The 144179-nt window shown below is 40.9% G+C and overlaps 1 protein-coding gene and 1 long non-coding RNA gene across 2 annotated transcripts in view; both read left to right on the top strand.

Annotated features, from left to right (window-relative positions):
* The first annotated feature begins 36423 nt into the window (after positions 1 to 36423).
* Positions 36424 to 96386, top strand: LOC118489166. Its single transcript, XR_004886592.1, has 3 exons — positions 36424 to 36562; positions 37575 to 37663; positions 96310 to 96386. It is a non-coding gene; the product is annotated as an uncharacterized LOC118489166 (long non-coding RNA).
* A 45745-nt stretch (positions 96387 to 142131) lies between these two features.
* Positions 142132 to 144179, top strand: part of LOC110924669 (PKS-NRPS hybrid synthetase CHGG_01239-like) — a 4543-nt gene continuing 2495 nt past the window's right edge. Inside the window, exons 1-2 of the mRNA XM_022165679.2 lie at positions 142132 to 142679; positions 143783 to 144179. The exon at positions 143783 to 144179 is cut by the window's right edge and continues 660 nt beyond it. Coding sequence (XP_022021371.2) covers positions 143789 to 144179 — 391 coding nt within the window. The 5' untranslated portion in view covers positions 142132 to 142679; positions 143783 to 143788. The remainder of the gene's footprint in view (positions 142680 to 143782) is intronic.

Here is a 144179-nt window from a genome sequence, read left to right as displayed (position 1 = left end):
AAGGGCTTTATTCGTCCAAGCTCATCGCCTTGGGGAGCTCCAGTACTTTTCGTGAAAAAGAAAGATGGCACTTTCAGGATGTGCATCGACTACCGTGAACTGAACAAGGTAACGGTGAAGAACCGTTACCCTCTTCCGCGTATAGACGACTTATTCGACCAGTTGCAGGGGTCGAGTTACTACTCCAAGATAGACTTGAGGTCAGGGTATCATCAGCTGAGAGTCCGAGATGAGGACGTCTCCAAAACCGCATTCAGAACTCGCTACGGTCACTATGAGTTTCTTGTTATGCCATTCGGGTTAACGAACGCGCCCGCCGTATTTATGGATTTGATGAACAGGGTGTGCAAGCCGTATCTAGACAAGTTCGTTATTGTCTTCATTGACGACATTCTGATTTACTCCAGGAGTCAGGAGGAACACGAGCAGCATTTACGTCTTATCTTGGAACTTCTTCGAAAGGAACAGCTGTATGCCAAGTTTTCAAAATGCGACTTCTGGCTTCGTGAAGTCCACTTCTTAGGCCATGTAGTGAACAGGGATGGGATTCATGTCGATCCATCCAAGATAGATTCGATAAGGAACTGGCCTGCACCGCGTACACCAACGGAAATACGCCAATTCTTGGGTTTGGCGGGATATTACAGACGGTTCATCAAGGATTTCTCAAAGATTGCTCAGCCGCTTACACTACTGACACAGAAGGGCGTCACCTACCGTTGGGGAGGTCCCCAGGAAACCGCTTTTCAGTACCTAAAGGATAGGCTTTGCAGCGCACCTATTCTCTCATTGCCAGAGGGCACGGACGACTTTGTGGCTTATCGTGACGCGTCGATACAGGGTCTTGGGTGTGTATTGATGCAACGGGATAAGGTTATTGCTTACGCCTCTCGTCAACTCAAGGTTCATGAACGAAACTACACGACGCACGATTTAGAGCTGGGAGCTGTTGTTTTTGCACTTAAGATATGGCGACACTACCTGTACGGTACCAAGTGCACAATTTACACCGATCACAGGAGTCTCGAGCATATTCTTAAGCAGAAGGATTTGAACATGCGTCAACGACGATGGGTCGAGTTACTCAACGATTATGAATGCGCCATCAAGTACCATCCAGGAAAAGCCAATGTTGTGGCTGACGCTCTCAGTCGAAAGGACACTCTACCTCGACGCGTACGAGCCTTGCAGCTCACTATTCAGTCCAGTCTTCCTGCACAAATACGAACTGCTCAAGTAGAAGCATTGAAACCCGAAAACGTCAAGGCTGAAGCCTTACGCGGCTCAAGGCAACGAATGGAACAAAAGGAAGACGGCGCCTACTATGTAACAGGGCGTATTTGGGTCCCACTTTATGGCGGTTTACGAGAGCTTGTGATGGATGAAGCACACAAGTCTCGCTACTCGGTACATCCAGGGTCGGATAAAATGTACCACGATCTCAAAGCAACATACTGGTGGCCTAGCATGAAAGCCCACATCGCTACTTACGTCGGCAAGTGTTTGACATGTGCAAAAGTCAAAGTGGAATATCAGAAACCAGCGGGCCTACTTCAGCAACCCAAGATACCGCAATGGAAATGGGAAGAAATTTCCATGGATTTTGTTACAGGCCTACCCAGATCCCAGCGTGGGAATGATACTATATGGGTGATCGTGGATCGACTCACCAAGTCTGCACACTTCCTGGCTATAAAGGAAACGGATAAGTTCTCCACTCTCGCAGACGTTTATCTTAAAGAAGTTGTTTCGAGGCACGGGGTGCCCACCTCCATCATTTCGGATCGGGATGCACGATTCACGTCAGAACTATGGCAAGCGATGCACAAATCTTTTGGCTCACGTTTAGACATGAGCACAGCATATCATCCTCAGACGGATGGGCAGTCTGAGCGAACGATCCAGACTCTCGAAGACATGCTTCGGGCATGCGTTATCGACTTCGGCAACAGCTGGGAAAAGCATCTCCCTTTGGTGGAGTTCTCATACAATAACAGTTATCACACCAGCATACAAGCCGCTCCATTCGAGGCATTGTACGGGCGTAAATGCCGGTCACCTCTCTGTTGGGTAGAGGTGGGGGATAGTCAGATCACGGGTCCAGAGATTGTACTGGACGCCACGGAAAAGATTGCGCAGATACGACAACGCATGGCGGCAGCACGCGACCGTCAGAAAGCCTACACGGATAAGCGTAGGAAGCCATTGGAATTTCAGGTCGGGGACCGGGTTTTACTTAAAGTCTCACCCTGGAAGGGTGTGGTACGTTTTGGCAAACGGGGCAAACTAAATCCGCGGTACGTCGGACCATTTGAAATCATTGAGAAAATAGGCAAAGTGGCCTACAAGCTAAACCTACCAGCTGAACTCGGTGCACTTCACAATGTATTTCACGTGTCGAATCTGAAGAAGTGCCTGTCAGATGAGACGCTCATAGTTCCTTTAAAGGAACTCACTATCGACGAGCGGTTGCAGTTCGTCGAGGAGCCAGTTGAAATCACGGACCGGGATGTTAAGGTCCTCAAAAACAAGAGAATCCCTCTTGTTTGAGTTCGTTGGAACTCCCGTCGTGGCCCAGAGTACACCTGAGAACGCGAAGACCAGATGACAGAAAAGTATCCCCAGTTATTCGAAACCAATGCAACCACTACTGAGGCTGAAGCTACTACTGCAGAATTTCGGGACGAAATTCCAGATCAACGGGGGGAGGATGTGACACCCTAGAAAAACCAGTAAACGAACGATACAACTTACCTAGCTTCCTCAGTGAGTGCGTACCAAATTTCGGGACGAAATTTCTTTTTAGTTGGGGATAATGTGACAACTCGTATTTCGAACCTACTTTGTGTAACGTATGTGAACGTGTTGTGATTATATGAGCTTTGATTTATTGAATGTTATTATGTGCATGTATGTACGTTATTGAATGTTTGTATTAAACGCACAACATGATCCGATCGCACAACACTACACCTGATCACACAAGCTCACTTGGGGCCGTATCCATTGTAATCGGACCATAAGGGCAGCCCATGTGTGGGTTCGGCCATCCTCCTCTTACACGCATACAAGCAATCCCCCTAAGAGTTTTGGTTCTCACTTGTTACAACAACACCAACACACACAAAACCCTAGCTCTCTCTCGTCTCTCCTTCGAAACCGACGGCACCAAGAGTACTCGTTTGGATCAATTCTTGTTCACCATCTTTCATATCGGATAGTATTTTGTTATTATTTCATTGTTAAATGATGATATGATCTCATGCTTAGACTATATCGATTAGGAATGTATATGTGATGATAAGCTAGAACCGATTTGATGATGCTTGTTAAATCATTGTTAATGTTCATAGAAATCGGATTGTTCATGTTGTATGAGAACCGAATGGATGCATGTAATCGGCTTGTATGTGTGTTTTGGAATATGCTCATGTTAATCGGATGTTATGCCATAGATTCGAGTATTAGTATTGATCGGCTTTGAGGGTGTTATGTTGTAAGGCTTAATCCGATTGAATGTTATGATGCTTGTTCATGTTATAATGTTTGTTCATGATTGAATCGGATTAGGGTTCTTATGAGTTAGTTTAAAAATTGCCTTGTTTGATCGATAATTTGGTTGGTTTAGAAACTGTTGGTGTGATTGATTATCACAAAATAAGGAAACCGTTAATTTGGGTCAAACGAATTGAATTGGGATTGGTAAATGATTGCATGAAATTAGGAAATTGTAACTGATCACACAAGTCCCTAGATCGTACAAGAGACTTCGGTCGCACAAGGATAAACGCACAAATTCAAGCGCACAAGGTGCCTCAGTCGCACAAGAACTAATGAACCGCACAAATTGTTATGTTGTGCTATTGGGCCGAACAGCCCAAATCACCTAGTCGCACAAACTGAGCAGATCGCACAAGTCTGCTCGGATCGCACAAATCACTTGTACGTTATTTTGTTTGGGCCAATATGTTTTGGATTGTTATGTTGGGCCGGGGGTACCATTTGGGCTGGGTTAGTCCGATCGTACAAGTTGTCCGAATCGCACAAGGCTTAGGCACTTTTGATTGGGCCGTGTTTATGCATAGATTGTTATTGGGCTTCTTGTTATTTTGGGCTGGATGTTCAGCTGAATCGCACCACATGATGTGGGTCGCACAAGGCTGTGCCGACCGCACAACGTGTTGGGCCTACTATCTTTTAGGCTTGGTTATCTAAATCGCTTAAGTATGAATATGATATGCTCTTGACTGTTACCGTACCAAACGTGTTGTCATGAACTATACGTGCTCGTGATTGGTTAGACCATGTGTAAACATACATGCATTACTTTAGTCAAAACCTGACTTGTATGGTAACCCTGTTAGGACGTGGTTGACCTCTCTTAGTTCAAGAACCTTTTTGTGTATCTGCCGAGCAAACCCAAGGTGAGTTCACACAGCCAAGGCATGGGATTCCCGGGTTGGGAATTGGGTTGGAATATTTGAAATGGATAATTAATCGTACTTACGCAATCGCTAGACTATAGACCATCGTCCTCAGGATAGTCAGGACACTTACGTAAAACCTACGTAACCTAGTATCTACCATTGTCTCCCGGGTCGGGAGGACACTTACGTAAAACCTACGTAAACTAATACCTACTACTGTCTTCCGGGTCGGAAGGACACTTACGTAAATCCTACGTAAACCCCACACGTACCACTGTCCTCGGGGAAGGGCACTCACGTAAATCCTACGTGACCTTGTACGTATTCCTGTTCTCGGATTAGGAAGAACACTTGGTTGCAAATAGTCTAGTAAGTACAAACATGGGAAGCCCCCATTAGTAAAGATAAACGTGGGAAACCCCCACTAGTAATACATATGACCATGGGAAACCCCCCACTATTAGTACATACTTACATGGGAAGCCCCCACTAAATGCATATATGAATTGTTAGTGAACTTTCTTTCTGTGAACTCGCTCAACTAGTTGTTGACTCTCTGCTGCATGCCTTGCAGGACCTTAGGTATTTATGGAGCTTGCACAAGGAGGAGCAGGTTGTTGTGGGCATGGATCATGAATGCTTAATTAAACACTTATGACATTTCATACATTATTATTTATGTTGGGTTTACTTACATGCTTCCGCTACTTAAACAAAGTTTGGTTTTGAACATCAATCATGTCGTGATGAATTACATATTCTACTTTTATTATTAAATGCTATGTTCGATATGATTGGTGGCTTGATCCTGGTCATGTCACGCTCCCAAGCGGTGATACTCCGCAGGTAGATTTTGGGGGTGTGACACCCAAAACATCTTGATGTTTAGTAATACCTTCAAGAATGCCTAATATGGATTATATGAGACTTCAATGCTATTAAATGATGAGATGCGCAAGTTTGCGCAATAGAGGGGCCTAAAGCATCAACTTTTGAATCTACGCCATTCAGTGACCATTTAAGCAAACAGGAGCATAGTAATATTTAAATATATGCTTGGGAATGATTATTATGGGCCATGGAAGGCTTAGATATCATTTAACGGCATTTCACACTACTTTGCGCAATTAAGGGACTAATTGCGTCAAACTGCAAAAGGAGGTCGAATCGTATGGTAACGGACCTTCCGGAATATGTCCATAAGTTAAACATACCCTATTTATCCTTTATATAGCTTAGATTTAGGCTTAGAGGTGTTTGGTGCGCAAAAATAAACTTTTATGTCATGCAGGGACTAAAAGTGTCAAAAAGTGCACAAGTTTGCACTTTTGCGCATATCTCGCATTCTGAATATCCCCGGACACCCAAAAATTTATGTAAGCACTAAAATATTTTATTTTAGTGCGTGGCATGATAAAATTCCACTCATCGCGTGATTTGGACCGTTTTTAGCGTCCGTCCGTGTTTCGTCGTAATTAGACGCACAACGTGACTGTACGGCCAAACGAACCAACATCCGACATGTTTTTGAACATGCTTCAACTCCCCTATGTTTAATCATCATAGTAGAGCCTTAAAATGAGGTTAACGGGCCTTAAACATGCCTAAAATGACCTTTTGTGCTCACAGGGCCCAATTTTGTCATTTCTGGAAAATTCTGTGCAGTCCTGGACTGCGAGGCGGGCTGCGTAAGGCTGCCTGTGTTTCTTACGCGGGCCGTGTGAGTCCCCCAGAGCTGCAAAACTGATTTTCCAGCTGTTACCAGCTGTTCCAGCTGTTTTAATCTCTTGCACATGGTTTTTCTTCAATCCTTGGGCACCCATAGTATTAGAAATCAGGGGGTAAGATGTGTACGGTCCAGATCAAGGCTCGGGTTATGAGAAACGATCCTAACGGTTCTTAACAACCTATAAATACCCCACTTGATTTTGGGTTTTATTCACACCTTGATCTTGAATTCTCTAAGTTGGGGACTTTGCTCCTCATACCTGAGAAATTAGGATCAACCCTCCATGCTTGGACCCTTTGTAAGTCCCCTTTCGTGCCTAGTTTAAATTTTTAGCGGTTATAGCCGAAAGGTCAAGCGTTTCGATAAACGCTTTGACTTTTAAACGGTTGAGCCATGGTTCGTGACGAACATCGCTACGTGATCGTAATTAGGTAGGTGTTTAACCCTCAAAAGGGCGCCTCCTAATTACCACGTTTACTTAGTTTAATTGTCGGGTCAAATGAAAGTCAAACGGGTTAGTTTTAAATAAAATGCATAACTATTAAATTAAAAGTCATAAAATCAGTTTTGCCACGTTAATAGCTTGGTAAATATTAGTTGAACATGTCTAAGCATGATTCAACCCGACAATTCTAAGTATAGGCTCGGTTCGGAACCCAAAGTCGCAAAAGTTGACTTTTGCTTTGACTTTCAGTTCTGACCCGATTTGGCTTAGTTTAGATATGCCTTAGGATTCCATTAGGACCATATTATAAGTTAGTATAACCCTCCAAGGTTATACAACTTGGTTCCATAGAAATCCTAGTTCAAGCATGTTTCCGTTAAATGCCTAAATGTTGACCGTTATGCCCTTTTGACCTGATGGAGTAACCTCCGTGGTCTGTACAAGTCTTTTTGTTTCACTAATTACTACTATTCCAGATACGTCATGGTACGAGATTATTTGGACTACAAAAGCAAACCAGATTATAGAGCAAGATCTGATAAGTGATAGTTAACAAATCGGGATTCATTTATCAACAATTTTTTTTATTCCGTTTGAATTCATTTCAATAAAATGATATTTTAAAAATGTGAGAGGATTGTGACACCTGTGTCACCACAAGCACCAAACAAATGCCAAGTCAATGAAATATTGTGTTTCATACTTGGGATTTGTATAAATATGTGTATCTTTTGCACATATCATTTCTCGTTCAATTCCGAGCTTTAAATCGCTTTCTGGAAAGTTATACGCGCACTGGTGCGTAAACGTAATCAGTTTAGCGCGACAAACACACCGGAATAGTGAAATAGGCTTAACATACCTTAAATGACCTTTACATAACTTAGAAATAAGTTTTGGAAGGTTTGGTATGGCGAAAACAAGTTTATTCGATCGCAGGGACTATTTGCGTCAAACTGCGAAACTATACCGATTCGTAAGGTAACGAATAGTTCGGAACTTGATCATAAGCTAAACATACCATATATAACCTAAACATAGCTTATAAATAAGCTTTGATAGGTTCGGTGTGCGAAAACATGCTTATATGATCTTACAGGGACTAAAAGTGTCAAAAACGGCATAAGTTTGCATTTTCGCTCATATCTTACGTTCTGGACACATCTGTACATCCAAAATTTTTGTACACACTAAAATATTTTTATTTTAGTGATCGGCATGCAAAAAAATTCCATTTGTCGCTTAATTTGGTTCGTTTTCGCATCCGTTTGAGTTCCGTCGTAATTAACCGAACAACACGATCGTACGACCAAACAAACCGACATCCGAGATGTTTTCGAGCATTTTTTTGAGTCCCCTATACTTTAACTTCATTTTAGAACCTTAAAATGAGGTTAACGGGGTTTAAACGCATCGAAAAAGGCTTTAAAAACGTGCAGGGACCATTTCTGCCAAACTTTGAAAGTTCAGCCTACACCGTCGCGTAGCGCGACGACCATAAGGCTTTATGGTCGCGCTACCCGACCATCACATCTGGGCAGAAACATTGTTTTCAGCATCAGTTTGATAATTCAGGGACCTTTCTTGCAATTCCTTTGTGTGGTGACCAAGTTAGCACCTCTCCAAGCAAAGTATAGCTGTCAATTACACTTGTATGGTTGTGATTCATTGCTTAATGGCTAAACAAACCACTTGTCATGATCTTGTTGATCACCAACAAGTATAAATAGGCCACTCCATTCACTTGTTCATTGCTCATTCCTTCTTTCTCTCCTTCACATCTGCTTTGGAGCTCTCCTAAGCTGAATTGGGACTTTGTCTTCTTGTTGAAAAGATAGCAAGGACCCTTAGTGAGCTTCTTTCATTCTTTTTATGGCTTTTTCCTTATGTAATGCAGAAAGTCAAACGTTTGGCCAACAGTTTGACTTTCGGTTTTGACCATCAATTGGTCAAGTCAAAGTTCAATTGAACTTTGAAACGTGATTGTAATCATGATAGTTATAATCCTTCGTGATTATAGCCGCTGATTACCACGTTAACTAGTTGTAGTTTCGAGTCAAAGTTTCGGTCAAAATGCGTTTTAGCACGCATTTTGCAACGGAACTACTTTAGGGTATCAAAACGCTTTGTTTTGATACCAAATCAGTAGGTTAGACATGTTTTGACATGTTTAACTCGACACTATTAGATTAGTGCTTGTTTAGGGTCGTAAGGTAAGCGGTCTAAACAACCGCTTAGCCTTTCGAACCCGACCCATTTGGTCGATCTTTAAGATCCGACCAAGCTTAGTTAGTGATCATAGTTGCATAGGGAATAACCACTGAGGTTATACCTTATGATCACATAGGATTGGTTAGTCGTATGCTAGTTAGCTTGTATGCCCATAGGAAATGACCAAAATGCCCTTTTGAAGCTAAAATCCATATTTTGATTATGTGAACATATTTTTGACATATAATCTGAATTAGTAACATGTTTAGGGATAATTGGGCATGTAAGACTTGACATAGCACATAGTTAACCATCCGAACATAAGTTTTACGCAAACGACGCATTATAGTGGCTTATACTACCATAATGGGTCGAAACGGGTCAAAAGCACTTAGGTAAACTTCCAAATCAGAATGTTAGGTCTATTAAATCATGCCATATGAGTTGCAATACTCATTTGATTTATAGAACTTCATTCTATCCTATCTTCCGATTTAGGATCCGATTGTTTAACATAGTGATCCATACTAGGAGCCACTTGATTCCTTGATTTCCCGAGCTTTGTTAGGACACTTAATCAAGGATACTTGCAATCTCAAGTGAGTACATAGTCCCCTCTTTTACTATTTTCAATTGTTTTGGGGTGAAACATATATGCCTATCTGTTATTTTCCTGATTTTAAACTATATGATTACACATGCTTAATACATATTCTTTTGACAAATTAAACAATTACCTATGGTTTAAACACTGATTTTCCAAAACTTAATAAACAAATTGTTGGATTGTACCGTTTTTATACATTCACCCAGCCGATTGGTAGTATTATATAGCGCTATAGGACTAGACACCCCATTCCTGTTGTATGGAATGTCAGAAACCAAATTTTAACCAAATAGAAATTGCCTTTGTGGTGTTTCTATAGTCTCCAAAGTGTAGTTTGATACACTAAGGCATGATTGAATACCAAATCACACTTTCTTTGTATATGTTGATATACTACAAAAGTACAGTTTGATGTGCTCTCAAATGTGATATACCAAAGTATATTTTGATATACTAAGTACAAAATCCAACATATGTTTTAACATACTACTTTGTTATTTTAAGCTAAAGTATATTTTGATATACTATCCAAAACATAGTTTGATATGCTACTGTTTACCAAAGTATAGTTTGAAATACTACCTACTTTGTTATTTCATAAACTAAAGTATAATTTGATATACTACCAAAGCATAACTGATATGCTATTTTTAAACCAAAGCATATTTGATATGCTATTTTCAAACCGAAGTATAATTTGATATACTACCAACACTTTTATCCTTAAACCAAAGTATATTTGAGATATACTACCAAAACTATTATTTTAATTACTAAAGTATATTTCGATATACTATTCATTTAACCATTTCAAAACTAAAGTATACTTTGTTATACTATTTATACAAGCTTTTCAAAACCAAAGTATATTTTTGTCTATACTATAAACTTTTTTTCCAAAACGACACGTTTTCAGAAACAAAACTTTTACATTAGATTCATGGCTATTTTGAAAACATAATACCTTTTCTCACATTATCCAAAGCCATGAATCTAATACACAAAATCTTATGTTACTCACAGGCATTTTTATGCTGACGTACCTATTTTCATATATGTTTCAGGTACTGCTATGTGATGATTGTTGATGCATGCTACACATAGGATGGACTCGTGCCTTAGTGACTATAAAACTGAGAAACAATTATTTATATTTATCTGAATTGTACAAAAACAATGAGTTCAATAATTCAATAAAACAAAACTATTTGATCCATGGTTGTGAAACAATGATTCTGTTACAACACTCCCCGACGTTTCCGCCACGATTTGTTGTTTTACGTGGTCGGGGTGTGACAGAAAAGTTGGTATCAGAACCAATGGTTATAGGGAATTAGGTTATTAATAATGCTTTGACCTAGACTATAACCTTCCTAGGACCCTAACACAAATTATCTTGTGTTTAGTCTTAAAACAATACACTTCACCTATCCTTAGGTGATTAACAAAAACAAAACACAATTCATTCTCTCGAGTCAAAATTTTTCAAAACATCACAAGAAGTCATCTATCCTTAGATGATTTGTTTTTAGGCTTTTAAGCCTTTGGTGTTTTCAAAATCTCGTCAAAGTTTGGGTCTAAATAATGTGAACACGTGCAAACTGGAAGGGTGAATGCCTGTACCCTGAGTTTTCTGTCTAAGGCTAGAGTGTTCGTACAAATCCGCAGTATCGGACCAGTCACTCTTACCTGGGAACTCTTGGGGTGAGTGTTCACTTATAGGTGAGCATGTCTTCAGTGATACATTATATTGACCTATTTACTTTGATTTGTCACAGTGTCATTTGTTTGTTTTAAGTAACGAACGAATGATCACAATCCTTATGCTCTGTCGATATTCTTAAACATCCAGTTTTGAATATCCAATGACATCTCACTTGTTTTTCCCTCATGTTTCTTTGCCCTTTTAGAATATGCCTCCTCGACGTGATCAAGCTCAGGATGCCGCCTTGGCAGCCTTAATCGCTCAGCAATTCGCTGCTGTCCTCCCGAACCTTATCACCCAGATAAATCAGGCAAACAATAACAATGTTCAGTGCACCTTTAAGACATTCAACTCAGCTAAGCCACTTACATTTACTGGGTCTGAAGGGGCCACGGGGCTCCTACAGTGGTTCGAGAGTCTCGAAAGCACGTTTCGTCATGTACAATGCCCAAACGAGCGAAAAGTTGAGTTTGCGTCGAGTGTATTCCAGAAAAGAGCACTCACACGGTGGAATGGCATAATGAGGGATCGAGGTGCCGATGTAGCAATGGCACAAACTTGGGAAGAGCTTCGGGCTCTAATGATGAAGGAATTTTGTCCTCGTCATGAGCTTAGGGCTTTGGAACGGGAATTTGATGATCTCAAACAAGACAGCGGTGAACATCGAGCCTACACTGATCGTTACGAGGAATTGAGTCTGTTATGTCCTACCATGGTTACGCCCTTGGATAAGGCGATTGAAAGATACATCGATGGTCTTCCTGACCCAGTTCAGGATATTGTTACTGGTAGCAACCCTACTACCGTCAGACAAGCCATTGAACTATCTGCCACCCTGACTGAATCTCAAATCAGGAAGGGTAAGCTTTTCCGAAAAGGCGATCCAAGACCATCTGACAAGACAGCACAAGATAAACCAAAGGATAAACAGACCGAGTCCTCTAAGAAGTCGAAGAAGCGTAAGGCTTCACAAAACTTCGCAGTAGTTGCTCAGAATGATCAGGTTGCACCAAATCAGCCAGCACAGCCTCGTGCTAGGAAGAACTATATTGGTACTGCACCCTTGTGCAACAAATGCAACCATCATCATGTGAATCAAACACCGTGTCTCAAGTGTACCCACTGTGGGCGATTGGGACATTTGGTCGAAACCTGCCGTCATGTTATCCAAAACCAAAATGCTGCAAATCCTGCTGTTGTTCGAGCACAGTTTCCACCTGGATCGTGCTATAACTGTGGTGATCTTACTCACTACCGTAACAATTGCCCAAGACTTGCTAATGCAAATCCAGCACGCGGACGAGTATTTAACATAAACGAGGCAAACGTGAACGACAATGCAGCAGTGAACAATTAGTCTTTTGTATTTCCTTTGTTTGTTATCTTTTGACATTTGAGACAATTCAGTTATTATAAATAAAATGGTTGTTCCAATTTTATTTCCAAAACTGATACGATTGTGTGTGTGTTGACATACCCCTACAATATCGACACCAAAGGACCATGTTCTTTTCAGAACAAACTTCTCGTGTGATTCCTTTATTCTATGATCATTGTGATCTCCCCAAAAATCCTAAGTACTAGTTTTTTTTTAAGAAACAAAGTACAGGTGCAATCCTTAATCAGATACTTGAAGTACCATTTCAAATCTTTGATTGATAAAGGTACTGTCGTAAGTCCTTAATTGGATTCTTTATATATCCTAATACAAATGTTATAACACGAAAGAAACAAATTACAAATCCTTATAAGATCTTCCTATCTTGATAGTTAGATTCTTGAGGATATTTTAAAGTACTAATTGAAGTCCGTGATTGGATTTCTAGTGTACTTCAAATTCACAAACGAGCTAATAATTAAATTAACGAATACACAATTTGGTGATTTTGTGTTTATGTGTAACTCCAAAGCTCGTTATCTAAGTCCTGGTGGAATCTTCCGTATTTTCATGTGTTAGATTCTCATAAGGATACTCAAAGTACTGTCTTAAATCCTTAAGGGGCTTCTATGCAAATAGTAAGAACCTTGGATTCCAAAGTGCTGATTCAAAACGATTATTTGGTTCCGAGTTATAAAGACCCCTTAAGTGGTCTATTTAAAGAGATCATACAACGGTCTAGTTAAGGAAGATCATGTGTTGATCTGGTTAAAAGGATCGTTCATTGATCTAGTTAAAAAGATCCTTTGGTGGTCTAGTCAAGTCATTTCATGGTTATTCGGTTGATTTTACCCTACACATTATGAGATGAACTGTGCGGACTGTGCAAGGAATTATGTAATTATGGATGCATACGTAATTATGGAATTCAGTGCACAGAAACCACAACAAGTTTTGTCATGTGTTAAGACCTATAGTGATAAGAATAACGAGACGGGAACAATGTAAAAAGGGCATGGTGGATACGCCGCTGGTACTTCCTATATATAAGTGTTCCTTGTTACATTGCGAAAGTAGCGTTATTTAAATTACTAGAAGTCCTGGATGTGACAACTCGAACTTTAGACTAGTTTTGTGTAACGCTATGTACGTATGTGAACTAAATTATATGGTTGGATTTAATAAATGTTTGTTATTTTGTGTGAGCTTTGTGAATCATGTGTTGGGTTATATGTATGTATGTATTTAACGATCGAACCGTACAAGCTCACATCATTCACACAAGGCCATTGGGCCATATCATTTGATTGGGCTCAAGGACGGCCCAAGGTAGAACCGGCCCCTCTCTTAACCGTGAAAACACTTAGGGGACTTGGCCCTTCTCTCATCTTGTTACAACACATTATCACACACAACCCTAGTTGCTATCTCTCTCTCTCTCGGCTGCTTAGAACCCGACGACACAAGGCACAAGAGGATCATCGCCTCTCTCTTGATTTACAACCGGTTAGTGTATGTTGCTTGTTTACTAATTGATTGTATGTGATATGCACTCATATGATGTTACATGATGGTTGTTGATCGATCTAGGCTAGTCTTTATATGTGAATATACCTCATGATCTTAACACAAAAATCGGAAGTAAGGGTATAGGGTAATCGGTTGTGATGAGGTGATGTATAAAACGGATTCATGCTAATAGTTCTGTTAATCGTTTGATGTTTAATGGTGTTTTGATATCGGTCATATGTGTATGCTCATGTAATCGGATTGGTTGATGTTCTAGGCCATATGTTCATATAAATTGTTAGAGATTGTTCATACGATTGTTAGGGTTCATGAGGATTCTTGATAGATTATCTTGATTGATCGATATTATGCTAAGTGATGTACTGAGATTGTGTTAATTGATAATGGTGTGTTTGGAAACTAATTAATGTGTAACCGAACAAGCATATAATTCGGGTAACTTAAACTGATCGCACATCATGGGCTGACCGCACAAGACTTCTTGATTGTACAAGAAGTCAGCTCGCACAAGGAAGCCCCTCTCGCACAAGCCCAAACTGCCTGGTCGCACAAGTTGTTTGATTGTGGGCCGGGCAGCCCAGTCCACTTAGACGCACAACTGGATCCGGGCCGCACAAGTCATTGTGTGGGCCGATCACACTAATGGACCGCACAATTTCACTAGGTGTTATTTTTGGGCCGTTTATGTAACGGATCGCACATGTTCACTCGCACAACCCAGCCCGGTCGTACAAGCAATATAGTCGCACAAAACATCCAGTCGCACAACCTGAATCGGACCGCACAAGTCCACTACGTACCATATGTTTGGGCTGCTTATGCTAGCTGAATCACACAACACAATGGGCCGTTTATAGTTGGGCCTAGGCCAATCGCACAAGACATTGCATGTTGATTAATTGGGCCGAAACCTTCATGTCTAAATTGTTATCTTTGGGCCGTTTACTGAATGGGTTTATTGTTTGGGCCGGGTAATGTTTGGGAAACATATAATGAATCGCACAAGTGTATGCTCTTGATTGTTTACGTGCATACGTGCTTGCTTTGATTGTTTACGTGCACTACTTGAACACCAAACCTGACTTGTATTACAACCATGCTAGGACGTGATTGACAAATTACTAGCTTATCTATACTCTTTGTGTATCTGCCGAGCAAACCAAGGTGAGTTCACACAGCCAAGGCATGGGATTCCCGGGTTGGGAATTGGGTTGGATATGATGAATGTGGAATGATTACTCGTACTTACGCATATACCAGACTATAGACCATCGTCCTCAGGTTAGTCAGGACACGTTACGTAAAGCCTACGTAACCCAGTATATTTGCCATATGTCTCCCGGGTCGGGACGGACACGTTACGTAAAGCCTACGTAACCCAATACCATTCACTGGCTTCCAGGTCGGAAGGCCACGCTGCGTAAAGCCTACGTAGCCCCCACGCGTACCACTGTCCTCGGGGAAGGGCACGTCACGTAAAGCCTACGTGACCCTGTACGTTTTCCTGTTCTCAGTAAAGAAGAACACATGGTCGGAAGTTAGTCTAGTAAGTACCGTTAATGAGAAGCCCTCATTAGCCAGGATAAACATGGGAAGCCCCCACTAGTTATACTTATGCACTACGTTATGAACTTACTTTCTGTGAACTCGCTCAACTAGTTTGTTGATTATTTGCTGCATGCCTTGCAGGACCTTAGGTATACTTGGAGCTTGCACCAGAGGAGAAGCGGGTCGTTGTGGACAAGAACTCGTGAATGCTTATTAAACACTTTTACATTCACACATTGATACTTATGCTTTGGGTTTTACATTTAATGCTTCCGCTACTTAAACAGTGTTTGGTTTTGAACACCAATTATGTCTTTGATTATTATTATATGCTATGTTTGATATAATTGGTGGCTTGATCCTGGTCAGTCACGCCTCCAAGCGGTGGTACTCCGCGTGTGGGATTTTGGGGGTGTGACAGATTGGTATCAGAGCCATTGGTTATAGAGAACTTGGTTTTAATATGGGAAAACGTTTTTATTAAAACCGGACTATAACCAGAACAGTGCTCTCAACGATCCACAACGACGCTTCGCTCCACGTGCAAGACTCGACATCCTAGGTAATAAGGTTATGTTTATTGCCTGTTTGCTAGAATTGCTTAGAACTTTGCTCGCATTACGCTTAGATACACATGCTTTGATTACATGAGAACACCTACATGCCTATACTTTTCTGTCATCGCCCTATTCGCGAACCATTCTTACCTATGCTACTTGTTACAATGAAGATCATGTCTGGAAGAATCAACATGACACAAGCCCAGCTAGAGGCCCTCGTTCAAGCCCAAGTCACAGCGGCACTTGCGGCTGCTCAAGCAGGTAGGATAACCTGTAGTCATAACTTACGCTAGGATCTTTAGATCCTACACTCCTAAACTAGCTTTTGTATTTAAACTTTGCCCTACTCGTACACAATAGGTCAACACGCGCAGCAGCCTGTCTGCACATTTAAGAATTTCATGGACTGTCGTCCAAACACCTTCAGCGGCACGGAAGGAGCAGTGGGACTACTCCACTGGTTCGAGAAGCTAGAATCAGTCTTTGAAATGTGCGAGTGCCCTGAAGCTCGCAAGGTCAAGTTTGCCACCGGCACTTTGGAAGGGATAGCACTGACTTGGTGGAATGCCCAAGTTCAGATCTTAGGGTTGGCAGCTGCTAACGCCACCCCATGGAATGATTTCAAGGAACTCATCAAGCGTGAGTATTGCACGCGGGAAGATATTCACAAGCTGGAAGACGAGCTGTATAACCTGAAAATGGTTGGATCGGAAATCGAGGCGTATACTAAACGGTCTAATGAGCTGGCCGTTCTGTGTCCTACTATGGTGGACCCTCCATACAAGCGCATTGAGTTGTATCTCAAGGGATTGGCGCCAGAAATTCAGAGCCACGTGACGTCGGCTAACCTCGAAAACATCCAGGAAATTCAGCGTCTCGCTCACCGTATCACCGATCAGGCAGTGGAACAGAATAGACTGCCCAAGCGTGTTAATGCTACTGCTAATGTCACCACCTCAGTTACTCCTGCTACATCTGGTGACAGTAAAAGAAAATGGGATGGGGATTCCAGCAAAGGTTCAGCATCTGTTCAGCCACAAGCTCAGCAGCAGAAGATCGATCACTATCAGAGTCCCAGTCAGCAATCCTCTAGTGGTCACAGACAGAGGAGATATCAGGGTAGTCAACCCAGGTGCCACAACTGCAACAGGCATCACCACGGCCCATGTAACAAGGGTCGTTGCCAAAGGTGTCTAAAGATGGGTCATGAGGCCAAAGACTGTAGGAGCCCACGGCCTGCGAATCAGAATCAGCAGCCTCAGCAACCAGCTCCACAGAACCAGAATCAGCAGCAGCAGCCACAGCGTGGAAACCGGGGATGTTTCCAGTGTGGGGCTGAAGGTCACTTCAAACGCGATTGCCCTCAGTTGAACCAGAATCGCAACAACAATAACAACCAGGGCAACGGCAACAATAACGGCGGGAACAATAACAACAACGGCAATGAAGCTCGTGGTCGTGCTTTTGTGCTAGGTCGAGGCGACGCAGTGAACGATCCCAACGTTGTTATGGGTAAGTTTGTGACACCCCGTTGAAACACGCTAGCTTGGCAGTGGCTGCTTCAACTTTCGGGACGAAAGTTCTTAAAACTTGGGGATAATGTGACACTCGAGGTTTTTCCATACGAACACCTTGTAATATTTTGTGTATATAAATATTATTAAATGAAAACGTGACCTTTGTGCATGATATGTGATGTATGTATGTATTATATATATATATATGAGAGCCGAAACCACGACCCGAGACCATGACTCGCAACCGGGCGGTTGCGAGTGGGCCACTCGGTCTCGAGTGGGCCGTTGAGCCGAAACCGGTTTGGGCCGAAACCCCCAAGCCCAACCCGAAACCCCCTTAGTCTTGTTGACACTTGGTATATAATCCCCCACTTTCCCCATTTCCCTTCATTTGTTACACCAACACTTCTACTCTTTGCTCTCAACAAGAAACCCCAAACATCATCCCAACCTCCTCCAACTTTCGGTTCAAGCAAGGACCTCGGACAAGGACTCGGTCAAGCTCGGATCGCTCGGACACTTCATCTTCTCTCATTCTCTTCTCTTTGTTTTCGGCTCCTCCTTTTCATAACCGGTTAGTGTTATCTTTTCGGTACAAGATTTAGACATGTTGTATGAACTAGAAGATGCTTGGTTAGTAGTTTATGCATGATTATTAGGTTGTTTGGTGAAGTTTGTGAATATGTGTTAACATGACTAAAATGACTTGATATTGGTAGTTACAAGTGTTCATAGCCAACTACACTATGCTTTAAAGTTTCTTGCAAAAATGATGTTGATAAACATAAGATTTCGGCTATATATTGTATGTTCTTTGTTCTTGCCATGATAATCTTGTCATAAAAATGTGATTTTTGGTTCATAAAAGGGTATGATTTGTTATGATGAAAACCCTAGAAAAATATGAATATAGGATGAACTTGTTGAATATGGTTTGAAGGTTTTAAAAATGGCAAAGTTTGATCTATCTTTACTAGCATTCAGAATAGGCAAAGTGTTAGTGAAATACTATTGGTTGTTTCCTAAAATGGGCCTGAATTCTTGGTACTATTTGGACTGTCATACCTGCATCATCACGTGTACATGAAAGTGACAAATTACGACTCGCAACGACGGCATTACGACTCGAAACCACACGGTTGCGACTCGCAACCAAAGCATGACAAGTCGAAACCTCGAGATTGCGACTCGAGACCACGCCGTTGCGACTCGCAACCAAAACGTGATGACTCGAGACCACGGTTGCGACTCGCAACCATATCGTGACAAGCCGCAACCACCTGGTTGCGACTCGAGACCAGCTGGTTGCGACTGGGCTGTCCACTTTGGTTATTGGGCCATTATGTGTTGGGCTATCTGTTGACTGGGTTATGTGTTACTGTTGACTGCTTAATTGTTTAGGCCGGCCCAATAACCCCATGACTGTTTACCTGTATGTATGTTACGTGCCAGTATGTGTTTTACGTGATTACTTGTACACCGAACCTGACCTATACCGGTAACCATGTTAGGACGTGGTGACCAACGTGATTGACAAGTAACCTAAACCTACCGAGCAACCCAAGGTGAGTTCACAACTTAAAAGCATGCGTCCCGGTGGTTTGGGACACGAGACTAACAACCCTATCCCCTGGTAAAAGGGGATACCATTTACATACCTTCCCTAGTCATTGGGAACAAAACTTACTTTTCCTTCCCGGGTATTGGGAAACCTTTTGGTTAATTACTGTTTATACGGATTGCAACTAACGGCACTAAACGAAACTCTATCACTCAAGTCCCTACTACAAATACCGATTAGTCGCCGGGTTAGGCGAGCGGGTTATTAGTTGATAGCGCTATTTAGGTGTTTACCAGCCTCACACCGTGCCCTGGTTTGGGACGGGCGTGAACTAATGAACTCAGAAATCCGTCAATGATGATAGAACATTGACATCGGGGCATCCTGCGGATACGCAACGGTTACCTAGTGTTCGGTATTGGAAAAACAGTTTAGTCGCTAACTTTTGGGGTAGCTCCCCAGGGCATGTATAAACGGATAAATTAACCGGTGAAACAAAGTTTTTGGTAATTAAAACTGGACAACTAGTGAACTCACTCAGCATTATTGTTGACCCCCTTACTGCATGCTTTGCAGGTAACCAGTGACGAAGGAGCTTGCAGCTTGGGAACGTGTAGTGTCTGTTTACCCTTGTGTTGGGTGTTACCTTATTTTGAAACATGAACTTTGTTTTAAACTACCTTACTTATGCTTCCGCTACTTATTACTGTTTTGAACTTAAAACTTTAAACTCTGAACTTAATATTTGCTAAGCTTATGAATAGTAAGTATTACTTTTGTTCTCAACTTAAGTATTCGGTATAATTGGTGGCTGGATCCTGGTCAGTCACGCCCCCGAAGCGGGTGTTATCCGCAGGTGGATTTTGGGGGTGTGACAAAGTTTCTCCTCGACAATATTTACGTTACTGTTTTGTTTGATTCGGGTGCGGATACAAGCTATATGTCTGTGAAAATGTGTCAACTGCTAAAACGTGCACCAACACTTTTACCCACCAAACACGTAGTAGAGTTAGCAAACGGTAAAAGTTTAGAAGCCACGCACGTAGTTCAGGGTTGTAATCTTATCTTAGCTGGTCAAGCCTTCTCTATTGATCTCATTCCCATAGTTTTGGGTAGCTTCGACGTCGTGATTGGGATGGATTGGTTATCTCAACACCAGGCAGAAATTTTATGCAGCGAAAAGGTTATTCGCATTCCTCGTTTGGGTCAGGAACCTCTAGAAGTTCAGGGCGACAGGAGTGGTGCAGTGGTTGGCATCATCTCTTTCTTGAAGGCTCAGAAGTGCTTACGTAAAGGTCACACAGCCATTTTGGCTCTTGTTTCAGATGCATCAGCAAAGGAAAAGAAATTGGAGGATATTCCAATTGTACGTGATTACCCTCAGGTGTTTCCTGAAGACTTACCTGGCTTACCGCCTCATCGTCAGGTCGAATTTCAGATCGAACTCGCTCCAGGAGCAGCACCCATAGCTCGCGCACCATATCGTCTAGCTCCATCAGAATTGGAGGAACTGTCTAAGCAACTGCAGGAACTCTTGGAAAAGGGTTTCATACGACCAAGCTCTTCGCCTTGGGGAGCTCCAGTTCTCTTCGTGAAAAAGAAAGACGGTACGTTCAGGATGTGCATTGACTACCGTGAACTCAACAAGGTGACGGTGAAGAACCGTTATCCTCTCCCGCGCATCGACGACTTATTCGACCAGTTGCAAGGGTCGTGTTACTATTCGAAGATAGATTTGAGGTCGGGGTACCATCAGCTGAGAGTCCGGGATGAGGACGTCTCCAAGACAGCCTTCAGAACTCGTTATGGTCATTACGAGTTTCTCGTCATGCCATTTGGGTTAACGAACGCGCCTGCAGTATTTATGGATCTGATGAACAGGGTGTGCAAACCCTATCTCGACAAGTTCGTCATTGTTTTCATCGACGACATTCTGATCTACTCCAAGAGTCAGGAGGAACACGAGCAGCATCTTCGTCTCATTTTGGAACTCCTTCGGAAGGAGCAGTTGTACGCCAAGCTTTCTAAATGCGACTTCTGGCTTCGTGAAGTCCACTTCTTAGGCCACGTAGTGAACAAGGATGGGATCCATGTCGATCCATCCAAGGTAGATTCGATCAGAAACTGGCCTGCACCGCGTACGCCGACAGAAATACGCCAATTCTTGGGTCTGGCAGGTTATTACAGACGGTTTATTAAGGATTTCTCGAAGATTGCGCAGCCACTCACACTACTGACACAGAAGGGTGTCACCTACCGTTGGGGCAACACGCAGGAAACTGCTTTTCAGTATCTAAAGGATAGGCTTTGCAGTGCACCTATTCTCTCATTGCCAGAGGGCACAGATGACTTCGTGGTATATTGTGACGCATCCATACAGGGTCTGGGATGCGTATTGATGCAGCGGGATAAAGTGATTGCCTACGCCTCTCGTCAGCTAAAGGTTCATGAACGGAACTACACGACGCACGATTTAGAGCTGGGAGCTGTGGTTTTCGCGCTTAAGATATGGCGACACTACCTGTACGGTACCAGGTGCACGATTTACACCGATCACAGGAGTCTCGAGCATATCCTTAAGCAGAAGGATTTGAATATGCGTCAACGACGATGGGTCGAGTTACTTAACGACTACGAATGTGCTATTAAGTATCATCCAGGCAAAGCCAATGTTGTGGCTGATGCCCTCAGTCGGAAAGACACTCTACCAAAGCGCGTGCGAGCGCTACAGCTTACGATTCAGTCTAGCCTTCCTGCACAGATACGAAGTGCTCAGGTAGAAGCACTGAAGCCCGAAAATGTCAAGACTGAAGCCTTACGCGGCTCACGACAGCAGATGGAACAGAAGGCAGACGGCGCCTACTATGTAACGGGCCGGATTTGGGTCCCACTCTACGGCGGTTTACGCGAACTTGTGATGGATGAAGCTCACAAGTCTCGCTATTCGGTACATCCAGGCTCGGATAAAATGTACCACGACATCAGCACTACTTATTGGTGGCCTAGCATGAAGGCCCACATCGCTACGTACGTTGGAAAATGTTTGACCTGTGCGAGAGTCAAGGTTGAATATCAGAAACCAGCTGGCCTACTTCAGCAGCCTAAGATACCTCAATGGAAATGGGAAGAAATTTCCATGGATTTTGTTACAGGCCTACCTAGATCCCAACGTGGGAATGATACCATATGGGTGATCGTGGATCGACTCACCAAGTCTGCACACTTTCTACCTATAAAGGAAACGGATAAGTTCTCCACTCTCGCAGACGTCTATCTTAAAGAAGTTGTTTCGAGGCACGGGGTGCCCACATCTATCATTTCGGATCGCGACGCACGATTCACGTCAGAGCTTTGGCAAGCGATGCACAAATCTTTCGGCTCACGCTTAGACATGAGCACAGCATATCATCCTCAGACGGATGGGCAGTCTGAGCGAACGATTCAAACTCTCGAAGACATGCTTCGGGCATGCGTTATCGATTTCGGCAACGGCTGGGAAAAGCACCTTCCTTTGGTGGAGTTTTCTTACAATAATAGTTATCACACCAGCATTCAAGCCGCTCCATTCGAGGCATTGTACGGGCGTAAATGCCGGTCACCTCTCTGTTGGGCAGAGGTAGGGGATAGTCAGATCACGGGTCCAGAGATTGTAGTGGACGCCACAGAAAAGATTGCACAGATACGACAACGCATGGCGGCAGCACGCGACCGCCAGAAAGCCTACGCGGACAAGCGTAGAAAGCCATTGGAATTCGAGGTCGGGGACCGGGTTTTATTGAAAGTCTCACCCTGGAAGGGTGTGGTTCGTTTTGGCAAACGGGGTAAACTGAATCCGCGATACGTCGGACCATTCGAAATTATAGAAAAGGTTGGCAAGGTAGCCTACAAGTTGAACCTACCAGCTGAACTCGGGGCAGTTCACAATGTCTTTCACGTATCGAACCTAAAGAAGTGCCTATCGGATGAAAACCTCATCATTCCTTTTAAGGAACTCACTATCGACGAGCGGTTGCAGTTCGTCGAGGAACCAGTAGAAATCACGGACCGGGATGTGAAGGTCCTCAAACACAAGAGAATCCCTCTTGTCCGAGTTCGTTGGAACTCCAAACGTGGCCCAGAGTACACCTGGGAGCGCGAAGACAGGATGACAGAAAAGTACCCCCATTTATTCGGGAACCAGGCAACCACTACTGAGGCTGAAGCTACTACTTCGGAATTTCGGGACGAAATTCCAGATCAACGGGGGGAGGATGTGACACCCCAGGAAAACCAGTGAACAGTACAGTTTACCTAGCTTCCTCAGTGAGTGCATACCAAATTTCGGGACGAAATTTCCAATTAGTTGGGGATAATGTGACAACTCGAACTTTAGACTAGTTTTGTGTAACGCTATGTACGTATGTGAACTAAATTATATGGTTGGATTTAATAAATGTTTGTTATTTTGTGTGAGCTTTGTGAATCATGTGTTGGGTTATATGTATGTATGTATTTAACGATCGAACCGTACAAGCTCACATCATTCACACAAGGCCATTGGGCCATATCATTTGATTGGGCTCAAGGACGGCCCAAGGTAGAACCGGCCCCTCTCTTAACCGTGAAAACACTTAGGGGACTTGGCCCTTCTCTCATCTTGTTACAACACATTATCACACACAACCCTAGTTGCTATCTCTCTCTCTCTCGGCTGCTTAGAACCCGACGACACAAGGCACAAGAGGATCATCGCCTCTCTCTTGATTTACAACCGGTTAGTGTATGTTGCTTGTTTACTAATTGATTGTATGTGATATGCACTCATATGATGTTACATGATGGTTGTTGATCGATCTAGGCTAGTCTTTATATGTGAATATACCTCATGATCTTAACACAAAAATCGGAAGTAAGGGTATAGGGTAATCGGTTGTGATGAGGTGATGTATAAAACGGATTCATGCTAATAGTTCTGTTAATCGTTTGATGTTTAATGGTGTTTTGATATCGGTCATATGTGTATGCTCATGTAATCGGATTGGTTGATGTTCTAGGCCATATGTTCATATAAATTGTTAGAGATTGTTCATACGATTGTTAGGGTTCATGAGGATTCTTGATAGATTATCTTGATTGATCGATATTATGCTAAGTGATGTACTGAGATTGTGTTAATTGATAATGGTGTGTTTGGAAACTAATTAATGTGTAACCGAACAAGCATATAATTCGGGTAACTTAAACTGATCGCACATCATGGGCTGACCGCACAAGACTTCTTGATTGTACAAGAAGTCAGCTCGCACAAGGAAGCCCCTCTCGCACAAGCCCAAACTGCCTGGTCGCACAAGTTGTTTGATTGTGGGCCGGGCAGCCCAGTCCACTTAGACGCACAACTGGATCCGGGCCGCACAAGTCATTGTGTGGGCCGATCACACTAATGGACCGCACAATTTCACTAGGTGTTATTTTTGGGCCGTTTATGTAACGGATCGCACATGTTCACTCGCACAACCCAGCCCGGTCGTACAAGCAATATAGTCGCACAAAACATCCAGTCGCACAACCTGAATCGGACCGCACAAGTCCACTACGTACCATATGTTTGGGCTGCTTATGCTAGCTGAATCACACAACACAATGGGCCGTTTATAGTTGGGCCTAGGCCAATCGCACAAGACATTGCATGTTGATTAATTGGGCCGAAACCTTCATGTCTAAATTGTTATCTTTGGGCCGTTTACTGAATGGGTTTATTGTTTGGGCCGGGTAATGTTTGGGAAACATATAATGAATCGCACAAGTGTATGCTCTTGATTGTTTACGTGCATACGTGCTTGCTTTGATTGTTTACGTGCACTACTTGAACACCAAACCTGACTTGTATTACAACCATGCTAGGACGTGATTGACAAATTACTAGCTTATCTATACTCTTTGTGTATCTGCCGAGCAAACCAAGGTGAGTTCACACAGCCAAGGCATGGGATTCCCGGGTTGGGAATTGGGTTGGATATGATGAATGTGGAATGATTACTCGTACTTACGCATATACCAGACTATAGACCATCGTCCTCAGGTTAGTCAGGACACGTTACGTAAAGCCTACGTAACCCAGTATATTTGCCATATGTCTCCCGGGTCGGGACGGACACGTTACGTAAAGCCTACGTAACCCAATACCATTCACTGGCTTCCAGGTCGGAAGGCCACGCTGCGTAAAGCCTACGTAGCCCCCACGCGTACCACTGTCCTCGGGGAAGGGCACGTCACGTAAAGCCTACGTGACCCTGTACGTTTTCCTGTTCTCAGTAAAGAAGAACACATGGTCGGAAGTTAGTCTAGTAAGTACCGTTAATGAGAAGCCCTCATTAGCCAGGATAAACATGGGAAGCCCCCACTAGTTATACTTATGCACTACGTTATGAACTTACTTTCTGTGAACTCGCTCAACTAGTTTGTTGATTATTTGCTGCATGCCTTGCAGGACCTTAGGTATACTTGGAGCTTGCACCAGAGGAGAAGCGGGTCGTTGTGGACAAGAACTCGTGAATGCTTATTAAACACTTTTACATTCACACATTGATACTTATGCTTTGGGTTTTACATTTAATGCTTCCGCTACTTAAACAGTGTTTGGTTTTGAACACCAATTATGTCTTTGATTATTATTATATGCTATGTTTGATATAATTGGTGGCTTGATCCTGGTCAGTCACGCCTCCAAGCGGTGGTACTCCGCGTGTGGGATTTTGGGGGTGTGACACTGGACCTTGACCAATGTCATTCTATTTTGGAATCTCCGACTCTGATTGCGAGCACACACAAGTTTCCTATAATAGTCTTCATAGGAAACATCCTCCTATCCGTCGTTCGAAACCCCATGTTTTTGTTACTGCAACATTCTGGCAGTTAACAGATTCGCTAAGAATCCAAACGTGACCCAGAGTTCTACTTGGGAAACGAAGGATTCATTTGAAAGCGAAACGATCATAGTTGTCTTCACAAGTTTCCTCTAGAATTAAATTTCGGGACGAAATTTCATAAAGTAGGGGAGACTGTGACACCTGTGTCACCACAAGCACCAAAAAAAATGCCAAGTCAATGAAATATTGTGTTTCATACTTGGGATTTGTATAAATATGTGTATCTTTTGCACATATCATTTCTCGTTCAATTCCGAGCTTTAAATCGCTTTCTGGAAAGTTATACGCGCACTGGTGCGTAAACGTAATCAGTTTAGCGTGACAAACACACCGGAATAGTGAAATAGGCTTAACATACCTTAAATGACCTTTACATAACTTAGAAATACGTTTTGGAAGGTTTGGTATGGCGAAAACAAGTTTATTCGATCGCAGGGACTATTTGCGTCAAACTGCGAAACTATACCGATTCGTAAGGTAACGAATAGTCCGGAACTTGATCATAAGCTAAACATACCATATATAACCTAAACATAGCTTATAAATAAGCTTTGATAGGTTCGGTGTGCGAAAACATGCTTATATGATCTTACAGGGACTAAAAGTGTCAAAAATGGCATAAGTTTGCATTTTCGCTCATATCTTACGTTCTGGACACATCTGGACATCCAAAATTTTTGTACACACTAAAATATTTTTATTTTAGTGATCGGCATGCAAAAAAATTCCATTCGTCGCTTAATATGGTTCGTTTTCGCATCCGTTTGAGTTCCGTCATAATTAACCGAACAACGTGATCGTACGACCAAACGAACCGACATCCGAGATGTTTTCGAGCATTTTTTTGAGTCCCCTATACTTTAACTTCATTTTAGAACCTTAAAATGAGGTTAACGGGGTTTAAACGCATCGAAAAAGGCTTTAAAAACGTGCAGGGACCATTTCTGCCAAACTTTGAAAGTTCAGCCTACACCGTCGCGTAGCGCGACGACCATAAGGCTTTATGGTCGCGCTACGCGACCATCACATCTGGGAAGAAACATTGTTTTCAGCATCAGTTTGATAATTCAGGGACCTTTCTTGCAATTCCTTTGTGTGGTGACCAAGTTAGCACCTCTCTAAGCAAAGTATAGCTGTCAATTACACTTGTATGGTTGTGATTCATTGCTTAATGGCTAAACAAACCACTTGTCATGATCTTGTTGATCACCAACAAGTATAAATAGGCCACTCCATTCACTTGTTCATTGCTCATTCCTTCTTTCTCTCCTTCACATCTGCTTTGGAGCTCTCCTAAGCTGAATTGGGACTTTGTCTTCTTGTTGAAAAGATAGCAAGGACCCTTAGTGAGCTTCTTTCATTCTTTTTATGGCTTTTTCCTTATGTAATGCAGAAAGTCAAACGTTTGGCCAACAGTTTGACTTTCGGTTTTGACCATCAATTGGTCAAGTCAAAGTTCAATTGAACTTTGAAACGTGATTGTAATCACGATAGTTATAATCCTTCGTGATAATAGCCGCCGATTACCACGTTAACTAGTTGTAGTGTCGAGTCAAAGTTTCGGTCAAAATGCGTTTTAGCACGCATTTTGCAACGGAACTACTTTAGGGTATCAAAACGCTTTGTTTTGATACCAAATCAGTAGGTTAGACATGTTTTGACATGTTTAACTCGACACTATTAGATTAGTGCTTGTTTAGGGTCGTAAGGTAAGCGGTCTAAACAACCGCTTAGCCTTTCGAACCCGACCCATTTGGTCGATCTTTAAGATCCGACCAAGCTTAGTTAGTGATCATAGTTGCATAGGGAATAACCACTGAGGTTATACCTTATGATCACATAGGATTGGTTAGTCGTATGCTAGTTAGCTTGTATGCCCATAGGAAATGACCAAAATGCCCTTTTGAAGCTAAAATCCATATTTTGATTATGTGAACATATTTTTGACATACAATCTGAATTAGTAACATGTTTAGGGATAATTGGGCATGTAAGACTTGACATAGCACATAGATAACCATCCGAACATAAGTTTTACGCAAACGACGCATTATAGTGGCTTATACTACCATAATGGGTCGAAACGGGTCAAAAGCACTTAGGTAAACTTCCAAATCAGAATGATAGGTCTATTAAATCATGCCATATGAGTTGCAATACTCATTTGATTTATAGAACTTCATTCTATCCTATCTTCCGATTTAGGATCCGATTGTTTAACATAGTGATCCATACTAGGTGCCACTTGATTCCTTGATTTCCCGAGCTTTGTTAGGACACTTAATCAAGGATACTTGCAATCTCAAGTGAGTACATAGTCCCCTCTTTTACTGTTTTCAATTGTTTTGGGGTGAAACATATATGCCTATCTGTTATTTTCCTGATTTTAAACTATATGATTACACATGCTTAATACATATTCTTTTGACAAATTAAACAATTACCTATGGTTTAAACACTGATTTTCCAAAACTTAATAAACAAATTGTTGGATTGTACCATTTTTATACATTCACCCAGCCGATTGGTAGTATGATATAGCGCTATAGGACTAGACACCCCATTCCTGTTGTATGGAATGTCAGAAACCAAATTTTAACCAAATAGAAATTGCCTTTGTGGTGTTTCTATAGTCTCCAAAGTGTAGTTTGATACACTAAGGCATGATTGAATACCAAATCACACTTTCTTTGTATATGTTGATATACTACAAAAGTATAGTTTGATGTGCTCTCAAATGTGATATACCAAAGTATATTTTGATATACTAAGTACAAAATCCAACATATGTTTTAACATACTACTTTGTTAATTTAAACTAAAGTATATTTTGATATACTATCCAAAGCATAGTTTGATATGCTACTGTTTACCAAAGTATAGTTTGATATACTACCTACTTTGTTATTTCATAAACTAAAGTATAATTTGATATACTACCAAAGCATAACTGATATGCTATGTTTAAACCAAAGCATATTTGATATGCTATTTTCAAACCGAAGTATAATTTGATATACTACCAACACTTTTATCCTTAAACCAAAGTATATTTGAGATATACTACCAAAACTATTATTTTAATTACTAAAGTATATTTCGATATACTATCCATTTAACCATTTCAAAACTAAAGTATACTTTGTTATACTATTTATACAAGCTTTTCAAAACCAAAGTATATTTTTGTCTATACTATAAACTTTTTTTCCAAAACGACACGTTTTCAGAAACAAAACTTTTACATTAGATTCATGGCTATTTTGAAAACATAAAACCTTTTCTCACATTATCCAAAGCCATGAATCTAATACACAAAATCTTATGTTACTCACAGGCATTTTTATGCTGACGTACCTATTTTCATATATGTTTCAGGTACTGCTATGTGATGATTGTTGATGCATGCTACACATAGGATGGACTCGTGCCTTAGGACTATAAAACTGAGAAACAATTATTTATATTTATCTGAATTGTACAAAAACAATGAGTTCAATAATTCAATAAAACAAAACTATTTGATCCATGGTTATGAAACAATGATTCTGTTACAACACTCCCCGACGTTTCCGCCACGATTTGTTGTTTTACGTGGTCGGGGTGTGACAAGGATACTGAATTATAAACTTGTCCCTAAAATTTGACATCAGTTTGAGGTCTAGATTAAGAGTTATGCTCAATAGCGTAATTAGAAAGCCTTTTATTAATTAAACAGCGTAATTAGCGTATATCCTATCTAAAACCAATTTTTAATACCAAACTTTTTACCTACTGATATGAAATAATATTTTGAGATTTTTAAAGATTTTTGTTTATTTTTAGGCTGAGCATAACATAGGGTTGTAGGCTTGTTTCGGTAATTGCCGGTTTTGCCCTTTTGGGCCATAAAATGGGTTTTACAAATCATTTTGACCCCGAACCTTTTTCTACGATATGATATGATAAATAAAATATTTTGAGCCTTCTGGAATAATAAAAATATCAGCTTTCTATACAAAACCCGGAAATGGCTCCAAATCGCCTTTTCAAGCGTTTTAACGCATAGTATGTATCAAAACTATTTTAAACATATAAGGGTTAATGCCTACTGATATATTTAGTGAATTTTTATATTTTAACAGTAAGGAAAAGTTTTAAACTCAGGTTTTCAGTTTTGACCTTTTAAGCCTATGTGAAATTACCAAAATGCCCCTGCGGTGCATCGTATGGTTAAAATTAATAAATTTCACATATATATGATACCCTACTGTTATAACTTATTAAATTAAGTATATTTACTGATTAAATCAGACCTGTAACTCTGGATGATATTTAATCTCTTTTATAACCTCTATAATGACCAAAATACCCCTTTGTAACGCCCCAAAACTCGGGTCCAAATATTTTATTTGGACATTTAATTAGGATGGAATAAGTAAATAGAATTTATTGACTAAGTGGGATATTTGACTAATAACCAAGTTATTTAACTTGGTTAGGTAAAGTTTGCTATTAAATAAGAGTGGAAAACAATGGGGGTCAAATAAATAAGAAAAGAACATGAGGGGCTAAATGTGGGCAATAGGGATGAAGTTTTATAAGAATGTGGGGGTGGGAAAAATACCAGACATTTAGTCTGTGTGCACCCATCGCCATTTTGAGAGAGGAAGGAGGAGAGTTCTCCAACTTCTTGATGAAGCTCCAATTGAAGAGGAATTCTAGCCCAAATCTTATGCATGGATGCCAATTCATCACCATCTAGTTACAATAATCACCATGTAAGTGATAGTTTTCAACTTAGAGAAGTTGTTAGTCATGGGTTAATATTGAATTGTTGAAATTGTGAGAAATTGAGTATGAATAAGTGATAGTATCATGAAATAGGACCTATTCATGGCTAATTTACATCAATTTGATGATTTGAGGTGAAATCCACCATTGTGAATGAAAGTGCCAAGATGGGTATTATACCCATGTCTAATCCTTGTTTAATTTACTTGTTCCTAGCTTGAAATAGGTTGTGTGATGTTAGTCTAGGGCTAATTGTATGAATGGGATGTGATATTGAGCACTCTCTTAGTGATTGGAACTTGAAAGGAGATGACTATGCTTAAACTAGTTGTAAACTATGCTTAGTAAGTTGTATGCACACCAAGTGTTTGATAAAATGCCTAACTAGTGATAATAGATGATATGGTGTCCTTGAAATTGTGAATTACTAGTATAATGAGTTGGTTGTGTTAGTTGCTAGTAAATATGAAAAATGAAGGTGTCTCGAATGAATTTCATGTTGCAAATATTATAGTTATGCAATTGGTGAAAGATGGCACCTTAGAAGTCCATGAACCTTGTTGTTGTAAATGATACATACTATGTGATCCATTGGTTTGGTAAACATGCAGGTAATGTGTTGTAAGGGATGGTATGTAGAATCTTAATTGAAAACATTGATGCTAGGTCCATGTTACAATGATTAGTCTAGATGTGGAAAGGTTTGGTGGTTTGACTTCTAAGAAACCCAACAAGTAGGAAGTAAACTTGCCTTGATATAAGTAATGCTATGGTTAAACTTATGACCCTAGAGTCTATGCAAAACTACGAATGTAATATGACTCTCATAGACATGTTGTGTGGTATGATGAATGTGTAATATGTTAGATGGATAAGGTCACAATGTGCGTGTTGACATTGAATGCTTGGAAGTTAATGTGACATGAAAGTCGATTGTGGACGTGATTAACTAGTATTAGATTGTGGGTTAACGTGTGTGTGTATGTAAATGATAATGAAGGATAGGTCCTCGGAAAGGCGGACTTGTACCTTCAGAACTAGCAAGACAAGGGAAGCAACATATCAAGTAAGAAGCATGAGGTTTATAAGGTAAGTGATCCCGCAATCACTTCGAATTTATTTACATGAAGATGTATATGTATTTGAATATTCGAAATCAAGTGAAACGTATAAATAAATAAGAATTGTCAAGGTAAGTCTTGTTGAAATGGTTGGCATGATGTTAAACCGGTGAAACTTCGTCATAGGGGCAAACGGGTCAAAACTTTGTAAATATATACAAAGCCGATAGCTTGTTTGTTTTGAATATTGTTAACACGGATGTTAAATTCAAGTCCAAATGATAGGGGACCAAACTACGATCACGTAGGAAGAAACGAGAGGTTAAACGGGTGAACGGTTTGAAAGTTACGGCCGTTTTCATAAAAAGGACAAAGTTGGAAAAGCTGCAGAGCAGCCAAATCGTAAGCTACAGTTCAGCCGTAAGCTACAGAACGTAGCTGCTGTTTGGATCAGAACAGCCAAATCGTAAGCTACTGTTCAGCCGTATGCTACAGAACGTAGCTGCTGTTTGGACCAGAACAACTGAATCGTAAGCTACGGCTGAGCCGTAGCTTACGGCGACAGTTTTGCAAAATGTTGATTGTTTTGTTATTTTTGACCTTCGGGCATAAATAGATACGTTATAAACTCCTCATAACTAATATTTTTGGGTAATAAATTCAAGTCTAAGCACCATATAATTAATATATGAGTATGATGATTGAATGCGAGTAGGTTAATCAAGAATTGTATACATATATATATGTATGTATGTAAGCAGGTATGTATAGACCTTATTATGTATGCATGTATGTATTCGGGTGTATGCATTTAGAAGTATTATTTATATATGTATGTATGTATGCATGTATGTATTCGGGTGTATGCATTTAGATGTATGAGTATAAATACATGAATGTATGTGCGTATGTATTAAATGGGATTGAATGTACACAGAGGAATAGGGCTTGTATATACGTATGCGTAGCTTTAATAAGTTTGAGGGTTAATGTTACTAACCATGTATTGTAAGAATGAAAGGAGACTGCAGGTACATTATTGTTGACTCACTAAAGATTCGATATCGAGATGGAATGCTGGAAATTTAGAAAGATAAGTGAATGGAATGTATATGGGAATGGAATGAGATGAGACCCTAAAATTATGACTCCAAGACACGTTTATACATATATATATAATGTGTACTAATGTGACGAATGTATGTGGTGCGTGCAGGTTGTATGAAATCATGGATCGTCATCATGAAGAACAAGCGATTGAAGATCGTGTTAGAGAGAAACGGATTGTACGGAATAGCTGGTCAAACAACTTTATATTTGTACATTATTTTTAATACATAAATGAAGGATCAATAATGTAATTCTTTTAAAGGAATTGTTTCTAAATGGCTTTCAAGTATGATAGGATATTAATCATGAAAGAAATTTTACGGTACGTTTTTCCGCTGCGTCCTTTCGGTTAAAACGTGTTTGGGTGTTACAAGTTGGTATCAGATCCTAGGTTTGAGCGAAATCAAGTACAACAAAGTAAGTACTTGAACTCAAACCCGTGTGCTCATGTGATTAGTGACCCGTACAATCCGAGACTCGATCAAGACCGAAAGGCATAATTTAATACAAGTAAGTATGTGTGATGTTACTGACAATGATGAATGATATAAAGTGAGTTTGCTGGACAACGAGGATGTTCCGCAGTCGCGGGCTAGCATAAGGTTAAAGCATGTGATAAGGCAGGCAAATGGACCCCAGGTAAAAATTAAAAAAAAAATTAAAATTCGTTGAATGCCAGTATTTAGTATACCTTTAAATAAGAGGGTGTAATCCTAGAAGGATGCAAATGAGTGTGGCACGAACTGAAGACAGGTTCCCTGGATATAAAGTGATGATTCTCACGAAGACGCGAGACTAGTATGTGGATTGCGCGCCTGGCCAGTGTGCAAGAAGCATAGGACGCTCGTGAGACCATGAGAATCATCACACATATATCGGGTCAAATTGGGATATAGGGGTCGTACGGGAATGGAAGGGGTCCAAGGATTCTTTAAGAATCGGATCAACTTAAGAAAGAAAGATGAGAATGAAAAGTTCAAACATGTAGTTCTACGTGAATGAAACCGAAGAAAGAATTGTGGAAACGCCACTCGAAACAGAATGTAGAATGTTGCGTTTAGACGCGACGCATAATATAGAATGTGGAATGTAGTGTTGAAACCCAACACTTGAAGTTTAATGTAGAAGGTTGTTACGAAACCTATCATATGAAAAGAGATGCAAAATGATGCGATGAAAGAATAAAATGTAGTGATGAAAATGTTTGAATCCGTGAAATGGATTCAAACATGAAAGGAATGAAAAGTAGAATGAAAATGTTTGAATCCGTGAAATGGATTAAAACATGAAAGGAATGAAAAGTAGAATGAAAATGTTTGAATCCGTGAAATGGGTTCAAATAGGAAAGTAATGAAAAGTAGAATGAAAATGTTTGAATCCGTGAAATGGGTTCAAACAGGAAAGTAATGAAAAGTAGAATGAAAAGTTTGAATCCATAAGTGAGTACGGGTCAAACAAGTAAGAATGAACGATAGGAAAATGTTTGAATTCGTAAGTAAGTACAGATCAAACAAGTAAATATCCTTTAAAGCGGATATTATCCAAATTATGTTTCAAATTTTGCATATATACTTATATGCAAATATGTTGTATGCAAGAATGGTTAAAAGGACAAATGAGTCATACAGGTCAAATGGTGAACGCCATTTGAACCCAGTAATTAATGTTTTGTTTGTCAAGTTTTATGCTTATAGGTAAGCGTAAGGTACGGACATGCATCGCCACAAATTGGAAAGAAATAACCATCGCAAGGTATTGATAGCGAGTCAATGGTTTTGACTCGTGCCAGGTATGTATAAAAGGTTATGCTTTCAATTGGAGCTTATGGCTCGACTAGAGAGAGATGTGTCAAAATTGGGTAACTAATAAACAGAGGTAAGAATGTATTTACTATTGGACTTTCGAAAAGTCAAACAAACGAAAATGATATACTAAGGAATGAACATGCATTGACCCATTACGAGCGGGCCAAACGAACAAATATTTTAAAGGAATTTGGAAGGGGGGCTAGTATGTAAACAAGATGACTTGATAAATGTCATGATTGATGGAATTGAATGAAAGGCGCTAATCTTTAATTTTATATGTGAGGATGGTAAAACTCTTGAGGTGACGAAACCAATAGAGTTAGTAAAAGGATGCTCGCGAGCCAGAATATGTCATAAAAATGAATGAAACCCATCCAGAGATGGCACAGACTTGTGACAAAGTGGACTGATCCGTTCTTGCGAGTCGTAATATTACGCCAAAGTAACAGGTTAGTGAATTGTTTAATACGTGAATGTAGATATAAAGCTATGGGTTGAGTAGGTAATTCCGTACGAACTAATGGTAGCACAATTGTGATATGGCAAAAAAAAAAATTTGACTTTTAGAGGTCAACTAAATATTAAATTCCAACCCAGACTTAATGTTGACGAGCAATGTGAATGTTAGTGTCTGGTAAGCAATCCGTGAAATGAGCTCACAAGCAAGTTAGAATTGTATGAATGAATGGCCCAGAATATAAGCTGAGGGTGTACTTAGTACATGTAACTATAACAAACGTAGAATGACTCTTAACACTTGAGTTAAGTATAAAAAAAATAATAATATGCGTGAAATAGTAGCTATGTTGTGGTTAGGGTGAGACTTTATAAGTCAACACAGGAAGGACATTGACTCAGACTTAAGTTATGGATAGGAACATAAAACTCTAGAACGGGATTTAGCGTCATGATTTATTATCTGGGGGGTTACCTTACAAGGGTATGCCTAGTGGTTACATGTAATGACAACAGAATGATGCTTAACCTTCTAGCAAGTGTGAATTATGAGAGTGAAATAATATCTACGTAGTAATGATCATAGCCCTAAATGAATGTTGGCAACATGCATGTGTACATGGTCTAAAATAAACATGTGTTAATGAGAGTAACTAGAAAGAATGCTAATGGTAGAAGACCAAAGCGAAGCCCTAAGGTATACACTCTATAAGTGTGTTCTTAATATGTAAATGAATGAATATATTGACCAAGAAGAAAAGGCAGTTATTTTTCTAAGATAATGAACAAGGTTTCGGGGACGAAACCTCTTTTAAGGGGGGTAGACTTGTAACGCCCCAAAACTCGGGTCCAAATACTTTATTTGGACATTTAATTAGGATGGAATAAGTAAATAGGATTTATTGACTAAGTGGGATATTTGACTAATAACCAAGTTATTTAACTTGGTTAGGTAAAGTTTGCTATTAAATAAGAGTGGAAAACAATGGGGGTCAAATAAATAAGAAAAGAACATGAGGGGCTAAATGTGGGCAATAGGGATGAAGTTTTATAAGAATGTGGGGGTGGGAAAAATACCAGACATTTAGTCTGTGTGCACCCATCGCCATTTTGAGAGAGGAAGGAGGCGAGTTCTCCAACTTCTTGATGAAGCTCCAATTGAAGAGGAATTCTAGCCCAAATCTCATGCATGGATGCCAATTCATCACCATCTAGTTACAATAATCACCATGTAAGTGATAGTTTCAACTTAGAGAAGTTGTTAGTCATGGGTAAATATTGAATTGTTGAAATTGTGAGAAATTGAGTATGAATAAGTGATAGTATCATGAAATAGGACCTATTCACGGCTAATTTACATCAATTTGATGATTTGAGGTGAAATCCACCATTGTGAATGAAAGTGCCAACATGGGTATTATACCCATGTCTAATCCTTGTTTAATTTACTTGTTCCTAGCTTGAAATAGGTTGTGTGATGTTAGTCTAGGGCTAATTGTATGAATGGGATGTGATATTGAGCACTCTCTTAGTGATTGGAACTTGAAAGGAGATGACTATGCTTAAACTAGTTGTAAACTATGCTTAGTAAGTTGTATGCACACCAAGTGTTTGATAAAATGCCTAACTAGTGATAATAGATGATATGGTGTCCTTGAAATTGTGAATTACTAGTATAATGAGTTGGTTGTGTTAGTTGCTAGTAAATATGAAAAATGAAGGTGTCTCGAATGAATTTCATGTTGCAAATATTATAGTTATGCAATTGGTGAAAGATGGCACCTTAGAAGTCCATGAACCTTGTTGTTGTAAATGATACATACTATGTGATCCATTGGTTTGGTAAACATGCAAGTAATGTGTTGTAAGGGATGGTATGTAGAATCTTAATTGAAAACATTGATGCTAGGTCCATGTTAAAATGATTAGTCTAGACGTGGAAAGGTTTGGTGGTTTGACTTCTAAGAAACCCAACAAGTAGGAAGTAAACTTGCCTTGATATAAGTAATGCTATGGTTAAACTTATGACCCTAGAGTCTATGCAAAACTACGAATGTAACATGACTCTCATAGACATGTTGTGTGGTATGATGAATGTGTAATATGTTAGATGGATAAGGTCACAATGTGCGTGTTGACATTGAATGCTTGGAAGTTAATGTGACATGAAAGTCGATTGTGGATGTGATTAACTAGTATTAGATTGTGGGTTAACGTGTGTGTGTATGTAAATGCTAATGAAGGATAGGTCATCGGAAAGGCGGACTTGTACCTTCAGAGCTAGCAAGACAAGGGAAGCAACATATCAAGTAAGAAGCATGAGGTTTATAAGGTAAGTGATCCCGTAATCACTTCGAATTTATTTACATGAAGATGTATATGTCTTTGAATATTCGAAATCAAGTGAAATGTATAAATAAATAAGAATTGTCAAGGTAAGTCTTGTTGAAATGGTTGGTGATGACGGGGGTAGCTCAAACCTTAATAAACCTGATTAGAAACACAATAGCTTAAAAGGTTGAAAGGTTAAAAGGTTCGGAAATAGTCCAACGGTCATGAACAGTAAAAAGACAAGTCAGAGCCTTGTCACATCACCCTCTGCGTGTCCAACACTCTCACAATCGTAAAAGAGAGTATGTGCACAGAGAACACGCTTTTACCCGCAGGTCTAAACCCTTCAACCCTCAAATGGGCAAGTCCCTCACTGTAGCCAAGGATCACTGGTCAAAGGCTTCCTCTTATAGAATATTCTTTCCCTATAAATTGTTGGTGCAGTCATCTGTCGTCTTCGTCTTAATATCGAGTCTCGGTCTCGTTGCGGATCTGGTCGGGCATGACATCACATGTGACATCATCTTGATGACATCACATGTGACATCATCACATGTCTATACATTTAAAGCTATAAACGACAAAAGATCAAAGGATTAAATATTGTGAAATTCAAGTGTTTGTTGTGATTGGACCAATTAATGGTCAAATGAGGCATCACCATTACAAGAACCAATGAAACATCACCAAATGAAGGTCCAATTATATGATGGGTCATGTGAAGACAAAAAGATGGAAGGTCACATGATGGATCGCTTATAAAGTCAAGAGTGATCGCTTTTATGGTCAAACATTACGGATCGCTTATATGGACAATATGTCAGATCGCTTTTATGAACATGTGTGGATCGCTTTTTTGTCTGTCACTATGAGCGGTTCCAAAGTAGTATATATAGGTGATAAGTTCATTTCATTTGTAACGACTTTCAGATCTGATACCGAGGTATTTCCCGAAGTATCATCTGATTTTTGAAACATGGAAGAGAAATTTTACAATGCTCTTGCTACCCCGGTTGATACAATTTCAGCTGCGTTATTGAAGAAATCATTTGATACGTTTGTGGCTTTTGAAGATGAAACAACAAAGCAGACAATTGATAGATATTGTCATTTGGTATTGGAAATGGGTAGATTGGACATTAAGAAAGAGGATGATGAGTGGATCGATAAGCTAGCTGAGGCTTTACCCCAACAGAAGTGGGGAACTTATCTGTTGATTGTAAAACACATGAGGAAGTCTCAAGTTATGAATCTGGCACAGTTTATTCAGAAAATTGAAGAGCATGAGTTGGATATCCAGAAAAAAGCAAAAGTTGAAGAAAGTTCAACAAAGGAAGCTGAAGGACAGAAAGCTGAAAAAGAATCTGATGAACCAGTGACTGAGAAAGAAGTTGAAAAACTAGTGGATGTCGAGAAACTTGTTGAAGTTGAAAAGACTGTCGAAGTCGAAAAGATAGTTGAAAAGGTGATTGAAATTACAAAGCCTTGTGAGAAGTGTTCAGAAGCTTGCAAAGTTTGTGAAGAAAAAGATAAAAAGATTGCTGAGTTGGAGAAAATGAAGGAAGATTTACTGTCAGATGTGAAGTACGTTAAAGAGTCATACGACGTATTGAACAGGACAGTTGACAGTTTGAAAAGAGCAAATGCAGAATTTGAAAAGGCAAATGACAAAATGAGTGCAACTTTGATGACAAAGCAAAGTGTTATTAATGATTATATCGAAGATTGTGCTAACTTGAAGAAGGAGTTGGAACTTGAGAAGATCGAGAGTGAAAGGATCAACCGATTACTTTTGAGTTATAGTACTTGTGATTATCTGATTGATCTTGTTTATCCTACTGTCGCAGGTCTTGAAGCTTTCAAGAAGAAAGAAAAAGAAGAGGATACTGGTAAGAAACCAAGGGTCAAGTATAACAGATGTCCGCCTCCTATCTTTGAGAGTTATTCCCCCAGGAAACCAAATGAGGAACAAGTAGACAAGGCTCTAAACATCAAATTAAAGTCTGAAATCACTGATGAATTACCAGACAATATTGATGTTACATTCACAGCGTCTGACACTGATCATGAGTCCGAGTTAGTTAAAAGAGTTGTCGATCAGGTGTTGGATATGGATAAAGAGTCAAAACCGGAGTCTAAGTCTGAAAGTTCGAGTTCGTCAGAAAAGAGTCTGAGTTCACCGGTTAACAGGGTTTACAATAAAGAATTCCTGTTATCAAAATCTAATTTGAATGACGAATCAATCAAAGTAGCATATACATTGAATGATTCAGACAAATTATATTCTGATGAGGAATTCCCAATAAGAAGTGTCAAAACTGAAATGATCAAACAGGTTTTCAAATTAACAGAAATTAATATTTCTGAAATAAAAGATTTAAATCTTGCTGAAAAACCTAAAAAATACACTTCAAGAGTTCAATAGAGATTGGACAAGAAAAAGGGTTACGATTATGGTTCAGGTTATGGAAAGAAATCAAACCATAGTGGTAATCTCAAAAAGAAAGGTCTTGGTTTCAATTTTTCAGAAAATCATAAAAATCAGAAAACTTATAAACCAAAAACAAAATTTATTTCAGGTGGAAGTTCAGAGGATGAGCAGAAGAAACCGTTTTGGAAGCAGTCGAATCAAGAGTTTCTTGCTGAAGTGAAGAAGAATGTGAGAAAATATGTTCAAAGAGTTGATAGAAGAACCTGTTTCAAATGCCAAGAAGTTGGGCACATAGCATGGAATTGCCCCAAGTCCAACTACCAAAAACAGGGAGTTTCTTCTAACTCTGTTTGGAGAAAGACTTGTGCTGATAAGAAAGAACAATCTGTAAACATGGTTAAGAAGTTTGAAAATTCTACTTCTGAGGAAGGAGAAAGTTCAAAAAGGTTTTACAAAAGAAGAGGTGATTTAAGTAAACAAAAATGGGTTGTTAAATCTGAGGGTAATTCTTGTCACACCCTGGCTTTGCGGAAGCGTGGTTAATTTGGTGTGACTTCTTAATACCATAGCTTAATCATAACAAGCTATATGAATTAAAAATATGCAAGATCATCCATTAAAAGTAAAATAGTAAAACATTGTCTTAACGGGTTAACACCCAACAACCATAACTTTGTCTAAACATTACAACCACAAACTTAACATAAACATGATTCAAGGACTGTGACTTGTCCAGGAAAGAGTCACAAGCCTCGAACCCGGGATGACCTCGGGCCTAATGCAGTGGAAAACAAGCCATACCGCGCCAGATCGTTAATTTCCTGAAATACATGTAAGTTGAAAAATCAACAATAATGTTGAGCGAGTTCATGCGAAAGTGAGTATATAAACCTTTATCTTTATCAAAAACCTGGTATGTAGCAAATAAGGAAAAAGAGATCACCAATGGTTTGCAAGGCCATTGATATGTGTGAAGTGCAAGTAGCGATGACTCAAACCTAGCGGATTTATGCGTCGGGCACTAAGTCACCCCGAGGTCCGTTATGTTGGACCTGGGGCTGGGCTCGCTACACCCAGATAGATCTACCGCTCCTGTCCCTCGGTCCTACTACGAGGATTAATGGCCTCAAGTTGTGCCTACCCACTCACATGATCTGAGTAACAAACGCTAACCATACCATGTATAAACATATTCATAATCATAGTAACATGTATTTCACCCCCGCAGTTTATAAAACTGAAAACAGTTAAGAGAAAAGGGGGACATGAACTCACAGTGAGTGCGTCACAATACCAAGTAATCCAATATCCAACTGCTGCGCAACGACCTACATGTGCTAATTCTATTAGACGGATGGCCGTGCTTTAGCTTTATAGTTTACATTTTCGGGAAACGGTTGGACAACCGTTTCGTGTATATACTTGGTAGTTAATCTCCTTCCCAAGGATTGGGGAATTAATACATGCGTGTTTATAATATTAAGTCTCACTTAATATATTTTATTTCTCGTTCCAAAATATATTTATTTTTCTCAAAAATAATATATTTTCTCTTTACATAAAACTTTCCAAAATAATACGTTGACAAGATACGCATTCGTGAATGTTTCCGTATAAAGCGTAAGTTACGTTTTGGCGATTTAGTGGTAACAGTAATTACCGTTGTAACTTATATGTTTGTCGTATAGGCGTTGGTATTATTTTGGGTTCGACAAAGTTTGTAAATATTATTTTTACTCTAAAAATAATATTTATATATTTTCACAAAATAATCATAAACAGTGTGGTGAAAAATATATCTATCTAATAAATATTTATCACGTTTATTTTTTTGTGAAAACCCCACCTCCGAATATTTGTAAATAAAGTCATGGCGAAATATATTTGAAAACATGTCAAAAGTAGTCTAACACTTGTAAATAATTCTAAGTGTTAGATTTTAGAAAATTTCGCCAGAGTTTCCCCTGTAACTGGAGGTGGCCACGCTTTTAAGCGTATCATTTTCTTTTACAAAATCATTTCAACACTTCTTTTAAATCAACCAATCAATTTCCAACACATTACACAAGTTTCAACAAATCAAACTTGTAGACTAGTATGTAAAATCACAATATTACATGAACTTGTAGTTTTTCTAAAACTATTGTGTAGATCTCGTTACATTTAGTGGATCTATGTATAAAATAGTTTAGTCTTGCAAAAACCCCGTTTTTGGAACAAATCACTCTTTACAACTTCCCGACAATTTTTATAAAAATTGTTATTTTGTCGGACCTTTCGTTTCACAAGTGTTCATACACTTGTAGTTTATAAAAAAAAATCACCTTTGTAAACATGTTATCCAACTTATATAAAACATGATTTTCTCGACACTTGGTTCTACGAATGTACCACTTGTACATACGTAGATCGGCTCGTTTTAAATATTATTTTACATGTCAAAACACTTTTACACAAGTTCATGTTTCCTGTGTGGTGGAGTTTCACCTTTTAACCCTTGTACAAAAGAAACAGGTGTATATCAAGATTCGGGATCTTAACAAAGTCGGGTTAAACGATGATAAGAGCCACCACAACGTAGATCGGGCCTCAACAATCAACATATTGAAATACTACAACTTTTACACGCGTTATATGCTTTTAACCAACGATATTCGAGTTTTTGTAGACTTTTTAGATTCAAAAGATGGGTTACCGACTTTTAACCGTTAAAAATCCTTTTAACCACTTTAGATACGATCAAGAACGAGTTTTAAATGTTATACCTCTAGCTCGGGGCTAGGGAAGATCTTTGGCGAAAACGGCGTGGATAAAAGCAAATGAACGTGGTCCTTTAGCTTCCGCTTGCTTCAAGCTTCCTCGTACGTGATCCCCGACACTTGTGTGCACTTGGAATGGCTAGATCAAAGACCGACAATGGATGGTTGGGTGTGGTGGTTCACGGCCGAGAGGAGGGAGGAGAGCAAGAGAGAGAGAGTGTTGGTGATGGTGTGGTGAACTTGTGTGTGTGTGTGTGTGCTTTTATAGAGAAAATCAAGACCATCGTCCAACGGTTTCCTATGCACCTCTAGATATCCACAATTAATAAATAAAATATTAAAAAGTGTACCCTTAGTTCCATTAGAATGGAACCGGCCCAGGGGGGGGGTATCCGGTTGGGTCTTGATCGTACAGTTAGAGTTTAGTTAAGTTAGGTCGGTTAACTTTAGGGATTAACCCCGTTAGTTGTTTAATGCGTTATAAAGCGGGTGTTAGGGTAATCAGGGACCCTAACTGGCTTAGAAAAGACTAAAAATATTTCTGGCAATATTTTTATGTTCCGGGTATAGTCCGGTTGTTCGGTTGGATAGTAATCCGGTAAAGTGCTTAAGTAATCCTTTAAGCGTTGTAAATAATATTTTTAGCGACACAATTTATTCTGCAAAGCGTCAGGAATATTTCCCCATGTTTTGGCACTTTATTAATTAGCTAGAAGCTAGTGTGTTGATAAAAATGCCGTGTTTTGTGCTTAAAGTATGTTTTAGGCACATCCAATCTCTATATCTTATTCCTAGAGACGCAATTATACAACCCTTGTATCTCTACACACATTATGGGTGTGGTAAAATATTTCTGGCTCATTCAGGCCTTTAGAGGCAGTGTTTGCCTGATGCTGGCTATATCAGCATGTTCAATAGGTTATCCGTTCAAGTGCTACTGTGCTTTTGTGCATCATGTTTGTCACTAGAGTTCAGTAAGTAAATAATGTAGTGACGGAAAAATCAAAGTATGATGCAGATATGTACAAGTATCAACAATCAAGTAGCAGTTTACCAGAAATCTCAGTTAAGCACAGTAATTAGGCAACAATTAATAGTTAATTAAGTCGTACGGATACCTGGTTTTGTGAGGGTTGTCACATTCTCCCCCCGTTAAATAAATTTCGTCCCGAAATTTCAAATTCTGCTTGTAGAAGCAGGGTTCTCAGGAAATAAGTGGGGGTATTTCTCTTTCATCCGGTCTTCACGCTCCCAGGTGAACTCAGGACCATGTCTAGCATTCCAGCGAACTTTGACGAGCTTGACACTGCTCCGGCGGGTCTTGTTAACTTTCCAATCTGTGACCTCGACAGGTTCTTCAACGAAGTGGAGCGTGTCATCTATATGAATTTCGTCGGTAGGAATGGCAACGTTAACTTGAGTTGGACTTCTCTTTAGATTGGATACATGAAATGTATCGTGAACATTATTCAGTTCGGCAGGTAGATCCAACTTGTATGCTACGGTCCCAATTCTTTCCAAAACCTTGAAAGGACCAATGTAGCGCGGATTCAACTTCCCACGTTGTCACACCCCCAAAATCCCACCTGCGGAGTACTACCGCTTGGAGGTGTGACTGACCAGGATCCAGCCACCAATCATACTGAACAAGCATATAAACAGTTATAAAAGTTAACCAATACGATTGGTGTTTAAAAACAGACAAGTTAAGTTGCAAGCGGAAGCATAAGTTTAAAGTTATAACATAAGTTCAAAAGTTTCAAGTTTAACGTAGCACGTAGCAATCCGCGTCCCACAACGACCCTCCTCCATGCAAGCTCCAGCTGAGTACCTATGGTCCTGCAAAGCATGTAGTAACGAGTCAACAACTAGTTGAGTGAGTTCACGGTTGGGTGTTCGTTTTAGTTGTTTCGAAAACAGTTTACTTTAACTGGCATCCTGCCGTGGGGGTTACCCCATAGTTTAAAAACGTGACATGTTCATTCCCAGTTACTCCGGCACTCCAGCCGTGGGGGCTACCCCATGTTTAGTTATCAGGCATTTCGGCCGTGGGGGCTACCCCATGCGTACACTAGACTCGTTACCATATCGACTGCTGACTGTAGTCATGTTTATGTGCCCTGAAAACATCAATGTCTATCATCATTGACGTGCCCCAGATCCATTAGTTCACGCCCGTCCTCTGCGGCACGGTGTGAGGCTTGTCAGACCTAAATAGCGCTATCTAACTAATGACCCGCTCGCCATTGGCCCGGCGATTAGTCGATACAAAAAGGAGGGACTTCGTGATAGAGTTTTAGTCTAGTACGTTTATCCGTCCATCCGGACGAGGAATCACATTCCTGAACCACTGACGTCCTACCCAAGGAGGACGAGGAATCCACGTTCCTTAACCCCGTTCCCAACCCAGGGAATCCCATGCTTTGTAAAGGGTGTGAACTCACCTTGGTTTGCTCGGCAGTAAATCACAGAAAATCAATCAAGTCGCAAGTAGTCAATAACGTCCTAACATGGATACCACTTATAATCAGATTCAAACCAAGCAGTGTACGAATGTTCAACACGTATGGCAAACACGTTTAACATACACAGTTCACAGTTACAATCAAATACAACCCAAAGTCCAAGTGTGAGGCCCAAACGGTTGGGCTCGTGATAACAGGCCCAAACAGCACGTCAACAGTAGCACAGAAGTTCATAAGTCCGGCCCACTAACTTAGGCCCAAAAGTGTGGTCTCGAGTCGCAACCGGACTCGCAAGCATGGTCTCGAGTCATGCTGTTTGTGCTGATCATAAATGGTTGCGAGTCGCAACCTGTGTCGCAACCGTGGTCTCGGTTTGACCTGCTATGGTTGCGAGTCGCAACCGCGTGGTCTCGAGTCATCACGCCGTGGTTGCGAGTCGCAACTGGGTGATTGCGAGTCGGTATGCTGTCATTTTCACGTTCAGTGTTGATGCAGATATGGTCAGCTTAATGGTACAATGTAATCAGGCCCAAATCAGGAAACAACCAATAGAATTTCACTAACAAGTTTTCCTAATCAGGCTATTAGTAAAAGTAGATCAAATTTACAAGGGTTTTCACATCTTCAACTATCATTCAAAGTGTTCTTCATATATTCAAACATGTATTCAACCAAAACTATGAACAACCATTAAACTCTTGAGCATAACACCACAAGCTTGTCTCTATACTAAGCCGATTTCATGATATATGTAAACCGATTTCATGAATCATCAAAATCTAGTAGTTTAATCAAGATATCATAACCCATCATGCCATGTATCCGATTTGTCACAATCATGCATATAGTTCAACACATAACAAAGAACATTCATGAGCCGATTTCTTTTCAAAACATCATGCATAACTCAACAACTAACATATTGTCATAATCATTAATTCAAGCACAAAACTCAACATGATTCACTAAGCATTTAACAATAATCATTAAGAACACTAACCGGTTAATGGGTTTCGAGGGTGTGTGTAAAGCTTCCAACCGGGTGTGTGTGTGAGCCGATCCAAGTCCAAATCCGAGAATGAGGAGTGTGTTTGTGTTCTAGAGTTTAAGTGGGAGAGAGAATAGGAGAGTGTGTGTTGTGATGTTTCAACAAATGGTAAAAATGACTAAGGGTGGTTTATATATACTAGTTCCAAGTGTTGCACCCTTAATGGGTTCGGTTAAGGGTTTACGGCCCAATGGCCCAACCGGCCACTAGGTTCTCGGCCCAAGGCCCATTCGGTCACTATTCACTCGAGATCTCATGGTCTCGAGTCGGGTTCTTTGTTCTCGGGTTGGGTTCTCGGCTTGCATATAACACATACATATACATACAATGCACACATAATAAAGCACATATCACATAAAGGTTCACGTTATCATTAAGTTTAGTCAGTCAACTAATCACATAACGTACAAGCAAGCTACATCAAGACACAACGAAAGGTTCTAGATTTCGAGTTGTCACATCATCCCCAAGTTGAAAGAAATTTCGTCCCGAAATTTGATGGCACTCACTGAGGAAGCTAGTCAAGTTGTAATGTTTTCCCGGTTATCCTGGGGTGTCACATCCACCCCCCGTTGATCTGGAATTTCGTCCCGAAATTCCGTAGCTTCAGCCTCAGTAGCGTTTGTACTGTTCTCAAACAGTTGGGGATACTTTTGTTTCATCCGATCTTCGCGCTCCCAGGTAAACTCTGGGCCGCGACGTGAGTTCCAACGAACTCGAACGAGAGGTATTCTAGTGCTCTTGAGGACCTTAACATCCCGGTCCGTGATTTCGACTGGTTCTTCGACGAATTTCAACTGTTCGTCGATCATGAGTTCCTTCAGAGGAACTACGTGCGTCTCATCTGACAGACACTTCTTCAGATTCGACACATGGAAAACGTTGTGAACTGCACCGAGTTCTGCTGGTAAGTTCAGTCTGTAGGCCACCTTGCCTATTTTCTCAAGGATTTCGAAAGGTCCAACGTATCGTGGGTTGAGTTTGCCTCGTTTACCAAAACGAACAACACCCTTCCAGGGTGAAACAATGAGTAATACCCGCTCCCCAACCTGGAGCTCAAGTGGTTTCCTGCCCTTATCGGCGTATGCCTTCTGACGGTCACGAGCGGCCGCCATGCGTTGTCGTATTTGAGCAATCCGCTCAGTAGTGTCTACCACATGTTCTAGACCAGTGATTTGACTATCCCCCACCTCTGCCCAACAGAGGGGTGACCGGCATTTACGTCCGTACAATGCCTCAAACGGAGCAGCTTTAATGCTGGTGTGGTAGCTGTTATTGTATGAAAATTCCACAAGTGGCAGATGCCTTTCCCAGCTGTTGCCAAAGTCGATTACACAAGCGCGAAGCATGTCTTCTAATGTTTGGATAGTGCGCTCGGACTGCCCGTCCGTCTGTGGGTGATACGCTGTGCTCATATCTAGACGTGAGCCAAAAGACTTGTGCATTGCCTGCCACAGTTACGAAGTAAAACGCGCATCCCGATCCGAGATGATAGAGGTGGGCACCCCGTGCCTCGAAACAACTTCCTTGAGGTATATCTCCGCCAGAGTGGAGAATTTATCTGTTTCTTTAATTGCCAAGAAGTGTGCGGACTTCGTGAGTCGATCCACGATCACCCAGATAGTATCATATCCGCGCTGTGATCTAGTTAGGCCAGTAACGAAATCCATGGAAATTTGCTCCCATTTCCATTGTGGTATCTCGGTTGCTGCAGAAGTCCTGAAGGCTTCTGGTATTCCGCCTTAACTTTGGCGCAAGTTAAACATTTGCTCACGTAAATAGCAACATCGCCTTTCATCCTAGGCCACCAGTAATAAGCTTTAAGATCCTGGTACATCTTATCCGCTCCAGGGTGGATAGAGTACCGCGACTTGTGAGCTTCATCAAAGATAACCTCTCTTAAACCACCAAACAGAGGAACCCAAATCCTTTTCCCAAAACACAATGTTCCTTCCCTGTTTGGCACCAACATCTTCTCCATCCCACGGAGATATTCTGCCTCAAGGTTTCCCTCCTTGAGAGCTTCCTTCTGTGCTGCACGAACGCGCGAGGAAAGGTCGGTTTGAATTATCATTTCCATAGCCCTAACCCTTATGGGCTTGATTCTCTCTTTACGACTTAGGGCATCAGCGACCACATTCGCCTTCCCTGGATGATTCTTGATCTCGCAGTCGTAATCGTTCAACAACTCGACCCATCGCCTTTGCCTCATATTCAACTCCTTCTGATTGAATATATGCTGGAGGCTCTTGTGATCTGTGAAGATTGTGCACTTTGTACCGTAAAGGTAGTGTCTCCAGATCTTTAAGGCAAAAACCACTGCGCCTAGCTCCAAATCATGAGTGGTATAGTTCTTTTCGTGCACCTTCAGTTGACGTGATGCGTAGGCGATAACCTTTTGACGTTGCATCAACACACAACCCAATCCTTGACGCGATGCATCACAGTATACCACGAAATCATCAGTACCTTCTTGTAGAGCTAAGATTGGCGCGTTGCAAAGCTTATCCTTCAATGTCTGAAACGCCTCATCCTGTTTGATTCCCCAATCAAACTTCTTATCTTTCTGCGTGAGGAGTGTCAACGGTTGAGCGATCTTTGAAAAGTTCTCGATGAACCTTCGATAATAGCCAGCCAAACCCAAGAATTGCCGAATCTCGGTTGGCGTCTTTGGCGTTTCCCAATCTTTGATCGCCTCGATTTTGGTTGGGTCCACATGAATTCCATTTCCATTCACCACGTGCCCAAGGAATTGCACCTCACGTAGCCAAAACTCACACTTAGAGAACTTGGCGTACAACTGTTCCTTCTTTAGCAGCTCCAGAATGGCTCTAAGATGTTGCTCGTGCTCGGCCTTTGTCTTTGAATAAATCAAAATATCATCAATGAATACGATCACGAACTTATCCAAGTACGGCTTACAAACTCGGTTCATCAAATCCATGAACACTGCAGGTGCGTTTGTCAAACCAAACGGCATCACGAGAAACTCGTAGTGTCCATATCGAGTTCTGAAGGCTGTCTTCGGGATACTCTCCTCCTGTATCCGTAGCTGATGGTATCCAGATCGAAGATCGATCTTTGAATAGAAGCTTGAACCTTGAAGCTGGTCGAACAGATCATCGATTCTTGGCAGGGGATACCTATTCTTGATTGTCAGCTTGTTCAACTCTCTGTAGTCAATGCACATACGGAAACTACCATCCTTCTTCTTCACAAACAAAACTGGAGCTCCCCAAGGCGAGAAGCTTGGTCGGATAAAACCCTTGTCTAACAACTCTTGAAGTTGTGTCGACAGTTCCTGCATCTCAGACGGAGCGAGTCTATAAGGTGCCTTAGCCACAGGCGCGGCGCCTGGAACTAAGTCGATGCGAAACTCCACTTGCCTTTGAGGTGGCAAGCCAGGCAAGTCTTCTGGAAAGACTTCTGGGTATTCCCTCACGACAGGGATGTCACACCCCCAAAATCCACCCGCGGAGTACCACCGCTTGGGAGCGTGACTGACCAGGATCAAGCCACCAATTATATCAAACATAGCATTTAATAGTAACCATAGACATAATTGATGTTCAAAACCAAGCATTGTATATGTAGCGGAAGCATTAAATGTAAAACCCAAAACGTAAGTATCAATGTGTGAATGTAAAAGTGTTTAATAAGCATTCACATGTTCTTGTCCACAACGACCCGCATCTCCTCTGGTGCAAGCTCCAAGTATACCTAAGGTCCTGCAAGGCATGCAGCAAATAATCAACAAACTAGTTGAGCGAGTTCACAGAAAGTAAGTTCATAACATAGTGCATAAGTATAGCTAATGGGGGCTTCCCATACTAGTGTGTACTAAAGGTGGGGGCTTCCCAAACCTTGTGTTCATAATACTGGTGGGGGCTTCCCATGTTTATCCTGGCTAATGAGGGCTTCTCATTAACGGTACTTACTAGACTAACTTCCGACCATGTGTTCTTCTTTACCGAGAACAGGAAAACGTACAGGGTCACGTAGGCTTTACGTGACGTGCCCTTCCCCGAGGACAGTGGTACGCGTGGGGGCTACGTAGGCTTTACGCAGCGTGGCCTTCCGACCTGGAAGCCAGTGGATGGTATTGGGTTACGTAGGCTTTACGTAACGTGTCCTCCCGACCCGGGAGACAAATGGCAAATACTGGGTTACGTAGGCTTTACGTAACGTGTCCTGACTAACCTGAGGACGATGGTCTATAGTCTAGAGAATGCGTAAGTACGAGTAACTCTTTTAACAATAACATTTCCAACCCAATTCCCAACCCGGGAATCCCATGCCTTGGCTGTGTGAACTCACCTTGGTTTGCTCGGCAGATACACAAATAAAAGACTCTTGAACTAAGGGTGGTCAACCACGTCCTAACAGGGTTACCACACAAGTCAGGTTCGTATAAAACACGTAGGTTACTAACACGTATTGATCATGGCAACGAACACGTATTCCAATAGCAGCCCAAAGCAAACAGTTAAACAAATAGCCAAGTGTCCGGCCCAATCAGTTGGGCCTGTACTAGCAAAAGTCCAATAGCAAACAGTCCACAAATCAAATCATTGGGCCCGTGACAGTGAAGGCCCAAACAGTGTGCGTGTAAATGGTGGTCTCGAGTCGCAACCGAGGATTACGAGTCATATCAGGAGATTACGAGTCGCAACAGTAGGTTGCGAGTCGCAATGGTTGGTCTCGGTTCATCATGGTCCGGTTACGAGTCGCAACGGGACTCGCAACCGTGGTCTCGGCTTGTGCTGTTGTGGTCTCGAGTCGAGACTGTGAGGTTTCAAGTCGCAATCTGAGTCGCAACCGTGTGTGTAACTGGTTTCCATAATTCCTGCATTGACTTATCCGTGGTTCTAGCAAACATCTAAGGCAGTTTCGAAATCAGATCAATCACAGAAATTTATCAACAGTTTCATATCAACAATAGATCATGTTCATAGCAATTTCATATTATTAAGAACAGTAACAATCTATTCAAACCATATGCAATCGGAATACCACACAAGCCTTATACCGAATCCTTAACTATCATGCATCCTAGCCGATTAACAACATATTCTCGGCAATTCAATCAGTAATCAGCCCATGAACATCATTAACTTATGAACCGTATCATCATACTAACATGCCACTTAAAACACATGTGCAAATAGGATCATCACAGCCGGTTACAAACATCAATACGGATCGAATAACAAATCACTCATGCAACCTATTACGTATGTAATCATGATCACCATTTACAGAAGTCGATTCACAAGAACACAATCAACATACACACAAACAATTTCAAACATGACAAGTACTAACCGAATTAGAGAAGAAAAGAGGGTGATCCGAATTGTGGAGGCTCTTGCCGTCGGTTCCAAGCAAACGAGAGGGAGATAGAGAGCAAGTAGGGTTGTGTGTGTTTGTGTTGCAAAACAATAAACAAAACCCTTAAACTCGGTTTTGTGTTGCGAGTGGGGGAGTGGGCCGAGCCCATCCGGTTATCTAATGGAGTCCGATTTCAAAGTGTGGCCCAAAGGGCTTGTGTGACCGGTTATAATGTGCAATCGGGTTTTAGTGTGTGGTTTGGGTTCGTGTACACACAACATACATACACACATAAGGCACATAACATCATAACATTCAATAGCATCAAGGTTTGTAAAATCATAACACGTTCACGTATGTTACACAGTGATAGGTCTAAAGTTCGAGTTGTCACATTATCCCCAACTAATTGGAAATTTCGTCCCGAAATTTGGTATGCACTCACTGAGGAAGCTAGGTAAACTGTATTGTTCACTGATTTTCCTGGGGTGTCACATCCTCCCCCCGTTGATCTGGAATTTCGTCCCGAAATTCCGAAGTAGTAGCTTCAGCCTCAGTAGTGGTAGCATTGGTTTCGAATAACTGGGGGTACTTTTCTGTCATCCTGTCTTCGCGTTCCCAGGTGTACTCTGGGCCACGTTTGGAGTTCCAACGAACTCGGACAAGAGGGATTCTCTTGTGTTTGAGGACCTTTACATCCCGGTCCGTGATTTCAACTGGTTCCTCGACGAACTGCAACCGCTCGTCGATAGTAAGTTCCTTGAAAGGAATGATGAGGTTTTCATCTGATAGGCACTTCTTTAAGTTCGATACATGAAAAACATTGTGAACTGCCCCGAGTTCAGCTGGTAAATTCAACTTGTAGGCTACCTTGCCAATCTTTTCTATAATTTCGAATGGTCCGACGTATCGCGGATTCAGTTTGCCCCGTTTGCCAAAACGAACCACACCCTTCCAGGGTGAAACTTTCAATAAAACCCGGTCCCCGACCTCAAATTCCAATGGCTTTCTACGCTTGTCCGCGTAGGCTTTCTGACGGTCGCGTGCTGCCGCCATGCGTTGTCGTATCTGTGCAATCTTTTCTGTGGCGTCCACTACAATCTCTGGACCCGTAATCTGACTATCCCCCACCTCTGCCCAGCAGAGGGGTGACCGGCATTTAAGCCCGTACAATGCCTCAAATGGAGCGGCTTGAATGCTGGTGTGATAACTATTATTGTAAGAAAACTCCACCAAAGGGAGGTGCTTTTCCCAGCCGTTGCCGAAATCGATAACGCATGCCCGAAGCATGTCTTCAAGTGTTTGAATCGTACGCTCAGACTGCCCATCCGTCTGAGGATGATATGCTGTGCTCATGTCTAACCGTGAGCCGAAAGATTTATGCATCGCTTGCCATAGCTCTGACGTGAATCGTGCATCGCGATCCGAAATGATAGATGTGGGCACCCCGTGCCTCGAGACAACTTCTTTGAGGTATATGTCTGCGAGAGTGGAGAACTTATCCGTTTCCTTTATAGGCAGGAAGTGTGCAGACTTAGTGAGTCGATCCACGATCACCCATATCGTATCGTTCCCACGCTGGGATCTAGGTAGGCCTGTAACGAAATCCATGGAAATTTCTTCCCATTTCCATTGAGGTATCTTAGGCTGCTGAAGTAGGCCAGCTGGTTTCTGATATTCAACCTTGACTCTCGCACAGGTCAAGCATTTTCCAACGTACGTAGCAATGTGGGCCTTCATACTAGGCCACCAATAAGTAGTGCTGATATCGTGGTACATTTTATCCGACCCTGGATGTACCGAATAGCGAGACTTGTGAGCTTCATTCATTACAAGTTCGCGTAAACCGCCATAGAGAGGGACCCAAATCCGGCCCGTTACATAGTAGGCGCCGTCTGCCTTCTGTTCCATCTGTTGTCGTGAGCCGCGTAAGGCTTCAGCCTTGACGTTTTCGGGCTTCAGTGCTTCTGTCTGAGCAGCTCGTATCTGAGCAGGAAGGCTAGACTGAATCGTAAGCTGTAGCGCTCGCACGCGCTTCGGTAAAGTGTCCTTTCGACTAAGGGAATCAGCCACAACATTGGCTTTGCCTGGATGATACTTGATAGCGCATTCGTAGTCGTTAAGTAACTCGACCCATCGTCGTTGACGCATATTCAAATCCTTTTGCTTAAGAATATGCTCGAGACTCCTGTGATCGGTGTAAATCGTGCACCTGGTACCGTACAGGTAGTGTCGCCATATCTTAAGCGCGAAAACAACAGCTCCCAGCTCTAAATCGTGCGTCGTGTAGTTCCGTTCATGAACCTTGAGTTGACGAGAGGCGTAAGCAATAACCTTGTCGCGCTGCATTAACACACATCCAAGTCCCCGAATGGATGCATCGCAATAAACCACGAAGTCATCTGTGCCCTCTGGCAATGAGAGGATAGGTGCACTGCAAAGTCTATCCTTTAGGTGCTGAAAAGCAGTCTCCTGGGGTTCTCCCCAGCGATAGGTAACACCCTTCTGTGTCAGTAGCGTAAGCGGCTGAGCAATCTTCGAAAAGTCTCTAATAAACCGTCTGTAATAACCTGCCAGACCCAAGAATTGGCGTATTTCTGTCGGTGTACGCGGTGCAGGCCAGTTTCTGATCGAATCTACCTTGGATGGATCGACATGGATCCCATCCCTGTTTACCACGTGGCCTAGAAAGTGGACTTCACGAAGCCAGAAGTCGCATTTAGAAAGCTTGGCGTACAACTGTTCCTTCCGAAGGAGTTCCAAAATAAGACGTAGATGCTGCTCGTGTTCCTCCTGACTCTTGGAGTAAATCAGAATGTCGTCGATGAATACTATGACAAACTTGTCAAGATAGGGTTTGCACACCCTGTTCATAAGATCCATAAATACGGCAGGCGCGTTCGTTAACCCGAACGGCATAACAAGAAACTCGTAGTGACCATAACGGGTTCTGAATGCAGTCTTGGAGACGTCCTCATCCCGGACTCTCAGCTGATGGTACCCCGACCTCAAATCTATCTTCGAATAGTAGCACGACCCTTGCAACTGGTCGAATAAGTCGTCGATGCGCGGAAGAGGATAACGATTCTTCACCGTTACCTTGTTGAGTTCACGGTAGTCGATACACATCCTGAACGTACTGTCTTTCTTTTTCACGAAAAGTACTGGAGCTCCCCAAGGCGAAGAGCTTGGACGAATAAAGCCCTTTTCCAAGAGCTCTTGTAGCTGCTTTGACAGTTCCTCGAATTCTGATGGAGCTAGACGATATGGTGCGCGAGCTATGGGTGCTGCTCCTGGAGCGAGCTCGATTTGAAATTCGACCTGACGATGAGGCGGTAAGCCAGGTAAGTCTTCAGGAAACACCTGAGGGTAATCACGTACAATTGGAATATCCTCCAAGGCGCCTTAGCCACAGGCGCGGCGCCTGGAACTAAGTCGATGCGAAACTCCACTTGCCTTTGAGGTGGCAAGCCAGGCAAGTCTTCTGGAAAGACTTCTGGGTATTCCCTCACGACAGGGATGTCACACCCCCGAAATCCACCCGCGGAGTACCACCGCTTGGGAGCGTGACTGACCAGGATCAAGCCACCAATTATATCAAACATAGCATTTAATAGTAACCATAGACATAATTGATGTTCAAAACCAAGCATTGTATATGTAGCGGAAGCATTAAATGTAAAACCCAAAACGTAAGTATCAATGTGTGAATGTAAAAGTGTTTAATAAGCATTCACATGTTCTTGTCCACAACGACCCGCATCTCCTCTGGTGCAAGCTCCAAGTATACCTAAGGTCCTGCAAGGCATGCAGCAAATAATCAACAAACTAGTTGAGCGAGTTCACAGAAAGTAAGTTCATAACATAGTGCATAAGTATAGCTAATGGGGGCTTCCCATACTAGTGTGTACTAAAGGTGGGGGCTTCCCAAACCTTGTGTTCATAATACTGGTGGGGGCTTCCCATGTTTATCCTGGCTAATGAGGGCTTCTCATTAACGGTACTTACTAGACTAACTTCCGACCATGTGTTCTTCTTTACCGAGAACAGGAAAACGTACAGGGTCACGTAGGCTTTACGTGACGTGCCCTTCCCCGAGGACAGTGGTACGCGTGGGGGCTACGTAGGCTTTACGCAGCGTGGCCTTCCGACCTGGAAGCCAGTGGATGGTATTGGGTTACGTAGGCTTTACGTAACGTGTCCTCCCGACCCGGGAGACAAATGGCAAATACTGGGTTACGTAGGCTTTACGTAACGTGTCCTGACTAACCTGAGGACGATGGTCTATAGTCTAGAGAATGCGTAAGTACGAGTAACTCTTTTAACAATAACATTTCCAACCCAATTCCCAACCCGGGAATCCCATGCCTTGGCTGTGTGAACTCACCTTGGTTTGCTCGGCAGATACACAAATAAAAGACTCTTGAACTAAGGGTGGTCAACCACGTCCTAACAGGGTTACCACACAAGTCAGGTTCGTATAAAACACGTAGGTTACTAACACGTATTGATCATGGCAACGAACACGTATTCCAATAGCAGCCCAAAGCAAACAGTTAAACAAATAGCCAAGTGTCCGGCCCAATCAGTTGGGCCTGTACTAGCAAAAGTCCAATAGCAAACAGTCCACAAATCAAATCATTGGGCCCGTGACAGTGAAGGCCCAAACAGTGTGCGTGTAAATGGTGGTCTCGAGTCGCAACCGAGGATTACGAGTCATATCAGGAGATTACGAGTCGCAACAGTAGGTTGCGAGTCGCAATGGTTGGTCTCGGTTCATCATGGTCCGGTTACGAGTCGCAACGGGACTCGCAACCGTGGTCTCGGCTTGTGCTGTTGTGGTCTCGAGTCGAGACTGTGAGGTTTCAAGTCGCAATCTGAGTCGCAACCGTGTGTGTAACTGGTTTCCATAATTCCTGCATTGACTTATCCGTGGTTCTAGCAAACATCTAAGGCAGTTTCGAAATCAGATCAATCACAGAAATTTATCAACAGTTTCATATCAACAATAGATCATGTTCATAGCAATTTCATATTATTAAGAACAGTAACAATCTATTCAAACCATATGCAATCGGAATACCACACAAGCCTTATACCGAATCCTTAACTATCATGCATCCTAGCCGATTAACAACATATTCTCGGCAATTCAATCAGTAATCAGCCCATGAACATCATTAACTTATGAACCGTATCATCATACTAACATGCCACTTAAAACACATGTGCAAATAGGATCATCACAGCCGGTTACAAACATCAATACGGATCGAATAACAAATCACTCATGCAACCTATTACGTATGTAATCATGATCACCATTTACAGAAGTCGATTCACAAGAACACAATCAACATACACACAAACAATTTCAAACATGACAAGTACTAACCGAATTAGAGAAGAAAAGAGGGTGATCCGAATTGTGGAGGCTCTTGCCGTCGGTTCCAAGCAAACGAGAGGGAGATAGAGAGCAAGTAGGGTTGTGTGTGTTTGTGTTGCAAAACAATAAACAAAACCCTTAAACTCGGTTTTGTGTTGCGAGTGGGGGAGTGGGCCGAGCCCATCCGGTTATCTAATGGAGTCCGATTTCAAAGTGTGGCCCAAAGGGCTTGTGTGACCGGTTATAATGTGCAATCGGGTTTTAGTGTGTGGTTTGGGTTCGTGTACACACAACATACATACACACATAAGGCACATAACATCATAACATTCAATAGCATCAAGGTTTGTAAAATCATAACACGTTCACGTATGTTACACAGTGATAGGTCTAAAGTTCGAGTTGTCACATTATCCCCAACTAATTGGAAATTTCGTCCCGAAATTTGGTATGCACTCACTGAGGAAGCTAGGTAAACTGTATTGTTCACTGATTTTCCTGGGGTGTCACATCCTCCCCCCGTTGATCTGGAATTTCGTCCCGAAATTCCGAAGTAGTAGCTTCAGCCTCAGTAGTGGTAGCATTGGTTTCGAATAACTGGGGGTACTTTTCTGTCATCCTGTCTTCGCGTTCCCAGGTGTACTCTGGGCCACGTTTGGAGTTCCAACGAACTCGGACAAGAGGGATTCTCTTGTGTTTGAGGACCTTTACATCCCGGTCCGTGATTTCAACTGGTTCCTCGACGAACTGCAACCGCTCGTCGATAGTAAGTTCCTTGAAAGGAATGATGAGGTTTTCATCTGATAGGCACTTCTTTAAGTTCGATACATGAAAAACATTGTGAACTGCCCCGAGTTCAGCTGGTAAATTCAACTTGTAGGCTACCTTGCCAATCTTTTCTATAATTTCGAATGGTCCGACGTATCGTGGATTCAGTTTGCCCCGTTTGCCAAAACGAACCACACCCTTCCAGGGTGAAACTTTCAATAAAACCCGGTCCCCGACCTCAAATTCCAATGGCTTTCTACGCTTGTCCGCGTAGGCTTTCTGACGGTCGCGTGCTGCCGCCATGCGTTGTCGTATCTGTGCAATCTTTTCTGTGGCGTCCACTACAATCTCTGGACCCGTAATCTGACTATCCCCCACCTCTGCCCAGCAGAGGGGTGACCGGCATTTACGCCCGTACAATGCCTCAAATGGAGCGGCTTGAATGCTGGTGTGATAACTATTATTGTAAGAAAACTCCACCAAAGGGAGGTGCTTTTCCCAGCCGTTGCCGAAATCGATAACGCATGCCCGAAGCATGTCTTCAAGTGTTTGAATCGTACGCTCAGACTGCCCATCCGTCTGAGGATGATATGCTGTGCTCATGTCTAACCGTGAGCCGAAAGATTTATGCATCGCTTGCCATAGCTCTGACGTGAATCGTGCATCGCGATCCGAAATGATAGATGTGGGCACCCCGTGCCTCGAGACAACTTCTTTGAGGTATATGTCTGCGAGAGTGGAGAACTTATCCGTTTCCTTTATAGGCAGGAAGTGTGCAGACTTAGTGAGTCGATCCACGATCACCCATATCGTATCGTTCCCACGCTGGGATCTAGGTAGGCCTGTAACGAAATCCATGGAAATTTCTTCCCATTTCCATTGAGGTATCTTAGGCTGCTGAAGTAGGCCAGCTGGTTTCTGATATTCAACCTTGACTCTCGCACAGGTCAAGCATTTTCCAACGTACGTAGCAATGTGGGCCTTCATACTAGGCCACCAATAAGTAGTGCTGATATCGTGGTACATTTTATCCGACCCTGGATGTACCGAATAGCGAGACTTGTGAGCTTCATTCATTACAAGTTCGCGTAAACCGCCATAGAGAGGGACCCAAATCCGGCCCGTTACATAGTAGGCGCCGTCTGCCTTCTGTTCCATCTGTTGTCGTGAGCCGCGTAAGGCTTCAGCCTTGACGTTTTCGGGCTTCAGTGCTTCTGTCTGAGCAGCTCGTATCTGAGCAGGAAGGCTAGACTGAATCGTAAGCTGTAGCGCTCGCACGCGCTTCGGTAAAGTGTCCTTTCGACTAAGGGAATCAGCCACAACATTGGCTTTGCCTGGATGATACTTGATAGCGCATTCGTAGTCGTTAAGTAACTCGACCCATCGTCGTTGACGCATATTCAAATCCTTTTGCTTAAGAATATGCTCGAGACTCCTGTGATCGGTGTAAATCGTGCACCTGGTACCGTACAGGTAGTGTCGCCATATCTTAAGCGCGAAAACAACAGCTCCCAGCTCTAAATCGTGCGTCGTGTAGTTCCGTTCATGAACCTTGAGTTGACGAGAGGCGTAAGCAATAACCTTGTCGCGCTGCATTAACACACATCCAAGTCCCCGAATGGATGCATCGCAATAAACCACGAAGTCATCTGTGCCCTCTGGCAATGAGAGGATAGGTGCACTGCAAAGTCTATCCTTTAGGTGCTGAAAAGCAGTCTCCTGGGGTTCTCCCCAGCGATAGGTAACACCCTTCTGTGTCAGTAGCGTAAGCGGCTGAGCAATCTTCGAAAAGTCTCTAATAAACCGTCTGTAATAACCTGCCAGACCCAAGAATTGGCGTATTTCTGTCGGTGTACGCGGTGCAGGCCAGTTTCTGATCGAATCTACCTTGGATGGATCGACATGGATCCCATCCCTGTTTACCACGTGGCCTAGAAAGTGGACTTCACGAAGCCAGAAGTCGCATTTAGAAAGCTTGGCGTACAACTGTTCCTTCCGAAGGAGTTCCAAAATAAGACGTAGATGCTGCTCGTGTTCCTCCTGACTCTTGGAGTAAATCAGAATGTCGTCGATGAATACTATGACAAACTTGTCAAGATAGGGTTTGCACACCCTGTTCATAAGATCCATAAATACGGCAGGCGCGTTCGTTAACCCGAACGGCATAACAAGAAACTCGTAGTGACCATAACGGGTTCTGAATGCAGTCTTGGAGACGTCCTCATCCCGGACTCTCAGCTGATGGTACCCCGACCTCAAATCTATCTTCGAATAGTAGCACGACCCTTGCAACTGGTCGAATAAGTCGTCGATGCGCGGAAGAGGATAACGATTCTTCACCGTTACCTTGTTGAGTTCACGGTAGTCGATACACATCCTGAACGTACTGTCTTTCTTTTTCACGAAAAGTACTGGAGCTCCCCAAGGCGAAGAGCTTGGACGAATAAAGCCCTTTTCCAAGAGCTCTTGTAGCTGCTTTGACAGTTCCTCGAATTCTGATGGAGCTAGACGATATGGTGCGCGAGCTATGGGTGCTGCTCCTGGAGCGAGCTCGATTTGAAATTCGACCTGACGATGAGGCGGTAAGCCAGGTAAGTCTTCAGGAAACACCTGAGGGTAATCACGTACAATTGGAATATCCTCCAATTTCTTTTCCTTTGCAGACGCATCTGAAACAAGAGCCAGAATGGCTGTGTGACCCTTACGTAAGCATTTCTGAGCCTTCAAGAAAGAGATGATGCCAACCACTGCACCACTCTTGTCGCCTTGAACTTCGAGAGGTTCTTGACCAGAACGTGGAATACGAATTATCTTCTCGCTGCATAAGATTTCTGCCTGGTGTTGGGATAACCAATCCATCCCAATCATGACGTCGAAGCTACCCAAAACTATGGGAATGAGGTCGATAGAGAAAGCTTGACCAGCTAAGATAAGATCACAACCCTGAACTACGTGCGTGGCTTCTAGACTTTTACCGTTAGCTAACTCTACTACATGTTTGGTGGGTAAAAGTGTTGGTGCACGTTTTAGCAGTTGACACATTTTCACAGACATATAGCTTGTATCCGCACCCGAATCAAACAAAACAGTAACATAAATATTGTCGAGGAGAAACTTACCCATAACAACGTTGGGATCGTTCACTGCGTCTCCTCTTCCCAAAACGAAAGCTCGACCTCTTGCCTCGTTGCCATTATTGTTGTTGTTCCCGCCGTTGTTGTTGCCGTTGCCCTGGTTGTTATTGTTGTTGTTGCGGTTCTGGTTCAACTGAGCGCAATCGCGTTTGAAGTGACCTTCAGCCCCACACTGGAAACATCCCCGGTTTCCACGATGTGGCTGCTGTTGCTGCTGTTGGTTCTGTGGAGCTGGTTGCTGAGGCTGCTGATTCTGATTTGCAGGCCGTGGACTCCTACAGTCTTTGGCCTCGTGACCCATCTTAAGACACCTTTGACAACGACCCTTGTTACATGGGCCGTGGTGATGCCTGTTGCAGTTGTGGCACCTAGGTTGACTACCCTGATATCTCCTCTGTCTGTGACTACCAGAGGATTGCTGACTAGGACTCTGGTAATGGTCAGTCTTCTGTTGCTGAGCTTGAGACTGAACGGATGCTGAGCCTCTGCTGGAATCTCCATCCCACTTTCTTTTACTGTCACCAGACGTAGCAGGAGTAACCGAGGTGGTGACGTTAGCAGTAGCATTAACACGCTTGGGCAGTTTATTCTGGTCCACTGCCTGATCGGTGATACGGTGAGCGAGGCGTTGGATTTCCTGGATGTTTTCGAGGTTAGCCGACGTCACGTGGCTCTGAATTTCTGGCACCAATCCCTTGAGATACAACTCAATGCGCTTGTAGGGAGGGTCCACCATAGTAGGACACAGAACGGCCAGCTCGTTCGACCGTTTAGTATACGCTTCGATTTCTGATCCAACCATTTTCAGGTTATACAGCTCGTCTTCCAGCTTGTGAATATCTTCACGCGTACAGTACTCATGCTTGATGAGTTCCTTGAAATCGTTCCATGGGGTGGCGTTAGCAGCTGCCAACCCTAAGATTTGAACTTGGGCGTTCCACCAAGTCAATGCTATTCCTTCCAAAGTACCGGTGGCAAACTTGACCTTGCGAGCCTCAGGGCACTCGCCCATTTCGAATACTGATTCTAGCTTTTCAAACCAGTGGAGGAGTCCCACTGCCCCCTATGTGCCGCTGAAAGAGTTTGGACGACAGTCCATGAAGTTCTTGAATGTGCAGACAGGCTGCTGCGCGTGTTGACCTGCTTGAGCTGCTGCAACTGCCGCAGCAACTTGGGCTTGAACGAGAGCCTCTAGCTGGGCTTGTGTCATGTTGATTCTTCCAGACATGATCTTCATTGTAACAAGTAGCATAGGTAAGAATAGTTCGCGAATAGGGCGATGACAGAAAAGTGTAAGCACGTAGGGTTTCTCAGGCTATGGTATCATGTGTATCTAAGCGTAATGCGAGCAAAGTTCTAAACAGTTCTAGCAAACAGGCAATAAACATAAACCTTATTACCTAGGATGTCGAGTCTTGCACGTGGAGCGAAGCGTCGTTGTGGATCGTTGAGAGCACTGTTCTGGTTATAGTCCGGTTTTAATAAAACGTTTCCCCATATTAAAACCAAGTTCTCTATAACCAATGGCTCTGATACCAATCTGTCACACCCCCAAAATCCACCCGCGGAGTACCACCGCTTGGGAGCGTGACTGACCAGGATCAAGCCACCAATTATATCAAACATAGCATTTAATAGTAACCATAGACATAATTGATGTTCAAAACCAAGCATTGTATATGTAGCGGAAGCATTAAATGTAAAACCCAAAACGTAAGTATCAATGTGTGAATGTAAAAGTGTTTAATAAGCATTCACATGTTCTTGTCCACAACGACCCGCATCTCCTCTGGTGCAAGCTCCAAGTATACCTAAGGTCCTGCAAGGCATGCAGCAAATAATCAACAAACTAGTTGAGCGAGTTCACAGAAAGTAAGTTCATAACATAGTGCATAAGTATAGCTAATGGGGGCTTCCCATACTAGTGTGTACTAAAGGTGGGGGCTTCCCAAACCTTGTGTTCATAATACTGGTGGGGGCTTCCCATGTTTATCCTGGCTAATGAGGGCTTCTCATTAACGGTACTTACTAGACTAACTTCCGACCATGTGTTCTTCTTTACCGAGAACAGGAAAACGTACAGGGTCACGTAGGCTTTACGTGACGTGCCCTTCCCCGAGGACAGTGGTACGCGTGGGGGCTACGTAGGCTTTACGCAGCGTGGCCTTCCGACCTGGAAGCCAGTGGATGGTATTGGGTTACGTAGGCTTTACGTAACGTGTCCTCCCGACCCGGGAGACAAATGGCAAATACTGGGTTACGTAGGCTTTACGTAACGTGTCCTGACTAACCTGAGGACGATGGTCTATAGTCTAGAGAATGCGTAAGTACGAGTAACTCTTTTAACAATAACATTTCCAACCCAATTCCCAACCCGGGAATCCCATGCCTTGGCTATGTGAACTCACCTTGGTTTGCTCGGCAGATACACAAATAAAAGACTCTTGAACTAAGGGTGGTCAACCACGTCCTAACAGGGTTACCACACAAGTCAGGTTCGTATAAAACACGTAGGTTACTAACACGTATTGATCATGGCAACGAACACGTATTCCAATAGCAGCCCAAAGCAAACAGTTAAACAAATAGCCAAGTGTCCGGCCCAATCAGTTGGGCCTGTACTAGCAAAAGTCCAATAGCAAACAGTCCACAAATCAAATCATTGGGCCCGTGACAGTGAAGGCCCAAACAGTGTGCGTGTAAATGGTGGTCTCGAGTCGCAACCGAGGATTACGAGTCATATCAGGAGATTACGAGTCGCAACAGTAGGTTGCGAGTCGCAATGGTTGGTCTCGGTTCATCATGGTCCGGTTACGAGTCGCAACGGGACTCGCAACCGTGGTCTCGGCTTGTGCTGTTGTGGTCTCGAGTCGAGACTGTGAGGTTTCAAGTCGCAATCTGAGTCGCAACCGTGTGTGTAACTGGTTTCCATAATTCCTGCATTGACTTATCCGTGGTTCTAGCAAACATCTAAGGCAGTTTCGAAATCAGATCAATCACAGAAATTTATCAACAGTTTCATATCAACAATAGATCATGTTCATAGCAATTTCATATTATTAAGAACAGTAACAATCTATTCAAACCACATGCAATCGGAATACCACACAAGCCTTATACCGAATCCTTAACTATCATGCATCCTAGCCGATTAACAACATATTCTCGGCAATTCAATCAGTAATCAGCCCATGAACATCATTAACTTATGAACCGTATCATCATACTAACATGCCACTTAAAACACATGTGCAAATAGGATCATCACAGCCGGTTACAAACATCAATACGGATCGAATAACAAATCACTCATGCAACCTATTACGTATGTAATCATGATCACCATTTACAGAAGTCGATTCACAAGAACACAATCAACATACACACAAACAATTTCAAACATGACAAGTACTAACCGAATTAGAGAAGAAAAGAGGGTGATCCGAATTGTGGAGGCTCTTGCCGTCGGTTCCAAGCAAACGAGAGGGAGATAGAGAGCAAGTAGGGTTGTGTGTGTTTGTGTTGCAAAACAATAAACAAAACCCTTAAACTCGGTTTTGTGTTGCGAGTGGGGGAGTGGGCCGAGCCCATCCGTTTATCTAATGGAGTCCGATTTCAAAGTGTGGCCCAAAGGGCTTGTGTGACCGGTTATAATGTGCAATCGGGTTTTAGTGTGTGGTTTGGGTTCGTGTACACACAACATACATACACACATAAGGCACATAACATCATAACATTCAATAGCATCAAGGTTTGTAAAATCATAACACGTTCACGTATGTTACACAGTGATAGGTCTAAAGTTCGAGTTGTCACAAGGGATGTCTTCGATCTTCGGCTCAGCAGCCTTCTTATCCACAATGTGTGCTAGAAAAGCAACACATCCTTTCCTCAAACACTTCCTTGCTTTCAGGCAGCTAATCATCCTTAACGGCGTCTCACGCTTCTCCCCATGAACAACAATGGTCTCACCATCATCGGTCGGGATACGAATAATCTTCTCGTGACAAACTATATCTGCCTTGTTACTTGATAACCAATCCATCCCTACTACCACGTCGAAGCTTCCCAACTGGACTGGTAGTAGATCGAGAGCAAACTCACGCTCTCCCAGCTCGATTACGCAACCTCGAATCACCTCGTTAGCTTCTACTAACTTCCCATTCGCTAATTCGATCGAGTATGGAATATCTAACTTACTAGCGGCTAAACCAAGCATGTTTCTAAATTCTAGCGATACAAAGCTATAATCGGCACCAGTATCAAACAAAACGGATGCATAGCGTTGGTTTACAGGGAACGTACCAGTGACAACGTTGGGATCCTGGCGCGCTTCCCTGGCTTCCATGTTAAACACTCTTCCGCGTGCCTGGTTTAATTCTGGGCAATTCCTCTTGTAATGCCCTTGATCTCCACAATTGAAACATCCGGGCCTCTGCCCGTTCCCACCATTGTTTCCAGCTTGATGGTTTCCCTGGTTCCGATTCATGGCGCCTGCTTGGTTAGCATTATTGGCACGGTTTCCATCACCTCCCAGGTTTCCTTGTGGGCGGTTCCCATTTCCACCACGGTTATTCCGATTCCCATTTCCTCCTTGGCCTCCCCGGCCAGCATTTGCCCAACAAAAATCTTTCGTGTGCCCAGTCTTCCCACAAGATTCACAAACTCTCAGGCTGCAACGACCAGAGTGATGTTTTTGGCATGAGTTGCACTTGGGGTGTGCACCCATGTATCCCTTCCCTTTCTTTCTACCACCAGTCGTATCTTGAGCTGGCGCATTCGATTCTCCTTTCTTAACCACCATCCCGGTGCTCTGCTTGAAACTCGAAAACTTTCGCTTATTACCACCAGATGACTCCACATGAGTCTCTTTCTTCTTGGGTTCAACCCCATCAAACTTGTTCAACCGAATCGCCTCTTCGGTGATGTCACACCCCGACCACGTAAAACAACAAAACGTGGCGGAAACGTCGGGGAGTGTTGTAACAGAATCATTGTTTCACAACCACGGAATAAATAATTTTTGTTTTATTGAATAAATGAATTCATTGTTTAAATACAATCAAATATCTACAACTATTATCTTTCGAGTTTTAAAGTCGCTAAGGCATGAGTCCATCCTATGTGTAGCATATATCATCAATCATCACAGAGCAGTACCTGAAACATGTGTAAAAATAGGTACGTCAGCATAAAAATGCCGGCGAGTACATAGGTTTTATTGATTTAGGATTCATGACTTATGAGTTTAAAGAAAAAGGTTTTAAGAAAAATAGTCATGATCCTTGAAAAAGGTTTTCTTTTATAAATCATTTATAAGAAATCAGATAATAATACATAGGAAATTAAATTAGTAGGTAGAATAAGTTTGTATAAAAAATATATTGTTTGAAAAACAATATTTTGATAAAAAGGTTTATAGTATATATAAAAATATACTTTGATTTAAGAAAGTCGAATAAATAATATACTAGAATATATTTCAGTTCCAAAACCGTTAACCCAAGTGTACTAAATAACGCCACGGTATGTAATGCGATGAAAACACTTATATATAAGAAGTACCATCGACGTATCTACCATGTTTTCATCATATTACACCCGTCCCGTTATCCAAACACTTAACCAAAACCCAGTTGTAAAACAAATAGTATATTAAATATAATAATTTTCAGTAGTATATTAAAAATATACTTTGGATTTATAAATAACATATTAAATTATGTTTTTGGTTTGAAAATAACATATTAAAACTATGCTTTGGATTATGAGAATAACATATCAAAATATGTTTTGGGTTGTATAAATAACATATTAAACTATGTTTTGGTTATTAACAAAAATATATGTTGGTTTTGTACAATACCACACATGAGAGTATATCAAAATATACAATAAAAGTGTGATTTATGGATTCAGTCAGACCTAGTGTATCAAACTACACCTTTGAGACTATAGGAATACCACAAAGGCAATCCCTATTTGGATGGAGAAACAAATTGGTTTCAGACATTCCATGACAACAGGAATGGGGTGTCAAATCCTATAGCGCTATATCATACTACCAACCGGTCTGGTGAACAAAAATAAGTACTATTCCAACAATTAATTTCATAATCTTTGAAAATCAGTGTTTAAACCATAGATAGTTATTTAGTTTATCAAAAGGTAAGTACTAACATGTAAAATCAATTATACTTTGAAATCATGAAAATAACAGATAGGTACACATGCTTCACCCCAAAACAGTTGAAAACTGTAAAAGAGGGGACTATGTACTCACTTGGGAGTGCTTAGGAGTCTTCAACAACTACCAAGCAAGGCTAGAGGAGCACGGAATCAAACGGCACCTAATATTGATAACTACGTAAATAAATCGGACCTGAATCGGAAGATCGGATAAGATGAGGTCTCGTAAACCAAATGAGTGTGGAAACTCATATGATATGGTTTAACAAGGCCTACATACTAAAAGGAAACCTAACCTAAGTGCTTTCGACCCATTATGATCCATTAAAGTAGCTTATGCTACTTTAACGCATCGTTTGCGTAAAACGCGTTCGGACTGTTTAACTAGTCCTATGACAAGTATTATATGCCTAAACATGCTTAATTATGTTGCATAATCAGTTAAGTGACAAAAGTTTGGGTTACATATGCTAAATTACCAATTATGTATGAAAAGGGCATTTTGGTAATTTACCTAAGGCATATAAACTACTTATCATACAACTACCTAAACTAGGTTACCATAAGATATAACCTCGGAAGGTTATTCCCTATGCAACTATGGTTCCTAAATATGTTTGGTCGGATCCTAATGATCGACCAAACGGGTCGTGTTCGAAAGTCTAAGCGGGTGTTTAGTCCGCTTGACTTACGACTCTACACAAGCACTAAACTAAAAGTGACGAGCTAAACATGTCGAAACATGTTTAACAAAGTTAGAAAACAGGTTTGGTATCAAAACAAACGGTTTTGACACCTAAAAGTAGCTTGGTTACAGAATACGCGAGAATACGCATTCTGGCCGAAGCTACGGCTCGTCACTGAGCCTAGATAACGTGGTAATCAGTAGGTATAGTCGCTAGGGACTATAACCATCGTGATTACGCTCACGTTATGAAGTTCAAACGAACTTCGCATTGACCATAAACTGGTCAATGCAGAAAGTCAAACAAAGTTTGACTTTCTGACTCGAAAAGCAATAAAAGAACGAAGGAATACTTACAACGGGTCCCCGCAAGATTGAATTCCGAGTATTCTCAGGTATGAAGTGTCAAAGCACCCCAACTTAGAGAACAACCTCAGAATTCAAGTGGGTTTTGTAATGAAGATGGATGGGTATTTATAGGAAAACCAAGACCGTTAGGATCGTTCCTCGATAAACGTGCTTCGATCTTGGCCGTACAACACATACCCACTGAAAATATAAACCCATGGGAGCCCCTAGTATTGATAAAAACCATTTGCAATTGGTTTGGAGGTGCAAAACAGCTGCAACCAGCTGTTTACAACATTTTTGCAGATCTGGGAGTCTGACGCGCCCCGCGTAAGGATTACATGAATCCTTACGCGCCCCGCCTGAGGAAAGTTTGACAGATTTGTCAGTTTTGGTCCCTGCAGCTTAGAAACATGCGTTTCGGCCCATTTTTGACACGTTTAAGCCCCGTTAACCTCATTTCAAGGCTCTAAAATGAAGTTAAAGTATTGGGAACTCAAAACATGCTCAAAAATATCTCGGATGTCGGTTCGTTTGGCCGTACGGTTGCGTTGTTCGGTTAATTACGACGGAAGTCGTAACGAACGCAAAAACGATCCAAATTGAGCGACGAATGGATTTTTATTATGCTAAACACTAAAATAAAATATTTTAATGCTTACATAAATTTTTGGATGTCCGGATATATTCAGAACGTAAGATATGCGCGAAAATGCAAACTTGTGCACTTTTTGACGCTTTTAGTCCCTAATGATCAATAAAGTTTATTTTAGCATACCGAAGCCTTCAAAGCCTATTTCTAAGCTATGTAAAGGTTATTTAGGGTATGTTTAACTTATGATCAAGTTCTGGAAGGTCTGTTACAGTACAAATTGACATACTTTCACAGTTTGTCGAATTTAGTCCCTGTAAGCGAATAAACTTGATTTCAACACACCAAACCATTCAAAACTTATTTCTAAGTTATGTGAAGGTTATTTAAGGTATGTTAAGCCTATTTCACTATTCCAGAGTGTTTGTTGTGTTAAACTGGTTATATTTACGCATTTGTGCGCGTATAACCTTCTAGAAAGCGATTTTGAGCTTGAAATCGGACAAGAATTGATATGTGCAAACAATACATATATTTTTACAAATCCCAAGTATGAAATACAATATTTCATTGGTTTGGCATTTGTTTGATGGTTGAAGTGACACAGGTGTCACAGTCTCCCCTACTTTAGGAAATTTCGTCCCGAAATTTAATTCTAGAGGAAACTTGTGAAGACAACTGTGATGGTTTCACTTTCAAATAATTCCATTGAACCCTTAAATAAAACTCTGGGCCATGTTAGGATTTTTTTTTTAGCGAAATTGTCAACCCTCAAAGTGAAGTCCTTGAAGTAACAAAACATGGAGTTTCGAACTATGGACAGAAGAACGTTTCTCATGAAGACTTATCATAGGAAGCTTGTGTGTGCTTGAAATCAGAATTGGGGAGTGTAAGATAAAATGACATCGGTCAAGGTCCAAGACTTCTCCCGTATCATTTCTCTTGTCACTGTAGGTCTTAACACATAACAAAACTTCTTGTGGTTTCTGTGCACTGAATTCCATAATTATGTAGGCCTCCATAATTACGTAATTCCTTGCACAGTCCGCACAATTCATTTCATAATGCGTAGGGAAAAATCAATTGAGTAAACATGAAGCGATTTGACTAGACCACCAAAGGATCTTTTTAACTAGATCAATGAACGATCTTTTTAACTAGATCAACACATGATCTCCTTAACTAGACCGTCGTACGATCTCCTTAAATAGACCACTTAAGGGATCTTTTCAATTATATCATCACATGATATTCCTAACCAGATTTCAAATCAATCTGTTTAACTAGACCACTCAAGGGGTCCAAATATAGAATAATACTTTAAAACCCAAGGGACTTTACTACAACGTAGAGGTCCATTAAGGATTTAAGATAGTACTTTTGGATATCCTACTATGAATCCCTCATATAAGATATGGAAGATTTTACGAGGATTTGGATGGATCACACAAAACATATAAGAAAACATATAAGCACATAATCACATAATTAGTTAACTTGATCTTTAATTTGTTATCTTTGGACATGAATATTTAAAGCACACTAGGAATCCAATCCGTGGATTCATTTGGAACTTTAATCATTTTCAAGAATTTATCTATGGAGATAGAAGGATCTTTAATAGGAGTTTGGCTTTGTCTCTTAAAAGAAACAAGTGATCATAGAAATGACAAAACCATACGAGTAGTTTGTCTTGGTGTTGTCATCATAAGGTTGCATCAATCATTTATACAATCATATCAGTTTTGCAAAAATAAAAACATCGAATCTTTATTTATGTACAACCGAATTGTCTTGAAATGTCAAAAGATAACAACAAGAGGAAAATAACAAAACACTAATTGTTCACTGCTGCATCATTGTCTACGTTTGCCTCATTGATGTTAAACGCCCGTCCACGCGCTGGAGGTATGTTAACAAGTCTTGGGCAATTGTTTCTGTAGTGAGTAAGGTCACCGCAGTTATAACATGACCCAGGTGGGAACCGTGCTTGAACAGCAGCAGGGTTTGCAGCAGCTTGATTTGCATAACGACAGACATTGATCAAATGTCCCAACCGCCCACAGTGGGTACATTTGTGACACTGCTCTTGCTCTAGATGATGACGGTTGCACTTGTTGCACAAAGGTGCGGTACCAACATAGTTTTGCCTTTTGCGAGGTTGTGCTGGCTGGTTTGGTGCAACCTGTTTTTCTTGAGCAGTGATGGCGCAGTTTTGAGAAGCCTTACGCTTCTTCTTCTTGGATCCTTCAACCTGTCTTTCCTTTGGCTCAGCTGGAGCAGTCTTGTCAGATGGTCTTGGGTCGCCTTTTCGAAAAAGCTTTTTCTTCCTGATGTGGGATTCAGTTAAGGTGGCAGACAGTTCAATGGCTTGTCTGACAGTAGTAGGGTTGCTGCCAGTAACAATATCCTGAACTAGGTCAGGAAGACCATCAATATATTTCTCAATCTCCTTATCCACAGGTGTAACCATAGCAGGACATAGCAAGCTCAATTCCTCAAAGCGGTCAGTATAGGCGCGATGCTCACCGCTGTCTTGCTTTAGGTCATCAAATTCCCTCTCCAAAGCCCTCAATTCATGACGAGGACAAAACTCCCTCATCATAAGAGCTCTAAACTCAGCCCAAGTTTGTGCTAATGCGACCTCAGCACCACGGTCCCTCATAATTCCATTCCACCACGTGAGAGCCCTCTTCTGAAACACACTGGATGCAAATTCGACTTTCCGATTTTCTGGACATTGAACATGACGAAATGTACTTTCGATGCTTTCAAACCATTGTAGGAGTCCAGTTGCTCCTTCAGAACCGCTAAACTTGAAGGGGTTAGCTGAGTTGAAACCTTTGAAATTGCAGGGAGCATTCTGGTTGTTATTGGCTTGGTTTATTTGAGCCATAATGTTTGGGAGGGCGGCAACCAAGTGCTGTGCCAGAATATCTGCCATTTCGGCATTTGAGAGCGGATTTTCGCGTCGAGGAGGCATTCTAAAAGGGGAAACAGGAAGGAAAACAAGTGAAAGGATTAGACAAAAAGAATGAGATGAGACAAAATTGATGAAAGCAAAGATGGTGGTCATTTTTTTTTGTTACTACAAAGCAACAAACGACACACGGAGATTAATCAAAGTAAATAGGTCAAAAATAATGTATCGCGAAGACATGCTCGCCTATAAGTGGACACTCACCCCAAGAGTTCCCAGGTAAGAGTGACTGGTCCGATACTGCGGATTTGTACGAACACTCTAGCCTTAGACAGAAAACTCAGGGTACAGGCACCCACTCTTCCAGTTTGCACGTGTTCACATTATTTAGACCCAAACTTTGACGGAATTTTTTTTTTTTTTTTTTGAAAACGTAAAGGGTTCGAAACCTTATAACTAAGGGTTCAAAACCTAGTAATCAATCATCCTAGAACAAATGATTAGTTTTCAAAGCAAATCAAATTTATGTTCTTGTTGTGGTTGTCACCTAAGGATAAGTGACGGTATTGTTTTGAAACTAAACACAAGATAACTTGTGTTAGGGTCCTAGGAAGGTTATAGTCTAGGTCAAAGCATTACTAATAACCTAATTCCCTATAACCATTAGCTCTGATACCAACTTTTCTGTCACACCCCGACCACGTAAAACAACAAAACGTGGCGGAAACGTCGGGGAGTGTTGTAACAGAATCATTGTTTCACAACCACGGAATAAATAATTTTTGTTTTATTGAATAAATGAATTCATTGTTTAAATACAATCAAATATCTACAACTATTATCTTTCGAGTTTTAAAGTCGCTAAGGCATGAGTCCATCCTATGTGTAGCATATATCATCAATCATCACAGAGCAGTACCTGAAACATGTGTAAAAAATAGGTACGTCAGCATAAAAATGCCGGCGAGTACATAGGTTTTATTGATTTAGGATTCATGACTTATGAGTTTAAAGAAAAAGGTTTTAAGAAAAATAGTCATGATCCTTGAAAAAGGTTTTCTTTTATAAATCATTTATAAGAAATCAGATAATAATACATAGGAAATTAAATTAGTAGGTAGAATAAGTTTGTATAAAAAATATATTGTTTGAAAAACAATATTTTGATAAAAAGGTTTATAGTATATATAAAAATATACTTTGATTTAAGAAAGTCGAATAAATAATATACTAGAATATATTTCAGTTCCAAAACCGTTAACCCAAGTGTACTAAATAACGCCACGGTATGTAATGCGATGAAAACACTTATATATAAGAAGTACCATCGACGTATCTACCATGTTTTCATCATATTACACCCGTCCCGTTATCCAAACACTTAACCAAAACCCAGTTGTAAAACAAATAGTATATTAAATATAATAATTTTCAGTAGTATATTAAAAATATACTTTGGATTTATAAATAACATATTAAATTATGTTTTTGGTTTGAAAATAACATATTAAAACTATGCTTTGGATTATGAGAATAACATATCAAAATATGTTTTGGGTTGTATAAATAACATATTAAACTATGTTTTGGTTATTAACAAAAATATATGTTGGTTTTGTACAATACCACACATGAGAGTATATCAAAATATACAATAAAAGTGTGATTTATGGATTCAGTCAGACCTAGTGTATCAAACTACACCTTTGAGACTATAGGAATACCACAAAGGCAATCCCTATTTGGATGGAGAAACAAATTGGTTTCAGACATTCCATGACAACAGGAATGGGGTGTCAAATCCTATAGCGCTATATCATACTACCAACCGGTCTGGTGAACAAAAATAAGTACTATTCCAACAATTAATTTCATAATCTTTGAAAATCAGTGTTTAAACCATAGATAGTTATTTAGTTTATCAAAAGATAAGTACTAACATGTAAAATCAATTATACTTTGAAATCATGAAAATAACAGATAGGTACACATGCTTCACCCCAAAACAGTTGAAAACTGTAAAAGAGGGGACTATGTACTCACTTGGGAGTGCTTAGGAGTCTTCAACAACTACCAAGCAAGGCTAGAGGAGCACGGAATCAAACGGCACCTAATATTGATAACTACGTAAATAAATCGGACCTGAATCGGAAGATCGGATAAGATGAGGTCTCGTAAACCAAATGAGTGTGGAAACTCATATGATATGGTTTAACAAGGCCTACATACTAAAAGGAAAACTAACCTAAGTGCTTTCGACCCATTATGATCCATTAAAGTAGCTTATGCTACTTTAACGCATCGTTTGCGTAAAACGCGTTCGGACTGTTTAACTAGTCCTATGACAAGTATTATATGCCTAAACATGCTTAATTATGTTGCATAATCAGTTAAGTGACAAAAGTTTGGGTTACATATGCTAAATTACCAATTATGTATGAAAAGGGCATTTTGGTAATTTACCTAAGGCATATAAACTACTTATCATACAACTACCTAAACTAGGTTACCATAAGATATAACCTCGGAAGGTTATTCCCTATGCAACTATGGTTCCTAAATATGTTTGGTCGGATCCTAATGATCGACCAAACGGGTCGTGTTCGAAAGTCTAAGCGGGTGTTTAGTCCGCTTGACTTACGACTCTACACAAGCACTAAACTAAAAGTGACGAGCTAAACATGTCGAAACATGTTTAACAAAGTTAGAAAACAGGTTTGGTATCAAAAAAAACGGTTTTGACACCTAAAAGTAGCTTGGTTACAGAATACGCGAGAATACGCATTCTGGCCGAAGCTACGGCTCGTCACTGAGCCTAGATAACGTGGTAATCAGTAGGTATAGTCGCTAGGGACTATAACCATCGTGATTACGCTCACGTTATGAAGTTCAAACGAACTTCGCATTGACCATAAACTGGTCAATGCAGAAAGTCAAACAAAGTTTGACTTTCGGACTCGAAAAGCAATAAAAGAACGAAGGAATACTTACAACGGGTCCCCGCAAGATTGAATTCCGAGTATTCTCAGGTATGAAGTGTCAAAGCACCCCAACTTAGAGAACAACCTCAGAATTCAAGTGGGTTTTGTAATGAAGATGGATGGGTATTTATAGGAAAACCAAGACCTTTAGGATCGTTCCTCGATAAACGTGCTTCGATCTTGGCCGTACAACACATACCCACTGAAAATATAAACCCATGGGAGCCCCTAGTATTGATAAAAACCATTTGCAATTGGTTTGGAGGTGCAAAACAGCTGCAACCAGCTGTTTACAACATTTTTGCAGATCTGGGAGTCTGACGCGCCCCGCGTAAGGATTACATGAATCCTTACGCGCCCCGCCTGAGGAAAGTTTGACAGATTTGTCAGTTTTGGTCCCTGCAGCTTAGAAACATGCGTTTCGGCCCATTTTTGACACGTTTAAGCCCCGTTAACCTCATTTCAAGGCTCTAAAATGAAGTTAAAGTATTGGGAACTCAAAACATGCTCAAAAATATCTCGGATGTCGGTTCGTTTGGCCGTACGGTTGCGTTGTTCGGTTAATTACGACGGAAGTCGTAACGAACGCAAAAACGATCCAAATTGAGCGACGAATGGATTTTTATTATGCCAAACACTAAAATAAAATATTTTAATGCTTACATAAATTTTTGGATGTCCGGATATATTCAGAACGTAAGATATGCGCGAAAATGCAAACTTGTGCACTTTTTGACGCTTTTAGTCCCTAATGATCAATAAAGTTTATTTTAGCATACCGAAGCCTTCAAAGCCTATTTCTAAGTTATGTAAAGGTTATTTAGGGTATGTTTAACTTATGATCAAGTTCCGGAAGGTCTGTTACAGTACAAATTGACATACTTTCACAGTTTGTCGAATTTAGTCCCTGTAAGCGAATAAACTTGATTTCAACACACCAAACCATTCAAAACTTATTTCTAAGTTATGTGAAGGTTATTTAAGGTATGTTAAGCCTATTTCACTATTCCAGAGTGTTTGTTGTGTTAAACTGGTTATATTTACGCATTTGTGCGCGTATAACCTTCTAGAAAGCGATTTTGAGCTTGAAATCGGACAAGAATTGATATGTGCAAACAATACATATATTTTTACAAATCCCAAGTATGAAATACAATATTTCATTGGTTTGGCATTTGTTTGATGGTTGAAGTGACACAGGTGTCACAGGTGAGAGCCACACTCAGATCAATGACTTCTGTGATGGTTGCAGGTTTGGAAGAAGTCACCATGCTGATTATCTGAGGAGCCAATCCCCAGATGAAGCGTTCAATCCTCTTGAACTCCGGTGTAACCATGTAGGGTACCACGTGCGACAAATCGTGGAACCTCTGGACATACTCAGCTATCTTCGAACCTTCCATCTTTAGGTGCCAGAATTCGGTCTCTAACCTCTGAATTTCCGCGCGAGAACAGTACTTCTTGCGCATAAGCTCTTTCAACTCTGTCCAGGTCAGTGCGTAAGCTGCGGCTTCGCCAAGGGTCTGGACCTGTAGATTCCACCAGGATAGGGCTCCATCCACAAATAGCCCTGAGATGTAGGTGACTTGCTGATCCAATGCGCACTTGCTCATGCGAAGTACGGACTCGGTCTTCTCTGCCCAGCGGACGAAAGCAACAGCACCACCTGTGCCGTCGAAGTTTATGGGCTTACAGTCCAAGAATTGTTTGTAGGTGCACCCTGCACATACATTACATCATAGGAACGGAATTAGCATCTGCTAAAGGAATCCATTTAGGCCATGGTATGTCTTAATGACTTAGGGTTACCATGAGGAGGATTTTGGTTGCCGTTGATGTTCGAGCTACTTCCGCTTGGTCCTCCTTGCGAGGCAGCATATTGAGCAATGGCGGCAGCAATAACTTGCTGTAGTTCTTCAGGAGTAGTGGGCATCGGCTGCGGTTGTCGTCTTGGTGCCATCTTCTAAAGATGCGTACGTCGATTAGGCCATAATAAACATACGTGTATATAGTAATAGTAATAGCATATAACATCTCATGTTATCAATACATCACACACAACATCCCATGTCCCAACATCCCATGTCACAAATTTCATACCTTCAACATCCCATGTCCCAACATCCCATGTTGCAAATATCATACATACAACATCCCATGTCCCAACATCCCATGTTGCAAATATCATACATACAACATCCCATATCCCAAAACATAAATAAGCAATCAAGTGAATCAGATATGGTGAGAATACGGCGATTGTTATATATATCGAGACCATAATGTGGTAAGGGTATCAGTATGTCACTGTATCATACAATCACAAATCAAATAGGGGCTACATCACCCCTGTCAAAAACAATATCACATCAGTGTCACATACATCCAGTACATCAACAAATATCAACAAAAATCAGTATCGTCAGATGGTCTCCAAAAGGCTGTGCAGTCACAATCGCGGTCGTCTCACCATCGCCTACCACTATGGTACCAATGAGCCTTATGCGGATGGGGGTGGAGGAGGGGGAAAGTGAGCGTAAAGTAAGCGGCGTAAATGAAGCCAATCCTCCTCCATCGCCTGCTGAGTGCGAATAACAGATGCAATCTGCTGCACCATAGTCGAAAGTCGGGCAGCAAAGTCAGGAGGTAATGATCGAAAAGGCTGAAAAGATGAAGATGTCTGACCAAGATATGGACCAAGAGATAGCTGAGCTCTCTCGAGCTCCTGGAGTCGCTGTGTATGGGAATCATGCTGATGGACAAAGGACATCAAGACGTCCTCTATGGTATGTCCCATATGGAATGGATGATATGGATCAGTAGGTGGCATCGGTGAGGAAGATGACCAAAGCAGTGACGTGCTGGTGGGATCGAATGGTGCTACATGAACAGAAGATGGAACAGGTGTCATCTGAGGTACGAAGGGCATAGGCATCGGTATGTGCCCAAAGGGGTGGGCTGAAGAGCCCCCTCCAGGCCCTGCTGGAGGTACAAACGGTGGGATCTGAAATGAGAAATCAGTATGATGTGCCTCAGTGTGATGTGGTGGAAGCGGTGGAACATCCTCGTCAGCCGGTATCCAACCGTGCTGAGTCTCCTCATCAGGTGGATCCATATGCTCTGCAAATAGAGCGTGCTCAGGCTCAATGGGTACAGGATCAAAAGGAGCAATGACAGGATCAATATGATCAATATGATGGTCAACAGGGACGTCAGCAATCAAAGGTGGGTCAACGAAAGGATCAACAGCATGATCAGCAACTAACAAAGGGACATCATCAACAGGAAGATCGCCAATAGGCGGGTCAGCCATGACGGGCTCAATAGGAACGTCAGCATGTACCAAGTCATGCTCATGTACAGGATCGAAAGCAGCTGCCTGCTCTGGGGCTACGGCAGGCTCCGGGTCGTCAAAAGCCATGTCAAAATCAAACTCTGGATCAAAGGGATCGATAGGATCGACGGGATCAACAGGGTCCTCCATATGCTGGTCCATAGGAATATACTCAATGTCGTGGTCAGGATCAAATCCTGGAGGAAAAACGGGATCGGAGTCCTCAATATCGTCGTACTCAAATACAAGGCTCGGAATGGGGGCGGAAGAAGACGCCTGATCGGGGTCCGAGTCATGAACAAAATGCTGAATGCTCACCTCGTGAGACGGAGCAGAAGCCACAGACTCAAAGGAGTCTGGGACTGGTGAGTGAACGGGCGAGTCTCCAGCTGGGGCATCGGCAATCATCAAGAGACCGCCAGCGGGTAAAGGGGCTGCATCAGGATCCTCGTCCTCAAAAGGCTCGTCCTCGTAGAGATCAATGTCGCCGTCAGCCTCGGCGTCTGGTAATAGCTCGTGTGCTGGGTATGAAGCAAGAGGAATTGGAGCTGGAATCACAACAAGGGGAAGATACTCAGCAGGATCGCCATCAATAGGCTCATAGGCACCCTCGGGTTAAGCGAAGGGCAAGGAGTCATCAGTATGCTCATCAATGCCATCGGGTAGAGCGAACGGCTGGAAGTCATCATCATCCGTGCTCGTGTAGTCTGAGGTATGCACCTCATGCTCCGATGACACAATGTCATCCGATACTATGGGTAGAGGTCCAGTGGTATCTGAGTCTCCGGTGCCTGAGGTATCCATGTGTCTGTAACACAATCACAAGTATGCACAAATAATCAGTAAATCAGGCAATCACATAAGTTACCAAATAATAATCACATAGTCCTCCTAGTCCCACTAGCCTCCCAGCCTCCCAGACTGTCCTTCCTAGTCCCACTAGCCAACTTTCCCAGCCTCCCAGACTGACTCCCTAGTCCCACTAGCAAACTTTCCCAGCCTCCCAGACTGACTCCCTAGTCCCACTAGCAAACTTTCCCAGCCTCCCAGACTGACTCCCTAGTCCCACTAGCAAATTCTCCCAGCCTCTCAGACTGACTCCCTAGTCCCACTAGACAACTACCTCGATCCATTAGATCGAGCCTCGACCTCCCAGACCGAGCCTCAGTCTCCCAGACCGAGCCTCAGCCTCCCAGACTGAGCCTAATAATAAATAAAATATGCTCAACATTTGTTTATAAAAAGGTTTTGGATCTGGACTTAAGTGGTATGCAGAAAAAAATGTTTTCGTGAGAGCCCTAGTGATCATAGTCTAGACTCGAGAAGGAATCCTAGTTCGCTATGATCAGAGCTCTGATACCAAGCTGTCACACCCTGGCTTTGCGGAAGCGTGGTTAATTTGGTGTGACTTCTTAATACCATAGCTTAATCATAACAAGCTATATGAATTAAAAATATGCAAGATCATCCATTAAAAGTAAAATAGTAAAACATTGTCTTAACGGGTTAACACCCAACAACCATAACTTTGTCTAAACATTACAACCACAAACTTAACATAAACATGATTCAAGGACTGTGACTTGTCCAGGAAAGAGTCACAAGCCTCGAACCCTGGATGACCTCGGGCCTAATGCAGCGGAAAACAAGCCATACCGCGCCAGATCGTTAATTTCCTGAAATACATGTAAGTTGAAAAATCAACAATAATGTTGAGCGAGTTCATGCGAAAGTGAGTATATAAACCTTTATCTTTATCAAAAACCTGGTATGTAGCAAATAAGGAAAAAGAGATCACCAATGGTTTGCAAGGCCATTGATATGTGTGAAGTGCAAGTAGGGATGACTCAAACCTAGCGGATTTATGCGTCGGGCACTAAGTCACCCCGAGGTCCGTTATGCTGGACCTGGGGCTGGGCTCGCTACACCCAGATAGATCTACCGCTCCTGTCCCTCGGTCCTACTACGAGGATTAATGGCCTCAAGTTGTGCCTACCCACTCACATGATCTGAGTAACAAACCTCCTTACGCTAACCATACCATGTATAAACATATTCATAATCATAGTAACATGTATTTCACCCCCGCAGTTTATAAAACTGAAAACAGTTAAGAGAAAAGGGGGACATGAACTCACAGTGAGTGCGTCACAATACCAAGTAATCCAATATCCAACTGCTGCGCAACGACCTACATGTGCTAATTCTATTAGACGGATGGCCGTGCTTTAGCTTTATAGTTTACATTTTCGGGAAACGGTTAGACAACCGTTTCGTGTATATACTTGGTAGTTAATCTCCTTCCCAAGGATGGGGGAATTAATACATGCGTGTTTATAATATTAAGTCTCACTTAATATATTTTATTTCTTGTTCCAAAATATATTTATTTTTCTCAAAAATAATATATTTTCTCTTTACATAAAACTTTCCAAAATAATACGTTGACAAGATACGCATTCGTGAATGTTTCCGTATAAAGCGTAAGTTACGTTTTGGCGATTTAGTGGTAACAGTAATTACCGTTGTAACTTATATGTTTGTCGTATAGGCGTTGGTATTATTTTGGGTTCGACAAAGTTTGTAAATATTATTTTTACTCTAAAAATAATATTTATATATTTTCACAAAATAATCATAAACAGTGTGGTGAAAAATATATCTATCTAATAAATATTTATCACGTTTATTTTTTTGTGAAAACCCCACCTCCGAATATTTGTAAATAAAGTCATGGCGAAATATATTTGAAAATATGTCAAAAGTAGTCTAACACTTGTAAATAATTCTAAGTGTTAGATTTTAGAAAATTTCGCCAGAGTTTCCCCTGTAACTGGAGGTGGCCACGCTTTTAAGCGTATCATTTTCTTTTACAAAATCATTTCAACACTTCTTTTAAATCAACCAATCAATTTCCAACACATTACACAAGTTTCAACAAATCAAACTTGTAGACTAGTATGTAAAATCACAATATTACATGAACTTGTAGTTTTTCTAAAACTATTGTGTAGATCTCATTACATTTAGTGGATCTATGTATAAAATAGTTTAGTCTTGCAAAAACCCCGTTTTTGGAACAAATCACTCTTTACAACTTCCCGACAATTTTTATAAAAATTGTTATTTTGTCGGACCTTTCGTTTCACAAGTGTTCATACACTTGTAGTTTATAAAAAAATCACCTTTGTAAACATGTTATCCAACTTATATAAAACATGATTTTCTCGACACTTGGTTCTACGAATGTACCACTTGTACATACGTAGATCGGCTCGTTTTAAATACTATTTTACATGTCAAAACACTTTTACACAAGTTCATGTTTCCTGTGTGGTGGAGTTTCACCTTTTAACCCTTGTACAAAAGAAACAGGTGTATGTCAAGATTCGGGATCTTAACAAAGTCAGGTTAAACGATGATAAGAGCCACCACAACGTAGATCGGGCCTCAACAATCAACATATTCAAATACTACAACTTTTACACGCGTTATATGCTTTTAACCAACGATATTCGAGTTTTTGTAGACTTTTTAGATTCAAAAGATGGGTTACCGACTTTTAACCGTTAAAAATCCTTTTAACCACTTTAGATACGATCAAGAACGAGTTTTAAATGTTATACCTCTAGCTCGGGGCTAGGGAAGATCTTTGGCGAAAACGGCGTGGATAAAAGCAAATGAACGTGGTCCTTTAGCTTCCGCTTGCTTCAAGCTTCCTCGTACGTGATCCCCGACACTTGTGTGCACTTGGAATGGCTAGATCAAAGACCGACAATGGATGGTTGGGTGTGGTGGTTCACGGCCGAGAGGAGGAAGGAGAGCAAGAGAGAGAGAGTGTTGGTGATGGTGTGGTGAACTTGTGTGTGTGTGTGTGCTTTTATAGAGAAAATCAAGACCATCGTCCAACGGTTTCCTATGCACCTCTAGATATCCACAGTTAATTAATAAAATATTAAAAAGTGTACCCTTAGTTCCATTAGAATGGAACCGGCCCAAGGGGGGGGGTATCCGGTTGGGTCTTGATCGTACAGTTAGAGTTTAGTTAAGTTAGGTCGGTTAACTTTAGGGATTAACCCCGTTAGTTGTTTAATGCGTTATAAAGCGGGTGTTAGGGTAATCAGGGACCCTAACTGGCTTAGAAAAGACTAAAAATATTTCTGGCAATATTTTTATGTTCCGGGTATAGTCCGGTTGTTCGGTTGGATAGTAATCCGTTAAAGTGCTTAAGTAATCCTTTAAGCGTTGTAAATAATATTTTTAGCGATACAATTTATTCTGCAAAGCGTCAGGAATATTTCCCCATGTTTTGGCACTTTATTAATTAGCTAGAAGCTAGTGTGTTGATAAAAATGTCGTGTTTTGTGCTTAAAGTATGTTTTAGGCACATCCAATCTCTATATCTTATTCCTAGAGACGCAATTATACAACCCTTGTATCTCTACACACATTATGGGTGTGGTAAAATATTTCTGGCTCATTCACGCCTTTAGAGGCAGTGTTTGCCTGATGCTGGCTATATCAGCATGTTCAATAGGTTATCCGTTCAAGTGCTACTGTGCTTTTGTGCATCATGTTTGTCACTAGAGTTCAGTAAGTAAATAATGTAGTGACGGAAAAATCAAAGTATGATGCAGATATGTACAAGTATCAACAATCAAGTAGCAGTTTACCAGAAATCTCAGTTAAGCGCAGTAATTAGGCAACAATTAATAGTTAATTAAGTCGTACGGATACCTGGTTTTGTGAGGGTTGTCACAATTCTGACAATGAATCTGATTCCATAAAATCAGAGGAGTCATTGGTTGATAAAAAGATTGTGAATTCCGTTCAAGTGGTGAACGATGAGAATTTTCCGAAATTGACAAAAGAAAATTTGATGAAGAAAGTTGGAAAGGTTGAAATCTCAAATCAATTCTTCGCCGATAAAGGAGAATTTGATGTTGATAAGGCTTTCAACGGGAAAGTCAAACATATTTTTGGGAAAATGGTTGATAAGAAGGTAAAGGGTGCTAAAGAGTTTTATAAATCAAAATGTTGGTGGGACAGATGTGTTCCAAAGTCACCCAAGGCTGGTGAGGCTTGGGTGGACATTATGTTTGAGTAAAACACCGGACTTGCCGGAGATCCCAAGTTGGTAATCGTGGATCAGGAATCGGCATCTTTCATGTTTAATTACGATGATTTGAAAATGTTTAAAATTGTCAAAATTTTACAGGTGAGAGGACTACGCCGGAGCTTCCAGGTTGGTAAGTGCGAAGCAGGAATCGGCATCCTGATTGGTAAAATGGTGATGTAGACGTAACATTCCTACAAGTGGTATTGTGTGCTTTTGCAAGTGGTTATTTTTACAATTGGTTTAGAGATTGCTTGATTGCAAATGGTAAATTAGGGACATTAAGTTGTACTTGATTTACTACATATGGGTAAAAGATAGACAAGATGATGAACCACATCCCCGTACTTAAAAATGATAAACCTACAAGTGGTTTTTAATCAACCAAACTTATTTTCCGGAAAAATCATTTTGATTAAAACAAACTTAAATGTTTTGAAATCTAAATGAGAAAATAGTTTGTTGATAGGGGGAGTTCTGATTGTTTATACCAAAGTGAATGGCGAATTGATGCGATTTGATATCGGTTGTCATGTTTCTGTACAGTTTGTTTTCAATTTTCTTTAAAGTGTTTGCATTTTAGGGGGAGTAGAAAATTTCAGAAAATCCAAAAACATTAGAAAAATTGAAAAAAGTCAAAAACATGATAAAATGAAAAATGAGTTTCGTTGTAAAAAGAGGAAATGATAGTACATCAGTGGACTGTCACAACATGCTAAAGAAATGTAAAGATAAAATGTGATAAACAATCTCACTGAGGATGTGCCAGTAGGTTTTTACACATTTAATAAACTGTGACGAGATATAACCCTAAATTTCAAACTTGCTTGTTCTGTGGGTTAACACAAACTTGGATATATAGGTAACCCCTGAAATCTTGTTTGAAAGGTCCCTTATTCTGAGATACTAGGTCTTTATGCTCAGTGATATCTGGGGTATTATCCCGGGACTTCTGCTGTATGGAAGTACTGACCTAGTCTCCGGATAATACTTTCTGCAAATGCTTGAAAAAGCACCGCCCTCAGCAAATCGATGAAACAATAAAATTGATAGTCATTGCTGTTGTAAAAAAGATCCTCTAAAGGGGATCCACCAAAAGTCGAGCCGTCATCTCTCTGCTGAACGGAAGTTCTGACCTGAGCTCTCACGGTTTCGCACCTAACCCCTTACAGATATCAGTTGTGGTATACTCACCTGTAAGACTGAATATTGGGATCTGGATACGGGAGTATATTCAAGTAGTGGGACACACGGATAAGTTTAAGTGCTTAAAACATTAATATCGTATCTCGGAACAGTTGAACTTTGTGTGAAAATTTAAGTGGACCAGTATACTGACAATCTAGGTAAATTTTTTAGAACTTAAAATGAAATGAAGCTTAACGGTGTTGGTGATTTGTCTCATAAGCTGATATGATCCTCTTACACGAACTCACAAAAATAATGTTTGTAAATATTTCTTTACTGCATTTTATTTCTCTTATGTCAAAAATCCAAAAAGATTTTCAGTGTGTTTTAGCATAATTTTTTTTTTGAAAAATTCAAAAAGATTTTCGACAACTGGTATTGAAAAGTTGATGTTCAAAATTCCGAGTGCTAAACATGATGAACAAATGGTTTGGGAGAGTGTGTTGATTTTTGAAAACAAAAATGATATATATCTCAAAGTGGTTCTTCAAATTGTAAAATCATTCTGTGATTGTATACTGTCTGCGAATGATTCATTAGATCTTTACATGTTATCATCAGAAAATTTATTTTTGGGTAGAGGATGTGCAGGTTTCAAAGAGATAGAGAACCAGGTTCCGATACCTGAAGATCTTGTGATTACAACATGCCAGACTGCGATCCCAGCATTTTGAAAGGGGGAGTCTGAAGACATCCGAGTATAGATTGTGTGAGAAGAGTCTGTTGATGATGATGTAAAGAGAAGAGAAAGTTTTGAGGATGCTTTCACTGAGAGAAAGACTGAAGTCGTTGAAGACTCGACACTTTAGACTCGTCAACATCTGAGGGGGAGTCTGTTGGTGCAGTCATCTGTCGTCTTCGTCTTAATATCGAGTCTTGGTCTCGTTGCGGATCCGGTCGGGCATGACATCACATGTGACATCATCTTGATGACATCACATGTGACATCATCACATGTCTATACATTTAAAGCTATAAACGACAAAAGTTCAAAGGATTAAATATTGTGAAATTCAAGTGTTTGTTGTGATTGGACCAATTAATGGTCAAATGAGGCATCACCATTACAAGAACCAATGAAACATCACCAAATGAAGGTCCAATTATATGATGGGTCATGTGAAGACAAAAAGATGGAAGGTCACATGATGGATCGCTTATAAAGTCAAGAGTGATCGCTTTTATGGTCAAACATTACGGATCGCTTATATGGACAATATGTCAGATCGCTTTTATGAACATGTGTGGATCGCTTTTTTGTCTGTCACTATGAGCGGTTCCAAAGTAGTATATATAGGTGATAAGTTCATTTCATTTGTAACAACTTTCATATCTGATACCGAGGTATTGCCGGTTTTTCCTTGTAATCGAAACGTTGTAAAATCAATATACAAGAGGATTTAAGTGTAATACAAGCTGTGTACGCATCCGTTTCCTTGTTTCCGCCTCTGAAACGGAGTTGAGCTCTTCCGAACGACTCGTTTAGGTCGAAATTCGATCCTACATAAATAACAGCCTATTGCCATTCATTCCACCCATTCCAGATCACCTCAGATCACCCTTGATCTCTGATCTTACTTCTCCTCTCTAGAACCTGCTCCATGCTTGTTCTATTCTCGGCTCACTACAATATTATCTCACTTAACATAGACATTCTGGGTTGAACCCTTCAAGCCAGAATTCAAAGTGAATAATAACAAAGTGATCTGCCTCCACGTGCTACAAACGTGGGGGGACCCCACGACCTGCGTTAGGCTAATCGAAACCTTGAACCCTTTTACCCCTGAGATATCGCTACAGGCCTTGGTCTATTATTTGTTGTATCAACAAGTTGGCGCCCACCGTGGGGCTACGCCGCTAACTTTATCTTAAAGACCAGTTGTGTAGCTCCATTTTCTCTTTACATCATGGCTGAAAGCGAGTCTCTCGGTCAGGTAAATCAGGTGCCTAACAACACCGATTTAAGACCAAATTCGGGTCGGATCTCACCGGTCTTATCTACACCTCTTTCTACTCCCGAAAGTACTCCAACGGGATATGTTCCCAGAGTTCACTTCTTTTCAAACACAAACCCATCTCGGTCAGGGGTTACACCTACTCAAATCGATGTAATGCATACACCAGAACACATAGATCTAACACCCGAGTGAGTAGCTAGAAATTTCTTACAACTGAGATTTCTTCTCAACTAGCATGTGAGCTTAGAAAGGAAAAAAAAAGGGTGAGAATAAGACTAAATTATGAGGAACCTGAACCCTCATTATCACATGGCCCTTCATCTCTTCCTTTTAGCAGCTCACGTTCAGCCACATCTTACCTTGAAGTTGGTCCTAGTGTGGCAGACCAACCACTCAAGCCTTTAAGCTTTTGGGAGGCCAAGTCCAACCGCTTTTCCCTTATTTACCTACCAACCCGTTACAACCGGTGCACCTATGGGGCATAAAACTACTCTTGATCAATTATGGTAAGTCACCAACTTCAAGTGTTCTCCCTCCCATTGCTACTTCGTGAAAACAAGCCATGGCCACCATGCCTTCGGCTCGTGGTAGGGTCATGAACACATCCATGGGAATGCCTTATACAGTAAGCCTTTATGGCTTTAACCTTTTGACACAGATGATGACATCTTTCATGAGTACCATCAGAAAGCCTTTAAGGCTTTAACCTTATACCCTAGCTGATGACACAGATGATGGAAAAAATTTCCTTTGCAGCACGTGAAAAGTGGATGATGACACAGAAAGCCTTCAAGGCTTTGACCTTAATTTCATCAACCAAGTGCCAACCACTCACCAGGGTACCTCAAGCGGTTACCCAGCTTCAAGGGTAGTAGAAGACCTCTCAAAACCCTACAAGCCTAACAAACTTGTCTTGCTTCTCCCAACAAATCGTTGATTACAAGTTTCAAACCCAGATAAAGATGCCATCACGGTACTAAAGACTACCTCCAAATCTTCGCCGGGATTGCAAGAATTGAAAAATGACCCAACTCCGAATGTTGTCTCATGTTCATGCAAACCCTTGAAGGGTTTTCACGCATATGGTTCAATGACCTTCCTGGACGAAGCGTTCAGACCTTTGACGATCTTAGCAAAAGTTCCCTATAACAACAGAGGCATGTCAATGACGCCACGATAATCTTCCAGACCAAACAACGTGATGATGAACGTCTCAGAGACTTCATCGAAAGTTACAAGAAGAAAGATTTAACTTACGCCAATGAAAAGATTAGGGTTGCAAGGTTCATGAATGCTAAATTCCAAATATTTCACAAGATACTTCAATAAATGTCTGCCCAAAACCCTTGAAGAAACACTTGAAAGGGCTGAAACCCACATTCGAGGAGAATAAGCTGTAGACATCAAAGAACAAAATAAAAGACTCTTAACTGGAGCTTCTAGTATGGCTCTTATGACAAACGGTTCAAAGGTTCGGATTCCAGAGGGCCTGAAGGTCGGAACCCTCCAAGCCAAGAACAACCATAAACTTTACAGCCTTAACCAAGGCTACATAAGAGATCTTGGCAACCGAAGGGGTAAAACACAGCTTCTGCCCTCCTCAACCTTTGCCAAAAAACAAAAGATTGGAATAATCAAGCCAGTATTGTGAGTTTCACGAATAGAAAGGTCACCATACCAATAATTGCTTCCAACCCAAAAAGAGGATCGAAAAAGCCGTCAACTCCGAACTTGCTCACTTGGTTAAAGGGGTCAAGGACAAAATGGTTGAAGAATAAAAGTAGGAAGTGAACATGGTCGACCTTGAAAACAAAGCTTTAACCCTCTCAGCTGATGAAAAGCTTGAAACGCTTTAACCCTCTTAGCGACAATGAGCGTTCAAAGCTTCAACAGTCTGAATCCTCCAAACTCATGCTTGAGAAATGCTTTAACCCTCTCAGCTGATGAAAAGCTTGAAACGCTTTAACCCTTTCAGCGACAATGAGCGTTCAAAGCTTCAACAGTCTGAATCCTCCAAAATCATGCTTGAGAAATGCTTTAACCCTCTCAGCTGATGAAAAGCTTGAAACGCTTTAACCCTCTCAGCGACGATGAGCGTTCAAAGCTTCAACAGCCTGAATCCTCCATCGAAGGTATCGCAGACATACCTACCAAGCCTTTAGGCCAAATAACCCCTAATGTTTGTTCAGCGAAAGAACAAAGGGACGAACCGAACAACTCACTTTTGCGGTGATCAATATCCCTTCCAACTATGATATCATCACAGGAAGGCCAGGGCAAGGTGTGTTCGGAATGGCAGTTGTAGTTGGTCAAGGCACTGTGAAGTTTCCCACTGAAAAAGGGATAACAACCCTTCAACCTACCCAACAAGCTTTTGTGGTTGAAGGCGAAAGCTCAAGAAAGGACGAAGACGATGAACAAGGGTTGAACATAAACCCAAAATATCCTCAACAGGGGATATGGGTAAACACTAACCTTTACAATGAAATCCTCTCATACCTTGAAAAGCTGCTCTTGCAGTATGTATTTGCTTGATGCCCTGAAGATATGACCGGCATCCCTCATAGCATTGTTGAAACATGAGTTATGGATCCCACCTGATGTTAAGCCCATTATACAAAAGAAACGGAGTCAAGCCCCTAAAAGAAGCCTTGCAGAATGCCAAAAGATGGAAAAGCTTGTTCTAGCCGGAACCCTTCGAGAGGTCAAGTATCAATCATGGGTGGCCAATCCGGTAATGGTTTAAAAACCCGACAAGTCTTGGAGAATGTATATCGATTTTAAAGACTTGAACAAAGCACGCCCAAAGGATTGCTACCTGCTGCCCTGGATAGACCTCAAGGTTAACTTACTCACGGGCTTCTCGTGTTTTCTTGACACCTAAAAGGGTTACCACCAGATCCTAATGAAAGAAGAAGACGAATAAAAACCGCATTACACACTGATAAAGGCATATTTTGCTACCAAAAAATGTCTTTTGTTTAAAAAACGCAGGTGCCACTTATTAACGCCTGGTTGACAAAGCGTTTACCGAACAAACTGGCAAGAACATAGAAGCTTATGTTGAAGATTTGATGATCAAGAGCAAAACGGGATACCAAATGCTCAATGACATACAAGAAACCTTCCAAACCTCGAGAAAGATAAACATGAAAGCTTAATCCAGTCAAGTGCTCGTTTTTAGGGCACATCATGGGGAAACAAAGCATAAAAGCCAACCCTCAAAGGATGTGCTAACAAGAAAGACTTTCAATGGAAAGCTTACAGCTTTGAAGCGTTTTACCTCAAAAGGAAGCCTTCAACCAAATGAAGCAACACTTAGCTTCACTCCCAACCATTTCGGCTCCAGAAACAGGAGGAATGACCTCTATCTACCTTTTGATTGCTGAAAATACCATAAGTACGGCTCTAATCATTGAACGAAACAAAGTTCAGATACCCGTTTACTTTTTCAAAACTTCAAAATTAGCAGAAATCAAATATTCTTCTTTAAAAAAAAAAAAACTTGCTCTAGCCCTAGTCCAAACGGCTAGAAGGCTTCGAAGGTACTTTCAGTCACACCCGATACAAGTGATCATTGACTAACCAATTAAGAACGTGCTTGAAAAACAAGAAAATTATAGACAATTAGCCAAATGAGTTGTGAAACTAGGTGAAAACCAAATCACCTATGTCCTGAGAAAAGTTGTCAAAGCTCAAATCTTGGCTGACTTCATCTTGTAAGTCCCTAAAGAAGCCATAACAGAAGTTAATACAACTACAGCTGAACCCTCCAACCCTGATACCTGGAAGCTCTTTACCGACAAAGCTTCCAGCAGTGAAGGGTCAGGAGCAGGGCTAGTTCTAATTGATCCTAACGAATTGGAATTCACGTATGTCTTTCGTCTTGAATTTCAGACTACAAACAACGAAGCTGAGTATGAAGCATTGATTGCTAGGCTCAAGCTTGCAAAAAATATGGGTGTCAAAAGGCTTCAAGTCCTCACAGACTCTCTCAAGCTTAGACAATAACATCTACATAGAAAAAGAACCCAACATGAATAAGTACCAAAATAAATCAAAGGAATCGATTAACACATTTCAAACATGTGCTCAAATAAATTCCAAGATCTCAAAACAAGAGAGCTGATGCAGTAAGCAAGCCTGCATCTCTTACGTTTGCACATCTCACCAAAGAAGATACTAGTTGAGGTATTAAAAATACCATCCATCCAAAAAACACGAGTTTCAAGATGTGATCACCGAAGAAGGGCCAAATTGGATGACTCCCATTGAAAAGTTCCCAAAAAACGATGAATTACCTAATGACCAGACTAGGGCTGAAAAGGTTCGTATCAAGTCAAGGCAGTATGTGTTACAAGGATATATCCTTTAGAAAAAAGGATACCTTGCACCACTACTTCGATGCGTTGGCCCAAAACAAAGCCAATATCTGATCAAAGAGGTTCACGAAGGGATATGTGGAGCTCATTGTGGCCCAAAATCGGTAGTGTCAAAGTTGATGAACCTCGAACACTTTTGGCCTTCCATGCATCGAGATACCTCCGAACAACTGCGAAAATGTGAAACTTGTCAGTTACATGCTCCGGTACCTAAAAGCCCCAAACATGACCTCGTTCCCATCTCCTTGGCTTGGCCATTTCACAAGTGGGGTATAGACATTGTTGGTCCATCCCCACTAGCCAAATGAGGAGTCAAGCTCTTATTGGTAACCGTGAATTTCTTCACCAAGTGACCAGAAGTAAAATCATTGGCAAAAATCTCAGGGAAACATGTCATTGATTTCGAAAGCATAATCTATCGTTTTGGGCTCCCAGGGGTACTAGTCATGGATAACTGGAAATAGTTTGCCGAGAAACCTTCTAGCTCCTGGTGCAAGGAGTTCAGAATAACTCAAGTATTCAGCTCAGTAGCTTACCCACAATCCAATGGCTAGGTTGATAGGATAAACCACAACATTGTTGAAGGGATTAAATCTCGATTAGGAAGATACGACAACAACTGGCTCGAATAGCTTCCCAATGTGCTATTGGAAATTCAAACAACCGAGAAAACGAGCCACAAAGAAAATACCCTACAACCTAGTGTTTGGATCAGAGGCTGTAATCCTAGTTGAAATCGGAGCAACAACACAAAGAACAATTAACATCGACCTCAAGCCAAATAAGAAAGAGACGATGTTGAATTTGAAACTCCTCGAAGAGGCTCGTGATTAAGCAGCCATACAAAAGGCAAGGTACAAGCAAAACATAGAATCATATACAATACACGGGTGAAGCATGAACGCTTCAAGCCTGAGGACCTTGTGCTTCGAAACAATGAGGCCAGCAAGAAAGAAAGCCAAGGAAAGCATGGTCCTAAGTTGGAAGGGCCATACATTATCCTTAAAGCCCACAAAGGGGGATCATACAAGCTGACAGGTCCGCAAGGCAAAAAGTTTCCCCGCCATTGGGATGGCAACAACCTTAAAAGGTTCCATGTTTAACCAAAACGTGTTACAAATAGTTCCAAAGTTATCTATTCCCTAGTAATCAAAGTACTTTGAAATGAATGAACAATGAATCAAAATTTGTCTTTTTATCCTATAATCAGGTTGAGAACCTAGCAAGAAACTCCATGGCAAGGGCCATGTAAGGGGATGAGCTCCCAGGCCACATCGCTTAATAGGTTCAAGGGTTGAATGGACCTATATAAGGGGTGAGTTCCTAAATCAATACAACTCCATGAGGCTCAGAGAAATCTTAAAAATCATGTCTCATAGACGGGTTTGAACAGCCTACACCAAATGTTCCTTAAGCCCCAACATTGGCTTACGAACCAAGAAGACTCTAAGTGAATGTCATACATAGGATAGAGGTTGTATCTTCTTGTTAAAAATATCCTAAGGCTAAGTGACTGCAGCACTGAACCCTTTAAGGTATAAATAACATAAGATGCACCACCCAAAACAAAGACAACATGCAAAATCAATGAAAACGCAAGGGAATAAATAGAACAACATAGCAAGATAAGTTAAAGATAGCAACGGCCATACTGGCCATCAAACATAAAACATTGTCCACAAGCCTTCAAGGCTTTAACCACCAAGGGATCTAGACGATTCCTTTAAAATAAAAAGATGTTCAAACAAACAACCCATAACATTATTCGACATGCTAAGAAAGCTATGAATTAAGGTTTCTTCTTCACTTAGCAACGTCATGGATGGTAGACTTTGATGCATCATCCTTCTTCGAAGCTCCATCATCTTGGGTCTTTTTAGCCTTCCTCTTTTTCCTCCCTGCTGCATCCATTGCCTCGGAGGCTTCAAGGTTTGAACCCTTTGAGCCCTCACCACCTTCAGAACACGTTTCCTCGCTATCTCCGGAGCAAGGACGTTTCTTCGAGAGGGACTTCAACACTTCATTACAAACAGCCTCATTAAGGCCCTTGGGTTTTAGCTCCTGCAAGACAGGCAAAGGTTTACCAAAATACTTGGAGACTTCACCCACATAAGGGTAAATAATATGCCCTACCTTCAAAAAGAGTTTCCTTGAAAACTTCGAAGGCTTTGGGTTGAAAAAGAGAAGACTTTTCCTAAGGCTCCCCAGGCTTACAAAGCTTTGTAACCAGCAAACAAATCTTGGTGTCTCCCATGAGCAAGAAGCTCGGTGTACACATCACCCAAGACCTTTTTGAACTCCGATGAATGGAGAAGATAGTTAACCACTTGCTGGAATTCATGCTCAATGAGCCATTTATTATCACTAGTTGCCTGGGCAAGTGAAGCCTTTAACCCTTCTTTATCCTCTAATAAGGCCTTTTTTCTGAAGCTCCAAGGCAGCCTTATCGACCCTGACTTGAACCTTGTCAGTCTCCAAGAGCTTTTCCAATTCAGTCTTGTGCGGGAAGAAAATTCCTAAAAATCTTCAAATAGCAATGCTTTCTCCCTCTTAGCGTATCCCTCATCTTCTTTCAAAGCAACCATTGAAGATTTCATCTCATCCCTCTTCTTTGAAAAGACTTCATATTCTTGCATCCTTTCTACGAAATCGGGATACACCCTCAAGAAGCAAGGTAGCAAGGTTGCAAGCACCCATCATAATTTTCAAAATCATCAGTTCATCATCCATAGATGAGCAAGAACCTCGAACAACAGGAGAATCAAAGTGGGTAAGACCATCCTCACAAACGGATGAAGGCTTGAAGCTGTCACCAACTGTGACCTTCCAATCAGGCATAAACCCCCCCTAGATTAACATTAGTGGAACCTTCACCACCCTTCCCGGAACCCTTCAAGCTCACAACCTTTTTACCCGCCAAACCACCAAGGGCCGTCCCTTGTTCTTTTTTGATTTTCCCCAACCCCAACTTCTAAATCATCTGAAGCCTCTATGTCATTACTTAGTTCCACCGACTCAGAAGCCGATGGTTGGTCAGCAGTATTTATCAAACAACAGCTCGAACAACGAGTAGAGACTTTGGAAGCAACAACTTTGGTGAAACCCTTGACATTGGGAACGTTCACATAGCCTGAACCCTCGAACCTATGTTCAGTGCCCCTAACAACAACAACTTTGTCGGTTGTAGCCTCGGCATCTCCAAACACAACATCAGATGTGTCATTGCTCTTGATAAAGTCTAAGGCAAACATAACTGCAACAAAAAAAATATAACATAAGCAGAAAATACAAAATATCATACCTTGATCATCTCTCACGAGCACAGGGTCACGATCCGGCTTGTCCCACAACTTGCTAACATCCACCAACACTAAAAGATGTTCGGGAAAGGGACAGATCCTGGAAGGACACCCCCTAATAAACTTCAACAACCATCTATCTCGTGTTTGAAAGGTTCAAGCTCATTCAAAACAACATAAGGATGCCTCCAAACAAGCCTGAAAGGAACAATGGACTCTGAAATCCAGAAAAATCGGTCCTTCAAAGAACCAAAGGTAGTAACCATTGAGGAAGTCAAACAAACATCAACTTGGGATATCTCAAACGTGACCCAATCTCGTTCTTGGTCAAACGGAAGAAACATCGAAACAACAACGATGGGTCATACCCTTTCATAAAACCTCAAAATGTAAAATCCCAGCAAGACCTTGAGGACGCAACTGAACAAACGACACACGATAATACTCTAAAATATTCAAAACAAAGACTGAAAACGGATGACACAAGTTGGAAAACTCGAAATGACAACAATAAAGAGCAATCGAACCAGCGGGACACTGATCGATCGATTTATGTAAACCCAGAGCCACCGGATTAAACTTTGGATCGATCCCCCATTATTTACAAAAAGCCTCAACTTCCTCTAGTGAGACAAGAATAACTCACATACATATCTTTGCTAGCACCCAGGAGAGACGATCGAAAGAAAAAATAAAGTGAAGTCTAGGCAATTATTATTACGCAAAAGGCAAAAAACTGCCATCCATCACATTAACTGTCATTTCAAAATTCAAATCCAAAACACTTAGACACCTGATAACCTTTCAAGCCTTGAAGCCTTTAAGCAATAAAAATCGTGTACAAAAGTCAGAAGCATTTGAGCTTACACCCCAAATACCTCTGACTTGGGGGGCTGATGACGGGGGTAGCTCAAACCTTAATAAACCTAATTAGAAACACAACAGCTTAAAAGGTTGAAAGGTTAAAAGGTTCGGAAATAGTCCAACGGTCATGAACAGTAAAAAGACAAGTCAGAGCCTTGTCACATCACCCTCTGCGTGTCCAACACTCTCACAGTCGTAAAAGAGAGTATGTGCACAGAGAACACGCTTTTACCCGCAGGTCTAAGCCCTTCAACCCTCAAATGGGCAAGTCCCTCACTGTAGCCAAGGATCACTGGTCAAAGGCTTCCTCTTATAGAATATTCTTTCCCTATAAATAACAGCCTATTGCCATTCATTCCACCCATTCCAGATCAACTCAGATCACCCTTGATCTCTGATCTTACTTCTCCTTTCTAGAACCTGCTCCGTGCTTGTTCTATTCTCGGCTCACTACAATATTATCTCACTTAACATAGACATTCTGGGTTGAACCCTTCAAGCCAGAATTCAAAGTGAATAATAACAAAGTGATCCGCCTCCACGTGCTACAAACGTGGGGGGACCCCACGACCTGCGTTAGGCTAATCGAAACCTTGAACCCTTTTACCCCTGAGATATCGCTACAGGCCTTGGTCTATTATTTGTTGTATCAACAGTTGGCATGATGTTAAACCGGTGAAACTTCGTCATAGGGGCAAACGGGTCAAAACTTTATAAATATATACAAAGCCGAGAGCTTGTTAGTTTAGAATATTGTTAACCCGGATGTTAAATTCAAGTCCAAATGTTAGGGGGACCAAACTACGATTACGCAGGAAGAAACGGGAGGTTAAACGGGTGAACAGTTTGAAAGTTACGGCCGTTTTCGTAAAAAGGACAAAGTTGGAAAAGCTGCAGAGCAGCCAAATCGTAAGCTACAGTTCAGCCGTAAGCTACAGAACGTAGCTGCTGTTTGGATCAGAACAGCCAAATCGTAAGCTACAGTTCAGCCGTAAGCTACAGAACGTAGCTGTTGTTTGGACCAGAACAACTGAATCGTAAGCTACGGCTGAGCCGTAGCTTACGGCGGCAGTTTTGCAAAATGTTGATTGTTTTGTTATTTTTGACCTTCGGGCATAAATAGATACATTATAAACTCCTCATAACTAATATTTTTGGGTAATAAATTCAAGTCTAAGCACCATATAATTAATATATGAGTATGATGATCGAATGTGAGTAGGTTAATCAAGAATTGTATACATATATATATGTATGTATGTAAGCCGGTATGTATAGACGTTATTATGTATGCATGTATGTATTCGGGTGTATGCATTTAGATGTATGAGTATAAATACATGAATGTATGTGCGTATGTATTAAATGGGATTGAATGTACACAGAGGAATAAGGCTTGTATATATGTATGCATAGCTTTAATAAGTTTGAGGGTTAATGTTACTAACCATGTATTGTAAGAATGAAAGGAGACTGCAGGTACATTATTGTTGACTCACTAAAGATTCGATATCGAGATGGAATGCTGGAAATTTAGAAAGATAAGTGAGTGGAATGTATATGGGAATGGAATGAGATGAGACCCTATAATTATGACTCCAAGACACGTTTATACATACATATATATATATATATAATGTGTACTAATGTGACGAATGTATGTGGTGCGTGCAGGTTGTATGAAATCATGGATCGTCATCATGAAGAACAAGCGATTGAAGATCGGGTAAGAGAGAAACGGATTGTACGGAATAGCTGGTCAAACAACTTTATATTTGTACATTATTTTTAATACATAAATGAAGGATCAATAATGTAATTCTTTTAAAGGAATTGTTTCTAAATGGCTTTCAAGTATGATAGGATATTAATCATGAAAGAAATTTTACGGTACGTTTTTCCGTTGCGTCCTTTCGGTTAAAACGTGTTAGGGTGTTACACCCTTCGGGGCATAAATTGGTTTTAAAGTCGTTTTGGGCATAATGGAAGGTATCCTACTGATATCACAACATATTTAAGGCATATTAACTTAGGAACCTGTTCATGACTCTTGTGGTTACCCGTTACGCCATTTTCGCGTTCGGATCGGCTTATGTAACTGGTTTGCATAAATTAGCCGAAACGGGTCAAACCTTATCATTTCAAAATCCAGAATGTGTTTAAGTTACCCATATTAAACAAGCATACAAGCTTGTCGGGTCAAAACCACATTCTAAATCGGTCTTCGCTTTATCATGCGTTTGAACCGTGTCTTCCTTTTGAAAACTAACCGGTCTAAGTCTAAGCTTAATTAAAGACCCGTTAGGATTCTAACAGGTTATTAAAAACCTTCGTTTCAGATTAGGAGCCCAGTAAAAGCTACATGCACTTGCTGTATTTGATTTATACTTTGCTCAGGTAAATACCCTTAACTTATTTTCCCTATACGGGCTTGGGATACGGTACTATAAAAGTACCGCTTGGTCGGGTGTGTGTAGTCATTTAAATCGTATTGTGATTGATGTATTTACATAACTTGTTTGATATGTATTATTTGGTGTATGGCCCTTAGGGGTTAAATGACCATGTCCCGGATATCCTTGGCATCATTCAAAGAAATGGCCACGACCTAAGCACGGGGTGTGGGTGTACACCTGACAGATGCATTATGTAAAAACTGGCATCCCACTTAAAGGAATCGACCTTGTGGGCATTATACCTGTGGCGTGTCAGTTAACTTAAGTCCGGCCTTGCAACCGACCCTAATGGACAACAAATGAGTAAAACTGTATACAATATTATTTTGAAAAATTGTCCCAAGTTATAAAAATATTTTTGCCAAAGTGCATTCAAATCAATTTTCAAACTCTTTTCAAAATGAGTCAGTTAAGTTGTATTTACCAGTGTAAACTGACGTATTTTCCAAAAAGGCTAAGTGCAGGTACTAGACGAAATAGGCTGGCTACTCCAGGCATCATTACTCAAGTCTCGCAAGCTTTAGATGTCAAAGTCTGTTGAACAGTTTTCCTTTTTTTATTTGATCTGCCTGTGGATCTATTTCGACTGTTTTGTGATACTTAAACATTACAATTTGTTCAGTTGAAATAAATCTATCTTTTGCTTCTGCTGTGCATTTATATGTTGTGTTGTTTGACTATGATGATATCAATTACGTCACGATACTCCCCACCGGGCCCACCGGTGACACGTGGAAATATCGGGGTGTGACACTAAGGAATTTGCAACTCCTGAAGCTTAAGGTCTATGATGTCTAAAGCTCTATTTATTAGATCCCGCCTGTGGGCCTGTACTGAAACGCTTGTAATACTTTTATATATATACAAGCATTATTGAATTTAATATTTTTGTTCCAATACTTCTGCTGCATATTATTATATTGTGATAACTGTTATCCAATCGTTACGATTATACCCATCCGGGCCCACCGGGAATTGGGGTGTGACACGAGGCCTTCAGATTGCCACCTTCACCAATAGGCAAGAAAAAATTGGCCCTCGCTGTAAGCTCAAATCACTGTTATTTCACTATAATTCAGTTCAGTTTTCTTGTTTCAACTTGAAAATGTAATTTTACTAATTGTGTGACTATGTGCTCCAATTAATTGTTACAGTTACACATGATACTAACATGAGGATCCATTCTTATATTGGTTCATCACAATGCACACTTAGTCATCTATAGGAGTTGTTCACCTATATATGAAAACAATAAAGGCACTATTAGGATGAGAAATTGTGACAGAAATGCATAAAATAAGCAGTTCAGGCAGGTCAAAACAAGTAACATTTCGCGGGTTTAAAGGGGTTGGAATTGGGTTAGCCTGAAACACTCTTTCGGTATATTAGTATAAGGTTCTTGCTAACCTAATTAGGTGTTCCAAAATAAGCAAGTTATATTAGGTAACTGGTTAAATTTGGTCCGTGTCAAAACAAGTAACTTTTGGTGCCCGCTCAAAACCAGTTGGATTGGGTTGGTTGGAAAAAAACTGGATTGGGTTATATATTTGTATCATGGTGGTCTTCATGGCCCCATGCTTATATATTTTTATCACGGTGGTCTCCCGTTTCTTGCAGTGGACAGTTGAACGCAACCAACTGCTGCTTGGCATAGCTAAGAATAAACATAGCAAGGCCTATGATGAGAAGAATGAGAAAGTCAGCAAACCTGAAGAGCATGTGAGGTTATTTTATCTTCTTTACAGGTGAATCGTTGGTCAAATGCAAGTTTGTGGTCTATTAACACTAACAAGTTTTGTGCAAAGGTGCAGATTGAAAAGGGTGTGTATGATGGCAGAGTTATCCAGGTGATCAGATATGAAGACATATGCAAAGTTGTTTATTAAATGTTTGTGATGCAATTGCATGATATTTAGCAGGGAAGCATAGCAAGGTCATTTGGTAAGATCATTTGGTGATGTTGCTCAATAGAGCTGTTTGTTTGCAGTTGCATATTTTCTGTACTAAACATTTCAATGATCGTTCCTGTCAACATTTTCATGCAATTGAATGATAGTTTTTTGATATTGAGCTCTCTTAGTTTATGTATTAGATTATTTGTACAATTGTATTTGTGATACTTTTGCGTATATCAATATATCTTTGCTTAAAATCTTAAAAATACTTTTGCACCTGTTTAAAACCACTACAAATACTTTGATTCTAGAACTTTTAAGGTTTTAGACTTTGGATACATGTTACACTTTACAGGAATTATTGATTTATAGAATTAACTATACCAATGTGACTTGACTAGAGTGTTTTTGTTATTTTTGGACTCTCTATTATTCAAAAGTAGTGTGTAGAAAAGGTTTTAAGGCAGTGTGTTGTTATTCTTAGTTTCCTTATCATAGATTGCGTACTACTTTAACCGTTGTTAAGGCGCATGAATCCAAAGAAGTTCATACCTTTCTACAACGGTTACAATACAAAAGTAAAGCCAGGAGCTTGATGTGACATTGTAGGCTGCAACTATTTTTACTGTGAAATATTCTTAGCTAAGATGCAAATAAATTACTTTAAAATATTGAGTAGTTGGCTCTTAAAGTCAACATAGGCATTTGTCATCTTAGTGATGAATGCATTCATGTTGACTCTTAAAACTAAAGTAAAATGGGAATTTTTCATATGCTTTAGTTTGATGAAAAATTTCAATTTGTAACCTGACCAAAATAGTTAAATATTTTCGGTTTGCAACATGACCGAATTTGTTCAGGAGCCACTTCTGCCTATGTTGCGATATAAGGAGTGAAGTTTGGTCGCAGTGGCTAGCGCCTCTATCTTCTAGCCTTTAGAGATTCTACACATGTTCAAATCTAGCTATAGCTTTTTTTTTTAATCTTTTTTTTATGTCGAAGCAATATTTTTCCTTTATTCTTGTTCGACATTAATTTTTAGTTGAGGTTTCAGATTCTTTTGGATTTGTGAAAGTTTAAATTGGGTCTAAATTTAGGTGTTGCACTCATCACCAAAAGACTATTGGGTCCATCACATTTAGTAAACGAACAAAACAAACGAAAACAAGTTTAGAGTAACAAGCAAGTGTTGAATATCACAAGGCCTTTTCAAGGTATAAATGTCGGAATCTTTCTTACATTTGTTGCTTGTTCAAGTCCATAACTAATTTCAATCAATGTAGGCTCAGACCATTTCAATTCACTAAAACAAATACTAATCGGCACACCTTTATTATCATAAGCAGCCGGTACACTTATTGCTGGAAACCCCCCTATAGCCAAGACCGGAGAAATATTAGAACCTGGAGTCACAACCGCGTCGAGTCGGTTCTCAAGCATCATCTTCTCATACCCGTCCCTCGTGAGCCTAGCCATGTTCGCAATCACCGCTTTCTCCAAATTTCCGATCCCATTTGTGGCTTCTGCTGCCAAGAATATCTCTTGCCCGAATTCCTCAATATTTTCCAAACCTCCAAACTTTTGATTGAATGCTATTATATCTGCTAATGAACGAACCCGGGAAGTCACCAGTGATTTTAAGTAGGCATTTATCGCGATCTTGAATTCCCCTATACTCAATACAGCTTCACCACTCGCGGTGACGTTAAGTATGGTGTCCAGACCGACAATCTCCAGCTTATCAATCAAGATCGCACCTTCATGCCTAGCAAAATGGTGGTTTGTTTTAATGATAATAACTAGGTTTGAACCCCGTTATTACACGGTTGAATAAATGTAATTTTATATACCAAATAATAAAAAGATATATCTTTAAAAATCTCGTTTATTACACGGGTTGAATAAATGCAATTGTTGTTGGTGCACTACATCTGTTGATTACGTCTTAGATCGAGTCTTTCATTATAATGTATAGATTAGGGCGCGTTTTACGAGGTACGAGGAGGTCCACTTATTCGTACATAGTAGGTCCTCTTATTCGAACATAGTAGGTCCTCTTATTCGTACAAAGTAGGTCCACTTATTCATACATAGTAGGTCCACTTATTCGTCACGTCCATAAAAGAGGACCTACTCACCTATATATACCACAAAAGAGAACCTCATTTGTAACTTTGAGATTTCCATACCGAGGTGCTGCCGGTGTGAGAATTGCGTGTAAACACTGTCAAATTAATCAGAAAAGAGAATTAAGAAGATATCAAGCTGTTTCTACGTCAGGTACTTGTTTTCCGCACCTGTATCTGATCAAACTCCTCTGATTGACTCGTTCGGGTCAGAATCCGATCCTACAAGTGGTATCAGAGCTTCAGGAGGAGGAGTTCTACATAGATTTGCTGGATTTCATCACGTATTCTTACTTCTACACCTTCTTTCTTCGTCAGACCGAGATTTCACGGTCCGTTTCAGCTGATTTTTGGATATGTTGTGCGTGTACACCTGATCTACAACCCTACCAAGTTTCAGATCGAAACTCCTAGCCGTTTAGGAGAAATCGAAGTTTTTCCGTTCGAATTCGGTCATTGTTGCAGGTCCGCTCCAAAGTATATGGTTGGTTCGCTTTTTCGAACAAAAAAAAACAGTAGATCCGCTTATTGGTTTCATAGGTTCGCTCCAAAATAAGTGTATGGTCCGCTCAAACAAACCAAGCTGGTTCGCTTATTAGTCACAATATCAGGTTCGCTCATTGGTCACAACATCAAGTCCGCTCTTTGATCAATGTAGTGGTTCGCTCATAGGGTAACAAGTGGTTCGCTTATATTTCATATTAGGTCCGCTCTTAGGAACACAATAGATCCGCTTTTTAGTCGTCTTCTTTATTAAGTCTGCTCATGTTTGTTATTGTCGGCCACCTTCATACTTTGGTCCAATCAAAGATGCTACCCAACTAATATACCGGTTTGAAGGCCCAATTAGTGTTAATGGTTAATTTTATGTAATGCAGGTGGGAGGCCCAATCGTAGTCATTAGTTTATGACAGTGTGTTTATAAGTTTCAAAGTTGCCGTCCAACATAAATGTCTATCATAAAAGCAGAATTAATCATTTAGGTTACAACATTAAATGTCAGTCCATCATTCAGCCCATGTGCATGTGTCAATAAGTGTATGTTTGCCGCCCATTCACCTTTGAGGTCCAATAAAATGTTGCTTGATTTGATTATTGTCAGACACATGATATTAGTTTGCAAGTGAAGTGTTATAAAGTGAACGGCCCTATCAAAGTTCATTAAAAACAAATTGGTGTGCATGTGACCAAAATGAAGGCCCAATGAGATCATTTCTGTTTGTCGACTTAGTGGAATTTGTTGGCCCAATGAGAGTTTATTAGTATATAAAGTTGCCGTCCACTTTTATAAATCCATGTGAGATCATATTGAATTTGGCCCAATCATGTTGTGACTAGTTGAATATTATTAAAATTTGCCGCCCATTTAACGAAAATATAAAAGTTGACATTGTTATAAACAGTTATCATTAATAGGGCGGCCCAATTAACAAGTGTTCGTATGTCGGTCAAAATAAATTTGTGTGAGTGTGATATTGTTTTGTTTGTAGTATAAGTGTTTTTGGGAGGCCAAATCAGCTATTAGAATTGATTTACAAATTGTTAAACGCGGCGGCTTGCTTTAGAATTTGGGCCCTATCAAAGTGTATTGTGATATAATCAGTCATCAGTCCAAGTTTTATCAGTTCAAAAGAGGAGGTCTAGTTCATTTGAACCGTGTCAAGTCATTTGGACTTAAGTTCAACTCGCACAGTTTGATCATTCAAAGGTTCAGTTCGTACAAATTCAAACTCGTTCCAGGACGTGTGGTTTTTGTCGGGTCATAGCACTTCGTACGGTTTGAAAATTTGAATCCCAGTTCGCATCAAGTTCAGTCCGTACAGTTTGTCAACATTCGGTCCACACAGAATATTCACCGGTTCGAGTATCAGATCGTTTCTGTTAATTGATAAGTTTTAAACTGATCGTGTTTTGTTTGTTTGTGTAACGTCAGGTATTTCAAGATCGTCAGGTATTTCGAGATCGTCAAGTGATACAAGTCTGAAGCATGGATTCTGAGTTTTACAACGCGTTTGCTACAACTCCTGCTAGTCCGACCGACATTGCTAAGAACATGACAATGGAGAATGAAACGGGAACGATGCAAAAACCCCCGAAACTTATGGGAATTGAAGATTATCACGGATGGAAGAAACGTTTCGAGAATTGGGTGCAGGCGAATCATCTAAAAGCTTGGGAGAGCATCGAAACTGAATACGTTAGACCACAAAGTGCTATGAATGTCGATAAAATCATTTCTGAATTCACTGATCAAGAGAGGGAAAGTTATAAAGGTGAGAAAATGATGATCAATCTGTTACAGCAAGCAGTAAAGGAGGATATATTTATGTTGCTTCAACATGATGACAATGCGTACTCTATCTGGGAAGCTCTTAAGAAGAAGTTTGAGGGAAGTACTGAGATGCTTCAAAGTAAAGCAGCATTGCTGAAAAAGGAGTTTGAGTTGTTTACGTGTATGCCTGGTGAAACGACCAAGACTGTTATTGAAAGATACTGTCATTTGGTTCGCACTATGTCACAGTTGAAAATTACAAAGACTCCAGCTGAATGGGTTGAAAAGCTTGCTGATGCGTTACCGCAAAAGGAATGGGGCACATATCTGATGATATTGAAGAATTCCGGACAGTTTAGCAGGCTATCGATTGCACAGTTTATAGAGAAGTTGGAGGCACAAGATCTGGAGCAGCAGAAAATTGCCAGAATGAACAGTTCTACTCATCAGCAAGATATCAAACTATACTATAAAGGAAATGTTCAAACTGCTGAAGCCAGTCCAAAGATACAAACTGCATTTAGTGCTGGAAATCAGTCTCCGCCTAGCAGTCAAGGATCAGTCAATACTAGTGGGTTCTCAACAGTAAATCCTCCAAGTGCTCAAAATACATCAGTTGGAAATGGTCACCTGTTACAATGCAATGTGGCTCTACATCTTCAAAACGGACAGAATTATACTGAAGAAATTGTAAAGAGTCATATGGGATTACTGGTCACTGCATTGGAAGCTTATGAAGGGTTGATTGCAGGAAGAATTGGCAATCCAATGCTGACAAAAGAAGATTATGACCAGATTGATGCAGAGGAGCTAGAATTGATGGATATCAAATGGGCATTGGCGAGTGTTTTGAGGAGAGCTGAAAAGTTTAGATTGGTTACGGGGAGAACAGATTTCTTGGATGCAAACCTTTCTAACTTAGGATTTGATAAATCTAAAGTTGTTTGTTTGTTTTCGTTGCAGGGAGAAAGGTCATTTTAAAAGAGAGTGCAAGAATCAGCAGCCAAGAGGAGAAAAGGAATCGTCTGGGAAAGATGATTATTACAGGAAGACCATTTATCAGCAAATCACTCATCAACCGCATCAACAAAAAGAACCTCAAACGGCACATGGAAGAATGATCGAGGATGTAAACAGGAAAGCTTATTATGGTATCATTGATCACGACGATGAGAAAATGGCTGAAGGTTTTAGCTGGGACAAGTTTATTCCAGCTGAATCAAATGTTAAAGCGTTCATTGCACATATTATTCGAAAGCCAGAAATGCTGAAGGAATGGATGGAAGTGTTATCTGATGAAGAGAAGAGTGAAGATGAAGGATCTGTTTCTTCTGAAAACAGTTCATCAGAAACAAGTGATAGTGATGAAGAAATTGAACAGATTAATATTGGAAAAACTCACTTATCTTCTGATAGTTTTGAATTTTACTTTGCAGAAAAACTGAAGAAACTGAAAGAGAAGAAAGCTGCAAAGGAGATAAAAGAAGTCAAAGTGATTAAGAAGATTGTGGAAGTTGAAAAGAGAGTTGAAGTCGAGAGATCGTTGAAGTCACAAAACCCTGTCTTACATGTTTAGAGTCTTGTAAACAATGTATAGAGAAAGACGAGAGGTTTAGTGAGTTAGAAAAGTTGAAAGAACAGTTGTTATTTGATGTAAAAAACTTGAAAAAGTCATATGATGTATTGAATAGGCATGTGAATGGTCTGGAAAAGACTAACTCTGAACGAGAGAAAGCTTTGAAGATGCTAAATGCAACAATGATGACAAAGCAGAAAGAGATCAACATGTACATAGAAGAATGTGCAAAGTTAAAAAAAGAGTTGGAGAATGAAGCAGCTGAGAATGAAAGAATCAGAAGATTGCTGCAAAGTTACAAAGGTTGTGACTACGTAATGGATAGAATTTATCCAACAGTTGAAGGTTTCGAGGCATTTAAAGATGAACAGCCAAAGAAGAGAACGGATACTGGTAAGAAACAGGGTGTCTGTTATAATAAGTGTCCGCCTCGGATTTGGGAAGGGTACTCGCCTAGAAAACCTAACGAGGAAGAACTAAAACAGGCTGTCAATATTAAGTTAGAATCCGAGAAAACCGATGTTTTACCAGACAATATTGACGTCACGTTCTCAGCGTCCGACACAGATCATGAGTCCGAACTGATAAAACGAGTGGTCGATCAGGTGTTGGATAAGGATGAGGAGTCAGAGTCAAAGTCCGAGTCCGAAAGTTCGTGTCAGTCAGTCAGGAGTTCGAGTTCGTCCGAAAAGAGTTCGAAATCATCGGGAAAACGGGTTTATAGTAAAGAATTTTTGCTATCAAAATCTAATTTGAATGATGAAACATTTGAAGTTGTGTATACTTTGAATGTTTCTGACAAATTATATTTTGATAAAGAGTTTCCAATAAGAGGTGTTAAACCAGAAATGATTAAAAAGGTTTTCAAACTAACAGAAATTAATTTTTCTAAAATAAAAGATGAAAATCTTATTGTAAAACCTAAATTTTACACCTCGAGAGTTCAACAACGACTAAACAAGAAAAAAGGTTACAATTCTGGTTCGGGTTTTCAAAAAAAAACCAAACCAAAATCGTAGCTACAAAAAGAAAGGACTTGGTTTCACTCCACCAGAAAACTATAAAAACAGAAAATTTTCTAAAACAATTACAAAATTTGTTTCAGGTACAAGCTCGGAAGAGGAGAAGAAGTGCTCATTCTGGAAACAATCTAATCAAGAATTTCTTGCCGAGAAGAAAAAGAATGGAGCTTACGTGAAGAGAGAAACCAGAACCAGTTTCCGATGCAATGAAGCCGGTCATATTGCATGGAACTGTCCGAAAGCGACGAACATTAAACAGGGAGTTTCTGGAAAATTGAAAGTAGTTGTTGTTGATAAAACCGAACCACCAACTGAACAATTTAAAGTTTTCAAAAATTCAACATTTGAAGTTGGTGAATGTTCGAAGAGATTTTACAAGCGAAGTGTAAAACTTGACAACCAAAAATGGGTTGTTAAAAAATCTGAGGTAAAATCTGGTGATGAATCTGATTCCACAAAATCAGAGGAGCCACGGTTTGATGAGAGTGATGAAAACTCAGTTCCTTCAATGAATGACGAGAACTTTCCACCCTTGAGGACTGAGAATTTTAAAAGAATAGTTGGAAAGACTGAAGTCTCAAATCAGGATTATTCTGAAAAGGATAATTTTGATGTTGAGAAAGCATTTAACGGGAAAGTTAAGAAGATTTTCGGTAAAATGGTTGATAGGAAGGTGAAAGGGGTAAAAGACTTCTACGCTACAAAGAAAGCAACTTACACCCTGTAACAACTGCCACTAAAATCCATAATTAGGATGGTAATTAGCTATTAAGAAAACCCTAATTGAGAAACCCAAGTAATTCTGCACTAACCCTAAAATTTCCAGAACAATCAGAATCAGGATCAGGGCCCCTAAAACTCAGGGGGGGGGGGGGGGGGGGGGGGGCAAAACCCTAGTTACGATTATCATCATAACTCTCTGTCGAAATAGAATTTTAAAAATCTATCGACTCAGCAAGCCTACACACGCAAAAACCTAGTCTATGAAAGTAGGGTGGTCACTCGCGTAGCGCGACGCCTAAAGGGGTACCCCCTCGCGCTACGCGACGGTGACAAATTCTCAGTATAAATAGCAGGGGTTGGGACTTGAATTTTGGCACTTGAACGACGAAGAAACTCGCTGTATACGCTGAGTTATAGCAGAATTCGTCCAACACACACACAATTATCGAAACGCTGCCGCAATCAGGGTAATAACTCGATCGCTATTACGATTCAACGTCCGATCGATTATAACTATCCAACGATAGTCCGGGTGCTGCTCAATTGAGCTTGTACTTTGATTATTCATCGTGATTTCGACTTGAATATTAGAGTGCTGTTCGAATTCAGACTATGCTCTGTTATTCGTTGTGAATCCGATTGAATTATCGAGTATTGCACTGATTAATCGTTGTGAAGGTTTAATCTCGTGAATTGACGTAACTGCTGTATTAGTTACTAACCTGTTTGTGTGTGCATTGTGTTAAATTAGGTTTAAGCAAGGCTAATCAGTAGGCTTATATCTATTGCTCGTTAATCTGCAATGTGAGTCATTCTTCTTTTTAAACTGTTTTCTCACAGTTTGTGAGTAAGTATTACAATACCTCAAATTATTTTCAAGGTTATAATTACAGGGATTAAGTCTTTGTAATCACCAAATTACAGCTGGTATGTGGGGTATTGTGCACATTACTGTTATTATCACTCTATGTGAGTGAATATTACTCTATGTGAGTTATTATTACTCTGTGTGAGTACACCGTCACTATTTGGGCAACGGGACCCAATAGTGGTATGACCACAGTCACAGAAATGAATCGAGTGACAAATACCCATTCTTGATAATTGGTTGATAGAAACATTGTAATCGCTCTTAATACTGTAAATTATAACTAACGGGTCGTTTTAGAAAACAGAATGATTCACTCAGTATTTCCCTGCTGACAAAACCTTTTTCAAACATGTTTCAGGTGATCTGTGTGATCCAGGAAAAGTGCAGTAAAGCACTATCAAGCTCAGAGAAGTGGCTCAGTGTAAATAAATGAATAAAACGTGTTTTGAAAAATAAAGATTTCTGTGTGAAATCAACTTATTGTAAATTATGGGATTTATCCCTTAAACTTTGTGTAATATATTAAACGAGCATATTTCACGGATAAAAGATCCTGTTATAAAAAGACTTCCGCTGCCGCATTAATTAAATACCACGGGAACTGTCTCGCGGTCCCCCGACTCCGTCCAGGGTGGGTTGGGGAGCCGTGACAGCGAAGGTGGTATCAGAGCTAATAATTAAATTGAGCCACTGATTAAGCCTAAATTAAGCATTTTGGACCACAGTGCTTAATTTTACTAATTGTTATTCGGTGATTATATGTTTTATTAACTGGCTATTTTTAGTTATAGTATGGGTAAACAAAAGCTGTCTGCCATCTACCATAAACTAGATGTTGCATCTTCTTCTAGAAACCCAGTAAACCTAGAAGAAGGAATCTTTGTCTGCAAGGCAAACTATGAGAATCCACTTTCCCCAGAGAAAAGGGATTCGATACTTAAAAAGAGTCAGGAGACAAAGAAACCCCGAACCAAGAGAGTTAGGTTTAACCCCGAAGTCCAAGAGTTGGGTAATAGTACACCTTGGGAAGATAAAATAGACGGGAAATGGGCAAATCTCTATATGCTAGCTACTGTAGCAGAAAATGCTAATCTTTAAATATCCGATAAGTTGGGTCTAGTAAGAGAAATCACAATCCCGTAAATAAATAAAGTCCTAAGTGTGTTTATTTCTGTTGTTCTTTGTATAAACTAGTATGCAATAAAACTTCAGTGTTTTGTTTGTTAAACTTTGTTCCAAAGTTTTAACATTGCATTTTGCATATATGCTATGCAGCATGAATGAGATGTCGGAAACATTCCAGAATCTCAACTTATATCCAGTGCCTATCGAAGTCTCTCACGACTTTACTGGTTACATTGCTGACATAGAAGAACCTGTGGAATTCCAAGCCCCACCGCTGGAAAAAGCCAAACCTAAAAAGAAGAGAAGATATATAGGGTGGAGGAAAGTGCGCCGTAGGAAAACTGCCACTAGGAAACTCCCTAAAATAGAAAATCCTGTGATCATGAACAAGGGAAAGGAAATAGAAACTGGAGAAGGTTCGAAATCACCTGAAAAAGAAATAGGAATAGATCTGAAGCAAAAGGGAATAGAGATTGGCGAAAGCTCTAAACAGTCTGAGGAAATCACGTTCCAGGACGAAATAGATCGCCTATTGGAGAACTGTGATGTTTTAGAACCTATCAACGATAATCTCTTTTCTTACCCGGCTACAGTTCAATTCCCACTAAATCTAGGACCAACTATTCCAGACCCACTAGTTCATACCAGACCATTACGCCAAATGGAGGAATGGTGGACCAATGACTGGCAATTCCAAAATATAGTTAACAGTCCTTATAGTTTCCTTCCACAATTTGACCCAGAACCACTCCCAAATCCTCCCATGAGTAATGAAAACCTAGCTGAACTCCGTCAGTTCGGTGAAGAACTGATAGGTACAGGTAATAGGATCAGGGAAATGGGAGAGCATCTAACTTGGAAGTACGATGAGAGGGAGCATCGTTACTAGAACCGTCAGTTAAACCACAGAAAGCCGTATTGTATGATAGTAACTTAAAATTCTGTAAAATGGGCAATAAAACTCTGTAAGATACGGTGTGTATGGATGCATATACAATATACTAACAAAGTAAAAGTCGAGAAATCGACAATTTTGGTTATATTCGTATGTTGTGATAATCTATGTGTATCTATGTGAATTTTGTCATCGATAGGTTAGACACTAATAATTTTACCAATTAGCAGATGGAAAACGCTAATAATGAACCAATTAATGAAGAAAATCAATCTGAGCTAGAACAGGAAGATCAATATATAACTCGACAAGATATCGAGCATTTTATCGCCCAATGGATAGCTCATGCTATTCCAGAAATTGTAGCTGATGTTCGAAAACCTGCCGAACCACAATTAATTCCTAGTAAACGTATTCCAGAAGATAACGGCAGTAACAACATAAATGGAGGCGGCAATCATGACGATCATGATCCGCAGCAGGCCCCACTCCCTAAAAGAATGAAAGCTGCAACGCCTGGTTGCACTTACAAAGAATTTCTTGCTTGCAAACCCGCTGAATTTGCAGGTAACGAAGGGGCAACTGCAACACTGCGTTGGTTAGAGAAAACCGAAGCAGTAATTGCAATAAGCAAATGTGCCGATGGAGACCAGGTGATGTATGCATCAAATCTGTTCAAAGAAGGAGCACTCGAATGGTGGAACACGGTCCTCCAGGCAAAAGGAAGAAGGATAGCTTATGCAATGAGTTGGGAAGAATTTAAGAGTCTTGTAGAAAGAAAATTATGTCCCGAATACGAGAAGGAACAAATGGCAAACAAGTTCCTAAGTCATCATATGCTAGGAGTAGATTGTCGGGGATATACTTCGACATTCTTTGAATACGCAAGGGTAGTGCCATCACTGGCTTCGCCAGAACCGGTACTTATCTCTCGTTACATCTGGGGGTTAATTAGTGAAATCCGAAACATCGTTAAAGCTGCGAGACCTCGTACTATTGACGATGCTGTAGAATTAGCTAATACCCTAACAGATAAATTGGTACGCACAAGAGAGGAAGATCGCAAGAAGGAATTAGCTCACAAGATTACCCAAGGATTTCGTGTGGGTAATGCCAAGAAGAGAGGAACCGGATAATCCTCATCATCTCCTTTCTGCAAAATTTGCAAAAAGAAGCATTATGGACAATGCAACATGATTTGCAATTTTTGCAAAATGAAAGGACATCGGGAAGAAGACTGCAGGAAGAAAACAAAAGTTTGTTATAATTGCAGAGAAAGGGGACACTTTCAATCTGAAAGTCCTAAGTTAGCTAAACCTGTAGTTAACCAAACCAAACCAGCTGAAGGAACAACCAAGAGAAATGCACGCGCATTCCAGCTGACCACTCAAGAGGCCGAACTCATTCCAGATGTGATAGCCGGTACGTTCTTAGTTCACAACGTATTTGCAAAAGTATTATTTGACTCTGGTGCGAACCAAAGTTTTATAAATACTTTATTTTGCCAAGATCTTAAGTTACCTTTAACCACTCTTAGGCAAATCTTCACAGTAGAAACCGCAGAAGGAAATTCTGTGAACATAGATAAAATCTGGCAAGGAGGAAAAATAGAATTATTAGGCCATAAGTTTTCTGCAAATTTGTTACCAATGAATTTAGCAGGATTCGATGTAGTATTAGGAATGGATTGGTTAATAGCCAACCATGCACGAATCCTATGTGACAAAAATGCAGTAGAAATTCAAACCCCTACAGGAGAAGTAATTTTAATTACTGGAGATAGACCTCGAAAGCCACTAAAATTCATCTCAGTAATGAAGTTGGCTAGTTATTCGAGAAAACAGGAAATGGTGTATATGATTTCAGTAATCATTAACACTAAGGATAAGGAACTTCAGGACATCCCGGTAGTGTCAGAATACCCAGACGTTTTTCCAGAAGAATTACCTGGATTACCACCTGATAGAGAAGTAGAGTTTAGAATTCATTTAATTCCAGGTACTGCACCAATAGCTAAAGCACCATATAGATTAGCACCTACCGAAATGCTAGAATTGAAAAAGCAATTAGATGAATTATTAAGCAAAGGATTCATACAACCTAGTTCATCCCCTTGGGGTGCACCGGTACTGTTTGTGAAAAAGAAAGATGGATCGATGAGAATGTGTATCGATTATAGAGAATTGAATAAGGTTACATTAAGAATCGATACCCATTACCTAGGATTGATGATCTTTTTGATCAATTGCAAGGAGCTAGGTATTTCTCTAAGATAGATTTAAGATCCGGATACCATCAGTTGAAAGTACAAGAAGAGGACATACCTAAAACTGCTTTCAGAACTAGGTATGGTCATTATGAGTTTACAGTCATGCCCTTTGGATTAACGAATGCCCCAGCAGCATTCATGGACATGATGAATCGAATCTGTAAACCATACTTGGATAAATTTGTAATCGTTTTTATCGACGATATACTTATTTACTCCAAAAGCCAAAAAGAACATTGTGAGCATTTACATGTTCTCTTAACTTTGTTAAGAAACGAAAGGCTTTATGCCAAATTCTCAAAATGTGAATTTTGGCTACAAGAAGTACAATTCTTAGGTCATGTGGTAAATCACGAAGGTATCCATGTAGATCCTGCTAAGATAGAAGCAATTACGAAGTGGAAAGTTCCACAAACAGCAATGGAGATAAGAAGTTTTCTAGGCTTAGCTGGATACTATAGACGATTTATCAAAGATTTTTCCAAAATAGCCGTACCTTTAACTAAGTTAACCTGTAAAGCTGCTAAGTTTGAATGGGGACCTAGACAAGAGGAAGCCTTTAAGATTTTAAAGCATAGGTTGACGAATGCACCAATCTTAGCTTTACCCGAAGGAACAGAAGATTTTGAAGTATATTGTGATGCTTCAAAATTAGGATACGGATGTGTGTTAATGCAACGCAAGAAGGTAATTGCGTATGCTTCTAGACAATTGAAAAAGCACGAAGAAAATTATACGACTCATGATCTAGAATTAGGAGCCATAATTTTTGCCCTTAAGATATGGAGACATTATCTGTATGGAAGTAAGTTTACTATCTATACCGATCATAAGAGTCTAAGATATATATTTGGGCAAAAAGAATTAAACATGAGGCAAAGAAGATGGATGGAGATGCTAAGCGATTACGACTGTGATATCCAATATCACGAAGGAAAGGCAAATGTAGTTGCGGATGCCTTAAGTCGTAAGTACCATGAGAAACAGAAACGAGTCCGTGCTCTGAGGTTAAATCTTCAAGTAGATTTAATGGCACAAATTAAAGAAGTCCAGAAAACAGCAATCCAAGACGATGCTGAAGGAATGAAAGGTTACCTAAAAGAATTAGAACAAGGAAATGATGGAATTTGGAAATTCCATAAGAAACGAATTTGGGTACCTAAGCAAGGAGAGTTAAGAAATAAGATTTTAGAAGAAGCTCATAAATCTAGGTATACTATGCACCCAGGAAACAATAAGATGTACCAAGATTTAAGAAATAATTTCTGGTGGATAGGAATGAAAAAGGATATAGCCGAATATGTATCCAAGTGCTTAACTTGTTCACAAGTTAAAGCTGAACACCAGAAACCTTCAGGACTACTACAACAGTTAGAAATGCCTGTATGGAAATGGGAACTTATAACAATGGATTTTGTTACAAAGTTACCCAAAACCAAAAGAGGTAATGATGCGATTTGGGTAATTGTAGACCGCTTAACCAAATCAGCTCATTTCCTACCAATGAAAGAAACCTTTAGTATGGAAAGGTTAGCACAACTCTACGTGGACGAGGTAGTATCCCTACATGGAGTCCCGCTCTCCATTGTATCGGATAGAGATAGTCGATTTACTTCGCATTTCTGGAAAAGTTTTCAGAAAGCAATGGGAACTCGACTAAATCTAAGTACTGCTTATCATCCACAAACAGACGGACAGAGTGAAAGGACAATACAAACGCTAGAAGACATGCTCCGAGCATGTGTAATTGACTTTGGTGGTAATTGGGATAGCCATTTGCCATTAATTGAATTCTCCTATAACAATAGTTATCATTCAAGCATCGAAGCTGCACCATTTGAAGCACTCTACGGACGTAAGTGCAGAACTCCAGTATGTTGGGCAGAAATCGGAGAAAGTCAATTATCAGGTCCTGAAATTGTACAAGAAACTACTGATAAGATAACTCAGATCAAGGAAAGACTGAAAACAGCTCGAGATCGTCAGAAAAGCTATGCAGACAATCGTCGTAAGCCTTTAGAATTTCAAGTAGGAGATAAAGTACTTTTAAAAGTCTCTCCTTGGAAAGGAGTAGTACGATTCGGTAAGAAAGGAAAGCTAAGTCCAAGATACGTTGGACCATTCCCCGTGATTCAACGAATAGGACCAGTTGCTTATCGTTTACAACTACCAGAAGAATTGGCTGGAGTACATGATGTATTTCATGTATCCAATCTTAAGAAATGTTTAACAGACGAATCCCTGGTAGTACCTCTTCAAGATGTAGAGGTGAACGAAAAGTTAAAGTTTATAGAGAAACCGTTACAGATCGAAGATAGAAAAGTCAAGTTCCTCAAGCACAAACGACTAGTGCTAGTAAAAGTCAAATGGAATTCAAGAAGAGGACTAGAATACACTTGGGAACTGGAATCGGAAATAAAGCGAAAGTACCCTCATCTATTTCAGTAAATCTCGAGGACGAGATTTTTCTTAAGGTGGGGAGGATGTAACAACTGCCACTAAAATCCATAATTAGGATGGTAATTAGCTATTAAGAAAACCCTAATTGAGAAACCCAAGTAATTCTGCACTAACCCTAAAATTTCCAGAACAATCAGAATCAGGATCAGGGCCCCTAAAACTCAGGGGGGCCAAAACCCTAGTTACGATTATCATCATAACTCTCTGTCGAAATAGAATTTTAAAAATCTATCGACTCAGCAAGCCTACACACGCAAAAACCTAGTCTATGAAAGTAGGGTGGTCACTCGCGTAGCGCGACGCCTAAAGGGGTACCCCCTCGCGCTACGCGACGGTGACAAATTCTCAGTATAAATAGCAGGGGTTGGGACTTGAATTTTGGCACTTGAACGACGAAGAAACTCGCTGTATACGCTGATTTATAGCAGAATTCGTCCAACACACACACAATTATCGAAACGCTGCCGCAATCAGGGTAATAACTCGATCGCTATTACGATTCAACGTCCGATCGATTATAACTATCCAACGATAGTCCGGGTGCTGCTCAATTGAGCTTGTACTTTGATTATTCATCGTGATTTCGACTTGAATATTAGAGTGCTGTTCGAATTCGGACTATGCTCTGTTATTCGTTGTGAATCCGATTGAATTATCGAGTATTGCACTGATTAATCGTTGTGAAGGTTTAATCTCGTGAATTGACGTAACTGCTGTATTAGTTACTAACCTGTTTGTGTGTGCATTGTGTTAAATTAGGTTTAAGCAAGGCTAATCAGTAGGCTTATATCTATTGCTCGTTAATCTGCAATGTGAGTCATTCTTCTTTTTAAACTGTTTTCTCACAGTTTGTGAGTAAGTATTACAATACCTCAAATTATTTTCAAGGTTATAATTACAGGGATTAAGTCTTTGTAATCACCAAATTACAGCTGGTATGTGGGGTATTGTGCACATTACTGTTATTATAACTCTATGTGAGTGAATATTACTCTATGTGAGTTATTATTACTCTGTGTGAGTACACCGTCACTATTTGGGCAACGGGACCCAATAGTGGTATGACCACAGTCACAGAAATGAATCGAGTGACAAATACCCATTCTTGATAATTGGTTGATAGAAACATTGTAATCGCTCTTAATACTGTAAATTATAACTAACGGGTCGTTTTAGAAAACAGAATGATTCACTCAGTATTTCCCTGCTGACAAAACCTTTTTCAAACATGTTTCAGGTGATCTGTGTGATCCAGGAAAAGTGCAGTAAAGCACTATCAAGCTCAGAGAAGTGGCTCAGTGTAAATAAATGAATAAAACGTGTTTTGAAAAATAAAGATTTCTGTGTGAAATCAACTTATTGTAAATTATGGGATTTATCCCTTAAACTTTGTGTAATATATTAAACGAGCATATTTCACGGATAAAAGATCCTGTTATAAAAAGACTTCCGCTGCCGCATTAATTAAATACCACGGGAACTGTCTCGCGGTCCCCCGACTCCGTCCAGGGTGGGTTGGGGAGCCGTGACACACCCCAACAAAATCTGAATTGAAATCACCCAAGGTTGGTCAGGCTTGGGTGGACATTTTCTTCGATTGAAAAAACCTGACTTACCGGAGATCCCAAGTTTGTAATCGTGGATCAGGAATCGGCATCATTCATGTATTATGTGTTTGTATGAAAAATTCTTAAAATTGTTAAAACTTTACAGTTTAAGTCATTAAGACATTAACATCGTATCTCGGAACAATTGAACTTTGTGTGAAAATTTAAGTGGACAAATATACTGTCACACCCCCAAAATCCACATGCGGAGTATCACCGCTTGGGAGCGTGACTGACCAGGATCAAGCCACCAATCATATTGAACATGTAATTAATATTAAGTAAAATACATGTAAACCATCCATTCAATACGATAGGTGTTCAAAACATAACCATAGTTTCAAAGTGTAGCGGAAGCATAGTAAATAAACCAACAATAGTTAATAGTTTTAAATGTCATAATAGTTCAACGTAGAAACCACGATCCTTGCCCACAACGACCCGCTTCTCCAGTGCAAGCTCCAAGTACCTAACGATCTGCAAGGCATGTAACAGAATGATCAACAAACTAGTTGAGCGAGTTCACAGTAAGTAAATGCGTAACAGTAAGTAACGGGTGGCTCTACAGGGCCAATAGTGAGTTATACAGGTGGGGGCTTCCCATGTTATGTGACCACTAGACTAATCGTATTATCCCTGTTCTTCGTCCGAGAACAGTAGCGCGTATGGGGTGTGCGTAGGTTTTACGCACGTATCCTTCATAACCGAGAACAGTAGCGCGTATGGGGTGTCCGTATGGGCTTCTACAGTCTTTGGCCTCGTGACCCATCTTGAGGCATCTTTGACAACGGCCCTTGTTACACTGGCCGTTGTGGTGCCTGTTGCAGTTGTTACACTTTGGAAGGTTTCCTCGGTATCCACCCTGCCTGTGGCTACCTGACGACTGCTGGTTAGGGCTTTGATAGTTGCCAGTCTTTCGCTGCTGATTCTGGGACTGAACCGAAATTGATGCTTTGCTTGAATCCCCCTCCCATTTCCTCTTGTTGTCACTGAGGGGAACGGGAGTAGCTGAAGAAGTGACTGTAGCAGTAGCGCTGACGCGCTTAGGCAGTTTATTCTGATCCACTGCCTGATCGGTGATGCGATGAGCGAGACGCTGGATTTCCTGGATGTTGTTGAGGTTAGCCGAGGTAACGTGGCTCTGTATTTCTGGTGCCAAACCTTTGAGATACAACTCAATACGCTTGTATGGAGGGTCCACCATAGTTGGACATAACACAGCCAACTCATTCGATCTCTTGGTGTAAGCTTCGATTTCCGAACCAACCATTTTCAAGTTATACAACTCGTCCTCCAACTTGTGAATGTCTTCTCTAGTGCAGTATTCCCTCTTGATCAGTTCTTTGAAATCATTCCAGGGTGTGGCGTTAGCAGCTGCCAACCCTAAGATCTGCACTTGTGCGTTCCACCAAGTGAGCGCAATCCCTTCAAGTGTGCCAGTGGCGAACTTCACCCTGCGAGCCTCAGGGCATTCACACATTTCGAAAACCGACTCGAGCTTTTCAAACCAGTGGAGGAGTCCAACTGCTCCCTCCGTGCCACTGAACGAGCTAGGACGACAATCCATGAAATTCTTGAAGGTGCACCCAGGTTGTTGCTGAGCGGGTTGACCTATTGTGTACGAATAGGGCAAAGTTAAGTACGAGAATTAATGTAGGATCTAAAGATCCTAGTGTCTATACTGCAGGGTATACTACCTGCTTGGGCGGCTGCAACTGCCGCAGCAACGAGAGCCTCTAGCTGGGCTTGAGTCATGTTAATTCGTGCGGCCATTGATCTTCACATCAAAGGCAACATAAGTGAGAAAGGTTCGCGAATAGTGCGATGACAGAAGAGTGTAAGCACATAAGTATTCTCATGCAATGACAAGTTGTGAGCAAGGTAATGTAAGCATACTACGAGCAAAGTTCTATGCAAATTCTAGCATGTAGGCAATAAACATAAACCTTAGTACCTAGGAAGTTGAGTCTTGCACGTGGAGCGAAGCGTCGTTGTGGATCGTTGAGAGCACTGTTCTGGTTATAGTCTGGTTTTAATAAAAACGTTTTTCCATATTAAAACCAAGTTCTCTATAACCAATGGCTCTGATACCAATCTGTCACACCCCCAAAATCCACATGCGGAGTATCACCGCTTGGGAGCGTGACTGACCAGGATCAAGCCACCAGTCATATTGAACATGTAATTAATATTAAGTAAAATAAATGTAAACCATCCATTCAATACGATAGGTGTTCAAAACATAACCATAGTTTCAAAGTGTAGCGGAAGCATAGTAAATAAACCAACAATAGTTAATAGTTTTAAATGTCATAATAGTTCAACGTAGAAACCACGATCCTTGCCCACAACGACCCGCTTCTCCAGTGCAAGCTCCAAGTACCTAACGATCTGCAAGGCATGTAACAGAATGATCAACAAACTAGTTGAGCGAGTTCACAGTAAGTAAATGCGTAACAGTAAGTAACGGGTGGCTCTACAGGGCCAATAGTGAGTTATACAGGTGGGGGCTTCCCATGTTATGTGACCACTAGACTAATCGTATTATCCCTGTTCTTCGTCCGAGAACAGTAGCGCGTATGGGGTGTGCGTAGGTTTTACGCACGTATCCTTCATAACCGAGGATAGAAGTAAGTAATGCGTACACGTAGGTTTTACGTGCGTGCCTGACATCCGAGGCAGTAATTGGCATGTGACCACGTAGGTGTTATCCCAACCTACGGAACCGTCCTGACATCCGAGGACCATGATAGGTGATAGTCTAGGAAAAGCATATATACGTTCTTAGTCAATGATAACCTTTAACCCATTCCCACGACCCGGGATTCCCATGCCTTAGTAGGAGTGTGAACTCACCTTGGTTTGCTCGGTATGCTAGGTTATGCACTCACAAGTAATTAATCACGTCCTATTGTATGCACGTATAACAAATCAGTTCATGTTCGCAATGATACGCATGCAATCTAATGTCACATAGTGCTTGATAGCCAATACCACGCATCAATCATGTATCACATAACAGTCAGTTTGCATATCGGCACAACACGTATCATTTCACATTTAATCATCAGCTAGTGTACACGAATACAAATGTTAACATTCATCACCAAGCATGGCATGCCAAATAAATCAAGCATACATTCCATCATTCAAAGTATGTTTATAACCCCCCATTATCTTTCGACCCAACTGTTATCTTTCGACACAACAGTTATCTTTCGACATATTAGTTATCACAGTTATCTTTCGGACCAATTGTTATGTTTCGAACCAAATGTCATCTTTCGACCAAATGTCATCTTTCGACCACGCTGTTATCTTTCGGTCAACATAACTATGTTTCGGTCAATGCTATCCTTCGGTCAACACTACTATGGGTCGGTCAATGCTATCCTTCGGTCAACACTACTATGGTTCGAAGGACAAGTATCTTTCGGTCACAACAACTATGTTTCGACTAACAAGTATCTTTCGATAAATATCAGTTACGTTTACTCAAAGTTTCCAAGTTTATCCGTGATTATCAATTAACACCAATTCAAGTATTCGGTTACCTCAGAATCGATCAAACAGGGAGTTTCATATTAAACCTCATGAACCCTAATTTAACCACATGAACAATAATAACACTTAATCATATTATGTTCCGGTTCCATGAACAATAAAAATTCCGAATTGCATAATATCACAGCCGATCCACAAAACATTATCATTAAACATCATCACAACAGATCCGATTATCATACACATCCGATTAACATCCATATCCGATTAACATACATATCCGATTAACATCCATATCCGATTAACATACATATCCGGTTAACATACAAACAACATATTGCAAGACAATTGATAAATCATGAAATCATATACACTCAAAGCATCATCTATTAACATAAACAACATCACACACTAACCGGAAAATCTGGATTACGGAACGAGATCTTCGAACAGAGAATGGGTCTGCTATGCCGTCACACACACACAATGGAACTAGGGTTTTTGAAATAACTGTCGACTTACATGCATTCACGTATATAAAACGTATCACAGGAATGGGCCAAGCCCATTAGAAAGACTGGGCCGAAAGATGTCGAAGGATCCTATCTTTGTTCGAAGGATAGAGTCCTTGGTCGAAGGATATGTTTCGTGATCCTTCGAACCGAAAGTTGATCCTTCGAATCGAAGGTTATGTTTCGTGATCCTTCGATCTGTAAGTCATGTTTCGTGATCCTTCGAAGGATCTTTGTGTTTCACACTAACAAGTTCACACATTTGACAAGTTTCACAAATACAACCAAACAATCAAACCATAAATAACTTCATGGTAATCAATACATGATCGTGCAATAAATACGAAACAGAAATTTTGGAAATTTGAGTTGTCACATTATCCCCAACTTAAAAGAAATTTCGTCCCGAAATTTGGTACGCACTCACTGAGGAAGCTGGGTAAGTTACATCGTTCACTGGTTTTCCTGGGGTGTCACATCATCCCCCCGTTGATTTGGAATTTCGTCCCGAAATTCAGTAGTAGTAGCTTCAGCCTCAGAAGTGGATGCATTGGTTTCGAATAGCTGGGGGTACTTTTCTTTCATCTGGTCTTCGCGTTCCCAGGTATACTCTGGGCCACGCTGGGAGTTCCAACGAACTCGAACAAGAGGGATTCTCTTGTGTTTGAGGACCTTAACATCCCGGTCCGTGATTTCAACTGGTTCCTCGACGAACTGCAACCGCTCGTCGATAGTGAGTTCCTTAAAAGGAACTATAAGGGTCTCATCTGATAGGCATTTCTTCAGATTCGACACGTGAAATACATTGTGAACTCCACCGAGTTCAGCTGGTAGGTTTAATCTGTAGGCTACTTTGCCAATCTTTTCTAAGATTTCGAATGGTCCGACGTACCGCGGATTCAGTTTGCCTCGTTTACCAAATCGAACCACACCCTTCCAGGGTGAAACTTTCAATAAAACCCGGTCCCCGACCTCAAATTCCAATGGCTTTCTACGCTTGTCCGCGTAGGCTTTCTGACGGTCGCGTGCTGCCGCCATGCGTTGTCGTATCTGCGCAATCTTTTCTGTGGCGTCCACTACAATCTCTGGACCCGTAATTTGACTATCCCCCACCTCTGCCCAACAGAGAGGTGACCGGCATTTACGTCCGTACAATGCCTCGAATGGAGCGGCTTGAATGCTGGTATGATAGCTGTTATTGTATGAAAACTCCACTAAAGGGAGGTGCTTTTCCCAGCCGTTGCCGAAATCGATGACACACGCTCGAAGCATGTCTTCTAGAGTTTGGATAGTTCTCTCAGACTGCCCATCCGTCTGAGGATGATATGCTGTGCTCATGTCTAGTCGTGAGCCGAAGGATTTGTGCATCGCTTGCCAAAGCTCTGACGTAAATCGTGCATCGCGATCCGAAATAATAGAGGTGGGCACTCCGTGCCTCGAAACAACTTCTTTAAGATAGACGTCTGCGAGAGTGGAGAACTTGTCCGTTTCCTTGATCGGCAGGAAGTGTGCAGACTTGGTGAGTCGATCAACTATGACCCATATTGTATCGTTCCCACGCTGAGATCTAGGTAGACCTGTAACAAAATCCATGGAAATTTCTTCCCATTTCCATTGCGGTATCTTAGGCTGCTGAAGTAGACCAGCTGGTTTCTGATATTCAACCTTGACTCTCGCACAGGTTAAGCATTTTCCAACGTACGTAGCGATGTGAGCCTTCATACTAGGCCACCAATAAGTAGTGCTGATGTCGTGGTACATTTTATCCGACCCTGGATGTACCGAATAGCGAGACTTGTGAGCTTCATCCATTACAAGTTCGCGTAAACCGCCATAAAGTGGGACCCAAATACGCCCCGTTACATAGTAGGCGCCGTCTTCCTTTTGTTCCATGCGTTGCCTTGAGCCGCGTAAGGCTTCAGCTTTGACGTTTTCGGGTTTCAGTGCTTCTAACTGAGCAGCTCGTATCTGTGCAGGAAGACTGGACTGAATAGTAAGCTGTAGCGCTCGCACGCGCTTAGGTAGAGTGTCTTTCCGACTGAGGGCATCAGCCACAACATTGGCCTTGCCTGGATGATACTTGATGGCGCATTCATAGTCGTTTAGAAGTTCAACCCATCTCCGTTGACGCATATTCAAATCCTTTTGCTTAAGAATATGCTCGAGACTCCTGTGATCGGTGTAAATCGTGCACTTGGTACCGTACAGGTAGTGTCGCCATATCTTAAGCGCGAAAACAACAGCTCCCAGCTCTAAATCGTGCGTCGTGTAGTTCCGTTCATGAACCTTGAGTTGCCGCGAAGCGTAGGCAATAACTTTATCCCGCTGCATCAATACACAACCAAGCCCCTGTATCGATGCGTCACAATAAACCACGAAGTCATCCGTGCCCTCTGGCAATGAGAGAATAGGTGCGCTGCAAAGCCTATCCTTTAAGTACTGAAAAGCGGTCTCTTGCGTATTACCCCATCTGTAAACGACACCTTTCTGTGTTAGCATAGTAAGTGGTTGCGCGATCTTTGAGAAGTCTTTAATAAATCGCCTGTAGTAACCCGCCAAACCCAAGAATTGGCGTATTTCTGTCGGTGTACGTGGTGCTGGCCAGTTGCTGATCGAATCAACCTTGGATGGATCGACATGAATCCCATCCTTGTTCACCACATGGCCTAAGAAGTGGACTTCACGAAGCCAGAAGTCGCATTTTGAAAACTTTGCGTACAATTGCTCTTTTCGAAGAAGTTCCAAGATAAGACGTAAGTGCTGCTCGTGCTCCTCCTGACTCTTGGAGTAAATCAAAATGTCGTCGATGAAAACGATAACAAACTTATCAAGATAAGGTTTGCACACCCTGTTCATAAGATCCATGAAGACTGCAGGCGCGTTCGTAAGCCCGAATGGCATGACAAGAAACTCGTAATGACCGTAGCGAGTTCTGAAAGCGGTTTTGGAGACGTCCTCATCCCGGACTCTCAGCTGATGATACCCTGACCTTAAATCAATCTTGGAATAGTAACACGACCCTTGCAACTGGTCGAATAGGTCATCTATGCGCGGAAGAGGATAACGGTTCTTCACCGTCACCTTATTGAGTTCGCGGTAGTCGATGCACATCCTGAACGTACCGTCTTTCTTCTTCACAAATAACACTGGAGCTCCCCAAGGCGAAGAGCTTGGACGAATAAAGCCCTTTTCCAAGAGTTCTTGTAGCTGCTTCGACAGTTCTTCCAGTTCGGTTGGAGCTAACTCAATCTGAAACTCGACTTGACGATGAGGAGGTAAACCAGGTAAATCTTCAGGAAACACTTGAGGAAAATCACGCACAACTGGTATATCCTCCAGCTTCTTTTCCTTTGCTGATGCGTCAGTGACAAGTGCCAGAATGGCAGTATGTCCCTTTCGTAAACATTTCTGCGCCTTTAAGAAAGAGATGATGCCAACCACAGCACCACTCTTGTCACCTTGTACTTCGAGAGGTTCTTGACTGGAGCGAGGAATACGAATAACTTTTTCTTTGCATAAGATCTCCGCGTGATGTTGGGATAACCAATCCATACCGATGACGACGTCGAAACTACCCAAAACTATGGGTATGAGATCAATCGAGAAAGTCTGACCCGCTAGAACAATACTACAACCCTTGACTACCTGTGCGGCTTCTACCCTTTTACCATTGGCTAGTTCTACGACGTGTTTGGTGTCTAGGGGTGTTGGTGTACGTTTTAATAATTTACTCATTTTCAATGACATATAGCTTGTATCAGCACCCGAATCAAATAAGACAGTAACATAAATATCGTCGAGAAGAAACTTACCCATAACCACATTGGGATCATTCACTGCGTCACCCCGACCTAGCACAAAAGCACGACCCCGAGCTTCGTTGCCATTGTTGTTGTTGTTTCCCCCGTTATTGTTGTTATTGTTCCCGTTGCCCTGATTGTTGTTGTTGTTCTGGTTCCTGTTTAGCTGAGGGCAGTGTCTCTTGATGTGACCTTCAGCACCACAATTATAGCACCCCTTGTTGCCCTGTTGCTGATTCTGCTGTGCCGGTGGCTGCTGCTGATCCTGATTCGCAGGACGAGGGCTTCTACAGTCTTTGGCCTCGTGACCCATCTTGAGGCATCTTTGACAACGGCCCTTGTTACACTGGCCGTTGTGGTGCCTGTTGCAGTTGTTACACTTTGGAAGGTTTCCTCGGTATCCACCCTGCCTGTGGCTACCTGACGACTGCTGGTTAGGGCTTTGATAGTTGCCAGTCTTTCGCTGCTGATTCTGGGACTGAACCGAAATTGATGCTTTGCTTGAATCCCCCTCCCATTTCCTCTTGTTGTCACTGAGGGGAACGGGAGTAGCTGAAGAAGTGACTGTAGCAGTAGCGCTGACGCGCTTAGGCAGTTTATTCTGATCCACTGCCTGATCGGTGATGCGATGAGCGAGACGCTGGATTTCCTGGATGTTGTTGAGGTTAGCCGAGGTAACGTGGCTCTGTATTTCTGGTGCCAAACCTTTGAGATACAACTCAATACGCTTGTATGGAGGGTCCACCATAGTTGGACATAACACAGCCAACTCATTCGATCTCTTGGTGTAAGCTTCGATTTCCGAACCAACCATTTTCAAGTTATACAACTCGTCCTCCAACTTGTGAATGTCTTCTCTAGTGCAGTATTCCCTCTTGATCAGTTCTTTGAAATCATTCCAGGGTGTGGCGTTAGCAGCTGCCAACCCTAAGATCTGCACTTGTGCGTTCCACCAAGTGAGCGCAATCCCTTCAAGTGTGCCAGTGGCGAACTTCACCCTGCGAGCCTCAGGGCATTCACACATTTCGAAAACCGACTCGAGCTTTTCAAACCAGTGGAGGAGTCCAACTGCTCCCTCCGTGCCACTGAACGAGCTAGGACGACAATCCATGAAATTCTTGAAGGTGCACCCAGGTTGTTGCTGAGCGGGTTGACCTATTGTGTACGAATAGGGCAAAGTTAAGTACGAGAATTAATGTAGGATCTAAAGATCCTAGTGTCTATACTGCAGGGTATACTACCTGCTTGGGCGGCTGCAACTGCCGCAGCAACGAGAGCCTCTAGCTGGGCTTGAGTCATGTTAATTCGTGCGGCCATTGATCTTCACATCAAAGGCAACATAAGTGAGAAAGGTTCGCGAATAGTGCGATGACAGAAGAGTGTAAGCACATAAGTATTCTCATGCAATGACAAGTTGTGAGCAAGGTAATGTAAGCATACTACGAGCAAAGTTCTATGCAAATTCTAGCATGTAGGCAATAAACATAAACCTTAGTACCTAGGAAGTTGAGTCTTGCACGTGGAGCGAAGCGTCGTTGTGGATCGTTGAGAGCACTGTTCTGGTTATAGTCTGGTTTTAATAAAAACGTTTTTCCATATTAAAACCAAGTTCTCTATAACCAATGGCTCTGATACCAATCTGTCACACCCCCAAAATCCACATGCGGAGTATCACCGCTTGGGAGCGTGACTGACCAGGATCAAGCCACCAATCATATTGAACATGTAATTAATATTAAGTAAAATAAATGTAAACCATCCATTCAATACGATAGGTGTTCAAAACATAACCATAGTTTCAAAGTGTAGCGGAAGCATAGTAAATAAACCAACAATAGTTAATAGTTTTAAATGTCATAATAGTTCAACGTAGAAACCACGATCCTTGCCCACAACGACCCGCTTCTCCAGTGCAAGCTCCAAGTACCTAACGATCTGCAAGGCATGTAACAGAATGATCAACAAACTAGTTGAGCGAGTTCACAGTAAGTAAATGCGTAACAGTAAGTAACGGGTGGCTCTACAGGGCCAATAGTGAGTTATACAGGTGGGGGCTTCCCATGTTATGTGACCACTAGACTAATCGTATTATCCCTGTTCTTCGTCCGAGAACAGTAGCGCGTATGGGGTGTGCGTAGGTTTTACGCACGTATCCTTCATAACCGAGGATAGAAGTAAGTAATGCGTACACGTAGGTTTTACGTGCGTGCCTGACATCCGAGGCAGTAATTGGCATGTGACCACGTAGGTGTTATCCCAACCTACGGAACCGTCCTGACATCCGAGGACCATGATAGGTGATAGTCTAGGAAAAGCATATATACGTTCTTAGTCAATGATAACCTTTAACCCATTCCCACGACCCGGGATTCCCATGCCTTAGTAGGAGTGTGAACTCACCTTGGTTTGCTCGGTATGCTAGGTTATGCACTCACAAGTAATTAATCACGTCCTATTGTATGCACGTATAACAAATCAGTTCATGTTCGCAATGATACGCATGCAATCTAATGTCACATAGTGCTTGATAGCCAATACCATGCATCAATCATGTATCACATAACAGTCAGTTTGCATATCGGCACAACACGTATCATTTCACATTTAATCATCAGCTAGTGTACACGAATACAAATGTTAACATTCATCACCAAGCATGGCATGCCAAATAAATCAAGCATACATTCCATCATTCAAAGTATGTTTATAACCCCCCATTATCTTTCGACCCAACTGTTATCTTTCGACACAACAGTTATCTTTCGACATATTAGTTATCACAGTTATCTTTCGGACCAATTGTTATGTTTCGAACCAAATGTCATCTTTCGACCAAATGTCATCTTTCGACCACGCTGTTATCTTTCGGTCAACATAACTATGTTTCGGTCAATGCTATCCTTCGGTCAACACTACTATGGGTCGGTCAATGCTATCCTTCGGTCAACACTACTATGGTTCGAAGGACAAGTATCTTTCGGTCACAACAACTATGTTTCGACTAACAAGTATCTTTCGATAAATATCAGTTACGTTTACTCAAAGTTTCCAAGTTTATCCGTGATTATCAATTAACACCAATTCAAGTATTCGGTTACCTCAGAATCGATCAAACAGGGAGTTTCATATTAAACCTCATGAACCCTAATTTAACCACATGAACAATAATAACACTTAATCATATTATGTTCCGGTTCCATGAACAATAAAAATTCCGAATTGCATAATATCACAGCCGATCCACAAAACATTATCATTAAACATCATCACAACAGATCCGATTATCATACACATCCGATTAACATCCATATCCGATTAACATACATATCCGATTAACATCCATATCCGATTAACATACATATCCGGTTAACATACAAACAACATATTGCAAGACAATTGATAAATCATGAAATCATATACACTCAAAGCATCATCTATTAACATAAACAACATCACACACTAACCGGAAAATCTGGATTACGGAACGAGATCTTCGAACAGAGAATGGGTCTGCTATGCCGTCACACACACACAATGGAACTAGGGTTTTTGAAATAACTGTCGACTTACATGCATTCACGTATATAAAACGTATCACAGGAATGGGCCAAGCCCATTAGAAAGACTGGGCCGAAAGATGTCGAAGGATCCTATCTTTGTTCGAAGGATAGAGTCCTTGGTCGAAGGATATGTTTCGTGATCCTTCGAACCGAAAGTTGATCCTTCGAATCGAAGGTTATGTTTCGTGATCCTTCGATCTGTAAGTCATGTTTCGTGATCCTTCGAAGGATCTTTGTGTTTCACACTAACAAGTTCACACATTTGACAAGTTTCACAAATACAACCAAACAATCAAACCATAAATAACTTCATGGTAATCAATACATGATCGTGCAATAAATACGAAACAGAAATTTTGGAAATTTGAGTTGTCACATTATCCCCAACTTAAAAGAAATTTCGTCCCGAAATTTGGTACGCACTCACTGAGGAAGCTGGGTAAGTTACATCGTTCACTGGTTTTCCTGGGGTGTCACATCATCCCCCCGTTGATTTGGAATTTCGTCCCGAAATTCAGTAGTAGTAGCTTCAGCCTCAGAAGTGGATGCATTTGTTTCGAATAGCTGGGGGTACTTTTCTTTCATCTGGTCTTCGCGTTCCCAGGTATACTCTGGGCCACGCTGGGAGTTCCAACGAACTCGAACAAGAGGGATTCTCTTGTGTTTGAGGACCTTAACATCCCGGTCCGTGATTTCAACTGGTTCCTCGACGAACTGCAACCGCTCGTCGATAGTGAGTTCCTTAAAAGGAACTATAAGGGTCTCATCTGATAGGCATTTCTTCAGATTCGACACGTGAAATACATTGTGAACTCCACCGAGTTCAGCTGGTAGGTTTAATCTGTAGGCTACTTTGCCAATCTTTTCTAAGATTTCGAATGGTCCGACGTACCGCGGATTCAGTTTGCCTCGTTTACCAAATCGAACCACACCCTTCCAGGGTGAAACTTTCAATAAAACCCGGTCCCCGACCTCAAATTCCAATGGCTTTCTACGCTTGTCCGCGTAGGCTTTCTGACGGTCGCGTGCTGCCGCCATGCGTTGTCGTATCTGCGCAATCTTTTCTGTGGCGTCCACTACAATCTCTGGACCCGTAATTTGACTATCCCCCACCTCTGCCCAACAGAGAGGTGACCGGCATTTACGTCCGTACAATGCCTCGAATGGAGCGGCTTGAATGCTGGTATGATAGCTGTTATTGTATGAAAACTCCACTAAAGGGAGGTGCTTTTCCCAGCCGTTGCCGAAATCGATGACACACGCTCGAAGCATGTCTTCTAGAGTTTGGATAGTTCTCTCAGACTGCCCATCCGTCTGAGGATGATATGCTGTGCTCATGTCTAGTCGTGAGCCGAAGGATTTGTGCATCGCTTGCCAAAGCTCTGACGTAAATCGTGCATCGCGATCCGAAATAATAGAGGTGGGCACTCCGTGCCTCGAAACAACTTCTTTAAGATAGACGTCTGCGAGAGTGGAGAACTTGTCCGTTTCCTTGATCGGCAGGAAGTGTGCAGACTTGGTGAGTCGATCAACTATGACCCATATTGTATCGTTCCCACGCTGAGATCTAGGTAGACCTGTAACAAAATCCATGGAAATTTCTTCCCATTTCCATTGCGGTATCTTAGGCTGCTGAAGTAGACCAGCTGGTTTCTGATATTCAACCTTGACTCTCGCACAGGTTAAGCATTTTCCAACGTACGTAGCGAAGTGAGCCTTCATACTAGGCCACCAATAAGTAGTGCTGATGTCGTGGTACATTTTATCCGACCCTGGATGTACCGAATAGCGAGACTTGTGAGCTTCATCCATTACAAGTTCGCGTAAACCGCCATAAAGTGGGACCCAAATACGCCCCGTTACATAGTAGGCGCCGTCTTCCTTTTGTTCCATGCGTTGCCTTGAGCCGCGTAAGGCTTCAGCTTTGACGTTTTCGGGTTTCAGTGCTTCTAACTGAGCAGCTCGTATCTGTGCAGGAAGACTGGACTGAATAGTAAGCTGTAGCGCTCGCACGCGCTTAGGTAGAGTGTCTTTCCGACTGAGGGCATCAGCCACAACATTGGCCTTGCCTGGATGATACTTGATGGCGCATTCATAGTCGTTTAGAAGTTCAACCCATCTCCGTTGACGCATATTCAAATCCTTTTGCTTAAGAATATGCTCGAGACTCCTGTGATCGGTGTAAATCGTGCACTTGGTACCGTACAGGTAGTGTCGCCATATCTTAAGCGCGAAAACAACAGCTCCCAGCTCTAAATCGTGCGTCGTGTAGTTCCGTTCATGAACCTTGAGTTGCCGCGAAGCGTAGGCAATAACTTTATCCCGCTGCATCAATACACAACCAAGCCCCTGTATCGATGCGTCACAATAAACCACGAAGTCATCCGTGCCCTCTGGCAATGAGAGAATAGGTGCGCTGCAAAGCCTATCCTTTAAGTACTGAAAAGCGGTCTCTTGCGTATTACCCCATCTGTAAACGACACCTTTCTGTGTTAGCATAGTAAGTGGTTGCGCGATCTTTGAGAAGTCTTTAATAAATCGCCTGTAGTAACCCGCCAAACCCAAGAATTGGCGTATTTCTGTCGGTGTACGTGGTGCTGGCCAGTTGCTGATCGAATCAACCTTGGATGGATCGACATGAATCCCATCCTTGTTCACCACATGGCCTAAGAAGTGGACTTCACGAAGCCAGAAGTCGCATTTTGAAAACTTTGCGTACAATTGCTCTTTTCGAAGAAGTTCCAAGATAAGACGTAAGTGCTGCTCGTGCTCCTCCTGACTCTTGGAGTAAATCAAAATGTCGTCGATGAAAACGATAACAAACTTATCAAGATAAGGTTTGCACACCCTGTTCATAAGATCCATGAAGACTGCAGGCGCGTTCGTAAGCCCGAATGGCATGACAAGAAACTCGTAATGACCGTAGCGAGTTCTGAAAGCGGTTTTGGAGACGTCCTCATCCCGGACTCTCAGCTGATGATACCCTGACCTTAAATCAATCTTGGAATAGTAACACGACCCTTGCAACTGGTCGAATAGGTCATCTATGCGCGGAAGAGGATAACGGTTCTTCACCGTCACCTTATTGAGTTCGCGGTAGTCGATGCACATCCTGAACGTACCGTCTTTCTTCTTCACAAATAACACTGGAGCTCCCCAAGGCGAAGAGCTTGGACGAATAAAGCCCTTTTCCAAGAGTTCTTGTAGCTGCTTCGACAGTTCTTCCAGTTCGGTTGGAGCTAACTCAATCTGAAACTCGACTTGACGATGAGGAGGTAAACCAGGTAAATCTTCAGGAAACACTTGAGGAAAATCACGCACAACTGGTATATCCTCCAGCTTCTTTTCCTTTGCTGATGCGTCAGTGACAAGTGCCAGAATGGCAGTATGTCCCTTTCGTAAACATTTCTGCGCCTTTAAGAAAGAGATGATGCCAACCACAGCACCACTCTTGTCACCTTGTACTTCGAGAGGTTCTTGACTGGAGCGAGGAATACGAATAACTTTTTCTTTGCATAAGATCTCCGCGTGATGTTGGGATAACCAATCCATACCGATGACGACGTCGAAACTACCCAAAACTATGGGTATGAGATCAATCGAGAAAGTCTGACCCGCTAGAACAATACTACAACCCTTGACTACCTGTGCGGCTTCTACCCTTTTACCATTGGCTAGTTCTACGACGTGTTTGGTGTCTAGGGGTGTTGGTGTACGTTTTAATAATTTACTCATTTTCAATGACATATAGCTTGTATCAGCACCCGAATCAAATAAGACAGTAACATAAATATCGTCGAGAAGAAACTTACCCATAACCACATTGGGATCATTCACTGCGTCACCCCGACCTAGCACAAAAGCACGACCCCGAGCTTCGTTGCCATTGTTGTTGTTGTTTCCCCCGTTATTGTTGTTATTGTTCCCGTTGCCCTGATTGTTGTTGTTGTTCTGGTTCCTGTTTAGCTGAGGGCAGTGTCTCTTGATGTGACCTTCAGCACCACAATTATAGCACCCCTTGTTGCCCTGTTGCTGATTCTGCTGTGCCGGTGGCTGCTGCTGATCCTGATTCGCAGGACGAGGGCTTCTACAGTCTTTGGCCTCGTGACCCATCTTGAGGCATCTTTGACAACGGCCCTTGTTACACTGGCCGTTGTGGTGCCTGTTGCAGTTGTTACACTTTGGAAGGTTTCCTCGGTATCCACCCTGCCTGTGGCTACCTGACGACTGCTGGTTAGGGCTTTGATAGTTGCCAGTCTTTCGCTGCTGATTCTGGGACTGAACCGAAATTGATGCTTTGCTTGAATCCCCCTCCCATTTCCTCTTGTTGTCACTGAGGGGAACGGGAGTAGCTGAAGAAGTGACTGTAGCAGTAGCGCTGACGCGCTTAGGCAGTTTATTCTGATCCACTGCCTGATCGGTGATGCGATGAGCGAGACGCTGGATTTCCTGGATGTTGTTGAGGTTAGCCGAGGTAACGTGGCTCTGTATTTCTGGTGCCAAACCTTTGAGATACAACTCAATACGCTTGTATGGAGGGTCCACCATAGTTGGACATAACACAGCCAACTCATTCGATCTCTTGGTGTAAGCTTCGATTTCCGAACCAACCATTTTCAAGTTATACAACTCGTCCTCCAACTTGTGAATGTCTTCTCTAGTGCAGTATTCCCTCTTGATCAGTTCTTTGAAATCATTCCAGGGTGTGGCGTTAGCAGCTGCCAACCCTAAGATCTGCACTTGTGCGTTCCACCAAGTGAGCGCAATCCCTTCAAGTGTGCCAGTGGCGAACTTCACCCTGCGAGCCTCAGGGCATTCACACATTTCGAAAACCGACTCGAGCTTTTCAAACCAGTGGAGGAGTCCAACTGCTCCCTCCGTGCCACTGAACGAGCTAGGACGACAATCCATGAAATTCTTGAAGGTGCACCCAGGTTGTTGCTGAGCGGGTTGACCTATTGTGTACGAATAGGGCAAAGTTAAGTACGAGAATTAATGTAGGATCTAAAGATCCTAGTGTCTATACTGCAGGGTATACTACCTGCTTGGGCGGCTGCAACTGCCGCAGCAACGAGAGCCTCTAGCTGGGCTTGAGTCATGTTAATTCGTGCGGCCATTGATCTTCACATCAAAGGCAACATAAGTGAGAAAGGTTCGCGAATAGTGCGATGACAGAAGAGTGTAAGCACATAAGTATTCTCATGTAATGACAAGTTGTGAGCAAGGTAATGTAAGCATACTACGAGCAAAGTTCTATGCAAATTCTAGCATGTAGGCAATAAACATAAACCTTAGTACCTAGGAAGTTGAGTCTTGCACGTGGAGCGAAGCGTCGTTGTGGATCGTTGAGAGCACTGTTCTGGTTATAGTCTGGTTTTAATAAAAACGTTTTTCCATATTAAAACCAAGTTCTCTATAACCAATGGCTCTGATACCAATCTGTCACACCCCCAAAATCCACATGCGGAGTATCACCGCTTGGGAGCGTGACTGACCAGGATCAAGCCACCAATCATATTGAACATGTAATTAATATTAAGTAAAATAAATGTAAACCATCCATTCAATACGATAGGTGTTCAAAACATAACCATAGTTTCAAAGTGTAGCGGAAGCATAGTAAATAAACCAACAATAGTTAATAGTTTTAAATGTCATAATAGTTCAACGTAGAAACCACGATCCTTGCCCACAACGACCCGCTTCTCCAGTGCAAGCTCCAAGTACCTAACGATCTGCAAGGCATGTAACAGAATGATCAACAAACTAGTTGAGCGAGTTCACAGTAAGTAAATGCGTAACAGTAAGTAACGGGGGGCTCTACAGGGCCAATAGTGAGTTATACAGGTGGGGGCTTCCCATGTTATGTGACCACTAGACTAATCGTATTATCCCTGTTCTTCGTCCGAGAACAGTAGCGCGTATGGGGTGTGCGTAGGTTTTACGCACGTATCCTTCATAACCGAGGATAGAAGTAAGTAATGCGTACACGTAGGTTTTACGTGCGTGCCTGACATCCGAGGCAGTAATTGGCATGTGACCACGTAGGTGTTATCCCAACCTACGGAACCGTCCTGACATCCGAGGACCATGATAGGTGATAGTCTAGGAAAAGCATATATACGTTCTTAGTCAATGATAACCTTTAACCCATTCCCACGACCCGGGATTCCCATGCCTTAGTAGGAGTGTGAACTCACCTTGGTTTGCTCGGTATGCTAGGTTATGCACTCATAAGTAATTAATCACGTCCTATTGTATGCACGTATAACAAATCAGTTCATGTTCGCAATGATACGCATGCAATCTAATGTCACATAGTGCTTGATAGCCAATACCATGCATCAATCATGTATCACATAACAGTCAGTTTGCATATCGGCACAACACGTATCATTTCACATTTAATCATCAGCTAGTGTACACGAATACAAATGTTAACATTCATCACCAAGCATGGCATGCCAAATAAATCAAGCATACATTCCATCATTCAAAGTATGTTTATAACCCCCCATTATCTTTCGACCCAACTGTTATCTTTCGACACAACAGTTATCTTTCGACATATTAGTTATCACAGTTATCTTTCGGACCAATTGTTATGTTTCGAACCAAATGTCATCTTTCGACCAAATGTCATCTTTCGACCACGCTGTTATCTTTCGGTCAACATAACTATGTTTCGGTCAATGCTATCCTTCGGTCAACACTACTATGGGTCGGTCAATGCTATCCTTCGGTCAACACTACTATGGTTCGAAGGACAAGTATCTTTCGGTCACAACAACTATGTTTCGACTAACAAGTATCTTTCGATAAATATCAGTTACGTTTACTCAAAGTTTCCAAGTTTATCCGTGATTATCAATTAACACCAATTCAAGTATTCGGTTACCTCAGAATCGATCAAACAGGGAGTTTCATATTAAACCTCATGAACCCTAATTTAACCACATGAACAATAATAACACTTAATCATATTATGTTCCGGTTCCATGAACAATAAAAATTCCGAATTGCATAATATCACAGCCGATCCACAAAACATTATCATTAAACATCATCACAACAGATCCGATTATCATACACATCCGATTAACATCCATATCCGATTAACATACATATCCGATTAACATCCATATCCGATTAACATACATATCCGGTTAACATACAAACAACATATTGCAAGACAATTGATAAATCATGAAATCATATACACTCAAAGCATCATCTATTAACATAAACAACATCACACACTAACCGGAAAATCTGGATTACGGAACGAGATCTTCGAACAGAGAATGGGTCTGCTATGCCGTCACACACACACAATGGAACTAGGGTTTTTGAAATAACTGTCGACTTACATGCATTCACGTATATAAAACGTATCACAGGAATGGGCCAAGCCCATTAGAAAGACTGGGCCGAAAGATGTCGAAGGATCCTATCTTTGTTCGAAGGATAGAGTCCTTGGTCGAAGGATATGTTTCGTGATCCTTCGAACCGAAAGTTGATCCTTCGAATCGAAGGTTATGTTTCGTGATCCTTCGATCTGTAAGTCATGTTTCGTGATCCTTCGAAGGATCTTTGTGTTTCACACTAACAAGTTCACACATTTGACAAGTTTCACAAATACAACCAAACAATCAAACCATAAATAACTTCATGGTAATCAATACATGATCGTGCAATAAATACGAAACAGAAATTTTGGAAATTTGAGTTGTCACATATACTGACAATCTAGGTGAATTGTTTAGAACTTAAAATGAAATGAAGCTTAACGGTGTTGGTGAATTATCTCATAAACTGATATGATCCTCTTACACGAACTCACAAAAAATATTGTCTGTAAATATTTTCTTTACTGCATTACATTTTCTTTATTTGAAAATCCAAAAAGATTTTCACTGTGTTTTAGCATAAAGTTTCAGAAAACTCAAAAAGATTTTTGACAACTGATATTGGAAAGCTGATTTTCAAAATTCTGAGTGCTAAGCATGATGAGTATAATTTTAGGGGGAGTTTGTGTTTAAAACTGATTATTTTTGATCAATCCTTATCGTAGTTCATCAGATTGGAAAATCATTTTGTTTTTGAGAAGTGGGTCTGAGTTAGTTCATGAGTTTATGTTTAAAATATGTATGTGAAAGAAATTTACTTTGAGATAGAGCTTTTACAGGATAAGATGAGAAGCTGTTAGATGGAAAGCCAGACAACGATCCTGAAGATGTTACTGAAGAACAAAGGAATACCAGTAAATCGAGAGGGGGAGTCTGAAGATAGAGAGAAAGAAAAGCCCAGAGACTGATCAAGACTGAAGATGTGAAGACACAGCATTGTTGTGACTCGATAGTCGACTCCATCAACGTCTGAGGGGGAGTCTGTTGGTGCACTACATCTGTTGATTTCGTCTTGGATCATGTTATGCTTTGTATTGTATAGATTAGGGTGCGTTTTACGAGAAAACTGGAGAGTATAGGTGTTTTAGAGAGTAGGTCCGCTTATACGGACATGCCGTATGTGGGAACCTAATTGTTCAGGTCCGCTTATACGGACATGCCGTATGTGGGAACCTAATTGTTCAGGTCCGCTTATACGGACATGCCGTATGTGGGAACCTAATTATTCAGGTCCGCTTATACGGACATGCCGTATGTGGGGACCTACTACCTGCACTATAAATACCACATAAGTGGATCTCATTTGTAACTTGGTGATTTCCATACCGAGGTGCTGCCGGTGTGAGAATTGAATGTAAACGTTGTCAAATCAATCAGAAAAGTGATTTAAGAGAATATCTAGCTACTTCTACGTTAGGTACTTGTTTTCCGCACCTGTATCTGAACAAAACTCCTCTGATAGACTCGTTCGGGTCAAAACACGATCCTACATTATCTCTCAGGTACTATTATGTATAACAATTTATATTAAGGAACTTTTGTGTAAAAAATAAAAAATGCAAATAAAAAGAAAAATTTGGACTCCTCTCTCTCTCTCTAAACTCTCTGTCTCTCTTCTCATATGGTGGATGGTTATTGTGGAATAAAATTCAACACCGAACCCACTTAAATTCCGGTCAAAATTTTTCAAAAATGCATGTGGGAAAAATAGATTATAATCATTCTATGAATATTTATTCAAAAACCTGAAATGTACAAGAGAAATAGGTTGATTTTCAGGGTAAATTTGAGAAAATTGAGGTTTATTCTGTGTGGGAAGAACAGGGTTAGCCATAGAGGAGAGATGAGGGTGAGTTATTAAAGCATAGCGGTGGAGGTAGTGTTATGGGCTGTTGCAGGTGGCTGCTTGTAATGGTGGATTTGGCGGATTTTGGTGGTGATCCAGCAGATGGAGGTGATGGAGGGGTGTGGTTGTGGTTTTAGGGGCGGCAATGAAGGTGACCGATGTGGTGGTGGTTGTGGTTGGAGATGATGAAAGGTGGTGCAGTGGTGTCGATTTTTGTTTTTGATTTGGAGATGGTGGTGGCGACGGTGGTTGTAAATGATGATGAAGGGTGGTGATGGCATTGGCATTGGTGACGGAGAGTGGTGGTGATGGTGGTGGAGGGTGGTGATGATGGAGGATGTTGAATTATTTTGTTTTATTTTTTTTTCAATAATATTAAATATACAAGGCAAAAAGGCTAAAATATCCTTGGTTGACCATACTTAACCAAAAAAATTAATTCGGTTAGGTTCAAAGGATATACTGTGCAAGATTTTGAAACATAAATAAGAGAACTCATCAACTTTTACACCAAAGAACACCATCTGAAAAAAAGGTATATGGATAAAGGACAAAAGTTATAATTATACTCATAAACATCATTATACATAAATCACTTAGATATTCATAAGTTTGCATTAAATGTTTTTTATATTAAAACAATCTCACTTATTTTGACGTCAAAATATCATAAAAGTACATGGAGATGTTATTTCTAAAGTTACGTGGTAACAAAATATACCCAATCTTTTTTCAATTTTAATTCACAGAAACAAATTGAAGACCCTAACAATTTTTTTTTATTAGCTAAACCTATTTAGATGAGATGAATCGGCATCAACAACTGTGTAAGGTCACCTAACCTAGGATCTCACTCAATAAACAATCATTAGGTGTGTGGAATCCACCTAGCAATCACCATTATAGAATATTGGATCAAGAAACAAGAGAATGAGAATGATCTCAGAATACACAGAGTATTCTCAGATGATGAAGATGATGAAGGACGTCACACACAGTAGCCGCCAGACAATTCACACAGTAATGATTAGGGTTTTGCTTGAGGCACAAACTTTCCACAAAAGAAATCTCGGTCTTGTCATTTCACTAAATGTGTATATATAGGAAAAATCCTGACTACAAAAGTCAGGATATAAAAGGGCCCAAGCCCAGAACAAGTAAATTCGGACAGTGTTAACAAATACACAAGTCCTGACCCCCTAAGCAACATAAATTTGGACTACAGTGGAACTAGACAACATCTAGCAAACTCGGACTATGTGATCCTAACAACTCGGATTCACCTTAGTCCGAATATACATAAAGGACTCAAAAATTCAGAATTTATATGAACTCACATATAAATTCGGAACTAATAATAACTTTATACAAATTACATCAAGACCCTTGAAGTTTGGAGAGACTGCACTTATCACCCAAAGTGCATTTAGAGACTCCCCCTTGATCAGTGCGGGATCTTCGATGCAAAGCTTTAAATCTTCTCTTCATTAACACTTCGAGTATTCGCTTCCTGCACACACTTGGTTCTTCACACAGAATTTCACGACCTTGATGTATTGATCTGCTAACGGACGATGTTCTTCAAGGTAGCGCAGAGGCAAACGACGAAGCTTCTTCAGATGTTCCATCTTCATATTGACTACCAAAGACATTAGTAACTCCGACATCAGTGAACTCTCCACCAACGTGCTCGTCCCTTTGGTGGCTTTGGACGTGTGCATTGTCCGCCGCCGTGCCAAACAGAGAGCCTTTACCGCCGATTTGAAAAGAAGAGTCTGGTTCATCCATTGAAGAGTATTTTTGAAAAGAAAAAAGGTGAAAATGGTTGTAAAAATGCGGTAGGCGCCAATGATGAAACACTTGATAATACTAGACTATCACAGCTAGCCGTCTCTTGTTCTATGGTATAATCTCTATCTTTCACTTGCCGAATAGCTGATCTCGCAAAGATATCAAGCAAAATAAACAACACCGATGACTCGCCACAAGGAGGAGAAGATGGGGGTTCTCCTTATGATCACCCTCCGACGTGAGAATAAGTAATGGCTTTGAGGATAAGTGTGTGTTTAGAGTAAGAGAGTGAGAAATTGGATCCTTAAACCCAAAGGTAGAGTCTTCTATTTATAGCCAGAGAATAGTGAAGGAGGAGACCTGCCAGCTATCCAGCGATCGCCAGCTGTCCGACCAGGAGGAATATCCGTTCTGTCCCCCCTGACGTTGTCAGCCTCTGAGGTGACGTGGCGTATGGTTATTCACTCCAGCTAGGCAATCGCTTGTAGTGGCTGTCGTCTTGTCCTCCCAGGATCTTGCAACCGTTGCTGGCGTCTCGCTATTGGTGCCACCTGTTGTCCTTTCTATCAGCAGGAGCATCTTCTTGTCACAAGGTGTCTTCTTCCAGAAGCTTCTAGAACCTTCTGGACGCCTTTGTGTAACGGGGACGCCAGCTTGGAGTGGTGTAGTCCCTTTGACATGTGTTCACATGTGATTTGGGGTCATACCTCTTCACTGTGTTATGTGAGAGCCTATATACAACCAGGGGCGTACCCACATGTATTTTAAGGTGGGCGGGCGCACCCCTTGAAAAAATAAAATTTAGTGCTAAATTCCCAGTAAAATCCCGACCGCACCCCTTGAAAATTTTCGTTCGCACCCCTTGGAATTTTCGACCGCACCCTTAGGAAAAACAATCTTATGAATTTGTAAAAAGTTTACGTAAACACTGATTTTTTTTAAATACAACCTAATTAACTTTCCACTTAACTATTAACTTTTATTTAACCCAATTAACTTTCTCTTAACCTTTGACCCAATAAACACACCATAACTCAAGCCTAACCCAATCTAATAATCTAAGTTGAACTAAAATATAATAACCCAACCCACCGCAATTTCGGCCACCAAACTCACGAAAACAGCATCTTATCACTATTTTCGGGTATGGTTCGATTAATTTTTTTGTTTTCTTATTTTATTTGGATTTTTATGAGAAATACAATGGTTAAAAAAGTTTAAAATTTTAGTTGTTTTGTTGTTTTTTGAAACTTTAGTTGGTTGATTTTGTTGTTTTAGTTAAAGTTTAGTGTGTTTAAATGGTTAGTTAGAAGGAATCAACAACTAAAATTAGGGTTTGATTTTAAAGTTGAAAATTATGAAGTTTGGTGATGATTGTTTAAGTGTTTAGTGTTGAAATTAGTTGTATATGTTATATAGAGAAAGTAGCTCTAGATGTTTTGATAGATTTCAAAAAATGAAAACCCGTAGAGCGACATTTTAAATATGTTTGTAATGTCGTTTGACATGTTTTTGATAATTATATAAATTTTAACTTGATATTCTTTTGTGTTACATGACGCGACCCGATACGATCTGATATGAACTGAATTTTTTTTTTATATATATAGGGGTCTAAAATCTTTAAAAATATTCCACACCCCTATGAAAAAATTTCTGAATCCGCCACTGTATAGAACTTTTCCACTGACCACCTTATAATGTGCTGCTGCCTCTTCAGCAAACACCACAAAAGATAAGACGATTCTTATGAGAACTTATACGGCTTCATGGTGATTCACACCACTTGTTCCATTTTAATGACTTCCATCTTGACCTGTTGCGTATCTTGACTTTTCTTATATGTGAAAACTACATGGAATATTCCACAATTTACTCCAAAATAGATAATATACAGGCAGGTCACTAAAATAATCATTTGTTTACACAAAGCCACAAGAATGGGGAATTAGGGATGGTAAACAAATCCAACAGAAAACCCGAGACATTTAAGCTGGTATTTGGGTATGAGACAGGTATGTTACTACTTTAAGATAATTCAAGGGTTTAGGACAGATATGGTATTAGATGGTACCATCCCGATTACGCTAACATGTTTACTAGCATCAAAACTGAATGTATTACAAGCATAGTTAAATAAGAGATGCTTCAGATTATACATAATAAGCCCCGACTCATCAGCTACATTTTGATTATTATCACAAATTATAATGGAATACATATCATTTGTATTCTACTTATCTATACTGCTGGGTTTGTAGCTTTAGAAAACAAATTATGTTTAAATTTCAACAACAAGCAAGAAGATCACCTCTGTTCAGATCATAAAAATTTATGTACATACGACATGTCACCTATTTTATGATTTAGGGGGCACGTGAATAATATATCAAGCAACTAGAACATGTTACAAACACACAAGAGTAAGAGGTGCAGAGAATCAGAGAGGGGTGAATGGTGAAGGAGGGTTTAGCCTCTCTTATTTTAAGCAACTTATATTCAACACAAGATGAATCATTAACGCTGATAAACATTAGAATCAACACACTTGTTCTTTTCATTTCACCATTCCAATCTTACATTCCATAATCCATAAAGTAGTCGTCCTCGGTTATACGTTTACCGTTAAACCCATAACTGAAACTCGGTTCTAGAAGCCAATCATCTTCAAATTTGAGGGTTTCCACTTCGTTATGATCTGGCTGATTAAGCAGAAGCAGCGTTTCCATGTAGGGAACCAGATAATATGAAGCAAATATATTGTCAATCACAACATTATCATTATGTTTTGAGTAGGGCTCATAAACAACTTTGTTATGATTATCATTGATTGAAAAACTAAAGCTAATTATAGGTTCACCACTCTTTCTAAATCCCTTTACTTTTGCACAGCGTGTGCTAACATTAATAGTGAATAACTTTGTAAACAGTTTAGAAACCCCATCCTCCATCATCCATACATCGTAAGCCAGATCATTGACACGTTCAAGCACAACAAGAGACTCCTTTAATTTTAGGCTCTCACTATCTACACACCAAGTCAGGCTATCTGCACAATTAGGGTTTGCATACGCTGCGTATTGGTCAATACGCAGCGTATAGGGTTACCTAAATACGCTGCGTATTGGTCAATACGCAGCGTATATAAGTGGTAGGTGGACGACCAGACAGTCAAACCTAGTACCATGTCAAATCAGTCTTACATAGGGTGCGTATTGATCAATACGCTGCGTATTGGCAGACTGATTTGACCTGATACGATGTTGTCCAGGGCACGTGAATAAAGTAATACGGTGAGTAGGGATCAATACGCTGCGTATTGACATGCCAGATGAAAGTCTATTTATCCCTCCATTCATGTCTGTTACCCATCATCCGACATATACTTTGCTTTCCTTTTCATATACTTTGCTTTCCTTTTCATCTTCTTCTTAAGTAAATTGTTTGTTTTGGGTTCAACCTTGTTAAAATGTCATCATTTTGGAAGGATAATTATTTCGGTAATCGCTATTCTAACGACACATGGGGATCAAATGCTGCCAATGAGGAGGAGGAGGTTGTGTCTAGAGTCCCTGTTGATCAAGAAACACAGTTGCCAGACTTGAACAAGACTCCCACTCCACCTGTTGATGAACCAAATTACCCGGTGCATCAAGTGTGTCCAGATTACGGATACGGGTATGAATCTCCGTACGTGCAACAAAGTGGATACGGTGCTGAGAATGCACCTGTTGATGAACCAAATTATCCGGTGCATCAAGTGTGTCAAGATTACGGATACGGGTATGAATCTCTGTATGTGCAACAAAGTGGATACGGTGCTGAGAATGCACCTGTTGATGAACCATATTACCCGTCGCAGCCATCGTATCCGGGTTATGGGGTATACGGGGACGAAGGTGGATACGGAAGTTACAGTGGATACGGTGGTGATGGTGGATACGGGGGTGAAGGTGGTTACAGTGGATATGGGGGCTACGGTGGATACGATAGATATGGGGGTGACGGTGGTTACAGTGTATACGACAGATCTAGGGATGAAGTTGGATATGGTTATGAGTCCCGTAACACATCACTTTATGAACCATCTACCCCGAGCAATCCATTTCAAGTAAATGAGGTATCACATTAAAATAATTATTGTTATTGTTATTATTATTATAATTATAATTGTTATTATTATTATTATTATAGTTAAAAATAATATAATTATAATAATTATTATTATTGTTAAAATACTTTAATTATAAATATAATTATAAATATTATTATTATTATTATTATTATTATTATTATTGTTGTTGTTAAAAATATTATAATTAATTAACAAAATAATTATAAGATTTAGTAAATAAACAAGTTAAGAAAGTTAAGTTAATAAACAATTTATTTTTCTTTTCTAAATAAATAAATTAATAAAAAATATTTTAAATAAATTAGTATTGTAAATAAATAAAAGAATCATGAAATTGATTTTTAGTTAAAATGGTTAGTTTAAACCTAACTTAGTTAGTTAAATCATAGTTAAAATGGTTAGTTTAAACCTAACTTAGTTAGTTAAATCATAGTTATATCCTAACTAGGTTAGCATTTAATACAAGGGACCACTAACTGAGTTAGAGAACTCAGTTAGTCCAGTTAAGTGCCAAAAACAAAAAAAAGTCCCTGAAGTTTCAAATTTTACGAAAATAGTCCCTGAAGTTTCCAAAAATTGACAAAACAGTCCCTGAAGTTTTGAAAAATTGACAAAAATGGTCCCTGAACTTTCGAAAATGGACAAAAATGGTCCCTAAACTTTCAAAAATTGACAAAAATGGTCCCTGAACTTTCGAAAATTGCAAAAATGGTCCCTGAACTTTCGAAAATTGACAAAAATGGTCCCTGAAGTTTCTAAAATTGAAAAAAATGGTCCCTAAAGTTTCTAAATTGACAAAAATGGTCCCTAAAGTTTCTAAAATTGAAAAAATGGTCCCTAAAGTTTCTAAAATTGAAAAAAATGGTCCCTAAAGTTTCTAAAATTGAAAAAAATGGTCCCTAAAGTTTCTAAAATTGAAAAAAATGGTCCCTAAAGTTTCGATTATATTATTATTATTATTATTATTATTATTATTATTATTATTATTATTATTATTATTAATATTGTTATTATTATTATTAATGTCTTTTTGACACAAATGGTCCCTGAAGTTTCGATTATATTATTATTAACGTAACCTTTTTTAGCGTTTCATGTCTCTAACTGATTTGAAGAATTGGGTACAAGAAACGGGAAAGGATAATGGTTACGTAATTGTTACCCGCCGATCAAAAAATATTGGCGGTACTACTGGGATGGTATGGCTTGTGTGCGACCGTAGTGGTGAACACCGTAGTAAAGCAACAGTTAGGAAAGCTGGTAGCAAAAAAATCGGCTGCCCGTTTTCATTACTCGCCATCCGGGACGTGACGAACGACACGTGGGAGTTAAAAGTGGACTGTGCGAACCATAACCACGAACCTACGACGAGTCTGTTGGGCCACGCTTTTGTGCGAAGATTCACTAAAGCCGAATACAAGCTAGTGGAGCAGCTAACTGCTCAAAACATGGAGCCACGTATCATATTTCAAACCCTAAGAAAGC

Source organism: Helianthus annuus, chromosome 17, assembly GCF_002127325.2.
Source record: "Helianthus annuus cultivar XRQ/B chromosome 17, HanXRQr2.0-SUNRISE, whole genome shotgun sequence".
In the NCBI taxonomy this organism is placed as follows: Eukaryota; Viridiplantae; Streptophyta; class Magnoliopsida; order Asterales; family Asteraceae; genus Helianthus; species Helianthus annuus.
The sequence above is the reverse complement of the archived record's forward strand: the minus strand, read 5'-3'. Positions and strand labels throughout refer to the sequence as shown.